Source organism: Haliotis rufescens, unplaced genomic scaffold (assembly GCF_023055435.1).
Source record: "Haliotis rufescens isolate VD_foot unplaced genomic scaffold, xgHalRufe1.0.p SCAF_58, whole genome shotgun sequence".
Lineage (NCBI taxonomy): Eukaryota > Metazoa > Mollusca > Gastropoda > Lepetellida > Haliotidae > Haliotis > Haliotis rufescens.
Genome location: NW_025964312.1, coordinates 2,795,824 through 2,921,853, shown reverse-complemented (window position 1 = coordinate 2,921,853; position 126,030 = coordinate 2,795,824). Strand labels below are relative to the sequence as shown.

General features: G+C 41.8%; 4 protein-coding genes and 3 long non-coding RNA genes across 10 annotated transcripts; 3 read left to right on the top strand and 4 right to left on the bottom strand.

Annotated features, from left to right (window-relative positions):
• Positions 1-1,373: 1,373 nt before the first annotated feature.
• Positions 1,374-3,377, bottom strand: LOC125374483. The gene is made up of 4 exons (XR_007218626.1): positions 3,119-3,377; positions 2,170-2,265; positions 1,746-1,840; positions 1,374-1,413 (listed from the first exon to the last, which is right to left on the bottom strand). It is a non-coding gene; the product is annotated as an uncharacterized LOC125374483 (long non-coding RNA).
• A 25,206-nt stretch (positions 3,378-28,583) lies between these two features.
• LOC125374526 lies at positions 28,584-34,669 on the top strand. The gene is made up of 3 exons (XR_007218644.1): positions 28,584-28,712; positions 30,364-30,757; positions 34,307-34,669. It is a non-coding gene; the product is annotated as an uncharacterized LOC125374526 (long non-coding RNA).
• A 4,082-nt stretch (positions 34,670-38,751) lies between these two features.
• LOC125374514 lies at positions 38,752-39,526 on the top strand. The gene is made up of 2 exons (XR_007218640.1): positions 38,752-39,038; positions 39,237-39,526. It is a non-coding gene; the product is annotated as an uncharacterized LOC125374514 (long non-coding RNA).
• Positions 39,527-52,264: 12,738 nt separating this feature from the next.
• On the bottom strand, positions 52,265-56,846 carry LOC125374512. 3 transcript variants are annotated; one of them, XM_048385410.1, is made up of 2 exons: positions 55,681-56,846; positions 52,265-55,623 (listed from the first exon to the last, which is right to left on the bottom strand). In XM_048385410.1, exons 1-2 carry the CDS (start codon positions 56,150-56,152, stop codon positions 54,899-54,901), a joined length of 1,197 nt encoding a protein of 398 aa, XP_048241367.1. In that variant the 5' UTR covers positions 56,153-56,846; the 3' UTR covers positions 52,265-54,898. The 3 variants fall into 3 exon arrangements, with proteins under 3 accessions (XP_048241367.1, XP_048241368.1, XP_048241369.1); XM_048385411.1 differs by having other exon boundaries at positions 52,265-55,619; positions 55,797-56,846; XM_048385412.1 differs by having other exon boundaries at positions 55,801-56,846.
• A 2,050-nt stretch (positions 56,847-58,896) lies between these two features.
• On the bottom strand, positions 58,897-93,227 carry LOC124149579. Of its 2 annotated transcripts, XM_046521255.2 has the most exons (9): positions 93,037-93,227; positions 76,923-77,109; positions 75,454-75,570; positions 70,511-71,517; positions 67,650-67,699; positions 65,855-65,932; positions 61,497-61,559; positions 60,290-60,432; positions 58,897-59,636 (listed from the first exon to the last, which is right to left on the bottom strand). In XM_046521255.2, the coding sequence occupies exons 1-9, from the start codon at positions 93,117-93,119 to the stop codon at positions 59,532-59,534; spliced, it is 1,833 nt and encodes a 610-aa protein (XP_046377211.2). In that variant the 5' UTR covers positions 93,120-93,227; the 3' UTR covers positions 58,897-59,531. The 2 variants fall into 2 exon arrangements, with proteins under 2 accessions (XP_046377211.2, XP_046377212.2); XM_046521256.2 differs by lacking the exon at positions 65,855-65,932.
• A 232-nt stretch (positions 93,228-93,459) lies between these two features.
• On the top strand, positions 93,460-100,664 carry LOC124149580 (transmembrane protein 222-like). Its single transcript, XM_048385386.1, has 6 exons — positions 93,460-93,661; positions 95,348-95,432; positions 96,108-96,139; positions 97,773-97,866; positions 98,998-99,128; positions 100,021-100,664. The coding sequence occupies exons 1-6, from the start codon at positions 93,495-93,497 to the stop codon at positions 100,118-100,120; spliced, it is 609 nt and encodes a 202-aa protein (XP_048241343.1). The 5' UTR covers positions 93,460-93,494; the 3' UTR covers positions 100,121-100,664.
• A 3,366-nt stretch (positions 100,665-104,030) lies between these two features.
• On the bottom strand, positions 104,031-119,974 carry LOC125374488. Its single transcript, XM_048385385.1, has 3 exons — positions 119,912-119,974; positions 107,759-107,892; positions 104,031-107,420 (listed from the first exon to the last, which is right to left on the bottom strand). The coding sequence occupies exons 2-3, from the start codon at positions 107,890-107,892 to the stop codon at positions 104,843-104,845; spliced, it is 2,712 nt and encodes a 903-aa protein (XP_048241342.1). The 5' UTR covers positions 119,912-119,974; the 3' UTR covers positions 104,031-104,842.
• Between the last annotated feature and the right edge of the window lie 6,056 nt (positions 119,975-126,030).

The window sequence follows — 126,030 nt, the reverse complement described above, 5'->3', positions numbered from 1 at the left end:
AGATGTTAAGCTTCAAAGTGGAACTTTCTCTAACTTTCCTTCAAAACAATTCAAAGTTCAAACACCAGAAAATAATTATTGTATTTCACCAGTGATACAACTTTAAAGAATTTGTATGCAATGGTCCAAGAAATTGTAACTGAAATTATTGTTTTATCAGGAATAATATATTCCAATATCTTGTTATTTTAGTTGCAGCTTTTACAAAATATATTTAATATAATTATAACCCTAAGCTAGGCAGCTGATTGCTATTGCCAGTTATTATTTTTCACATGGAACCAGTTTGACAAGTCACCATCAAGGTTCCCGCGCACGTGATCGCGAGAACTACGTGTTGACATAGAATCGTCAAACTATAACAAATATGAATTTTAACGAGTCAAAGTATGGCATTTATGATATATGTATCCATTCTCTGTCAACTAAAGTTCGTTTCAAGGAGTCAATAGTGGTAATCCGACCATGGTTGCTGTTAATAACGGTGAGCAGTGCCATCTTCCTAATTGAAACAATATTAAAAGGTATTTTTTAATAAAATTAATGAAATAAGTTACAAACATAAGTCCAGATATACAAAGAACACTTTTTATAGCCAGACTGTGTAATTTCATGATTAATTTGCGTACTTCAGTATGGATTTGTTGACATGGTATACCCAACACAATGAGCACAACTTATTGACAGCCAAAGAAAGAAAAATAAACCATAATTACTATGCACATGTAAATGTTAATGCCCTGATATCATAGAAATAAAATACAAAATGAATTTCATGTAAATTTTTAAGTAAGGTAGATCTATGTGATTTTTCGTGGGAGGGAGACGTGGTTATGTGACATTGGCAGGCCTTTACAGCAGCAATGGAATAAAGACAAAGAACTTGGTCAATGAGTGGATCATATTGAATAAACATAATAAAGACAGGTGTTTTTGTTGGAAATACTTCGGTTTGTTTACACTGTTCGGGCATGGTCAGTGTGTGAAGGTACGCACTTATAATACATACAAGAATACAGGAAGCGCGCTGCCTGCTTCCTCGCCACACAAACACTTGGCATGTGCAGCAGAGGGCAGCAAAGACAGGTGACAATGTCTTGGAAGGCTGTAAATGGCCAAGGCATGTGTGATAGTTTCAAGCGTGCCTCATCCCTATTTGACAGAATGGCAGCTCCATGCGAGACATATAAACTGTCAAGTGAAATATATACATGAACTTACGACTGTCCCTGACCAGCGATGGAGATGCCACGAGACAGAATGTTGGAGTAGTGATGCCAGCCACAAGTAACATGCCACCATGGCCAGCTGATTGAGATAAACAAGGACCCTTGTGATCTCTCCTGTGATTGGTGCTTGCTGCTTCCCGTTAAGGAAAGGTGGGTGATTGGCTAGACTTGCTCCAAGTCTCTACTGAATGAGAAAGGCGGGGATTGACACCAAGCACAAGTTACATTTGTTGTTAGGGACATGGCGCGATTTTCCATAAATGACTTTAGATCAAGTAAAAGAGATAGCTAACCCATGCCCTTCTACATAACTAACCCTAATGATCGTAAAGGGGTGCTTGATCGTAAAGGGGTACCTAACCCTAATGATCGTAAAGGGGTACCTAACCCTAATGATCGTAATGGGGTGCTTGATCGTAAAGGGGTACCTAACCCTAATGATCGTAAAGGGGTGCTTGATCGGAAAGGGCTAAATAGAAAGTTGTGGTTAGCCTATGTTTGGATTGGAACACAGACCTGTGAAGTGAGAGCCACAATCGACAGCCTGAGTCAATTAGTGCCAAATCAGCTGGTCCCAGTAAAGTGCATCGACAGTTACTCCTTCACCATTGCTGTAATATACACAAAAAAGGAACTGTCGCGTAAATCTATTTTGGGATTATCTAGACTTGCTCGGAGGCCCATATTCTGCCTCAAGTCTGCGGCAAATAATTGTACAAATTCCCAATTTGAATGTAAAATTTCCCAATTCCTCAGAAAGTACGAAAATCTTACATTACAAAATTCAAATTTTGAACTATATCCCAATGTTTACCCAATTTGCCTGCCAATTCTAGATACATCCTTGCTATTATAGGAGCGGTGAGCTTGATACCACAAATACAGCACACCACATGACAAATATTATCGAGAACAATGAGACCAAGGTAAAATCACCTACCTTTCACAATCTTCCATTAAGCAGAAAATATCAGGGGCTGTGGTAAGTTGTGTCAGGAGATTATGTTGGTGGTCACGGAGGCATCTTGGAGAGGGTCTGCAACAATGTCCAACACAATGAGCACAAGTGATTCACAGACCACTCTCAATGCTCTGATACTTTGGAAACCAACAAAACCATGAATTTCTTTGAAATTTAGATATAAAGGTTTTAATAAAGATGTCACTTTGGTTCATGATACTGGGATAATTACAGAACTGTTACCATGGTTTCAATCAAGTGGTAACACAAGGAGACTAATGTCAACAATATTATTGACTTTTACCTTAGGTAATGTGCATATTGAAGAAAAGCAGATGTTAAAGGTAATAGTCAATGATACAATGAACTTGGCAGGATGGGGGGGGGGAGGAGGAGGAGGGGGGAGGGGAGAGGGGGAGGGGGGAAGGAGAGAGGGAGGGAGCCAGGGAGCCAGGAGGGGGACATCAGTTCGGCAGGCCGGTACCACAGCAATGGAATAAAGACAAAGAACCTGATCAGTCAAAGGAGCATAATGAATGTATACTCATCATAAAGGGATGTGTGTTTTTTTAAGGAAATACGGTAGTTGAATACTTAGGTTTGTTTACATTGAGGGACGTGATGAAGTTGATTAATGATAATAAATTGCAGTTCTTCTGTCGGATGAAATACGGTAGCTGTATACTCTGTTATAGGGCTTGGTCAGTGTGTGAAGGTACGCATTTATCACCCATACACGAATACAGAAAGCCCCCTGCCTGCTTCTTTGCCACGAAAACACTTGCAATTTGCACCAGAGAGCGGCAAAAACAGGTGACATTTTCTGTGATGAAAGAAAAACTTGGAACATGCTTCGTCCCTGGTTGACAGAATGGCCGCTCTGTGCGGGAAATAAAAGATGTGGAGTGAAATATATGAATGAATTTACCTTCAGATGCATGTGCATAATCGTCCCCTCCCTCGATGGAGATGCGACGAGAGCGAGCGAGCGAGCACCTTGGGTGTGTTGATGCCAGCCTGCCACAATCAGATACGTGAGCCGCCATGGTCAGCGATTGCGGAAATGACGGCCTTGGCATTAGTGATCTCGCTTGTGATTGGTGCTTTGCCGCTTCCTTCCGGGTGGCTTGGTGCCGGCTGTATAAACTGCGTTTTTTGGCGGTCGGTGCAGTGGCCAGATGCTCTCGGTGTAGCCGGTGGCCTTTGAGTGGCTTGGTACCGTCTGGCTAAACTGCGTTTCTTGGCGGTCGGTGCAGTGGCCAGATGCTCTCCGTGTAGCCGGTGTAGTCACGTGGTGGATTTGCATGAAAAGTGGAAAGAAGTAGAAAAAAGTGGAACTAGTGTACGATGAATAAAAACTATTCCCAATTTTAGAAAAAATAAGTATAACTATGCAATAATTTGTTTTAGAGACAACAGAAGATGTGAATGTGAAGGCAGCGTTAGAAATTAGCACTAGTCCTGTAGTCCTTGCCAAACTGCCCAATGGTAAAGGTATGCAAAGTACAAGTAGAAATTGGCCCATTTTAAGGGTTTTGCTATATGTTATCATTATAAGGGCTAGTGGACTAAAACTGTTATTTTCTAACCCTGTGAAGGTAAAGTAATGAGGAGTATAAAAGGTGCAGACGAGGTGTAAGATGTATAAATGGTGACAATTGGAGAAGAGAGTTAAAACTGCATTGCAAGCAAGAAAGAAAGAAAGAAAGAAAGAAAGACAAGACACAATTTATGCCACATAGTGAAGGAAGTAAAATGAACACTTTGTAATTGTATTTTTTGCTTTGAATTTGTAGTGAACTTTTGTGTAAAAAATGTGATGAAATGAAAGACAAGAGAAGTTAATTTACAATATTGTGTTTGAAAGCGAAGCCGTGTGTAAAATGAACACTTTAAAATTCTATCTTATTTTTTAATTTTTTTTAAATTGTAGTGAAATTTTCTGAAAAATACATTGTGTTTGAAATCGAAGCCGTAAACATGGAAGAAAGCGGGGCAGAAGCGGGTTAAAAGCGGAGACTGGGTAATCGAGGCAAAAGAACGGAAAGGGAGAAAAGCGAAGAGGACGAAGCCGGAATTGTGGGTGAAAGCCGAGCAAAAGCGTGTTAAAAGCGAGGAAGAAGCGGAGTAAAAGCGGGGCGTGGATAATCGAGGCTAAAGAAGGGAAAGGGAGAAAAGCGATTAGTCGGTCGATGAAAAGGAAGCGATCGGATTGGCTCGGGTCGAAGGGTGAGAGTTGAGCGTGGGGTTCATGTAGCTTGTAAGTAGTTCTTTTAAAAAAGAGTTCCTTCCAGAAAGGGCGTTTGCACCCACTCAGGGTGCCCCTGGGCCAAAGCGAACGGTGCCAAGAGACTGCCGACCAAACCTGGAGACACAAGCACTTTCGAAAGGACCCACAAGTACCACGAAGTGGATTTACAGACGGGTGTGAATTGTCTGGAAAACACCCTTTCTATTTATAAACGTTGGGATATAGCGCGAGATTAACAAGACGACTGGTGGCCCCATTAGCGCTGTGAAATAATACCTTCTGGCTTATGGGCGTACAGGATAGTTTTTCTGGCCTGGGATGTTTTATTTGTAGGTTCTAAGCTCGCGGCATTCCCCGTTAACCACAAGTGCCGGTTTTCTTCCTGGGGCCCAAAATTGAATACCAAACGTGTGTTGCACGTTGAATGATAGTTCAAGTTTTGCAAATACGCCCAAAATGCTGAAGCCACAAAGACATATACTATTGGTAAATTCTGAAACAGAAAGATCAACACTATTCGTTGAAAAAGAATAATATTTGTGGACCATTATATGTTATATTTATATAGATCTTACTATTTCCCAGCGCACTTTTTGAAATATAAATCAATAATTGTTACTACAAATGGCCAAAATGACAAACGTTTTACTTGATATACTGCAAACCATGGGTAATCATATGGTTCCATGTGCTGGGCTTTAGTATAGTAAGAAGAAGCGATGGTTTGTTGAGTGTCAAAGCAGCACTCTGAATTGTATCAATGTTAAAGTGAAACGCATTGCTGTGTGGTCTTTCTTCGTGATTCACTTGTATTGATGGAAGAGAGGACTAAAACTCATTTAGTATGGGGGTGTGACACTGAATGGCCGATTTGTTCTGGATAATGTTGCACAATGTTGGACATTATATACATGGTATCATAGCCTCTCCAGTTTCATTCCTTTTCTGATCATTCAGCAGAATATGTATTAATATGCTTAATGTATACATATCTTGTTCCAAAACTGGAAGGGACATGTTGTTTCTGTTAAAGTACCTTGTGTTTCCATACAAACACAAATATCAATTATGATGTTATGATGAGCATATGACTTTAATGGTCATGACACAAGCATAATGTATGACACAAGCCTAACGATGCAGGTACTTTTCCTCCCCTCCCCTCCCCTCCCATCCCCTCCCCTCCCCTCCCCTCCCCTCCCCTCAGACGCACCCCCCCCCCCCCCCCCCCCCCCCCCTCAGACGCACCGGAAGTGAACATCAGGCAAACCGGAAGTGGATATCGGGCAAACTAGAAGCGGGCAGACCGGAAGTGGACATCAAGCAAACCGGAAATGTGCATCGGACAAACCGGAAGTGGACATCGGGAAAAACGGAAGCGGGAAAACCGGAAGTGGACAAAAGGCAAACCGGAAGCGGGCACACTGGAAGTGGACAAACCGGAAGTGAACATAAGGCAAACCGGAAGCGGGCATCGGGCAAACCGGAAGTGGACATCATAAAAAAACCGGAATTGGACAATCGGGCAAACCGGAAATGTGCATCGAACAAACCGGAAGTGGACAAAAAAAACGGAAGTGGGCGATCGGGCAAACCGGAAGCGGGCACACCGGAAGTGGACAAACTGGAAGTGGACATAGGGTACACCGGAAGTGACATAGGGTACACCGGAAGTGGAAAGACGGGAAGTGGATATCGGACAAACCGGAAGCGGACAAACTGGAAGTGAACTTCGGGCAAACCGGCGGAAGTGGACAAACAGGAAATGGGCATCGGACAAACCGGAAGTGGACATCGGGGACACCGGAAGTGGACTTCGGGCACATCGGAAGCGTGCACTCCGGGTATGGACATCAGGTACACCGGAATTGGACAAACCGGAAGTGGACACCGGGTACACCGGAAGTGGACACGGACAAACTTGTTGCTTTTCTTGAACACCTACTGTGCAGAATCAACTCATTCTTATAAAATACAAAAGTATCAATATGGGAAAAACATATCTGTCAATTCTTTTTTGTCAATTGGTATTGACTTTAACATGTGTTTAACTGTGTTTACAGTGTCTTATGTATACGGGAACATCTAGAATGACCTCAGTATTTTTCTATTCTATAGCAATGATTTATGTCACCCAATTGTGATATGGCGAGGCTCTTAACCCTTTCTCTGTTCACCTCACACAGTGTATTGCCAAAAGTAGTGGCGAGGCTCTTAACCCTGAACCTGTTCACCTCACACAGTGTATTGCCTAAAGTAAGGCGAGGCTCTTAACCCTGAACCTGTTCACCTCACACAGTGTCATGCAAAAAATGGTGGTGAGGCTCTCAAGAGGTCCTGCTCCTGTAGTATTTCAAATGGGGGATTTGAATCTTATTCAACTTTCAGTATTGTGCTTATGACAAAGACAAACATTTCAGCAATGTTCCAACAATAGCAATATCCAGCAATATCCAGCAATGTCCCAGTAATAGTCCAGTAATAGTCCAGCAATATCCAGCAATGTCCAACAAAGTTCCAGCCCATGGTCACAATATCCCAGTAAAGTTCCACCAATGTTTCAACTTGTTTTAGAAATTGGAGCACTGCGAGGAATCGACTTTGTTGTGGACCAGTGCATACCATCTGGCCCTATTTCCAAGTTGTATAAGTTACATGACCCAAACATTTTACATGGGTACAATAAGGGCCCTGGAACTATTCGTTACAATGCAGATACATTCCCAGCTAAGGAAAATTTGCAGTGTGCAGATTTAGCCACTTGTCCAAAGCTAGTGTCTAGCAAGGTGCTGTTCGGCCTGGTAAGCTCAGCTAATAAAAGTCCAGATGATGACACTAAAATGTACACAACATGATACCAGAGTCAAGTTAGTGCTACTAGACTCAAAGTATTGGCACACACTGAATGCAGTAACATATTTCAGCAAACAAGTAAAGTTCATGTGAGAGTACAGCATGACATCAATGGAATAGTCAAAGGTATGACAAAATAAGACATGAAAACCGTCACCATATTTGATAAAAATTATTAACTCAGTGTTAGGCTCAGCCATATTCTAGCTATATGACGGCAGTCTGTCAATAATCGAGTCTGGACCACACAATCCAGTGATTGATATCATGAGCATCGATCTAGTCAATAAGGATACGATGACGTGCATCAACCAAGTCAGTGAGCCTGACCACCCTATCTGTCTTTATCTGCAATTACCCACGATGTAGGAATAGAACGAAGGAAAAAGTATTTGGTGATTTCAGTACGGAAAATGTCCTTGGACACCCCAGCTACTGTGGCACTTTATACAGCCCTCTAATCAAATTCGTATTTTGCTTGTCAAACTTTTCAATCGGCATCGGTATTATATCCATACAGGTTTATGCACCTGTCTACAGTCTGTCCAAGTGTTATAACCTGGCTAGGGCCGCTTCACCAAAGGCTTCTCGTCCGCCATTAGTTGGTGCGACTGTATTGCACGTGCATCACATGGGAGGATACACTGGACAGCTGAAACTTTGCAATGTACACTCATGTTGTCTATATAATAAAACAAGCCAGAGAAAATGGATAAAATACTCTTGCAAGTTTGTTTGTTTGTTTGTTTATGTGTTGTTTAACGCCGCACTCCTCAATGTTCAGCCTGAACCAGACAATCCAGTGATTGATGAGCACCAATCTACACAATTGGTATACGATGACATACATCAACCAAGTCAGCAAGCTTGACACCTGATCCTGCTCGTCGGGTACAGATACATGGATGGTAGGTAGGTAGGTAGGTAGGTAGGTAGGTAGGTAGGTAGGTAGGTAGGTAGGTAGGTAGGTAGGTAGGTAGGTAGGTAGGTAGGTAGGTAGGTAGGTAGGTAGGTAGGTAGGTAGGTAGGTAGGTAGGTAGGTAGGTAGGTAGGTAGGTAGGTAGGTAGGTAGGTAGGTAGGTAGGTAGGTAGGTAGGTAGGTAGGTAGGTAGGTAGGTAGGTAGGTAGGTAGGTAGGTAGGTAGGTAGGTAGGTAGGTAGGTAGGTAGGTAGGTAGGTAGGTAGGTAGGTAGGTAGGTAGGTAGGTAGGTAGGTAGGTAGGTAGGTAGGTAGGTAGGTAGGTAGGTAGGTAGGTAGGTAGGTAGGTAGGTAGGTAGGTAGGTAGGTAGGTAGGTAGGTAGGTAGGTAGGTAGGTAGGTAGGTAGGTAGGTAGGTAGGTAGGTAGGTAGGTAGGTAGGTAGGTAGGTAGGTAGGTAGGTAGGTAGGTAGGTAGGTAGGTAGGTAGGTAGGTAGGTAGGTAGGTAGGGAGGGAGGGAGGGAGGGAGGGAGGGAGGGAGGGAGGGATAGATACATGCTGGTGTGGGCGGGTACAGATACATGGTGGTGAGGGGTGAGAGGGTACAGATTCATGGTGGTGAGGTGTGGGCGGGTACAGATACATGGTGGTGAGGGGTGGGAGGGTACAGATTCATGGCGGTGAGGGGTGGGTGGGTGGGTGGGTACAGATACATGGTGGTGAAGGGTGGGTTGGTACAGATACATGGTGGTGAGGGGTGGGAGGGTACAGATTCATGGCGGTGAGGGGTTGGCGGGTACAGATTCATGGTGGTGAGGGGTGGGCGGGTACAGATACATGGTGGTGAGGGGTGGGCGGGTACAGATACATGGTGGTGAGGGGTGGGAGGGTACAGATTCATGGCGGTGAGGGGTGGGCGGGTACAGATACATGGTGATGAGGGGTGGGCGGGTACAGATACATGGTGGTGAGGGGTGGGAGGGTACAGATTCATGGCGGTGAGGGGTGGGTGGGTGGGTGGGTACAGATACATGGTGGTGAAGGGTGGGTTGGTACAGATACATGGTGGTGAGGGGTGGGAGGGTACAGATTCCATGCGGTGAGGGGTGGGCGGGTACAGATACATGGTGGTGAGGGATGGGCGGGTACAGATACATGGTGGTGAGGGGTGGGCGGGTACAGATACATGGGGGTGAGGGTTGGGCGGGTACTGACACATGGGGGTGAGGGGTGGGCGGGTACAGACACATGGGGGTGAGGGGTGGGCGGGTACAGACACATGGGGGTGAGGGTTGGGCGGGTACAGATACATGGCGGTTAGGGTTGGGCGGGTACAGATACATGGGGGTGAGGGTATGGCGGGTACAGATAGATGGTGGTGAGGGTTGGGCGGGTACAGACACATGGGGGTGAGGGTATGACGTATGCGCTTTTTAAGACTTGCTTTTAAAAAGCGTAAAATTTTCTCGTTGGGTGATTTACGAAGGACGCGTAATAATAGACACACAGTATTCGTACTTAGAATATCTACTCATAAGCCATGATACTATCATTGGGGTAAATATGTATTCGATATACTTATTCTCACGGGAGAAATAGCCTTTCGTGTTATAGTGCTGTTGCATATGCGCTGTGTACGACTTGCCTTGAAATGACGTAGAATTGTCTCGTTTGGTGATTTACGAAGGACGCGTAATAAAAGACACACAACATTCGTACTTGGAAATATGTCCCAATAAGCCATCATACTATCATTTGGGTAAGTATGTATACGATACACTTATCCTCACAGGAGAAATAGCACTTCGCGTTATAGTGCTGTTGCGTATGCGCTGTGTACGACTTGCCTTGAAATGGCGTAGAATTGTCTCGTTTGGTGATTTACGAAGGACGCGTAATAATAGACACACAGTATTCGTACTTGGAATATCTGCTAATAAGCCATGATATATATGTATTCGATACACTTATTCTCACGGGAGAAATAGCCTTTCGCATATTCTGTGTGACAGGGAAATGGATGATTGTTTTACTCAATGCTGTTGGAAGTCACAACCAGTAGGATATCATTAGAAACTTCACACTATTTCTCAAAGAATAACGTACAAAAGTACATACGACTAGATAGGTTGTATTTTTACTGTCTGTATGACACAAGTTGCACTATGTAGGGACTTTCCTCTTGTGAAACACAAAGTGCAGGAGCTGGTAGATAATATGACAAGTCTGCAGTTTACCGGGCACAGCATGTCAAACTCCCATACAGTAAAGATACTGAAGGAAGCGCCCCAAAAATATACAAATAATCCCCATTCACTGGCTCAGCATTGACCCAAGAGCATTACACAGTCATCAGTATTTCTAATGACATATTTACATTTGGGTTAACCACTTATGGATACGATGTGCTGTATAGTTCTATTTGGAATTGGTTTTCCTTTCATTGAAACTGTGATGATGGCGCTATGATTGGTTTGCTGAAATAGTATTTTACGTGAGTCTAATGTACATGGTATATACTGTGACTTTACAAGATAATAGATAACTAATTATGTATGTCTATATATTATCAAATACACATACTACATCTCCTCAGAAAATGGAAAGTATTATCATAACACGATAGGTATTGTATCTCCAACATTCTGCAATAGATATGAGATTTAATTTTAGATTTTCAAATTATTGATGTCGAGTCTACTCTCGATTATAATAATCTATCACAAGTTTTGAACTTGTTATATGTAGTGTCAGCTATGAGTAAACGCTTTCATTTTTCGTTCAATGATGTTACAATGTGCAATTTTATTTGTGTTGGCAAACAGACGGGCGGTAATTTCCCACAGCTGTATTGTATTGTCTGGACAGGTGCGAGTTGTTTGACTTCACGTGTGTAGTGGTGTGTATGACGTCACGTCTAAACGGCTGATCTAATGTCGTGGTCATATGATGGATGCACGTGGTTTCAGTGTCTAGATACTAATATTCTCTTTGTCAGAATTGATCCGAACTAAAAGTAGATCTAGTACCACGTCATTGGGAAGATTTCCACAGCAACCATTGAGAAAATGAGATGTTTTTCACTTAACTAACCCGTCAAAATTTGGTGCAGTTTACTATTATTGGTATGTTGACATGTGCTTTTCACATCGAGGCCTGATATTCCAAAAAGAATAATGAGCATATAGTTGAGTAAGTGAAAAGTGCGTTTTACAGACAGAAAGCTGTCAAAATGGATCCAAGGTTAAACAGCCTTTTTAATATTTATTCATACACATTAGAATCTCCAATGGTTGAATTAATAACACAAATAACACAAAATTTATAGATAATCGATTTCTGACTTACAAAATGTTGTAAATTGTAAATGTGAGTTCGTTTTCGATGTTTGAAACAGTTTTCATTATACATATTTTTTATCCTGCATTATCTAAATTTTTTTTTTTATCAGATACTTCGACCAATGCCATGTGATTTACATGTTTTCAGTGATATTTAATTATTCCACGCCACGAGTTGGGTGGGGTATATATGAACAGGGTTCGTTGTCCTTTCCTTCTGGGGACAATTTTTTTCTTAAACTATTTGAGTTAGAGAAATGAAATTGTACACACTGATGTTACTGGTCACCTTCTCAAATGAGTTCGAAATATGGTGTCAACAAATAAACTTTCTACAGACTTACGGCCCTCGTATACAACTGAGTGCATATTATGTGAAATAGGGACAAGTCTTCTCAGAAACTTCGGAGGTTACATGAATAAAAGCTTGCATGCCCATGTAAGAGATACTTGTTAAGACTGAGCTTGCTCTCATGACATAAAGCGACTCTTAGCTCCCCCTCTCTCCTTAAGGATTTAAAGGACTGGGTTAACATTAGTAAACATTAATTTCCTTATTGGTCACTACTATACACAATTCTTATGTGAGCCATTATGGGGATAGTTATAATGCTGTTTTCTTGTTTATTTTGTATCTTTAACCAAAAATGAATTTGTAAAAGAAACATCAAGGAGCAAGATGGAGCAAGTTCAATCCTACATGTTCCTTCCATGCTGTAGTAAGGCCAAACGAAAAAAGGAAAGATATAATTACTGAAACGAGCTATATTAATTAACGATGTTTCTGGTTATATTAATTTTTGTGCTGGTTATATTAACGATGTTGCTGGTTATATTTTCGTAAGTCAGTGTCATATTCTGTCATCTCTTTTATGACAAAAAAACATCCATTAGTTTCATTGATCTACGATCACTATATATTTCAAACTTTTCCTTCTGTAGAATTGGATGAAATATCTGTAAATGTACATGCATATCAAGGTGTAAATAAATCCTAAAGTCGCGTTTAAAAAACAAACAAAAATATTAATTAAAGAAAATAATTAACAATAATTTAATCCAAGTAATTAATATTTTCGTAATGTTCTCTTTCACTTAATCTAGATATTACCTTTCACTTGCGAAGGTTATTAACCTATGGTTTCCTTGTATTAACTATAGCCTATTCCACACTTCTTGAGCTTTCAAATTCAAGTATTAAAACTGTCCAATTATATCACGTTTAAAGCTCTTTATAAAGTAGATTTAAAACATTAACTACACATCATAACACCCGATGTATAAATAAGGGTCTGCGTGATTGCACAAGGAATTGATGCTTGTATGACACAGCGCCTGAGCGATCGAAAATAGATTTGTTGAATAGATTTGCTGACAATGAAAATTTTTCAACGGTTTTGATTAAACCCACAAAAACTTAATCTTGGGTGATATAGTACTTAGTATATTCTTGTAAATTATTAGGAAATTATAATGTCCGATATTGAGAAATGTCAATTTGAGCATTGTTTTAGCTGTTTTTATAGCCAGCCATCTTTTATATTTTGTCCTTTGAAAATGTCCGATGTCAGTCACCCCGAGGTTGTGTTTTCCACTAATAAGAGAGCACTGACACTGAAACATATACCAAGGATTTTGTCAAGATATATAATCGAAACTGTCGTTCATATTGTAACATAATCTTTGAAACAGTCTGCGTATGAGCCAATCACGATCCTTTTGGTCACATTTGTTTTGACATAAAAAAACACAGACAATTTCAACGGGATTGTTGATCCGTAAATTAAACTCAAGACAATTCTCAATGAATGTATACTTTGACACAAATGTCATATGTCTTTCATCGTTAGAATGTGTATTTTACAATGATATGAATTATTGGAGATCTAGATTTCAAACAAGGGAGCTCGCTAGGCTTTACTTGCCACAGTCGGGTGCTTCAATATGACAGTTAGAATACCGGCACTTTCATCGTTGGTTAGGCCACGCATATATACTAGTATGCCTTTTGGATTTGTTGAGTTTAGATGCTGTTGGAGAGACAAATCAACTCCAGTTGAATGTTATACAATTTGGTTACACTGTGAACCTTGTAAGACTTGTATACAATGTATACGTTTTTGAAACCGCGACGTCATCACAGTGAGGCACTGAGCGTGTACAAAGCAAGTTGACGGCCAGGCACCATGTGGGTTAACTCGAATGGTTATCTCAAAGTAAGGAGTAACTTCGTGTCTGGGGACAGGGATTGCGAACGCTTGGCTGCTGGTGTAATAGAGGGAGAGACTGTTTCTAGCAGTTTCAAGAGGGCGTGGCGTGACATACGACATCTCGCAGTTCATGGTCAAATAACGTATCCAGCTGCCGGGTGCGGCCTCTAAACACCCTTTCCTTGTGTAAGACACGATCCATTTCCTTGCACATCATAATAGAAATCGCCATGTTTGTTGCTATACAATTTAACATCGATTTTAGCGATCCTAAGTTGGCCTGGAGCAACTTAGCATTTTGATCTGAACTTACAACTCTCTAAGTGAAGATTGCTTTGTGGAACGGGCGGCCAATCATAACAAAATTTAGATAGTGTACTTATAGTGAGTTACAATCAACTTTGCCCTACGATGGCTTTGTGGAACGGGACCCTGGCTAAGAGCATCGAGAGTCACACATCAGGACGTGCGGCACCATCCTGTTTTTGGTAAGTTGAATTGAGCCAAGCATAATTCACGCGCTCGCGTTGAGGCAGACGTGCAAAATATGGCCGTGCAACGCCCTCCATGGCACAGCTTTTGGAGCTGATTGGTAATCATCCAAGTTTGACTGAGAAGCCATTATCTTAAATTGTGCTTCAAAAGCAGCAGAATCTCACTTGTCATTAAAATAAGGCAACTGCACGGAAATACGCGCTGCAGAAGTTTGACTGTCTGAACAAATAATATATAAATATTATAAATGTAATATTTCAAAGGGCAAATGGGCAAATATGTGTACAAGTATCACTTGTCCCCAACTTGATTCAAATGAAACTGTTTTCTGTAAAAGAATTCTAGGGTGGCAACTGCACAACCACCCACCCAACCCCAGTATTTTCGCTTCCGATTTCCTTGTACTACTTTACCTGAATACACATTTCTGTATATCATTAGAAAGCCCTTGTGAAAGCCGTTACGGAAGTATTAACATATTTAACTTATCTCTTTAATCAGAGTATGTATTTCCAAACTAGTTTTAGAAATTCCGACAATTTTGTTGATACTGCTTCAGGAAGCCATAAATAACGTCCTTATCTTTCTGAATTCATATTTGCTGACATCCGAAGAACGCCCTTTAAGATTTGGCAATTGTGGTGTAAACGGCGTTTCTATTCACACTTGAATTGGCATGGTTATTTCAAGATAGCTAATATTCCAGCGTATTGGTAGTTGTTCCTATTATGTTGCACCTGTGAAGATGCGTGTTAGAATAGGTCTTCAATAACTCATGCAACTAACGGGATCGGCTGGTCAGGCTGCTGACTTGGTTTATGCATGTCATCATATCTCAATTGCGTGGATTGATGCTCATGTTGTCAATCACTGGATTGTCTGGTCCAGACTCGCAATAGAGATGGAATATTGCTGAGTGCGGCTTTAAACAACAAAGGAAGAAACAAACATCACATGACACTCACAGTACATGCCATGATACTCGCATCACACCACACCACACCACACCACACCACATGCCATCACTTAAATTCAGATCACATCACATCTGAACAGGCTTGCTGACTTGCATGGTTGATACATGTCATCGTATCCCAATCGATGCTCAGGATATCTGTCACGGGATTGTCTGGTCCAGACTAGATTATTACAGACCGCCGTCATATAGATGGAATATTGCTGAGTGCAGCGTTAAACAAACAAACAGACAAGCAAACATGGTTCATTGACTGACTGAAGGGGCTGACAAACTCCTGAAAAATAGCCGTTTACAGCTTGCCAGGTCAATATTATGATTGAACTGATTGAAGCGGCAGAGAAATATTTGAAAACGGACGTTCACAGAAACCAAGTTGGCTTCAGTGGCTGCAAGCCTGATCCTCAGTATGGATTCCACGTGCTGGAATAATGTCGCTAAAAACATTAAAGCCACGGTAAAAGATTAATCGATCTATGCATGTATAATATATACAAGAGATAATTAAAAAGATAAATCAATGTCTCTGATTTCAAAACAGTGGGTTGCTGCCGACTGCTACAAAGACACATACAAGTAAGGAAGTAATTTTCCTAGTCATACCTAAACGTTCTTAGAGGTTCTCGCAAGGAATAGAACATGACATATTTAATATGAATTTATACGGGATATGCAAATTATGGCTCGATCGCTCATTCATGACCACTGGTGTTGGGGAAAATGCAGATCATCTAAAGATGCAAAATTCAGACTATGAAACAGCAGAATGCTGGGTGGGTGTTTTTAACCATGGGTTATTTTGTGATGGAACACAGCCCCGTAGGAGCGTTTCTAAGAGTGGGCGTGGCCGAAACATACATGGGAGGGGAGGGGTGTTTTTATGATGGAACACAGCCCTGTAGGAGCGTTTCTCAGAGTGGGCGTGGCCGAAACATACATGGGAGGGGATGGGGGATTTTGTGATGGAACACAGCCCTGTAGGAGCGTTTCTCAGAGTGGGCGTGGCCGAAACATACATGGGAGGGGATGGGTGATTTTGTGATGGAACACAGCCCTGTAGGAGCGTTTCTCAGAGTGGGCGTGGCCGAAACATACATGGGAGGGGATGGGTGATTTTATGATGGAACACAGCCCTGTAGGAGCGTTTCTCAGAGTGGGCGTGGCCGAAACAAACATGGGAGGGGACTAAGAGGCCCAAGCACCGGTACAGAATATTCAGGCTAGATATAGCAAAAGACAGCACTGAATATAAACCTATGTAGTTCCAGTATATACATTTACACTGGTTCTAAATTCGGTTCTGTAATTAAAACAGTCGCTAATTGATCAGGGTTTTAAGGATGCACTTCTCTACAGAGCGAAAAAGGAAACTTTTGGAAAGATTTACTGATGGAATTATACCTATCATATTATATCAAAGCTAGGCACAGGAGCTGCAGGTAATGCATTCTTTTTGATAATAGGGACGTGTGTGTGAAAAAACAGATTCAATAGAGTGAGTAAAAATAAAAATAATATGTAGATGTTTGTGTATCTGTATGCATTAATTTTATAAAAAAAAGAATGAACAACGCACAAAGCTTTCTATATATGGTACATATCATTCCAAATGTAGCTGGTCTATAATGCGAACCAAAATTATATAACGATTTCGTCTTTCTGCCCCAAGGCACTGAACTTGGATACGTCTATAGAAGAGCGCACAGCATAGTTTAATCAAAACCAGTCTGCTTGAACTTGTTTTCCTCTCTCCCAGCGCAATATTTGAGACGTTTAAGAGACGGTACCAAGCTTACACGAAAGTCTTCTCGACTGTTGGACAACCTAAAGCCGACTTGAAACCTGTGACGTCAGAACTGGCGATGCTGACGTCACAATCTCTGTACTCGAACTCTGTGACCTTGGTCCTGAGGCAGCTGAATCACGCTTTATGTGGTCAAATTTCTGTTGCATTCGGCCAAAATCTGGGTCAACTTAAAGATGACGTTTGCTGCCCAATGCGCCAGTGTATGAGGCCATATTTTGAATTGAAGAAATATCATAATTTCACCCCTAATTGATATGTATTAATAAGGCGACGGATTGCTTTTTTAAAGGAGCTACAGAAAGAAATTGACCTATATTACGTTGATAAATTATCTATAACGTCACGTGACCACCGCCATACTGGTCTGAAGCTGGACCCAGCAGCGAGACGACATTGACGAAGTACAAACATAGGATGAGGGTAGTCGGCACCGTTTTCAGTTCTCCCTTCCAATTTAGAAGATAGACATGGAGTACAAATTAAGTACATTGTTATTGCCTTGTCTTTTATCACAAACACAAGGAATGAGCGGTGTGTGAATAGAACTTCAGATGCACATCCACTAATCTGCCAGTTCTAAGGATTTTCCCTGAGTGTATTTGTTCACAAAATTTAACTAATAATTGAAAATAGGTGGAATGAATATATGTAATTTTCAAAACCTCAGCACTAAAATGTACAGGAAAATTCGTAACCCTATTCACCACCATTTAATGAAATGCCAGGGCGGACTCTGTGTTCACTGCTCGAAATTTGTAGTCTACATTCACGGCCTAGATTATCTGTTATCTTTATTACAAAGGTGTGAATGTAAGGAGAAATTGTTAAGTTTTACTAGCTAATTTGCAACTGCTGGGGAACGAATGTTTACACACGTGTTCGCGGTGGCCATGCAGACAAGTCAACAACAAATAATCCTAATGCTTTTATTTCTAAACATATATGATAAACAAATAAACAAAGTCGCAAAAAAACTTGTAGACGAGGGCCTCCCGCGAGTTTGTTATTATTATTAGCTACATGGTCCTGTGGTCAGACAGGCAGTCAGTAAGGCAGTCAGACGCGCACAGGCAGGTGTTTGGTTGAGGTTCTCATGACGAAGCTTAGAGACGATAAAACTTAAGAATATAGCCTCATATAATTATGTTAATGATGCCATATGCAAACACAGAGTGCACTCTTTGGAGACATATTTGAATGAAAGGCCAACAGACAATGTAATCTGAAGTAATGAACATTATTTTTATTACCCAGCTGTTATCATATTAGGTGAGACATCTCCCAATACTTCCTGATTCACCAGGGTCAACATTACCGTACACATACGAAAAACAACACTAGTGTGGATATATAAATCACTCTGTGTAACTTCAATACAAACATAACTTTACTTTTATGGTGAGTAGGTTCATGGTTTGTTTGTGTTGTCTCAAAATGCACTCAGCAATATTCAACTATATGAGGGCGGTCTGTAAATACTCGATTCTGGACCAGACAATCCAGTGATTGATATGGTGAGCATCGATCCACGCAATATTGAGGTACAATGACATGCATCAAGCAGGTCAGCGAGCCTTACCACTGATAGGCGCCTCTGTGACAATTATAAGCAGGGTAGCCGGTGTGGTGTGGTGTGGTGTGGTGTGGTGTGTGTGTGTGTGTGTGTGTGTGTGTGTGTGTGTGTGTGTGGTGTGGTGTGTGTGTGTGTGTGTGTGTGTGTGTGTGTGTTGGTTCAGGAGTGGCCATGCCCCTCCCTTTTTTTTAATAAATGACTCTCCCCTACCAGAAACTAAGTAAATATATAACATGATGGTCGTTAAATGGTGTATATTGCGTTTGTGATACTTTCGGTGCAGTCAACTTTGACAACTAGGCTATTCCACCATCCTGCTCTAAAAGGAAGACTGTTCCATTATTTTCTGGGCAACTTGTGTCACACATAACAAATCCAGTGTGGTTGACTGTATGCTTGCCACTACTGATTTATGCCAAAATTTTGTGATTTTTAAATTCTTGAAAGGGCTGACTATAACCATTATTTCAGTTGTTTGTGCATCAAATTGGAAACTCAATAAAAACAGATGAGTGGCTAGAGGATGGATGGTCTTGCCTCGGGAAGATGGGTGGGACTGTGTCTAAAACAGAAGAAATCTGCAGCCCTGAGGGCTCATAGAGCTACCGGTACTAGCTTTGATACTTACGGGAGGCTACACAATGTTTTCAAGAAGCTGTTTAGGGGGGCAACAAAGAACTGTGTTAATAAATTCAAGAAAGGATCCCAGGGGTTTTCGGAAAACCCTTAAAAGAGGGAGAAGCAGTCGTACAATCACCATGACTATATCAGTTGAACAGTGGTGTAACGATGTTAGACATCTGTATGTCAGTGACACTATGGATTTGGTGTGGTGTGGTTGGATCAGGATATTGGTGATGTACAAGTGTTTATCTACCTATTGTAACAGAGATTCTATAACTGTCTTCGCCAAGACTTGCTTAATGCTACTGACGTATCCTCCAAATGTAAATCATATGGACAATTCAAATCAATGCTTGTTTGTTTGTTTGTTGTTTAACGCCGCACTCAGCAATATTCCAGCTATATGACGGCGGTCTGTAAATAATCGAGTCTGGACCAGACAATCCACTGATTGACATCATGAGCATCGATCCACGCAATTGGGATTTGATGACAAGCATCAACCAAGTCACTGAGCCTGACCACCCAATCCCGTTAGTCGCCTTTTAGGGCAAGCATGGGTTGCTGAAGATCCATTCTACCCCGGATCTTCACGGGTCCAAATCAGTGCTTAATGCTTAATGTGTAAATGTACCTTCTGAAATTCCAGTATTTAATAAACATGTTGTATGTAGGTTTAGATATAATAATTTTAGATTGGCTGTGTAGGCAAGAAATACATTGTGACACTCCCTTTGTGAACAATATTGATGAACTTCTGAAACATACTGTTCCACAGCTAGTATACAGTAGTATACAGAATGGTCTGTAAATCTTATAAATCTGTACTGCTATTTGGGGATTTTTAAAATTTGTTGTTTCGCCTGTTTCCATGGAAATAATTTAGACTAAAAAAAACATTTTTATGTATTGACCAATGACTGAAATGATGCCTTTTGCTATTTAGGAATGTCAAAACGTTTCTATGGCAGCAAGTTTAAATTTGACTCGGTTCATGGTCGTGTTCGTAGGTAATCTTTCATGACACTTTGCACACACAGGTTGTCAAATGGTGCATTTTGCTACTTTGGCGTGTTTACAATTAATATTTTTTGTGTTTCCATGGCAACAAGTTTGATTTTGACTCTGTTCATATTGGTGTGTACCTGGCATAGAAATACAATTCCCAATCCATTGTATTGTTTTAATAGTTTAATAGCTCAATACCTACTCTTGTATAAGGACAGACAGATTAGATAGAAATTCTCTCATCAAGTTGGGTGGCGGTCGTATAGCCTAATGCTTAAAGCTTTCGCTCGTCACGCGGAAGACCCGGGTTCGATTCCCGACATGGGTATAATGTGTGAAGCCCATTTCTGGAGTCCCCCGCCGTGATATTGCTGGAATAGTGCTAAAAGCGGCTTAAAACTACACTCACTCACTCATCAAGTTGGACTTAAAATAACAGTCACATGATTTGTTCTTTCGAATTTGTGGGGGCCGGGGAGATTTGTCATCTTCTGATGACTCTTGTTGTAACAGCTTTCATGAACATGATTACACATAACATTCCAAGACTGTTTACAGTTTGAGCTACATTATGTGTTATGATTTTTACACATTCATTAACCAGGGTATTATTAAAGAACATGCTTGTACAAAGTTGTTATATTCTTAAGCTGTCATTCCCCATGATGTAGGTTTAGAGTGAAGGAAATAGCATCTCGGTACATTCAAATTCTGAAATTTCACAGGACACCCTAGGGTAGCTTCTGTGGCACTTCTACAGCCCCTGGCAATCAAATTCGTGTATTGCTTGTCAAACTTTCCAATCTGTCTGGCACAGTCTCCCGCACCTGTCTACAGTCTGTCCAAGTTTTATAACCTGGTCAAGGCGGCTTTACCATTGACTTCTCGTCCGCTGTGAGTCGGAGCGACTGTAGTGCACGTGCTGCGCGAATCTCACGTTGTTGAAACTGACACAATTGCAATATATACACACAAGTCGTCTGAAGATAGTACAGCCAGCCAGAGAAATGGACAAGAATACTCTTGCCTGTCCCCATACTCGCCATATATACAATAGTCTGGCATTCACATTTGTGAAGGCTTTCAAACTTTCTAATCCACCTCTTCCACACCCCAGCAACGCGCTTGTACATTCAGTTCGACCATACTTTAAAATGACAAATTCTTGTTTAGTTTAAAAAAAAATTCTATTGAACTTTCAGTAAGGCTAAATGAAATATTTAAAATATGGTCAAACCTACAAATTACAGGATCAGTAGATTTTATTGAATTAGGTCCAACACACCTCAGATAATTTAACAAAATCTGCAAACTTACAGCCAAAACGTATCATCTGCAAATAATCGCATCTGTACCAGGCGATCCAGTGATTGATATTACTAGTTTTACGACCCACGCCGCTGACTTGGTTGATGCATGTCATCGTTCCCCTAATTGCGTGGATCGAGGCTCATCAATCACTGGATTGTGTGGTCCAGACTCGATTATTTACAGACCGCCGTCATACAGCTGGCATATTAGTGAGGTGAGGTGAAATGTCCTGAACACACGACTTTTAACCTGCATGATAACTTGATTAAGACACAAGGACAGCACAATCTATTTTAGAATAGGTCTTCAGCAACCCATGCTTGCCATAAAAGGCGACTTTGCTTGTCATAAGAGGCGACTAACGGGATCGGGTGGTCAGGCTCGCAGACTTAGTTGATGCATGTCATCGATCCCAATTGCGTGGATGGATGCTCATGATATCAATCACTGGATTATTTACAGACGGCCTTGATATAGCTTGAATATTGCTGAATGCGGCGTTAGAGAACAAATAAACAAAGGCATTAGACAACAAATAAACAAACTCCGATCTCCATATTGTATTTTCATTTGGAGACTGTACGCTATAACATTGTTATACATGGGAAAGTGAAAATGCTGTTGGCAAACCATAAACGCTGTCGCCCAAATACGCCTATCGCTTTGGACGGACAGTTTTGGCCCACAGCCAATTCCTGATCATATGAAAAATGTAAATATTGTCAGTAACTTGATTAGGCCTCAAGCAAAGCATGTCTTGTTTCCTTATTTTTATTTCGGGTATTTTAATAAGAATTATAAAAGACTGAGTCACTGGGTTATTGATTTATATGACAAAACGCCTGCATTGCAATAAATAGTAATATCTAACTGGTACACCTAGTGACCCACTATGTAATATTTAGTATGGGGTGAATTCAGTATTCAAATATATATAAATATGAGAGACCAGCCTGGGAAAATACTCACAGAGTATATCACTAAGTTTGGACCAAGTGTAGAGGGATAGGGGAGAAGGGGTTAAGAATTGTGTTTGATCAGAACTAGGGCTTCAACGAGTACTGGAGTACTCGGGGCCGGGTCGGTTTTACTGGGACTCGAGTCCGTTATCAAGGACTCGAGTACTCGTAAGGGGAGATTACTCTTTTTCAATGTTCAATTGTTCATCAATATATTGATTAAAGCTTCAAAAAATATTGTTTGAATAATGTATTCTTTGTAGAATGTAGATGTACATGAGAACAATTGAGAATGTCACATAAAATAGACGTAATTATTGTTTTTCCTTCCCGACTTTAAGAAATTGAATGTATCATGGCGATTATTGCTTCTTTGCTCCGACATCAAATGCCAAGTGTATTCCCTTACACAGATTAACAACTGATTAGCTGATATATATGTGTTATTTCAGTGCTTACAAATCAAGCGACAGGTCGACAGTTTGGTACAGTTTGAAAACGAGACCAGCTCATGAATGAATAAACTTATAGTACTACATTTCCATATTAAGCGGCCTTAGTCTTGAAGGCCAGCAGCTATGTATACGTGTATATCGTGATGCATATTATCGATTTTCTTCCTGCAAATTATTGTTCGTGCTTGTTGGCAGGTGTCGAAAGGAACGCTGATCGTCAGAAAAAAACATAACTTGGTTTGTGTTCAATATGTACTGTAGTATTTGTAGACGTGGCGTAATGTTTTTGAAGGTTGTGATTAAAATTAGTGCAGTTCCAAGCAAACATTAACACTGAACACTTCCATACACTTTGACAGATAAACAAGTTCCGTGGACGCTCTCTATTTACATTTCAGTGCAGTTCAATTATACTTATAACATGTATTAATATTTTTAGATGGCAATTTTGATCTAATGAATCAATATTCTTAAAGGACCTTCTATTTTCGGGTACTCGAGTACGAGTCGAGTTTCACCCCTCGGGTACTCGAGTCCAAAAACTTGGACTCGTGGAAGCCCTAATCAGAACAGAACAGAACAGATATTTATTCATGAAAAAGACTTGGACTTCTGCCCCTCGTCTAGCAGTGTCAACAACACACCTGTACGATCACCTGATCTTGGTTTGATCTTGTCATGTTTCAAGCAGTGACAAGGACGTACCTTGACTTAACACATTTTCAACATTTGCAAATCATTCCTATCTATACATTTCTCAAGAATAATCGGCGACTAGCCATAACGTCTTAACACACTGTTTGCCAAACGGTTTTGCCAACCTGGCCACCCGATTCGTTAGTCGCCTCTTGCCACAAGCAAAGTCGCCTTTTACCCCAGACTTGGGTTGCTGAAGACCAATTCTATCCTGGATCTTCACGGGTCGGGATCGGAGAGTAGTCACGCTCAGATTGATGGGAGTATAAGCATGGGCACTTTTAAAACTGAAATAAAGATTTCAATATGGGTCTTTGTGTCAGACACGGTAGGCATGGAGAACGATTCTGTCAGGTTAATCAACTCCCAGGAATCATTATGCACCTGGTGTATAAATCTCACACTATAGCACATGGCATTGTTACCATGTGCATTGTGCTTGTTTGGCAAAATCGGTTCGCAAACTCATAAACACACAGGAAGAGCCCCAAACACAGCTATGAGGTTGATCAGGCAACACTGTTTCAAAGTGATGCCTGGCGGTTCCTATACATCGCATATGTTATAATGGGGGCCTCGCTATTAGGACTAAAGTCGGAGATAAGCAGTTGTTATTTCACTTATAATGACACGTTTTTAAGTTTTGTTTTGATTTAGGGAGTTTATAACTGTGGTAAATGGTCTACTTAATTCATGTTCACTTGCAACAGTGAAACAATGTCTCTTATAGTTTCCCGGAGAAACTGCGTAGTCTCTGTGAATTTGATTAGAGGAATGACTGAAGCACTAAGATGATTCATTTAATTATTAAATGTTAATATACCCCGCACCCCACCCACCCCACACAAAATCCAGGTGAGCGACTGGTAGTGAATTGCCACTGTGTTAGCAATGAACAAAAATGATGCGGGCCTCTGAAACACGCCCGCCTTTCATACAGGCTGTGTCAACTGCATGCATGAAACTAATAGACTCATGAAACTCAGAGGCGCGTGGGCGCCAAATAGAGGGAATAGGGCACCTTAGAGCTTACAGTCAGTTTGGTACATTGTGATTGTACGTGGTTTAGTTTGCACATTAGATAATACTCCGGCTTATTGATGGCGTACTTATGATGATTTTTGCAATATTAGATTGATCATTATTTATTATAATGGATTTACTTTATAAAATTAAAATTCATATTCCACGTATTTTCAACACATTTTGGCCATAGAAGGTGATAACATTTAGTAAAATAAGGTCGTTATTAAAGGTATTTAGTTGAATTATAAATCCTATGTCTTTATAGTTTCGCCAAACCTGTATAGTTTGTAATAGGCCTAGAGTTACATTCTTCCTGAGGAGAGTCAATTGTTTCTCATCGTTGTAATGGTGCCGCCTTTAAAAGACAACTGTATGCCACAGTGAACAAACACCTTTCAATTTGTCCTCAGACACTTGAACATATGTCCATATGTGACGTTGTCATCCATAGCGAAAACTCATGTGCGCCAAGGGAGATAAGTCTCCTGAGTTCTCGAGCACTAGCTCACTCGAGTAATGGATCTACCTGAATCGTACGATTATCACGTACCCTATTTCATACCTATGTATAAATACACTATGAAATAGTTTGATAAAGGAATACATTTCATACATTAAAATCCATGTAAGGAATCGATCTCACACACTTTGCAGAATGTCTGCTCCATAAAAAGTTCAAAATATGCTACTATTGCGTAGGTGCTATGTATGCGGCTTGCCTTGAAATGGCGTAGAATTGTCTCGTTTGATGAATTAAGAAGGACGCGGAATAATAGACACAAAATATTCACGCTTTTAATATATTCTTAGAAGCCATAATGCAATTATTAAGGTAAGTATGTATATGATACACTTATTTCCGTGGGAAAAAGACCCTTTCAAGCGATACTACCATTGGGCAGGATCACGGCTTGACTGTAAATGGCGTAGAATTGTCTCGTTTGGTGAATTACGAAGGACGCGTAATAAAAGACACAAAATATTCATGCTTTCAATATATCCTAAGAAGCCATAATACTATTAGTTAGGTAAGTATGTATATGATACACTTATTTCCGGTGGAGAAAGACCCTTTCAAGCGATACTACCATTGGGCAGGATCACGGCTTGACTGTAAATGGCGTAGAATTGTCTCGTTTGGTGAATTACGAAGGACGCGTAATAAAAGACACAAAATATTCATGCTTTCAATATATCCTAAGAAGCCATAATACTATTAGTTAGGTAAGTATGTATATGATACACTTATTTCCGGTGGAGAAAGACCCTTTCAAGCGATACTACCATTGGGCAGGATCACGGCTTGACTGTAAATGGCGTAGAATTGTCTCGTTTGGTGAATTACGAAGGACGCGTAATAAAAGACACAAAATATTCATGCTTTCAATATATCCTAAGAAGCCATAATACTATTAGTTAGGTAAGTATGTATATGATACACTTATTTCCGGTGTAGAAAGACCCTTTCAAACGATACTACCATTGGGCAGGATCACGGCTTGACTGTAAATGGCGTAGAATTGTCTCGTTTGGTGAATTACGAAGGACGCGTAATAAAAGACACAAAATATTCATGCTTGGAATATATCCTAAGAAGCCATAATACTATTAGTTAGGTAAGTATGTATATGATACACTTATTTCCGGTGGAGAAAGACCCTTTCAAGCGATACTACCATTGGGCAGGATCACGGCTTGACTGTAAATGGCGTAGAATTGTCTCGTTTGGTGAATTACGAAGGACGCGTAATAAAAGACACAAAATATTCATGCTTTCAATATATCCTAAGAAGCCATAATACTATTAGTTAGGTAAGTATGTATATGATACACTTATTTCCGGTGGAGAAAGACCCTTTCAAGCGATACTACCATTGGGCAGGATCACGATTGACTGTAAATGGCGTAGAATTGTCTCGTTTGGTGAATTACGAAGGACGCGTAATAAAAGACACAAAATATTCATGCTTGGAATATATCCTAAGAAGCCATAATACTATTAGTTAGGTAAGTATGTATATGATACACTTATTTCCGGTGGAGAAAGACCCTTTCAAGCAATACTACGATTGGGCAGGATCACGGCTTGGCTGTAAATGGCGTAGAATTGTCTCGTTTGGTGAATTACGAAGGACGCGTAATAAAAGACACAAAATATTCATGCTTTCAATATATCCTAAGAAGCCATAATACTATTAGTTAGGTAAGTATGTATATGATACACTTATTTCCGGTGGAGAAAGACCCTTTCAAGCGATACTACCATTGGGCAGGATCACGGCTTGACTGTAAATGGCGTAGAATTGTCTCGTTTGGTGAATTACGAAGGACGCGTAATAAAAGACACAAAATATTCATGCTTTCAATATATCCTAAGAAGCCATAATACTATTAGTTAGGTAAGTATGTATATGATACACTTATTTCCGGTGGAGAAAGACCCTTTCAAGCGATACTACGATTGGGCAGGATCACGGCTTGACTGTAAATGGCGTAGAATTGTCTCGTTTGGTGAATTACGAAGGACGCGTAATAAAAGACACAAAATATTCATGCTTTCAATATATCCTAATGTAACATGTTATGTTTGGGGTTAACACTTTCTCAGTAAAGTACATATTCTAGTACTTTTGGGGGCTAAGTTCCATCGGATCATTTGTTACATACTGTAATGTAGCTCTGATGGTTATCTTGCATTAAAAATCACTAACAAGCTTTTACTTTTGTTATGTAGTTATTTCCAAAAGAAACGCAAGATCAATGAATAATTAACAAATCTCATTGGAACACTAGGAAGCTCGCATCACAACAGCAGCCAAGGGTCGCTACCTTCAGGTCTTCAACACAGAACACTAACTGCAACGTCCACTGCAACACCAATTCTTGGTCTACGTCCCATACGTCCACGGCCATAACAATTAACGAGCAATATCCGAGCCGGAAGGCCCTACCACTGCAAACGCAAAGACGTCGGGGTTGTCTTTCCCTATGTGGTCCTTGGAGGCAGAAGCAAAGAAACATTCATTACAACTGATTAATTGGTGAACATCCAGAAAGTGTCCGGCGTTGGTGTTTTTAAGCGTAAGATAGACGAAATAACCCCATGCCTTTTGCAAACAAAAATCACCTGGGAAGTGTAATTTACGGAAGCCTTTTAGGGCCATTTGTTTTTTATATTTTTTTCGATACTGTCTTGAAATATCAAGATATAGAAGTTGAAATTTCAAGATACTAAGTTGAAATTTCAAGATATAGAAGTTAAAATTTCAAGATATAAGTTGAAATTTCAAGATAGTAGTAATTTATATCAGGATCCCAGTAAGTATTTTAAACAGCTGTGAAAAACTACATTTTTCTTTTTCTGTTTAGCGTCAATACGTTTTAGTACACATTCTGTTGCCTGCTGAATGTCTGACCACGCCCGCATTCACGTCACGTGACGTTGTATATAATTTCTCTACATTATGAACAACACTTTTCCATAAAAGTAAAGGTTGTGGTAACACAAATCCATTATTCCTTTAAAAGAAAATTATGGTATTAGTCACAGTCCGGAAAAACGAGCCTGTGAAACATTGGTCTTTTGATTGAAAACATTTCTCAAAACTTACTGGTTTTTATGCCAAGCTGAAATTTGACTTGATACCATTGATAGCTGAGTCACTGCCAAGTTTATAACATGCAAGCTAGATGGGAGATTTCAACCAGTCAGTCCCTGAACCATATTTTATTCCCTTCCGCCCGGCCCTTTCTGCAATGCAACAGCCCGAAATAGAGCAAATTTGGATTTTCCTCACATTCTCAATGAGGCTCCTTTTAAATTTAAATGGAGTTGTTTCTTTTAAAATTATTTATTCTCACAGACGAAGCGTAAGTCTAGCACCATGCAACACGACCTTGAACTTTCTTGAACAAAATGGCGGCCAGGAAGCGATTTTATTAATGATAACCACAATGTTTGGTGTTTTATAAGCAAAATATGATATGTCAAGGGATGCCTTATCAGCCCGTGGATACATAAGGTAGTATCTTTCCTTATTAATACTTTTTAAAAATATTTTGCATATATAGATAAAGTTGTAGCCACGGATATAGCAAGACTTGCATTCGGCTGCACCACCAGGCACTGCTGGGTGCGGCCGAGGCAAGACATGCTCCTTGGTGTCAATTCTCGCTCCTCCCAGGAAATGATGGAGCAATGTTCATTAATAGTATGACCGCTAATTGTAAATGAACAGCATTCTTGTATACACAGATGCGCCGTAAGTGTGTCCAGTGTGAATTTGGGCTGTTTTACCTTTTCTCGCATGATATCTCTCTAGTATTGTCAGCCTAAAGTTTGTTAAAAAGCTCTCTTTCGAAAGTATCGTTTTGTTTAAATGGCAAGCACGCAATCGTTAGCCATTACCTGTGCTTTTTGTTCAGATAATTTAATATATTTGAAGTGGCCACTGACTATGGTATTGAAATTGAATCTAGCATGTTTTGACCGTTAATTACTTTGCCTCAGTTGCGTGGATCAATGTTCATGGTATCAATCACTGGATTGTCTGGTCTAGACTCGATTAGCTGGAATGTTGCTGAGTGCGGCGTAAACAACAAACCAACCAACCAACCAACCAGTACATTTATGTGTAATCTACAGGCCACAGCAAGCAGTAATCTTGATTTTCTGTTTAGAAACACATTTTGACATTTTGAAGATTGAAAAAAATAGTCTAGTAACTTCATAAAAAAAATGGTAAAATATCTTTTAAAAACTTTCAGACTTAATTCCTCAGAGACCACTGGCTGAAATACTTTGCTATGATGTGTAATAAACAATGTGGATAATAACATCATTTTTATTTATTAAACTTTTTTTATGAATTGATTTTTACCTTAATTAAGTTAACTTTTCCAAACCTTGCTACAGGGCTGAGGAAGCTGCAGTGGTATGGTGCTCAAAGCTGTACATGCCAGTTGTTGTTGTTTGTTGTGTAACGCCACATTCAGCAGTATTCCAGCTATATGACAGCATATATGAAAATAATCAGGCTGGACCAGACAATCCGGTGATTGAAATCATGACAATCAATTGGTCTATGCAAGTAGGATGCAACAACATGCATCAACCAAGTCAGCGAGCCTGACCACCCAATCCGATTAGTCTACGACAAGCATGGATTGCTGAAGATCAATTGTAACCCAGATCTTCACTGATTGTTCATGCCAGTTAAATGTCTTTTTGAAAATTATAAACAACAACCCTTTTTCTGAGATTGGGCCTGGCATGGGAAGATGATACCTTTTCATGCCAGTCAAATATAGGAAGTACCTTTCTCATAAGAAATGGCAAAAATCTTTTGCAGGGTTTGAAATTAACAGAAATCCTTGATATTATGAATTGTTCTTTTATATGTTTGAAAATAAGGGGGTCCCAGGGTCCTTCAGGTTTGTTGTTATAGTATTTAATTAAAGGAAGCCACTTAAATTTTGAACTTTTCACATTAGGGCTATGACAAGTACTCTTTGAGTCTCATGCTTAATTTTGAACCCTGTTTTAGGCCTCAGAAGATGTAGTTTCATTTGTTTGACATCTTCCACTCAGCATGCTCAGCTTCATCCGGAGAATTTCATTCAGGATCATGTTTATCATTGTTATCCAGTTTGAATTGAGTAATTTTGTTGCAGCTGAGGACCACTGCCACCAGCTGTTCGTCACACCATCACCACCACCCACAACAGAGAACTGGGCACAGAGTACACAGTCACAAATGTAGTGTCTTTAGGCTAAGCCAGGAGAGACACCATCACCACCACCCACAACAGAGAACTGGGCACAGAGTACACAGTCGCTAATGTAGTGTCTGGAGGCTAAGCCAGGAGAGACACCATCACCACCACCCACAACAGAGAACTGGGCACAGAGTACACAGTCGCTAATGTAGTGTCTGGAGGCTAAGCCAGGAGAGACACCATCACCACCACCCACAACAGAGAACTGGGCACAGAGTACACAGTCGCTGATGTAGTGTCTGGAGGCTAAGCCAGGAGAGACACACAAACACACCCAGACACATCGATGGTAGGGACAAGACAAAGTCTTATTATTATGTAGAGTAGAGACAAGCACCTGACAGCCCCTGTTGAGTACAGACAAGCACCTGACAGCCCCTGTTGAGTAGAGACAAGCACCTGACAGCCTCTGTTGAGTAGAGACAAGCACCTGACAGCCCCTGTTGAGTAGAGACAAGCACCTGACAGCCCCTGTTGAGTAGAGACAAGCACCTGACAGCCTCTGTTGAGTAGAGACTTGCATCTGACAGCCTCTGTTGAGTAGAGACAAGCACCTGACAGCCTCTGTTGAGTAGAGACTTGCACCTGACAGCCCCTGTTGAGTAGAGACAAGCACCTGACAGCCCCTGTTGAATAGAGACTTGCACCTGACAGCCTCTGTTGAGTAGAGACAAGCACCTGACAGCCCCTGTAGAGTAGAGGAGTGCACCTGACAACCCCTGTTGAGTAGAAGAGTCCACCTGACAGCCCCTGTTGAATAGAGACAAGCACCAGGCAACCCCTGTTGAGTAGAGGAGTGCACCTGACAGCCCCTGTTGAGTAGAGACAAGCATCTGACAGCCTCTGTTGAGTAGAGACTTGCACCTGACAGCCCCTGTTGAGTAGAGACATGCATCTGACAGCCCCTGTTGAGTACAGACAAGCACCTGACAGCCCCTGTTGAGTAGAGACAAGCACCTGACAGCCCCTGTAGAGTAGAGGAGTGCACCTGACAACCCCTGTTGAGTGGAGACAAGCATCTGACAGCCCCTGTTGAGTAGCGACATGCACCTGATAGCCCCTGTTGAGTAGAGACATGCATCTGACAGCCTCTGTTGAGTAGAGACATGTACCTGACAGCCTCTGTTGAGTAGAGACATGTACCTGACAGCCCCTGTTGAGTAGAGACAAGCACCTGACAGCCCCTGTTGAGTGGAGACAAGCATCTGACAGCCCCTGTTGAGTAGCGACATGCACCTGATAGCCCCTGTTGAGTAGAGACATGCATCTGACAGCCTCTGTTGAGTAGATACATGCACCTGACAGCCCCTGTTGAGTAGAGACATGCACCTGATAGCCTCTGTTGAGTAGAGACAAGCACCTGACAGCCTCTGTTGAGTAGAGACATGCATCTGACAGCCCCTGTTGAGTAGAGACATGCACCTGATAGCCTCTGTTGAGTAGAGACAAGCACCTGACAGCCTCTGTTGAGTAGAGACAAGCACCTGACAGCCTCTGTTGAGTAGAGATATGCACCTGACAGCCTCTGTTGAGTAGAAGAGTGCATCTGACAGCCCCTGTTGAGTAGAGACATGCACCTGATAGCCTCTGTTGAGTAGAGGAGTGCACCTGACAGCCCCTGTTGAGTAGAAGAGTGCATCTGACAGCCCCTGTTGAGTAGAGACATGCACCTGATAGCCTCTGTTGAGTAGAGACAAGCACCTGACAGCCTCTGTTGAGTAGAGACAAGCATCTGACAGCCCCTGTTGAGTAGAGACATGCACCTGATAGCCTCTGTTGAGTAGAGACAAGCACCTGACAGTCTCTGTTGAGTAGAGACATGCACCTGACAGCCCCTGTTGAATAGAGACATGAACCTGACAGCCCCTGTTGAGTAGAGACTTGCACCTGACAGCCCCTGTTGAGTAGAGACTTGCACCTGACAGCCTCTGTTGAGTAGAGACTTGCACCTGACAGCCCCTGTTGAGTAGAGACAAGCATCTGACAGCCTCTGTTGAGTAGAGACTTGCACCTGACAGCCCCTGTTGAGTAGAGACAAGCACCTGACAGCCTCTGTTGAGTAGAGGAGTGCACCTGACAGCCTCTGTTGAGTAGAGACAAGCACCTGACAGCCTCTGTTGAGTAGAGACTTGCACCTGACAGCCCCTGTTGAGTAGAGACAAGCACCTGACAGCCTCTGTTGAGTAGAGGAGTGCACCTGACAGCCTCTGTTGAGTAGAGACAAGCACCTGACAGCCTCTGTTGAGTAGAGACATGCACCTGACAGCCCCTGTTGAGTAGAGACTTGCACCTGACAGCCCCTGTTGAGTAGAGACATGCACCTGACAGCCTCTGTTGAGTAGAGACATGCATCTGACAGCCTCTGTTGAGTAGAGGAGTGCACCTGACAGCCTCTGTTGAGTAGAGGAGTGCACCTGACAGCCTCTGTTGAGTAGAGGAGTGCACCTGACTGCCTCTGTTGAGTAGAGGAGTGCACCTGACAGCCCCTGTTGAGTAGAAGAGTGCACCTGACAGCCCCTGTTGAGTAGAGACATGTACCTGACAGCCTCTGTTGAGTAGAGGAGTGCACCTGACAGCCTCTGTTGAGTAGAGGAGTACACCTGACAGCCTCTGTTGAGTAGAGAACTACACCTGACAGCCCCTGTAGAGTAGAGACAAGCACCTGACAGCCCCTGTTGAGTAGAGACAAGCACCTGACAGCCCCTGTAGAGTAGAGACAAGCACCCGACAGCCTCTGTTGAGTAGAGACAAGCACCTGACAGCCCCTGTTGAGTAGAGACAAGCACCGGACAGCCTCTGTTGAGTAGAGACATGCACCTGACAGTCTCTGTTGAGTAGAGGAGTGACAGCAACCATGTCTTTGCAATTAGTACCTACACATGGTCTTTCCTGAACATGAAATACTCCATCACATTCTTGTTCACCTGTTCACTGATCTCCCTTGCCTTCTCTTGTTCACTGTTCTCTGATCTCACATGCCTTCTCTTGTTCATCTGTTCACTAATCTCACATGCCTTCTCTTGTTCACTGTTCACTGATCTCACATGCCTTCTCTAGTTCACCTGTGTACTGATCTCAGATGCCTTCTCTTGTTCACCTGTTCACTGATCTCACATGCCTTCTCTTGTTTACCTGTTTACTGATCTCACATGTCTTCTCTTTTTCACCTGTTCACTGATCTCACATGCCTTCTCTTGTTCACCTGTTTACTGATCTCACATGCCTTCTCTTGTTCACCTGTTCACTGATCTCACATGCCTTCACCTGTTCACTGATCTCACATGCCTTCTCTTGTTCACCTGTTCACTGATCTTACATGCCTTCACCTGTTTACCTGTTCACTGATCTCACATGCCTTCACCTGTTCACTGATCTCACTTGCCTTCACTTGTTCACCTGTTCACTGATCTCACATGCCTTCTCTTGTTCACCTGTTCACTGATCTCACATGCCTTCACTTGTTCACCTGTTCACTGATCTCACATGCCTTCACTTGTTCACCTGTTCACTGATCTCACATGCCTTCACTTGTTGTGTGGTTAATGAAGGTTACCCCGACACAGACACACACCCAAAACCCCACCCACAACCCACTTTCACAATACACTTTTTGAGGTCAACAGTGACAGGGTAGAGAGCCTCACCAGCAATACACAGGTGTGAACACCTGAGTCATAAAGTCAGTACTAATAAACAAACAAGAATTGATTGTAAACAAGCAAATATTTTTTTCAGTACTGATAATTTTGTGTATCATGAGGATGTCTTGATTATGCACAGTAAGTGTTGCAGAAAAGTCACAAGTGGTCCAGGTCTAAACTTCAAATTCTTGTTTCAGTTCCGGTCTGCCTGGTGTCCACGGCCATGCCAAGCCAGGGCAATGGTTGGACTCGTCTGTTAGGGTCTTAGGGTCAGGGAACCAGGGCAAGGGTGGGGCTCCCCTGTTATTGTCTTTGGGTTCGGGAGCAAGGGCAAGGGTGGGGCTCCCCTATTAGGGTCTTAGGGTCAGGGAACCAGGGCAAGGGTGGGGCTCCCCTGTTATTGTCTTTGGGTTCAGGAGCAAGGGCAAGGATGGGGCTCCCCTATTAGGGTCTTAGGGTCAGGGAACCAGGGCAAGGATGGGGCTCCCCTGTAAGGGACTTAGGGTTAGGGAATCAGGGCAAGGGTGGGGCTCCCCTGTGAGGGACTTAGGGTCAGGGAATCAGGGCAAGGGTGGGGCTCCCCTGTGAGGGACTTAGGGTCAGGGAACCAGGGCAAGGGTGGGGCTCCCCTGTAAGGGTCTTAGGGTCAGGGAACCAGGGCAAGGGTGGGGCTCCCCTGTAAGGGACTTAGGGTCAGGGAACCAGGGCAAGGGTGGGGCTCCCCTGTAAGGGACTTAGGGTCAGGGAACCAGGGCAAGGGTGGGGCTCCCCTGTAAGGGTCTTAGGGTCAGGGAACCAGGGCAAGGGTGGGACTCCCCTATTAGGGTCTTAGGGTCAGGGAACCAGGGCAAGGGTGGGGCTCCCCTGTAAGGGTCTTAGGGTCAGGGAACCAGGGCAAGGGTGGGGCTCCCCTGTTAGGGTCTTAGGGTCAGGGAACCAGGGCAAGGGTGGGGCTCCCCTGTAAGGGTCTTAGGGTCAGGGAACCAGGGCAAGGGTGGGACTCCCCTATTAGGGTCTTAGGGTCAGGGAACCAGGGTAAGGGTGGGGCTCCCCTATTAGGGTCTTAGGGTTAGGGAACCAGGGCAAGGATGGGGCTCCCCTGTAAGGGTCTTAGGGTCAGGGAACCAAGGCAAGGGTGGGGCTCCCCTGTTATTGTCTTTGGGTTCGGGAGCAAGGGCAAGGATGGGGCTCCCCTATTAGGGTCTTAGGGTCAGGGAACCAGGGCAAGGGTGGGGCTCCCCTATTAGGGTCTTAGGGTCAGGGAACCTGGGCAAGGGTGGGGCTCCCCTATTAGGGTCTTAGGGTCAGGGAACCAGGGCAAGGGTGGGCTCGCCTGTTAGAGTCCTAGGGTTAGGGAGTCAGGGCAATGGTTGGGCTCCCCTATTAGGGTCTTAGGGTGAGGGAGCCAGGGCAATGGTTGGGCTCGCCTGTTAGAGTCCTAGGGTTAGGGAGTCAGGGCAATGGTTGGGCTCCCCTATTAGGGTCTTAGGGTGAGGGAGCCAGGGCAATGGTTGGGCACGCCTATTAGGGTCTTAAGGTTAGGGGACCAGGGCAAGGGTGGTGCTCCCCTGTTAGGGTCTTAGGGTTAGGGGACCAGGGCAAGGGTGGGGCTCCCCTGTTAGGGTCTTAAGGTTAGGGGACCAGGGCAAGGGTGGGGCTCCCCTATTAGGGTCTTAGGGTTAGGGGACCAGGGCAAGGGTGGTGCTCCCCAGTTAGGGTCTTAGGGTTAGGGGACCAGGGCAAGGGTGGTGCTCCCCAGTTAGGGTCTTAGGGTTAGGGGACCAGGGCAAGGGTGGGGCTCCCCAGTTAGGTTCTTAGGGTTAGGGGACCAGGGCAAGGGTGGTGCTCCCCTGTTAGGGTCTTAGGGTTAGGGGACCAGGGCAAGGGTGGGGCTCCCCTGTTAGGGTCTTAAGGTTAGGGGACCAGGGCAAGGGTGGGGCTCCCCTATTAGGGTCTTAGGGTTAGGGGACCAGGGCAAGGGTTGGGCTCCCCTATTAGGGTCTTAGGGTTAGGGGACCATGGCAAGGGTGGGGCTCCCCTATTAGGGTCTTAGGGTTAGGGGACCAGGGCAAGGGTGGGGCTCCCCTGTTAGGGTCTTAGGGTTAGGGGACCAGGGCAAGGGTGGTGCTCCCCTGTTAGGGTCTTAGGGTTAGGGGACCAGGGCAAGGGTGGGGCTCCCCTGTTAGGGTCTTAGGGTTAGGGGACCAGGGCAAGGGTTGGGCTCCCCTATTAGGGTCTTAGGGTTAGGGGACCATGGCAAGGGTGGTGCTCCCCAGTTAGGGTCTTAGGGTTAGGGGACCAGGGCAAGGGTGGTGCTCCCCTGTTAGGGTCTTAGGGTTAGGGGACCAGGGCAAGGGTGGTGCTCCCCAGTTAGGGTCTTAGGGTTAGGGGACCAGGGCAAGGGTGGGGCTCCCCAGTTAGGGTCTTAGGGTTAGGGGACCAGGGCAAGGGTGGTGCTCCCCTGTTAGGGTCTTAGGGTTAGGGGACCAGGGCAAGGGTGGGGCTCCCCTGTTAGGGTCTTAAGGTTAGGGGACCAGGGCAAGGGTGGGGCTCCCCTATTAGGGTCTTAGGGTTAGGGGACCAGGGCAAGGGTTGGGCTCCCCTATTAGGGTCTTAGGGTTAGGGGACCATGGCAAGGGTGGGGCTCCCCTATTAGGGTCTTAGGGTTAGGGGACCAGGGCAAGGGTGGTGCTCCCCTGTTAGGGTCTTAGGGTTAGGGGACCAGGGCAAGGTTGGGGCTCCATGTTTGGGTCTTAGGGTCATGGGGCAAGTATGGGGCTCACCTGTTAGGGTCTTAGGGTTAGGGAACCAGGGCAAGGGTGGGACTCCCCTGTTAGGGTCTTACGGTTAGGGAACCAGGGCAAGGGTGGGGCTCCTATGTTTGGGTCTTAGGGTCAGGGGGCAAGGGTGGGGCTCGCCTTTTAGGGTCTTAGGGTTAGGGAGCCAGGGCAAGGGTGCTGCTCCCCTGTTAGGGTCTTAGGGTCTTAGGGTTAGGGAACCAGGGCAAGGGTTGGGCTCCCATGTTTAGGTCTTAGGGTCAGGGGGCAAGGGTGGGGCTTGCCTGTTAGGGTCAAAGGGTTAGGGGTCCAGGGCAAGGGTTGGGCTCCCATGTTTGGGTCTTAGGCTCAGGGAGCAAGGGTGGGGCTCGCCTGTTAGGGTCTTAGGGTTAGGGAACTAGGGCAAGGGTGGGGCTCCCCTGTTCGGGACTTAGGGTTAGGGAACCAGGGCAAGGGTGGGGCTCCCCTGTTAGGGTCTTAGGGTTAGGGAACCAGGGCAAGGGTTGGGCTCCCATGTTTAGGTCTTAGGGTCAGGGGGCAAGGGTGGGGCTCGCCTGTTAGGGTCTAAGGGTTAGGGGTCCAGGGCAAGGGTTGGGCTCCCATGTTAGGGTCTTAGGCTCAGGGAGCAAGGGTGGGGCTCGCCTGTTAGGGTCTTAGGGTTAGGGAACCAGGGCAAGGGTGGGGCTCCCCTGTTCGGGTCTTAGGGTTAGGGAACCAGGGCAAGGGTGGGGCTCGCCGGTTAGGGGACCAGGGCAAGGGTTGGGCTCCCATGTTTGGGTCTTAGGCTCAGGGGGCAAGGGTGGGGCTCGCCTGTTAGGGTCTTAGGGTTAGGGAACCAGGGCAAGGGTGGGGCTCCCCTGTTAGGGTCTTAGGGTCAGGGAACCAGGGTAAGGGTGGGACTCCCCTGTTAGGGTCTTAGGGTTAGGGAACCAGGGCAAGGGTGGGGCTCCCATGTTAGGGTCTTAGGGTTAGGGAACCAGGGCAAGGGTGGGACTCCCATGTTTGGGTCTTAGGGTTAGGGAACCAGGGCAAGGGTGGGGCTCCCATGTTAGGGTCTTAGGGTCAGGGAACCAGGGCAAGGGTGGGGCTCCCCTGTTAGGGTCTTAGGGTTAGGGAACCAGGGCAAGGGTGGGACTCCCATGTTTGGGTCTTAGGGTTAGGGAACCAGGGCAAGGGTGGGGCTCCCATGTTAGGGTCTTAGGGTTAGGGAACCAGGGCAAGGGTGGGGCTCCCCTGTTAGGGTCTTAGGGTTAGGGAACCAGGGCAAGGGTGGTGCTCCCCTGTTAGGGTCTTAGGGTTAGGGAACCAGGGCAAGGGTGGGGCTCCCATGTTTGGGTCTTAAGGTTAGGGAACCAGGGCAAGGGTGGGACTCCCCTGTTAGGGTCTTAGGGTTAGGGAACCAGGGCAAGGGTGGGGCTCCCATGTTTGGGTCTTAGGCTCAGGGGGCAAGGGTGGGGCTTCCCTGTAAGGGTCTTAGGGTAAGGGGACCAGGGCAAGGTTTGGGCAAGCCTTTATATATAACATAGTGAGGTGTGGTTGGTAGGGGATATAACATGGTGAGTGGATGTTAGTGATGGATATAACCTTGGAGGTGTGGTTAGTGGAGGATACAACATGGAGAGTAGAAGATATAACATAGGGAATGGGGAATATAACATGGTGAGGTGTGGTTGGTGGGGATATAACATAGACAGAGGAGGATATAACATGGGGAATGGAGGATATAACATGGAAGTGGGGTAAAACATGGGGAGGTGTGGTTGGTGGGGATATAACATAGAGGAGGATATAACATGGAGAATGGAGGATATAACGTGGGGGGGGGGGGGGGGGGGTGTTGGGGATATACCATGGGTAGTGGGGGATATAACATAGGTAGCGGAGGATATAACATGGGGAATGGAGGATATAACATGGAAGTGGGGTATAACATGGGGAGGTGTGGTTGTGAGGATATAACATAGGTAGTGGAGGATATAACATGGAGAATGGAGGATATAACATGGGAGTGGGGGTATAACATGGGGAGTGGAGGATATAACATGGGAGTGAAGGATATAACATGGGGAGTGGAGTATATAACATGGGGGAATGGAGGATATAACATGGGGAATGGAGGATATAACATGGAAGTGGGGTATAACATGGGGAGGTGTGGTTGGTGGGGATATAACATAGAGGAGGATATAACATGGAGGATATAACGTGGGGGGGGGGTGTTGGGGATATGCCATGGGGAGTGGGGGATATAACATAGGTAGCGGAGGATATAACATGGGGAATGGAGGATATAACATGGAAGTGGGGTATAACATGGGGAGGTGTGGTTGTGGGGATATAACATAGGTAGTGGAGGATATAACATGGAGAATGGAGGATATAACATGGGAGTGGGGGTATAACATGGGGAGTGGAGGATATAACATGGGGAGTGGAGTATATAACATGGGGGAATGGAGGATATATCATGGTGAGTGGGGGGTATAACATGGGGAGGTGTGGTTAGATCAAACCAATTTAGTTTTCCTATTTTCTTCTGAATCAATGTACAAATAGCCAGGAGGCCACAGTAAAATGCTGTGGACGTTCATTTGAGTTTCATTCCTTGACAATAAAAGCTTTTAATAAAGAAAGCGAAACAATATGTTTGTTTGTTTGTTTGTTTTAATGCCAAACTTAGCAATATTCCAGCTATATGTCGGCGGTCCGTAAATAATCGCGTCTGGACCAGACAATGTTGTGATTGACATCATGAACATCGATCCACGCTCTGTGATGACCTGCATCAACCAAGTCTGAGAGTCTGACTACCGGACCCCATTAGTCACCTCTTACGACACCCTTAGTCGCCTTTTACGGCAAGCATGGGTTGCTGAATCTTAACGAAAACATGCACTCACTCACTCACTCAACGAACATGGTGTGTCGGCAATTTTTCACAAGATCGGTGATTACAAAACATGTTTTCTGTCGGCCTTCCGTATGTTGTATTGTGTACGGGTCGTCTAGTGTCATTACGTGCACCCCAAGAGAGACTAATCTCACACAAAGAGAGGGGAGGGAATGCTTTTGTCTAATAGCTGTTTACAGGTAATTGACACCATCTTTTCACAGATCACAGATACTCTTTCCATCAATCACGGATCATGTAAATTAGTTCATATTTCATAGATATCAGAAACCATCCATTCTTCCTTATTAAGCTGATAGTGACTCAAACCTTGTCATCGTCAGGTTTATGTGTTTGCATGTATAAACTAGGACTGCACATCATATTGTGACATGTAAACTTGGTAGCAACTTGTCAGACTATCTCAGGCGTTTCTTGATAGTTTTTGGCTGCTCCAAATTTAATACATCGTTTTCCCATTTTCGATATGAAAATAATTATTCACGTAAAAAGGCTCTTCAAAGACATCATTTTATAATTGGAAAATTCAGAAAACGGGACTGTGGAGAATAACATCGCAGCTCATTCCTAACGTGAAATATCGATTCACGACAAATGAAAACAGCCAATAATAGGTATTCCCTACCCACATAAATGTGCGTGCGTGCGTGCGTGCGTGCGTGCGTGCGTGCAAGCTACTAAACAGACGACCAAGAGAATCCCCACTTCGTTTCCTCCTTCAGGCTACAACAAATAGATCTATGTTTTTGGCTTTAATAATTCTTTATCAATGTTATTTCCAATGGCCATCTTTTCAGATCTTACAAATGTCGCCTTATTTACCAGTGGGTGCATTGATGTGTGAAAACGACTCAACCTAACAATAAATCAACAAAGTGAATTATTTGTTAATATTTGGGATAAATAGACTGTGGAAGAATTAATTGCCCTTCACTGAAATTACTCGGAACTGGCAGATCAGTACGTGTAGTGTTTTTGAATTTCTTTTCACACACTGTTCATTGATTGCTCTTGAAATAAAAGACAACAATTTAAAGCAAACGACAATGTACGTTGTAGCCCATATCAATATAAAATAGGAGAGCGAATTGAAAAAAGAATTTCCCACGTCATGTTATATCGCAGCCTATATCAGCGCGGCTGTAAATAATTGTTGTATATTTACCTGGTCTATATATTAAATCTCTTCCCTTTTCACACAGTCCCATTTGAACATACAAAAATATACTTGTAGCTCAGCTTTCACACCCAACATTTGATTAATTTTAGTGATGTAATTAATCCTCAGTATCAGTTTACCAACTCCAGATCTTTCAGAGAGGAAGCTTCATTTTTCTCTTTCACAAATATGCATCCTTCATACTTCTTATCCTTAAAAAATTACAGTTTTTTTATGAAAAATGCCATACTCCTTTAGTTTTGGTATTACTTTTTAGTTTGAGGGTTCGTTTAATTACCTTCATATTTTTGGGTTAGATTATATAAATACATTTTCACATATTAGGGCTACGAGTTTTATAACTTTCCTATATTAGGGCTAGTTTTATCCTATGTAGGCCTGTACCAACACACATATTACCACACAAGGTGCACGCCGGCTAGCAACATGTAGAGCAAGCACTGGTCGGACTCCCTCTTGTCCAATATCCCGCAGTGAGATGTTTTCAAAACATCCGCAGCACACTGTAATGCGCGGACCATTTGATTTCTATTTTGTGGAAAAAAACAAAACAGCCACCATCTGCTTGAAAAAAATATAACTCAGCCTCCATACAAAGTCTCATCAATACCGAGTATTTAGTGAGCAAAGCCATAATCTTTCATAGAGAGAGTGAGTGAGTGAGTTGGGTTTAACGCCCCTTTTAACATTATTCCAGTTATATCGCCTCCTCTCTCCTCTCTCCCATCACCCCATATCCTGGTGTTGTCCATGTCATATTCCACTGGTGTACATATGTCGCACTTCACTCAGAGAGTGAGTGAGTGAGTGAGTTGGGTTTTACGCCGCTTTTAACATTATTCCAGTTATATCGCGGCGTGTGAGTTTAATGTGGGAGGAAAGCCCGAAGTGACGCAGGTCTCAGACGTTTACCACTTCGGTGAAAACCACGAGCACGCGTATGGTGCTGACAAACCTAGAAACATAATCGGGGCGAACCGGGATTCGAACCCACAATCATAGGTTTCTGGCGTGCCCAAGGGACGCAACTCTGCACAGCGAATCGCGGCGCCTTAGACGTCTGGGCCACCCGTGCCCCCAGTAAATGTGATAATGTAGCTTTGTTGTAGACCATCTGTTGTTGCCAGGGAAGTGACTGCTCATGTGTTAGAAGATGTGGTACGTTTACTTCTCTTCCACTGTGGGTGGCACTCGCCCCTTTCCGTAACTTGCAAGAAGACTCGTACAACTATAGATGAATGTTACGTGCGAAAATATGAAAGCAGCGTAAAACCATACTCACTCACTGAGATACCCGTGAAGATCCGTGGTAGAATAGGTTTTCAGCAACCCATGCTTGCCATAAAAGATGACTGTGCTTGTCGTAAGAGGTGACTAACGGGATCGGTGAGTCAGGCTCGCTGACCTGGTTGATGCATGTCATCGATCCCAATTGCGTGGATCGATGGTCATCATATCAATCACTGGATTGTCTGGTCCAGAGCGCAGCATTAAACAACAAACAAACTTAGATGCCAGTTGCAATATAGCCACAAGAGGGGGCACGAGTTGCTATTCGGCTTGTCCTGGAATAACCCAGTTGTTGCAGCGCCTTAGACTGGGCCACCTGTGTCCCCTCAGTTATATCAACTGTGTCGATAAAGTATTATCTTCCCGATGCAAGTGAGTTAACTGACTGTAAAAGTCCAGTTTCCTCGCCTTTTAAAGTCAGTTAACTCTCTTGCCTCGGGAAGATGATAAAGTATAGGATAGAAGCTGGAATTGATGCATGTTGGAAACAATTACCATTGTCCCTAGAGTTGCCAGGTATCTCAGCTGATTATCCTTGGTTGCTTATGTTCAAGGTTCCATGACTCAAACTCTAGCCCTAATTCATTATCAGGTAGTATGATTTGTTTGTTTGTTGTTTAACGCGGCACTCAGAAATATTCCAGCTATATGACGGCGGTCTGTAAATAATCGAGTCTGGACCAGACAATCCAGTGATTGATATCATGAGCATCGATCCACGCAATTGGGATCAATGACATGCATCAACCAAGCCAGCGAGCCTGACCACCCGATCCCGTTAGTCGCATTTTACGACAAGCATAGTCACCTTTTACAGCAAGCATGGGTTTCTGAAGACCTATTCTACCCCGGAATCTCCAGGGGTCAGGTAGTATGAGATGGTAATGAGACATTTCGGCATATGGATGAACTTCTTTATTACAATTAGGAGTGACATTTCGGTGAAGGTTTAACACCGTTATCAAGCAAGGACGTTAACGTCTGGCGCCACACAGGCAGCTTGAGTAGTATACTCCCCAGGGAGCTGAGAAAGAACATATGAGTGCACACATATCAATTGAGCAGCGTATACCAAATACAAATATCCATTTGTTATGATACATAAATAATTTCAATAAAAGAGGTGAGGTGGAATTGGGTTTAAGGTTGCGTCCAAGGTTATTGCACTTATATAGGGATGTGCATGCACATGTGTGTGTGGCTGCTTGTACTAGTCCAGACAGATGCCGATTTATAGTGCTAGCCCACTGAGATACCATGCCGCAGTTTAACATGAATACCCCACTCAGACACAGTATACTGACTCCGAACCGACCAGTCCTTGTTTTAGCCCCTTAATGCCGAGCGCCAGACAGGGTAACAACAAGTACCATCTTTTAACGTCTTTTGGTATGACGCGGCCGGGGATCGAACCCCGGACCTTCCGCTCTCCGGGCGGACGCTCTACCACTAGACCACGGAGGTGGTCTTCAATAAAAGAAACAAACACAGAATTACTCAACATATTTATTAATAACACTGACAAAATACAAGCATATTTAACATCAAAATATCAGTATGAAATGTAAGCACAACAACAGATTCAATAATTCTCCTGCTTGAAAACAATTAAGTAGATCATGTCATGAAGAGGTCAAATGGATTTTCATGAGTCAATGATCATGTTAGCTAGCACTGGATTACACTTGCATCTTTAAAAAACAATGCTCAACTAAGATGGACACATAATACTGTAAACTAAACAATACTCCTGAAACCCAGGAGTTGCTAATACCATGAACACATCACTACACAAGGATAAAGCTCTAGATGTCTCGTTGTTCATAGGTAAGGCAACCTACTGCGTCTCCTGTACAGGGCTATGTTGTGACATTGTTGTTTGAGTGAGTGAGTGAGTTGGGTTTAACGCAGCTTTTAACAGTATTCCAGTTATATCACGGCGTGTCAGCTTAATGTAGTAGGAAAGCCTGAAGTGATGCAGGTCTCGGACGTTTACCACTTCGGTGAAACCAATGGGTATGGTGCTGACAAACCTAGAAACATAATCGTGGCGAACCAGGATTCGAACCCACAATCATAGGTTTGTGGCGTGCCAAAGGGATGCAACGCTTAGACCACTGGGCCACCAGTGCCCCCTTGTTGTTTGAGTGAGTGAGTATGGTTTTACGCCGCTTTTAGCAATATTTAAGCAATATTACGGCAGGGGACACCATAAATGGGCTTCACACATTGTACCCAGGTCTTTGGCAAGACAAGTAAATGCTTTAATCACTGGGCCACCCGCCTTTGTTGTTTGAGGCTGCACACTGTAATATTCCACTACAGCAGCATGTATACTCAAAGACAAAAGTTAATGCGACATGCAGTACACAAAGAGGATCGGTCAAACAAATGTACTGCTTTGTATGGAACTATACAACAGACAGTTCAATGTCTAAGGCGATGGTAAAGAAACAACAGTCCACATACGGAGCGCTTGTACCATAAACCAAATGAGTCATGTCGGAGGGTTCAGAGGCTAGTTCATATAAAAATCCACGTCACAATAACTTTAGCCTTTGAGTATAAATAATGAAATTGGACCAGACAAACCAGTGATCGATAGCATGAACAACACTATGTTGTCGGGGTATGCTGACATACAATCAACCAAGCCTGCCCGCCCTGATCAAGTTTCCTTGTGGGGTAAGTATAGGTTGCTGGGGACTACGTGTGACCTGTATTTCCAAGTTGTGTTCCAATCTGTTACGGTTTCTGGATTGGATACAGGTTGGGTAAACAAATTAAGCAACAAAAATATTTATTGATCACTCCGAGCTATTTGGGAAATGACATTTGTTTTGTATGCTCAAAATGAGAGGATAGAAGAAGTGATGCAATTAATAAATCACATGAGAGAGAGAGAGAGAGAGAGAGAGAGAGAGAGAGAGAGAGGGGGGGCAGGGAAGCAGGGAGAGAGAGAGAGAGCGGGGGCAGGGAGAGAGAGAGAGAGGAGGGGAAGAGAGAGAGGGTCAAGAGAGAGAGGGAGGGAGGGAGGGTGAGAGAGGATCAAAAGAGAGAGGGAGGGAGGGTGAGAGAGAGAGCGGGGGCAGGGAGAGAGAGAGAGGAGGGGAAGAGAGAGAGGGTCAAGAGAGAGAGGGAGGGAGGGAGGGTGAGAGAGGATCAAAAGAGAGAGGGAGGGAGGGTGAGAGAGAGGAGGGGGAAGGGAGAGAGAGAGGGGTCAGGGAGAGAGAGAGAGAGAGAGAGAGAGAGGGGGAGGGAGAGAGAGAGAGAGAGAGAGGAGGGGGAAGAGAGAGAGAGAGAGAGAGAGCGGGGGCAGAGGGAGAGAGAGAGAGGAGGGGGAAGAGAGAGAGAGAGGGTCAAGAGAGAGAGAGAGGGAGGGAGAGAGAGAGGGTCAAGAGAGAGAGGGAGGGAGGGTGAGAGAGAGAAGGGGGGAGAGAGAAAGAGGGAGGGAGGATGCTCCGAAGAATGATCTTCACACCGTGTTCTCTTACCAGGGACTAAATGCATGGCAATCAATCCCTTTGCCCTTTTCTGAGGTTGTAAACAAAACTCTCAGAGTGTTCATTGAAACTTGTCAACAGTGAGTATTACACGATAGGTCACGTTGGTATCATATTGTATTCTATGCAGGAAGTTACAATCCTAAATGAAAAATGTATAAAGGAACCTAAGGATTGAAACAGTATTCATGATAAGGGCAGCTATAGCCAGCATAGTGTCCCCGAATAGGTATTCTTAAATCATTATATAAAATGAGGCAACTACAATACATGAAGTGCCAAGTCCATAGATATAAATATTGAAGAAAGTAAAGCATGGGTTCACTGCTAAAATTCTGAATATCCATGCTGAGGTAACTACAGCCAGCATAGTGTCCCTGAATAGGTATTCTTAAGCATTATTCAAAATGAGGCAACCACATAGTACAATACATTGAGTAAGTCCAGAGTCATAAGTACTGAAGAAATTAAGGCATGGATTCAATTACAATATTCTAAAAATATCCATTATGAGGGCAACTACAGCCAGCATAGTGTCCCTGAACAGGTATTCTAAAATACCTAAAATGTCGGCACTACAGGCTCTGACCTGCCCCCAGAAGAAAGCATGAAAATGGAAAACATTCTTCACAAATCTCAATACCAAGTACAGAATTAAGGCACAAAATAAGGCAGGCTGGTGGTCTACTGACAATGTACCAACAAAATACAACCAACCATTGCTTCCGTAAACAAACGTAGTTAGGAGTGAGAGTGGCCCCATCTGTCAACCTCACAGAAGGGAGCTTGGTTTTGCTCTGTCTTGAAATTTTAGAACATCTCGGCATGGTGAGACCAACAATAGGCTTTACACACTGTTACCATTTGGGAATCAAACCCCAGTCATGATAGGCTAATGCATTAACCACTAGGCCACCAACATTGGAATCAACAATCATGACATAATTCAACTAGACACGTATACACATTGAAAAGTGAACAAGATCTCTAAAAACATTAATACTGTACATCAAGGCAACTATGTTTCTCGTAAGACGCGACTAACAGGATCAGGTGGTCAGGCTGTCTTAGTTGATCCCAATTGCATGGATTGATGCTCATGATGTCAATCACTGGATTGTCTGATCCAGACTCGATTATTTACAGCCCGCCATCATATAGCTGGAATATTGCTGAGTGCGGCGTTAAACAACAAATAAACAAACAATATTCCTGTGGATTGCTGCAGCCCTATTCTCAAGAAGAATGTCAGTTATTTCAATAACTCACAAATACTGATAGAAATACAAGATCAGTGAATATTGGGTAAAGCCAATACTTAAAGCAACATAAATATTTAAAGAGAAAATGGAATTCACTGAAAATGACACTCAGATGGATGAGCCAAACAAATATATGGAGCTGTAGTTTGACAGGTGTCATTGCATCCTGACACAAGCTTATTCCACCGTGTACACACAAAACATAACAGTAAAGTTTAATACATACCGTATTCGACGTAATAAGCGCCCACGGCAACATTTGCTAATATATTGGCTAGTGAACAATCCAAATTAGCAACCTTCCAATTGATCAATGTACGCAAGATTTATTTATTTGCGTATAATACGCACTCGTGTGTTATATGCACCCTTAATAATGGGCAATTAAATTCTGGAAAAATATATCTGTCGTATATAAACATTTCAGGCTGTCAGCATAAACCACAAAATTTATCTTTTAACCCTTTTTTTCTCACCAAAATAATATTCTACTAAGAGCCCCCTATTTCTACTTTTGAGAGCTCCCTGGGCACTTATTACGTCGAACACGGTACCAGTAAATATAAATGGTGCAACTTAACACGTAAGTACAGGTCTCCAAGACAAACAAAATTTATAAAATGGTATAAAAATAGATTTCTGACTATCAAAGGAGCCATGTCAAAAGATCATTCCAGAAAATATACCAGAGTACAATTGTATTACATACTGAACTAAAAATAAGTTAGGCATCATGAATATTTTGGGATATTTTGTAGTGAAGACTGAGTTTCTCAAAATGTGTATGGCATATAAAAATATTTCAGGATTCCTAACTTTTTTGTTCAGAATATTTTGTACCTGAAGAAAAAAAAGAAAGACAGATAAAATGGCTACAAGACTTTGCTTTTTCAACACAGGAGGAATTTGTTTCGACATGGTCCAGTGTTACTGGTAGGATAGCTACATTGTTGTGACCTTTAGCAGTAAAATTAGAAAACAGGTTTCATACATAGTTAATCGTAGTTAATCGGTAGTGAATACTGTGTATTTGGGAAAAAACTGACACACAAACAGTTTACAATGAATCGAGGTGGGCGTGTCCAGTACATACACAGGTCCCTGGGGTACCGAGGTGGGCGTGTCCAGTACATACACTGGTCCCTGGGGTACCGAGGTGGGCGTGTCCAGTACATACACTGGTCCCTGGGGTACCGACATGGGCGTGTCCAGTACATACACAGGTCCCTGGGGTACCGAGGTGGGCGTGTCCAGTACATACACTGGTCCCTGGGGTACCATGGTGGGCGTGTCGGATACATACATGGGTCCCTGGGGTACCGAGGTGGGAGTGTCGGGTACATACACTAGTCCCTGGGGTACCGAGGTGGGCGTGTCCAGTACATACATGGGTCCCTGGGGTACCGAGGTGGGAGTGTCGGGTACATACATGGGTCCCTGGGGTACCGAGGTGGGCATGTCCAGTACATACACTGTATCCCTGGGGTACCGAGGTTGGAGTTTCGGGTACATACATGGGTCCCTGGGGTACCGAGGTGGGAGTGTCGGGTACATACATGGGTCCCTGGGGTACCGAGGTGGGAGTGTCGGGTACATACATGGGTCTCTGGGGTACCGAGGTGGGAGTGTCGGGTACATACATGGGTCTCTGGGGTACCGAGGTGGGAGAGTCCCGTACATACCCTGTATCCCTGGGGTACTGAGATGGGCGTGTCGGGTACATACATGGGTCCCTGGGGTACCCAGGTGGGAGTGTCGGGTACATACACTGTATCCCTGGGGTACCGAGTAGGAATGTCGGGTACATACATGGGTCCCTGGGGTACCGAGGTGGGAGTGTCGGGTACATACATGGGTCCCTGGGGTACCGAGGTGGGAGTGTCGGGTACATACACTGGTCCCTGGGGTACCGAGGTGGGCGTGTCCAGTACGTACACTGGTCCCTGGGGTACCGAGGTGGGCGTGTCCAGTACGTACACTGGTCCCTGGGGTACCGAGGTGGGCGTGTCCAGTACGTACACTGGTCCCTGGGGTACCGAGGTGGGCGTGTCCAGTACGTACACTGGTCCCTGGGGTACCGAGGTGGGCGTGTCCAGTACGTACACTGGTCCCTGGGGTACCGAGGTGGGCGTGTCCAGTACGTACACTGGTCCCTGGGGTACCGAGGTGGGCGTGTCCAGTACATACACTGGTCCCTGGGGTACCGAGGTGGGCGTGTCCAGTACATACACAGGTCCCTGGGGTACCGAGGTGGGCGTGTCCAGTACATACACTGGTCCCTGGGGTACCAAGGTGGGCGTGTCGGGTACATACATGGGTCCCTGGGGTACCGAGGTGGGAGTGTCGGGTACATACACTGTATCCCTGGGGTACCGAGGTGGGCGTGTCCAGTACATACACTAGTCCCTGGGGTACCGAGGTGGGAGTGTCGGGTACATACACTAGTCCCTGGGGTACCGAGGTGGGCGTGTCCAGTACATACATGGGTCCCTGGGGTACCGATTTGGGAGTTTTGGGTACATACATGGGTCCCTGGGGTACCGAGGTGGGCGTGTCCAGTACATACACTGTATCCCTGGGGTACCGAGGTAGGCGTGTCGGGTACATACACTGTATCCCTGGGGTACCGAGGTGGGAGTGTCGGGTACATACATGGGTCCCTGGGGTACCGAGGTGGGAGTGTCGGGTACATACACTGTATCCCTGGGGTACCGAGTGGGAGTGTCGGGTACATACATGGGTCTCTGGGGTACCGAGGTGGGAGTGTCGGGTACATACATGGGTCCCTAGGGTACCGAGTGGGAGTGTCGGGTACATACACTGTATCCCTGGGGTACCGAGTGGGAGTGTCAGGTACATACATGGGTCCCTGGGGTACCGAGGTGGGAGTGTCGGGTACATACACTGTATCCCTGGGGTACCGAGTGGGAGCGTCGGGTACATACATGGGTCCCTGGGGTACCGAGTGGGAGTGTCGGGTACATACACTGTATCCCTGGGGTACCGAGTGGGAGTGTCGGGTACATACATGGGTCCCTGGGGTACCGAGGTGGGAGTGTCGGGTACATACACTGTATCCCTGGGGTACCGAGTGGGAGTGTCGGGTACATACATGGGTCCCTGGGGTACCGAGTGGGAGTGTCGGGTACATACATGGGTCCCTGAGGTACCGAGTGGGAGTGTCGGGTACATACACTGTATCCCTGGGGTACCGAGTGGGAGTGTCGGGTACATACATGGGTCCCTGGGGTACCGAGGTGGGAGTGTCGGGTACATACACTGTATCCCTGGGGTACCGAGTGGGAGTGTCGGGTACATACATGGGTCCCTGGGGTACCTAGGTGGGAGCGTCGGGTACATACATGGATCCCTGGGGTACCGAGTGGGAGTGTCGGGTACATACATGGGTACCTGGGGTACCGAGGTGGGAGTGTCGGGTACATACACTGTATCCCTGGGGTACCGAGGTGGGAGCGTCGGGTACATACAAGGGTCCCTGGGGTACCGAGGTGGGAGTGTCGGGTACATACACTGTATCCCTGGGGTACCGAGTGGGAGGTTTTGGGTACATACATGGGTCCCTGGGGTACCGAGGTGGGAGTGTCGGGTACATACATGGGTCCCTGGGGTACGGAGGTCACTCGTGGGAGTGTCTGGTACAGACATGGGTCCCTGAGGTACCGAGGTGGGAGTGTCGGGTACATACATGGGTCCCTGAGGTACCGAGGTGGGAGTGTCGGGTACATACATGGGTCCCTGGGGTACGGAGGTCACTGGTGGGAGTGTCGGGTACATACATGGGTCCCTGGGGTACAGAGGTGGGCGTGTATGTACTGGACACGCCCACCTCGGTACCCTGTGGGTGTGTGAGGTACATACACTGGTGGGTTCTGATACCATACTGTCTCGGTTCTACATATTATGTCCCGGGGGGTACCGAGGTCGGTGTGTCCAACAAATGGTCAAATCTTTACAGACATGCCTATTTCGCACCATCAGCAGTTCAAAGTCAAATAATTGAAGCAATACAAGTCAATACTGAAGTGGAGGTAAAGTAAAATACCAAAATAAAATCTATCGAAAAAAACATCAAAATCGGGGCACATCTTTGGTGAGCAGCAGCATTACCCCATGATGAACACTTCAAAAAGTAAGGCCTCGTATTATGGAAGGGTGATAAGACCGTGAAAGGCGAAACATCATTATCTGAATGTGATTAATATACAGTAAACTACGTTCATAACGAACACACTTATAACAAACTTATTCTTTAGTCCCTGCCATTTGTTGTACAGATGCTGTATATATGCTCATAACGTTATCATGAACTTAAATTAGTGGTCCATTTGAGTTTGTTATAACCATAGTTTACTGTACTACTCAAAAGAAGTTAAAGGACACCCGATTTTTTCCACGACAGATAAACTTTCCCTTTACAATCCAAACAGAGAGCCATGGGGTGTAGGGGGCACTTGCTGGAGCAGAGTGAGGGAGTGAGTATAGTTTAACGCCACTTTTAGCAATATTCTAGCAATATCACAGCAGGGGACACCAGAAATGGGCTTCACACATTGTACCCATGTCGGGAATCGAACCCGGGTCTTCGGCGTGACGAGCGAACGCTTTAACCACTAGGCTACCCGACCGCCCCTGCTGGAACAGAGGGCTTATTACCGTACAGTACATTAAATATGGCACTTAACCATTAATAACCATTGTTCAGAATCCATTCAAGATAAGAATACTTCGATACACATGTGCAATGATTTGTCATGGAAAATGTTGCCCTTTGAAATGAAAATGAATTTTTGAATGAAATTTTTAAATATTGCAAATGATGAAATTCTGGGTTATAATTGTGATGTGTGAAAAAAACAAAACAGAAATATATCCACAAATAAATGTTCAGAATGAAGCTAGAAACACTCTGCATGAGCAGGCGACTTTTCAACAATACACTTACAATATTCGACGTAATAAGCGCCCTGCTCTAATAAGCGCCCACGGCGACATTAGCTAATATATTGGCTGGTGAACAATCCCAATTAGCACCCCTTCCGATTGATCAATGTACACAAGACTTATTTATTCGTGTATAATACGCACTCGTGTGATTATATGCACCCTTAATTATGGGCAATTAAATTCTGGAAAAATATATCTGTCGTACATAAACACTTCAGACTGTCAGCATAAACCATGAAATTTATCTTTCAACTCTTTCAATTTTTCCACCAAAATAATATTCTAATAAGAGCCCCCTATTTCTAATTTTGAGAGCGCCCTGGGCGCTTATTACGTCGAATACGGTAGTCCACTTTCAGATGCAAATGACATTCTGGGTGACTCTTTGAAGAAAAATACTAAAAGTTAGCTGACTGTAAAGGTCGATCCTGTTAGTCGCCTTTTACGGCAAGCATGGGTTGCTGAAGACCTATTCTACCCGGGATCTTCACGGGTCTCATATGTATTCACAGGTGATGGAGGAACATAGTGTACATGTGACTTCTTGACGATGATGGAAATGTCAGTATCATATACACCGGACTACCAGGAGTGCTTAATTTCACAAAGGATCACTGCATCATGAAAGCATCCGTATCTACAGTAGGTTTACAAATTCGTCACTTAAAACACTGTATCAAGGGAAGTCTATTTTTAAAAACAATCACCTATCCTGGTGTTCTCCTAAAATAAAATAAAATATTTGACATTAAAGGTTTGGGTATTTTTTAGAAAAAAATGTTTTGGTTTTTCTTTATTTATTGAAATTAGATTGCCTAACCATTGCCGTTATCCAGGGAATTATATTTGGGCTGGGACAGGTAACTCAGATACTCGGGTAGGGTGGGTACGGAGAAGGACCCAGAAACCGTGGTTAGTCACGTGATATATTATTTAATGACAAAAATTCCCTTATTCCAGGGTTACACAACAAATCACTAATATTTGCGTTTCTTTCTGACTATGCACATATTCCTTGCACATGTTTGAATAAAGATACAACTTCCATCACCTTCAGTCAGTTACTTGACTCTTCTTTCAATTATGATGATGCGGGCGGTGCTTAAGAACCAAGACCATTTTCTTTAGCCTTACAGATCAAAATAACCTCTGTACTTTGAGGGCTCAGACCGGTACACAAGATCTCGACCATGGGGCAGGTGTCAATGGACTCAAGCCCTACATCATGGACTGCACAAGGGAGATAACTCACATCTTCACTTCTCCACATCATGTGCAGTCATGGAAAAGAATGGGAAAATCATTTCAACAGAGATGATGCTTATGAAACAGAAAAAATGTTGACTGTGTGCGTTATTCTTTTGAAATCGGGAACTCCAGTCAGGGTTGAGTTTTGAGATGCAGCTACCCGGTACCCGTCACAGCACAATTACTTCATGCAACTGGATCTGTCCGGTACAACACTGACACTGCAAATATTGACTGACCAACACAAACATATCAAGGCAGTCAGTATAAACCACATAAATGACAATGAAATTATGACAAAATATGAAAACAATATGCTTCAACTATGATAACAATAAATCAATGACACGTCAATCTGAGACTTACCGATGTCAAGCTAAGACACGATGGCATCAATCTCAGACACAATGATATCAATCAAAGACACAATGATATCAATCTCAGACACAATGATATCAATCTCAGACACAATATCAATCAAAGACACAATGATATCAATCTCAGACACAATGATATCAATCAAAAACACAATGATATCAAATTAAGACACAATGAAATCGATCTAAGACACAATGAAATCGATCTAAGACACAATGATATCGATCAAAGACACAATGATATCAAATTAAGACGCAATGAAATCGATCTAAGACACAATGATATCCTTCTAAGACACAATGAAGTTGATCTAAGACACAATGAAATTGATCTAAGACACAACGATATCCATCTAAGACACAATGGTATTCAGTCTGAATGATGTAGCAGTATTATGCGACAAATAAGCACCTTTACGCACACATTAATCATTTCTTCACAGTGAAACTTCTAACCAACATTTTTCAAGTAGGTTAACAAAATATTTGGATTTCACAAAACAAGACATCTACTAAAATATTTACCAAATAACTAACAATAAAAAGACTTTCATTCTAATTAATGCTGTTATTCCTCTATTCCTTAGTTCAATAACATTCAGTAGTATCTTCCACAGAACTGGTTTGGAAATGTATCCTCTAATGACAGCTTTCCTGTAACCATTGTAACGCACGGGCAAATATACACACATCTAAATAATAAAAAAAAGTTGGAAAATTCACATCATCACATTCAACAATAGACCTCCACAAAAAATATCTCTCAGTTACCTCCCCTTTAGCTCTGGAGGTTCTACTCTGAGCATATTTGACTGTGGTTGTGCAGAAAACAGTCTCAGTAGCAGGTATCTAAGAGAAGATAACTCCAGTCTCCTCTTCTCACTGGCCAATAGAGTACTGTTATCATAACTCAGGCATTCTGCCCAAAGTTCCAAAGGGGAGTCACTCAAGAAATACAACAGCACACCAAATCAAATCGTTGGGAACACTTCACCTGAATCAAATTATCACAATCTAAGCACAATGAATTTTAATGATATATAACAAACAATGCACTTGAGTACATCATGTGCACATTAGATCACCCTCAAACTTAGGTCATCAAACTTTTGATACTCAATATCAATGTGATTACAGTGTTCGAAATCAAGTCCAGGGAGCCTTGTCATACAAAACACTAACATTCAAACGTAAAAGATTTTGGGGGTGCCCTGCATTCAAATAAATCAGGGATGGAAATTAACAAAGAACATCTCCTATCCCGAAGTGATCACATTCAGCAATTGCCCCCAAAATGTCTGAAATTCTTAGGATTCGTAGTCCTGATAATGGCTTCGACATTTACCATGCCTCCAACACGGGTACCGCTAACTTCCATCTCCGCAACACACATGTACCAAGGAAGAAGATCTCCAACACGTGTACCGCTAACTTCCATCTCCGCAACACACATGTACCAAGGAAGAAGAGCTCCAACACGGGTACCGCTAACTTCCATCTCCGCAACACACATGTACCAAGGAAGAAGAGCTCCAACACGGGTACCGCTAACTTCCATCTCCGCAACACACATGTACCAAGGAAGAAGAGCTCCAACACGGGTACCGCTAACTTCCATCTCAGCAACACACATGTACCAAGGAAGAAGAGCTCCAACACGGGTACCGCTAACTTCCATCTCCGCAACACACATGTACCAAGGAAGAAGAGCTCCAACACGGGTACCGCTAACTTCCATCTCCGCAACACACATGTACCAAGGAAGAAGAGCTCCAACACGGGTACCGCTAACTTCCATCTCCGCAACACACATGTACCAAGGAAGAAGAGCTCCAACACGGGTACCGCTAACTTCCATCTCCGCAACACACATGTACCAAGGAAGAAGAGCTCCAACACGGGTACCGCTAACTTCCATCTCCGCAACACACATGTACCAAGGAAGAAGATCTCCAACACGGGTACCGCTAACTTCCATCTCCGCAACACACATGTACCAAGGAAGAGCTACAACACGGGTACCGCTAACTTCCATCTCCGCAACACACATGTACCAAGGAAGAAGAGCTCCAACACGGGTACCGCTAACTTCCATCTCCGCAACACACATGTACCAAGGAAGAAGAGCTCCAACACGGGTACCGCTAACTTCCATCTCCGCAACACACATGTACCAAGGAAGAAGATCTCCAACACGGGTGCCGCTAACTTCCATCTCCGCAACACACATGTACCAAGGAAGAAGAGCTCCAACACGGGTACCGCTAACTTCCATCTCCGCAAGACACATGTACCAAGGAAGAAGAGCTCCAACACGGGTACCGCTAACTTCCATCTCCGCAACACACATGTACCAAGGAAGAAGAGCTCCAACACGGGTACCGCTAACTTCCATCTCCGCAACACACATGTACCAAGGAAGAAGAGCTCCAACACGGGTACCGCTAACTTCCATCTCCGCAACACACATGTACCAAGGAAGAAGAGCTCCAACACGGGTACCGCTAACTTCCATCTCCGCAACACACATGTACCAAGGAAGAAGACCTCAAGGGCCGACGGTCCCCTTAATTTCCAACACTGAATAATGATGTGAGTTGTATCTACCTTAAGACTAATGATTGCTATACCTTGAAAGTCTATTGCACGATTAAGTACATGTAAAAACAGTACAAATAAAGCACTTTCTGTTACCACGGGTTACCACATTCTATTGTGACTCATACATGACAATAAAGAGTAAAGTGTTCCAGTGTATCCAAGCACCATGGACCATTTCTGGGGCTACATCTCGTATCAAGTTACAGATTTTCAACACGCTGTATTGGAGTATTTAGCATCAACTGGTCCAGTTCGTCTGAATGTACGCTCACATGACAATAGTCATGAGACATTCCTGTGACGTCTGGTATTATGTGATCAGCCACTGAGAAATAGACTACAGAGTAGTGTACTAGGCATCATATCCAAACTAAGGCATCACAGTTAAAGAACGGATGCAGATGCTTAAAGAGCATCTTGTGCAGACCCAGTAAGTTGGACTAAGTCGTTAAAGGCCATGTGTAAGTCTAAACTGCTGGGTAAAAGAAAGTACCAGTATACAGCCATGTTTGATAGTGGCTAAATATGAGTGAGTGAGTGAGTGAGTGAGTTGGGTTTAACGCCGCTTTTAACAGTATTCCAGTCATATCACGACGTGTCAGCTTAATGTGGGAGGAAGGCCCGAAGTGATGCAGGTCTCAGACGTTTACCACGTCGGTGAAACCCGCAAGCACGGGTATGGTGCTGACAAACCTAGACACATAATCGGGGCGAACCGGGATTCGAACCCACAATCATAGGTTTCTGGCATGCCCAAGGGACGCAACTCTGCACAGTGAATCGCGGCGCCTTAGACGACTTGGCCCCCGTGCCCCCTGCTAAATGTGAAACAAACAAGATGGTTATTCGATGATGATGCATTTGATGCAGATATCATAGTTGTGTCCTGGACCTCAGTTTGCAGTGTTTCAGTGACTGTTTCAGCCTAGTGAGGTTTTGATGTCTCTGAATTGTAGGTCAAATCCCATTTTCATGTGTACACTTTCTTTTGCCCAGCAGTTTATTAACTCAAACTTTATAATGAAGATGAATCTGGCAGTTTAGGATGACTGAGTTACAAAGAAATACTGTTTCAAAACTGACACTGACTACATCAAGACTGGAAATGTTTATAAGACCACGATGGAAACTCCCCTTTAAGTAATGAGTGAGTGAGTGAGTGAGTATGGTTTTACGCCGCTTTTAGCAATATTCCAGCAATATCACGGCGGGGGACACCAGAAATGGGCTTCACACATTTTACCCATGTCGGGAATCGAACCCGGGTCTTCGGCGTGACGAGCGAACGCTTTAACCACCCCTCCCCTTTAAGTAACAGACACTTAAGGAATAACTAGCTATCAGAGGTACGAAGTACTTTCAGAATTAGTTATGGAATGACAGGTAACCAGACATTCTGGAGGAACTACCTTGAGTCTTTAGTCAACGTCACAATAATGATGGCAGTGTTCAAAGTTAAAACTGAAAGTCAAAGGGTCCTCGTCATAACCCTAATGTTAAAAGTTAGATATCTAGGGGTAGGAGTGGAACGATATATCAAACTATCGATGTATAGCAATACAATCACAAGATTGAAACATAATCGGGGCGAACCGGGATTCGAACCCACAATCATAGGTTTCTGGCGTGCCCAAGGGACGCAACTCTGCACAGCGAATCGCGGCGCCTTAGACGACTGGGCCACCCGTGCCCCCCTATTGTAATGAAGGCCTGAGGGAAGTGATCTGTCAAAACTTACAGTTGTTGCCAATTGTTTCTCTGATGTTCACACAAAGGGGGTAAAGTGATTGTATATATTCTTTTAGAAGTGATTTTCTGACACATTGCTCAAACCTCCTAAGATTTTTTAAAACTTTACTGGTGTTAAACTAAGAGTGTTTATAAGATTTCTAATTTTTCAAATTCAAACATATCAATATTGCCAAATTTAAATTCATGTGCAGCCACTTTTTTTCATGTTCCCGTGATTTAGCTCGAAACTAAAAGAAACTTTCATGATTTTATCAACCTTTGAGAGAACAATTCTATATCATTATCAAATTTTGAAAAAAGTTCTTTAGAACATTTTGGATGACAATCAGTCAATGTTCTGTAAAATAAACCAATCTTATAAACTCTATTCAAACAACAGTAAAATTTCCAGCCAGCCGGCATTGCCAATGGACACCATCTTGAGAGGGCAGAATGCTTATTACGTACAACCTAGGTCTGTCTTAAAGCTCCTTGTTGAGAACCCAGTTGGCAAAGCAGCAATCTTTAAAACCAAATAAGTTACATTTGTCTTCTAGCAAGGGTGCGGTATTATCCGTAAATTGAGGTTTATTCTTTCCACGATACGTATCACAATATCATTTTATTATGTTTGATATATAGGGTGATTTCTAATAGCGATTATAATCATGTGTTTGTCATGTATTTTTTACTAAATACCTTCGCTGTCCTGCAGCATGCATCAGGTGCCCCAAGATGTCTGTGTATTTATTGACTGAGTAAACATCATGTTGTACCAGCACCTGTTCCATTTATGAACTTTAATTTACACCTTAATGTATCAGAATGCTTCTGAATTCAAAATTTAGAGTTAAACAATATATTGTGAAACGTATCGCAATACGGCCTTGTGCATAGGAAAATATTGTGATACACTTTTAAACTTCCCATCCCTATCCCATCCCATCCCTATCTTCTAGCATATTTCAAAACTGAACCGCTGAGATCTCCTGATGCACCAGCTATCAGGATGTTACCCTAGATCCCGGTTGCCACTTTCCCTGGATAAATTACAACACACAAATGTCTGTTAAAAAATTTGGCCCTTACTATCCAATGACATTATAAGGCAGTGCTTTCAATGCAGAACGGTAAAGGGAAAAGTGGGTATTCCTCATCTTCGAAGCGCAATCATAAGAAACTTAGAGTCCAGTCAATTTCTGTTTTCAAATGGTTGCTGATGTGTTATATGGTCCGCCCATCTAACCTATCAAAGGCCAGATCTATAATCATCCCTGCCCTTGCAATATTAAAATCAGATATTGAAAAAAAAAAGCCATACCACAATTCGTATCTACAGTGAAAATACAAATTCAGCAACATTCATCAAGCATTCATAATTAGCCTATTGTGACAGTAACCATGGTAACAAGCAGCAAAACAATTTCAATAATCGATGAGTATTTATCGAGCCTGCTTTCTGCATTAGCAAGAAGCATCAATGATTGAGCTTTGATTGATTATCTGTGATGTATTTTTGTATCTGTGACCTTTTGCTCTCTGACCCCTGTGACCTTTGGTCTTCTGACCTCTGCGACCTAACCACAACCACAGTGAAACTGCTTTGTTGAGTCTTTGACGTCGTCATAGCGACAACCAGCACACACAGTATGGAACCATTTGTCACAGTCATCACACTGGACCTGAAAAGTAAAACATAAACAATAAAAACAGTGAGCTGAAATAATGATATTTTATGCTACTTCAAACAGTATTGAAATTAATTCACAGTGAGTCAGCTTCGTGCAGGAGGAAAGCCTTCAAAGTGTTGTTTGTTTGTTGTTTAACGCTGAATTCAGCAATATTCCAGCTAGATGGCGTCAGTCCGTAAATAATCGAGTCAGGAACAGACAATCTAGTGATTGACATCATGAGCATCGATCCACTCAATTGGGACACAATGACATGTATCAACCAAGTCAGCATGCCTGATCACCTGATCCCGTTAGTCGCCTCTTAAGAGAAGCATTGTTGCCTTTAATGGCAAGCATGGGTTGCTGAAGACCTTTCCTACCCCGGATCTTCGCGGGCAGCAAAGTGTAGCAACTCATAGGTGTTTGCTTGAGGTCACAAGTGAGTGAGTGAGTGAGTGAGTGAGTGAGTGAGTGAGTGAATATGGTTTTACGCCCCTTTTAGCAATAATCCAGCAATATCACGGCGGGGGACATCAGAAATGGGCTTCACACATTGTACCCAAGGGACCCCCCACCCTTTTGTAAGTGAAAGTATAACCCTGTACTCCCTGTTTTGACAGCCCACCTGGTCCTGAGATACCAAGGAGTGACGGACCACCTACCCATTGCACCCTGCGGTCTCTGGGCTTGCTGCAGTCCGGGGCTGCACAGGTCTCTTCCTCATACCACTCCACGCCATCCTCCAGTTTCTCATCATCTGTCAGTCTCACCCGCGTCCTCTTGGTGCGTGGCGCGAAACGCCTTGCTGGAAAGACAAGGCCGATAAATCTGTAAGCACTGTCAGATCTACATCAAACTGAACATGCTGAATGCTGTGGGAATAGAGGTAGGAATAACAGTATTAAACCCATCACACATAAAGATGGTTACGGGGATTTTTACTATGATGTACAGGTAAGTGGGGAATAAGGCACTTTATCATCAAAACCTGGCTCCCAAAGGAGATATCCCTTGGGTGAGATAAAGCGATATCTACACTGAATCAGACAATCCAGTGATTGACATCACGAGCATCGATCCACACAATTGGGATACGATGACATGCATCAACCAAGACAGCGAGCCTGACCACCCGATCCCGTTAGCCGCCTCTTACGACAAGCATAGTTGCCTTTATGACAAGCATGGATTGCTGAAGATATGTTCTGCCCCGAATCTACCCGGGTTTAGGGAACACGACAAAATCAGTAAAACAAGAAAATAGACTGGTCTGGTTTATAATCTTTTTGTGATAATCATTCATCAACACTTTCACCATCGTTCACAGGTCATCCATGTCCAGAGAACACATACGGGAATAGCCGCTGGTCTCGACCAACAAACCAAGCCATGGCCTGGTTCCTCCAGGAGGGAAACCTGTCACACCAATCGGCACTCAGATTACATCGCACAAACGGCAAAATTTCTAACGCAACATGTGATACAGTGTGGCAGCCATCTACTCCCCATGTTGCTTCAAGCAATGGTTGGGTTCGCCCAAAAGTCATGCACGTTCATTGAGCACAATCGACTTGCACTAGTTACCACACAGCAAAGCTGCCGTATGTATTCACGGTGTATGAAGTGAGTGAGTGAGTTTGGTTTTACACCGCTTTTAGCAATATTCCAGCAATATCACGGCGGGGGACACCAGAAATGGGCTTCACACATTGTACCCATGTCAGGAATTGAACCCGGGTCTTCGGCATGACGAGGGAACGCTTAAACCACTAGGCTACCCGACAGTCCCCGGTGTATGAAGGAACATACAGCGTACACAAACTAGTGAAGTATTGACGATGATCAAGTTTGTGCCCGATGCATCCATACCTTTCCTCCTCTTGTTGGGGTTGGAGCCTGGCTGACCGCTGGTCCTGGTGTCTGATGATTTGCCTGAAACAGGAGAACACATTACACCACAGGAACATCACAGGAACATCACAGGACTATCAGTCAGTGAGGCAGACATGTCACTGATCAAACTGTCCACTCTCCTACCAGAGTCAGTGGACCAGGAAAACACATTACACCACAGGATCATCACGAGAATATCACAGGAACATCACAGGAATATCAGTCAGTGAGGCAGACATGTCACTGATCAAACTGTCCACTCTCCTACCAGAGTCAGTGGACCAGGAAAACACATTACACCACAGGATCATCACAGGAATATCACAGGAACATCACAGGAATATCAGTCAGTGAGGCAGACATGTCACTGATCAAACTGTCCACTCTCCTACAAGAGTTCCATGCGGCCAGCGACATGAGACAATGTCACATCTTACACACTCCATTCAAAATATTGCATATGTTTTCTATGTTTACACATATAGATAAAGATGTCATCGAATATTGAATTTTCATTGAGACAATATCCCAAAGCGTGAAAAACAATTTCCATTTGCATATTTATCCTTTCTATCAATTGGATGTACGGCTCCATGCACTGGTATCGAAGCCCCACGGAGAGCTAGCGATACGGCCAATTTGATGATTAAAGATATCTTGTTATGCACCTCGGTGTTGCAGTTGCAGTTGCAGTAGCACATCTTTAAAATTGTGAAGCGCACCAAAATGCTTTTTTATTTTTTTAAATTTCAGGATAAGTTTGTGTGTTTACAAATCAAGAGATGTCTGGTCACATGATATGCAAATTAGCCTGTGGCAGTGGTGTGATGCTACAGACTGTTATCAATGTTCTACATGTATTTTGTGAATATGGCAACGTGAGCTGTATCAGGCCAGACATTGAAAGCTTGATAAATAGTCAACAAACATGAAAATATGAATGTTCTTCTATTCTTTTTATCAAAACATAATGATCCTATCAACATCACTAGTATTGTAACAAAAACAATTATCTTCCACTTTAAAGTTTACAAACATCAGTCCAGTTTATAGTGAGTGAGTATGGTTTAACGCCGCTTTTAGCAATATTCCAGCAATATCACGACAGGGGACACCAGAATGGGCTTCACACATTGTACCCATGTCGGGAATCAAACCCGGGTCTTCGGTGTGACGAGCGAACGCTTTAACCACTGGGCTACCCGACCGCCCCTGTCCAGCTTATAAAGGAGTTTACTCAATTCTATAATTTAATAAAGTACACTGTCAATATAATAAAGTACACTGTCAACGTCACCTGTAAAAGAGATAACTTTTAAACTAAGCAGACCTTTCGCCAATTCTAAATATAAAATATTCATAACAGGTACTAAATATCATGAATATAGCCTTGGAAAGTGTAGCCTTGCTGGTATGACCAACTCAAATGACGGCAGTATTTTGTTCCGATTATGAACATGCTTTAGGACAAGCTCTCTGATTGGTTGTTCAGAGGATCACATAGCCAATTGCACAACATATTGTAAAAAGTCATGGCAGACTCTCTATCCACTGGACCATGAGACGGTCACAAGCACATTTACAAGTCTCTCTTAATATAAGAATTTTTGTTTTGTAAAAACATCTTAATCTCTATACAGTATGTCATAAAATGATACATCATGTTATTTTAGGGAGGCACAGACATAACGGAGGATAATATTTGGTTTTACAATATTTGATGTGTTTTTTTATACGAACTATAAATGGAAATTGTAAAACAAATAATAAATAAATACAAAAACACACAAAAAAATCCCTATCTATCGTACCTACATACCCTAATTTTAAAACTGCTATTATCAGAACAACAAAATTTCTTCCGTGTGGCCTAAATAGCAAAAGACACGAGTTGACAACCTGGTCTTTGTGCGTACAAAGTTTCATGAAAGAAACAGATGGATGGACAGACAGACAGGCTACTTACTATATCCCCCCCATATTACATACTAGGGATATAATACACATATATCATGTATATATCACTAACCCTACTCCTGTCAAGTTCCCAGCAATTTTCATTCTCTTTCTGGAGTGTAAATAATAAATGGTAACGACATTGCATTGCAAAGTCTCTGAATTCCCCAAAACACTAAAATATTTTTTGCATGCATAAAACAGTCAACGGAAACATCATATCAGAATAATCAATAATGGAAATGAGGACATGAAATCCTTTGACATTTTACAACAGAGACAGGACTGAACAGAAAGCTTCACAAATGCATATTTTCGCTCACTTCAATAATCTCAAATATCTGTTTTAAATACAATAACCTCACATTGTGATGATATAAATCCTTGCATTCAACTTTGATCTTTGAAATAAGCAGTGCAAAACTGGATTTGAACACACAATTATGGTGAGGTGAGGTGAAATTGGGTTTAACGTCGCGTCTAAGATTATTGCACTTACATAGCGATGTGCATGTACGTGTGTGTGTTTGTGTGGCTGCTTGTACTAGTCTGGACTGATGCTGATTTATAGTGCTAGCTCACTGAGATACCATGCCGCAGTTTAACATGAATACCCCACTCAGACACAGTATACTGACTCCGAGCCGACCAGTCCTTGTTTTAGCCCCTTAATGCCGAGCACCAGACAGGGTAACAACAAGTATCATCTTTTAATGTCTTTTGGTATGATGCGGTCGGGGATCGAACCCTGGACCTTCCGCTCTCCGGGCAGATGCTCTACCATTAGACCCAATTATGCCTGAGGGACATGGCCTAAGATGACTGGCCCCCACTCACACGTACTTTTGTAAGGGCATACCACGACAGACCTCAGAAACCTATATTCAGCCCTAAATCTGTGTGTACTATGTGGATTAACACAGCACTCTGCAATAAAACAGATCGGATGAGAGACATTGTTTGTTTTTTGTTTAACGCCACATTCAGGTGGAGTCAGCAATATTCCAGCTATGTGACGGCAGTCTGCAAATAGTCGAGTCTGGAACAGACAATCCAGTGATTGACATCATGAGCATCGATCTACACAATTGGGATACGATAACATGCCTCATCCGTCCAATCCCATAAGTCGCCTCTTATGACAAGAATAGTTGCCTGTTACGGTAAGCATGGGTTGCTGAAGACCTATTCTACCCCGGATCTTCATGGGTCTGTAAATAATCGACTCAGGACCAGGCAATCAATGATTGATGTGAGCGATGATCCACAATGCCCGTGGATGATGACATGTTTTTATTGTTTGTTTGTTTGTTGTTTAACAAGGCACTCAGCAATATTCCAGCTATATGACGGCAGTCTGTAAATAATCAAGTCTGGACCAGACAATCCAGTAAGTAATATCATAAGCATCGATCCACGCCATTGGGATACGATGACATGCATCAACCAAGTCACTGAGCCCGATCACTGCCTCTTGCAGACAGCATATATCATTATTCCAGCTACCCGGTATATGACAGTGGCCTGTAAATAATAGAGTCTGGACCAGACAATCCTGTGATTGTGATATTGTGACCAACAAGCCATGCCATGAGTCAATCCATTTGGTTGCCTCTTATAGTCTGGAAGGTAATTTAAGGTACAGATGTTTACTACAATATCTGGCCCTGTGACGCAGGGGTAGCATTATGCAGATGGCTGTTACAATGAATGCTGGTTCCACCCGTGACGAACAAGTCTGGTTGTTGATGAAATATAGTGATAGCTAAATAGACAGATTTTTTATTCATGCACCGATTATCTTTAAATGTAATATCCAGTTATGGATGACTGTTTAATAATCTCATACCAACTTTGACTGAAATAGGTCCATTAGTTTTTCAGATATTGTAGTAAACATCGGTACCTTAAATTACCTTCCAGACTTATACAATCAGCATAAGTTGCTGGGGACCTGTTCAAGCCTATATGACATGGCCAATATTAAGGAAGTGGATTTCTTCTTCAGTTTTATTTGATTGCATTGAGTGTGATCCTAAAATAACTCTGACAGTAATTAAGCAAATCTGAACTCTTTAATAAAATTATTCTGTGTGTTAAATGAAACATTGCATGCAAAACAGTTAACAAGGGTAAGGTCAACACAGTTAACAAGAGTAAGGTCAACAAAGTTACCAGGGTCAAGGTCAACAAAGACAACATGGTCAAGGTCATCAAAGTTAACATGGTCAAGGTCAACAAAGTTACCAGGGTCAAGGTCAACAAAGTTAACATGCTAAGGTCAACAAAGTTAACATGCTAAGGTCAACAAAATTACCAGGGTCAAGGTCAACAAAGTTAACAGGGTCAAGGTCAACAAAGTTACCAAGGTCAAGTACCGGTCTTATTATCGTCTGCACTGAGTGACCCCAACAAACTGGACACTTGCACATGGAGAAACTGGAGACATCGCTCTCCTTCAAGGAACAGAAATGTTATGACAAACAGCAAGGGAGAAAATTATGGATGCTTTCAGCAACACCATGACAGGGAATTATTTCCTTATAACTATGTGGGAATCAAACCCTGATCTTCCATGATGTCAAGCAAACACCTCACCATAATGAGTCCTGTTTTAATTAATCGATTAAGTTGCTAAGCTTACATTTCAAGCAAACATGAAGCAGGGAGTTGACATTTTTAAATCAAAATAAACATGTGATGGTGTTTTCATGCGTACATGTACACAGATATGCAGGTTATCATGCTTAAGTGGAGTTCTGCACCTGGCAAAATCTAATCTCGCTACTTGACAATACACTTCGTCAGATCCAAAGATGAGATTAACATTTGATGAGAAAGACAAATATCCTACATACCGTATTCGACGTAATAAGCGCCCAGGGTGCTCTCAAAATTAGAAATAGTGGGCTCTTATTGGAATATCATTCTGGTAAAAAAAACACAGTTTATGCTGACAGCCTGAAATATTTATATACGACAGATATATTTTTCCAGAATTTATTGCCCATAATTAGGGGTGCATATAACACACAAGTGCGTATAATAATAATAAATAAGTCTTGTGTACATTGATCAATCGGAAAGGGGTGCTATTTATAGGATTGTTCACTGGCCAATATATTAGCAAATATCGCCGTGGGCGCTTATTTGAACGGGACGCTTATTACGTCTAATACGTATCTTCAGGGGTCTTAAAGATTTCAGGGTAACAAGGCTTCCCTGTATTAAGTATGTTGGTGTGTTCCTAGGCCAAAAGAAAATATGTTTCCCTCCTCCTCTCTCCTCCCCACCCCCACCCCCTATATCCTGGTGTTGTCCATGTCACATTCCACTGGTGTACATATGTCGCACTTCATATGAGTGAGTGAGTGAGTGAGTTGGGTTTTACGCCGCTTTTAACAGTATTCCAGTTATATCACGGCGTGTCAGCTTAATGTGGGAGGAAAGCCCAAAGTGATGCAGGTCTCAGACGTTTACCACTTCGGTGAAACCCACGGGCACGGGTATGGTGCTGACAAACCTAGAAACATAATCGGGGCGAACCGGGATTCGAACCCACAATCATAGGTTTCTGGCGTCTGCACAGCGAATTGCGGCGCCTTAGACGACTGGGCCACCCGTGCCCCCCCTTCACTCAGAGATGTCAAGTGAGGTGAGGTGAGGTGAGGTGGGGTTTAATGTCGCATCCAAGATCATTGCACTTTTATAGCGACGTGCATGCACACGTATGTGCGTGGGTGTGTCTGCTTGTACTACCCTGGACTGATGCCGATTTATAGTGCTATCCAGCGGTAGAAACTAACATTTTTGGTCCACTTGTCCTTATAATGATAATATATAGCAAAACCCTTAAAAATGGCAAATTTCTACTTGTCCTTATGACACCTTAACTACTAGACAGTTTGACTAGTGCCAATTTCTAACTCTGCTATCTCACTGAGATACCATGCCACACCTTAACATGAATATCCCACTCAGACACAGCATACTGACTCCTAGCGGCCCTTTAATGCCGAACAGGTACCATCTTTTAACGTCTTTTGGTATGACACGGCCGGGGATTAAACCCTCATTGAACATGGGGGTTTATTACAGCAAATATGGTACCTGCATGACCTGGATGAGCTGAAATAGGAAGCACACACATATTGAGGGAGCTGTCATACTTACTATCACTGTCCTCACTGAACATAGAGTTGGTTTCACCGTCGTGGTCCTTCCTGCAATGGAAGAGAGGTACCTGGTCAAATTAATAATGGACAACCAAAATATCCCCTTACACTTGCCCTGGATTCCTAGAGACTGATCATATGGCTCCAGTGAGTACCATATACACGTTATAACTTGTCAATTAATCATCAAATGACCATGATATTTGTTTGAAATTGAGAGGGTCCACGTTTCCATGAGGAATGTTCCAATAGTATTTGAATCGGGGGACCCCTTTGAATCGGGGGACCCCCTAAATCCTCATCTTTTAGCATGAGCGAGCGAGCGAGCTAGTTGGGTTTAATGTCACTTGGAACAATATTTCACTTATATCACAAGGTGTCAACTTGATGTGGGAGTAATGCCCAATGTGAGTGAGTAAGCGAGTTGGGTTTAATGTCACTTGGAACAATATTTCACTTATATCACAAGGTGTCAACTTGATGTGGGAGTAATGCCCAATGTGAGTGAGTAAGCGAGTTGGGTTTAATGTCACTTGGAACAATATTTCACTTATATCACAAGGTGTCAACTTGATGTGGGAGTAATGCCCAATGTGAGTGAGTAAGTGAGTTGGGTTTAATGTCACTTGGAACAATATTTCACTTATATCACAAGGTGTCAACTTGATGTGGGAGTAATGCCCAATGTGAGTGAATAAGTGAGTTGGATTTAATGTCACTTGGAACAATATTTCACTTATATCACAAGGTGTCAGCTTGATGTGGGAGTAATGCCCAATGTGAGTGAATAAGTGAGTTGGGTTTAATGTCACTTGGAACAATATTTTCACTTATATCACAAGGTGTCAACTTGATGTGGGAGTAATGCCCAATGTGAGTGAGTAAGTGAGTTGGGTTTAATGTCACTTGGAACAATATTTCACTTATATCACAAGGTGTCAACTTGATGTGGGAGTAATGCCCAATGTGAGTGAGTAAGTGAGTTGGGTTTAATGTCACTTGGAACAATATTTCACTTATATCACAAGGTGTCAACTTGATGTGGGAGTAATGCCCAATGTGAGTGAGTAAGTGAGTTGGGTTTAATGTCACTTGGAACAATATTTCACTTATATCACAAGGTGTCAGCTTGATGTGGGAGTAATGCCCAATGTGAGTGAGTAAGTGAGTTGGGTTTAATGTCACTTGGAACAATATTTCACTTATATCACAAGGTGTCAACTTGATGTGGGAGTAATGCCCAATGTGAGTGAGTAAGTGAGTTGGGTTTAATGTCACTTGGAACAATATTTCACTTATATCACAAGGTGTCAGCTTGATGTGGGAGTAATGCCCAATGTGAGTGAGTAAGTGAGTTGGGTTTAATGTCACTTGGAACAATATTTCACTTATATCACAAGGTGTCAACTTGATGTGGGAGTAATGCCCAATGTGAGTGAGTAAGTGAGTTGGGTTTAATGTCACTAGGAACAATATTTCACTTATATCACAAGGTGTCAGCTTGATGTGGGAGTAATGCCCAATGTGAGTGAGTAAGTGAGTTGGGTTTAATGTCACTTGGAACAATATTTCACTTATATCACAAGGTGTCAACTTGATGTGGGAGTAATGCCCAATGTGAGTGAGTAAGTGAGTTGGGTTTAATGTCACTTGGAACAATATTTCACTTATATCACAAGGTGTCAACTTGATGTGGGAGTAATGCCCAATGTGAGTGAGTAAGTGAGTTGGGTTTAATGTCACTTGGAACAATATTTCACTTATATCACAAGGTGTCAACTTGATGTGGGAGTAATGCCCAATGTGAGTGAGTAAGTGAGTTGGGTTTAATGTCACTTGGAACAATATTTCACTTATATCACAAGGTGTCAACTTGATGTGGGAGTAATGCCCAATGTGAGTGAGTTGGGTTTAATGTCACTTGGAACAATATTTCACTTATATCACAAGGTGTCAACTTGATGTGGGAGTAATGCCCAATGTGAGTGAGTAAGTGAGTTGGGTTTAATGTCACTTGGAACAATATTTCACTTATATCACAAGGTGTCAACTTGATGTGGGAGTAATGCCCAATGTGAGTGAGTAAGTGAGTTGGGTTTAATGTCACTTGGAACAATATTTCACTTATATCACAAGGTGTCAACTTGATGTGGGAGTAATGCCCAATGTGAGTGAGTTGGGTTTAATGTCACTTGGAACAATATTTCACTTATATCACAAGGTGTCAGCTTGATGTGGGAGTAATGCCCAATGTGAGTGAGTAAGTGAGTTGGGTTTAATGTCACTTGGAACAATATTTCACTTATATCACAAGGTGTCAACTTGATGTGGGAGTAATGCCCAATGTGAGTGAGTAAGTGAGTTGGGTTTAATGTCACTTGGAACAATATTTCACTTATATCACAAGGTGTCAACTTGATGTGGGAGTAATGCCCAATGTGAGTGAGTAAGTGAGTTGGGTTTAATGTCACTTGGAACAATATTTCACTTATATCACAAGGTGTCAACTTGATGTGGGAGTAATGCCCAATGTGAGTGAGTAAGTGAGTTGGGTTTAATGTCACTTGGAACAATATTTCACTTATATCACAAGGTGTCAACTTGATGTGGGAGTAATGCCCAATGTGAGTGAGTAAGTGAGTTTTGGGCAATATTCCAGCAATATCACGGCGGGGGACACCAGAAATGGGCTTGTACCCATATCAGGAATCGAACTCGGGTCTTCGGCGAGACCTGTATACATGGTATACAGATACCTGTATTACAATATATTGCAAAACGAGTATGTTGCCAATGCACAATGGTGACATAACACCCTGGACTAGAGAGGATGATCCGTTGGGTGTCATAGCTACTTACCTGAAGTTAGAGTTCTGTACAGCATCAGTGAAAAACGATTGTCCAAAGGCAAGAGTCTCATTGTTTGTGAGGGTGTCACATGACCCATCTTGTTGGTGAATGACTGGATTATGAGATTGGTCGTAGGACTCGCCCATGGGACTAGGTGCGGAGCTATCTTTCATGGCGTCATCGTTACTGTCGGACATAATACTCCAGATATTCCGACCCCCCTTGCCATCCCCATCACACTCATCGTAACTACTGGAACTCTTAGCACTGTTCGGTCGGGAATTGCACTTCCGTTTTGTATTCGCTGGCCCTTTCATTTCACTCATTTCCAAACTTGCATCGCCCTGTTTACAAGGCGACACATCCTCAGTTCTTGCGACAGGCACGTCTGAGCCATTTTCATCTTCACTTTTGTTAAAGTCACAGTGGTCACTTAAATTTGATTTGGTTTGGAATGTCTCGCGTTCCCCTTGAACGTCTTTGACAAAAGCCTTAGGACTGTCCACCTCTTCATCTTGACTAGATGCTTCTCCTGAATTCCCATTGGTTAACACAGGACTTTTGCATTGATTTGATTGGTCGACTTCACTTACGTTACCACAGTTACCCTCAGAACATTCAGTGTGACTTTCGGCTGAATCTGCTGCTCCAAGAATCTCCACTTCTTCCATGAAATCTGGCACTTCGGGTGTTGACGCACTTTTCCGCACATGACACACTTTGGGGGTTGGACAATCAGTACTTACATTTTTCAATCTACCACTTTCTAAATCGTTTTCTTCCCCTCTTGTGACAGGTATGGTTGGGCTGGCTGGCAGTGTGTGTTCCTGAATGGTGGGAGATCTACACGTTCGTAAAGCACCCTGTTTGTCCAACGTGTCACAACACTCGCTGCGGTCGTACTCCGGCGAGGAGGGCAGTTTGCGGGTGCCACAACACGTCCTGGTTTGGTGGTACTCCACACTGTCCAGGCCCTGGTGCTTGGGCAGCTCATGGCGCTTCTGGAACTTCTCAAACTACAAACAGGTCAAGATCGGGTGAGTGAGTGAGTGAGTTGGCTTTAACGCCGCTTTTAACAGTATTCCAGTTATATCGTGGCGTGTTAGCTTAATGTGGGAGGAAAGCCCGAAGTGATGCAGGTCTCAGACGTTTACCACTTCGGTGAAACCCACGAGCACGGGTATGGTGCTGACAAACCTAGAAACATAATCGGGCGAACCGGGATTCGAACCCACAATCATAGGTTTCTGGCATGCCCAAGGGACGCAACTCTGCACAGCAAATCGCGGCGCCTTAGACGACTGGGCAACCCGTGCCCCCCAAGATCGGGTGAGAGTGTGTGAGTATGGTTTTACGCCGCTTTTAGCAATATTCCAGCAATATCACGGCAGGGGACACAAGAAATGGGCTTCACACATTGTACCCATGTTGGGATTTGATCCCGGGTCTTCGGCGTGACGATCGAACGCTCTAACCACTAGGCTACCCGACTGCCCCAGATCGGGTGTGAGACATTGTTTGAATGTTGTTTAACGCCACACTCAGACGAAGTTAGCAATATTCCAGCTAATATGGTGGTGGTCGGTAAATAATCAAATCTGGACCAGACAATCCGGTGATTGACATCATAAGCATTGCGATATGATGACATGCATCAACCAAGTCAGCGAGTCATGTTAGTCGCCTCTTCCATCAAGCAAGGATGGATGAATGTAACATCTACAAATAGGTCAAGGTTGGATGAGAGACAAGGATGGATGAATGTAACATGTCTACAAATAGGTCAGAGTTGGATGAGAGACAAGGATGAATGAATGTAACATCTACAAATAGGTCAAGGTTGGATGAGAGACAAGGATGGATGAATGTAACATGTCTACAAATAGGTCACAGTTGGATGAGAGACAAGGATGGATGAATGTCACATCTACAAATAGGTCAAGGTTGGATGAGAGACAAGGATGGATGAATGTAACATCTACAAATAGGTCAAGGTTGGATGAGAGACAAGGATGGATGAATGTAACATATCTACAAATAGGTCAAGGTTTGATGAGAGACAAGGATGGATGAATGTAACATCTACAAATAGGTCAACGTTGGATGAGAGACAAGGATGGATGAATGTAACATCTACAAAATAGGTCAAGGTTGGATGAGAGACAAGGATGGATGAATGTAACATCTACAAATAGGTCAAGGTTGGATGAGAAACAAGGAAGAATGAATGATGACATGGACCCCGTAACTTTCAGGATTAATTATAACACTACAATGATGACATATTACAAGTTATAGCGTCAAAACCTATAAAATACTGGTCTCGTTCTCAGACAATTATAAGTAACCTTTAGGAAAGCTATGAATAAATCATAACATCATAAAACAGGAAATTTTAAAGATCTTAATCATGTGCTGTCAACCTTCAACTGAATACTGGTGTCAGATCTCTGATCGGCTGACATAAAATAAGCATTATTCTGTATCTATACTTCTGGTTTTAACTATCTGTACATCAGAGTGAGTGAGTCAGGTTTTACACCGCTTTTAGCAATATCCCAGCAATATCACGGCGAGGGACACCAGAAATGGGCTTCACACATTGTACCCATGTCAGGAATTGAACCCAGGCCCTTGGCATGATGAGTGAGTGAGTGAGTATTGTTTTACGCCGCTTTTAGCAATATTCCAGCAATATCACGGCAGGTGACACCAGAAATGGGCTTCACCCATTGTACCTATGTCGGGAATTGAACCCAGGCCCTTGGCATGATGAGTGAGTGAGTGAGTGAGTGAGTATTGTTTTACGCCGCTTTTAGCAATATTCCAGCAATATCACGGCGGGGGACACCAGAAATGGGCTTCACACATTATACCCATGTCGGGAATCGAACCCGGGTCTTCGGCGTGACAAGCGAACGCTTTAACCACCAGGCTACCCCACCACCTCTTTATATCAGAAGATAGGTCGTGGTCAACATTTCAGTTTTACAGCAAGAAGTCCACTGTTCTCATGGTTAAGTTAACCGTATTTTCTTGAGTATAGTGCGCAGCCAAGTATAATGCGCATCCCCCTCTAGCGGATTCAGTAGTTTGGAAAAAAAAAATTCAAATATTATGCACAGAAAAAATTACACTGCACCCCTTCATGCAAATTCCGGTAAACGAACGGGTGATGAGAAACTTGGTAAGTACAAATTTGAAATTGGAGATAAAAAAATCACCAGACATGTTGATTTACCGTTTAAATTGTATTTTTTGTTCTGCTAGGCATTGTTTTACATCAAGGGATTAAGATTACCTTGTGTATTTTCTCGTAAACTAAGCCGGAAACAACAATCAGCTGTACACACGGTTTCTTGGAATCTACCGGTGATCCAGTCAAGACACACCCAATGATATAATTTTACAGGATGCGGGGTTTTTTTTAAGAAGAGTGTGCACTATACTCAAGAAAATATGGTATATGTTGCTGTTGTCCGCAAAAATAACGTGAGGCGAGGTAAGGTGAGCTGAGGTGAGCCAAGGTGAGGTGAGGTGAGCCGAAGTGAGGTAAGGTGAGGTGAGCCAAGGTGAGCCGAGGTGAGGTGGGCCAAGGTGAGCCAAGGTGAGGTGAACCAAAGTGAGGTGAGGTGAGGTGAGCCGAAGTGAGGTAAGATAAGGTGAGCCAAGGTGAGCCGAGGTGAGGTGGTGGTCCAAGGTGAGCCAAGGTGAGGTGAGGTGAGGTGAACCAAAGTGAGGTAAAGTGAGGTGATGTGAGGTGAGGTGAAAGGGGTCATGTTCAAGATAATGCACTCAGGACAGACACATTTAGTTTCATGTTTTGAACAGAGAGTGTGAGTATAGTTTTACGCCACTTTCAGCAATAATCCAGCAATATCACAATGAGGAACACAAGAAATGGGCTTCACACATTGTACCCATGTCTGGAACTGAACCCAGGTCTCTGGCGTGACGAGTGAACGCTTTAACCACTAGGCTACCCTACTGACCTATTGACCTCCAGACAGGGCAAGCATACCCTAAACCAGGGCAATATTTTAGCATCTCCTTTTAAAATTTATAAAGTTTAATGTTTTCAGGTACCATCACCATTGCTGTAACTAAACTTTATATATGACCCGTGAAGATTCCGGGGTAGAATAGGTCTTCAGCAACCCATGCTTGCCATAAAAGGTGACTTTGCTTGTCGTAAAAGGCGACTAACGGGATCGGGTGGTCAGGCTCGCTGACTTGGTTGATGCATGTCATCGATCCCAATGGCGTGGATCGATGCTCATGATGTCAATCACTGGATTGTCTGGTCCAGACTCGATTATATACAGACTGCCGTCATATAGCTGGAATATTGCTGAGTGCGGCGTTAAACAACCAACCAACCAACCAACTAAACTTTATGCACCCCTCATGGTATTACTGTACGATAAACAATGACCTCAAGTTGTTTTTTTATCGTATTTAACAAATTAACATTATTTACAACCTCCCTAAGGGTGTTAATAAAATGGACAGGCTTTAAAAATATTAACCCCTATTGATATAATGATGACTCCCTGAATACAATCCCAAATCAGAAAGGTTGGACAAGTCCATTTTATGAAATGGGGGGTTGTGTCATTTCCTGAATATTCTAACAAATCACACATAAATTTTTCTCCTATTTCATAGAGCTGTATCTCACTCACTTGTGGATGCGATCGTTCGGCCATTGTGTTTTTCTGCATTGCACAGCCCAGCTATATCTAAGGGACCAATTACTACTCTCTAAAAAATAATGTCATCCAATTTATGACGTCCTCAAGTCGCAGGTGTGTGCTCGAATCTCCATACATGATGTAATAAAAGAACAATGTTATTATCGTGAAACACACCAAGCCTCCTTCTTCATTGTTCTTTGCGATTTATCGCGTAGCTATTTTATATCTTCTGATACACTGGAATGTTCTACTCACCATAAACTGGAACTCGGAGTGAAGCTGGCGAGAGTACTGGCCCGGCTCGATCTTGTAACCATTTGTGTGTCCGAAAGTGATCTTGTCACCCTCGGTAAGAATACTTGATCCCTTGATCTGTGAAACAGAAACATGGTAAACCAACTGTTTTACAACTGATTGTACACCATCTGTTTCAGGTCCTGCCATTAATGGTTTGACATACCAGACATCCTGACATCATTGTGTGAGTGTGAGTTGGGTTTAACGCCGCTTTTAACAGTATTCCAGTTATATCACGGCGTGTCAGCTTAATATGGGAGGAAAGCCCGAAGTGATGCAGGTCTCAGACGTTTACCACTTCGGTGAAACCCACGAGCATGGGTATGGTGCTGACAAACCTAGAAACATAATCGGGGCGAACCGGGATTCGAACCCACAATCATAGGTTTCTGGCGTGCCCAAGGGACGCATTTCTGCACAGCGAATCGTGGTGCCTTAGACGACTGGGCCACCCATGCCACCCATGCCACCCCTGACATCGTTGACGAGTGAGTACGGTTTTACGATGCCGTCACCAATATTGCTGGTAGGGAAAAGGTCATCATCAACCCTTGCTTGCCGTAAAAGGCGACTATGCTTGTCATAAGAGGCGACAAACAGCATTGGGTGGTCAGGATCGCTGACTTGGAGGGCGCATGTCATCATGTCCCAATTGCGTAGATCGATGCTCATGATGTCAATCACCGGATTGTCTGGTCTAGGCTCGATTATTTAGACAGCCGTCATATAGCTGGAATATTGGTGACTGCAGCGTTTAAAAAAACTACAGAGCTCCAGATAAGCTGCGTATCTGCATAAAATACGCATCAGAAATGCAGAAATACGCAGTAAAATAAAATCCAAGCGTATCAAATAGGCAATGATCATTTCAGATACGCTACAAAAATAAAACTTGTGTGTATCATCAAAATATTGTGAAGTAACCCTGCATATTCGTTTAGCAAATCAGCAACTTATTTTGAAATTATAAACGGGAATTCCGTCAACCTTGCCAAACTCCATGATGACAGTTACATCATGATCATTTGCCATCACACTTTCTTGTGGAAGTATCATGGTATTTTTGAGTCCTATAAAGCTCTCGAACCCACACGACACCTGTTTGCAGGGACTAGATGAATAGTGTTTTTAAATATTTAACTTAAATACCCACATGTGTAACAACTACTGGGTAACAGAAATTTGAATACCCAGATAGAATTACTGATACCCAATGATCTTAAAATGCATGGGTAAAATACCAACAACATCAAAAGCTTATCTGGAGCTCTGCAACTAACAAGCAAGCAAACACCGACAACCTATAGCAGTATAACCCAAATGTTAGAAATTCTACCATGTCTACTAGATACCTTAAACATTAGCTAAACGGGAATGGGCTAGCGCTAATTCCCGTCCCTGTCATTGATGACAAAGCCAGCACTCACCCTGACATCGTTGATGAAGGTTCCGTTCAGACCCTTTTCCTGAAGGAAGAACACATCACTTCCGCCGTCTCTTGTTTCGCCGATGATGACGGCATGGTGGCGGGAGATGAAGTTTTTAAGTATTTTAGAGTCCAAGAAGAAATCATTATTTGGACTTCTACCGAAACTGTTGACGCCGATCTTTAACCTGGAAAAAACAACAAATACATTAAAATAACTCTTTGACTAAGAAAAAACAGTAATCAAGGCAATAAAACATAGTTTTTTATCACGAACACCAGACTTACATTTTTCTCTGAAGTCTGAAATCAGATCTTTGTTACCATGGTTAAAGGTCATGTCAGAACAACTTGTCGCAAACTCAGAGTGAGTGTGAATGAGTTGGGTTTAACACTGCTTAAAACAGTATTCCAGTTTTATCACGGCGTGTCAGCTTAATGTGGGAGGAAAGCCCGAAGTGATGCAGGTCTCAGACGTTTACCACTTCGGTGAAACCCACGAGCACGGGTATGATTCTGACAAACCTAGAAACATTATCGGGGCGAACCAGGATTCGAACCCACAATCATAGGTTCCTGGCGTGCCCAAGGGACACAACTCTGCACAGCGGATCGCGGCACCTAAGACGACTGGGACACCCGTGCCCCCAGCAAACTTGGACCGACCAATGAAATGACTAACAAGAAGATGACATTAGCCAATCAGAAGGCATTTTTCTCAAGCTACACTGTAAACAGCACTAGTTTCAAATTGACGACTTCCATTCCAAACTAAGCTTTGAAAAATATATTGACAAGTCCTCGATCCAACATTTGAAACTGAACAAAAGAACATTTTTGAATGTCTTATAAATGGCCGAGATTTCAAGGCAGTACTTCTCACAGATTATGCAAAGTCTTTCTGTTCAAATGTTTGTCCCACCGAAGCGAGATGTAGACGATTTTGACGGATTCAGCCATACAGTCCATAACTGTCATTCGGAAATAGTGTTGAAATAAGCCCCTGCCTGTAGGCCTGTGGCAGGTACACCTCATGTCACACTGTAGTTCAAATTTGTAGGGGGCCTACAGTGCAGGACATTTACGTGTCGATATATTTACAGTAAGCTGCAGCTTTTTTTGGTAAATGAGGTGGTGAGGTGAAATTGGGCTTAACGTCGCGTCCAAGATTATTGCACTTATATAGCAACGTGCATGCACGTGTATGTGTGTGTGTGTGTGTTGCTGCTTGTACTAGACCGGACTGATGCCGATTTATAGTGCTAGCTCACTGAGATACAATGCCGCAGTTTAACATGAATACCCCACTCAGACACAGTATACTGACCAGTCCTTGCTTTAACCCCTAAATGCCGAGCGCCAGACAGGGTAACAACAAATACCATCTTTTAACGTCGGCCGGGAATCGAACCCTGGACCATCCGCTCTCCGGGCAGACACTCTACCACTAGACCATGGAGGCGGTCTTTTTGGTAAATGAAGGCCTAAGCGTTTAGTCAGGGACTGCAGCTTCCTAAGTCGGTGGGTCATGATGGCAGCCTGGGAAAAAACATTCCACCAATCACTTTCCTGATGTGGTAAGCAATGCTCTGATTGGTTGAATGAAAGGTTGTTCTGATATGACCCATAATGGGATGTCCTCAGATCCTTGTTTAGCGGTAGCATGAACTTAGATTTGATTTTAATGAGATTGTCAACCAATCTTGGTTTGACACACTTAATGCTATCATGCAATCAGATTTAGCATTATCTTCCAAGAAAGGTTCAAGGTAACCATGGTAACGCTAAACATGCTAAACCTAGTAGTCATGTCCATTATTATCTTTTCAAAATCAATACAGAAATAACACATTAATCGATACATCAGTGGATGCATAATGCACTGTCAGGCATAATGAACTCCTACAGCGTTGGCAATGTACTCCACTAGTGTGAAGCCCTAGGCAAGTCAAATTTCTTCTGGTCTCAACTTATTCTTATACAAGGAGTAAAATCTACTCAAAATAATGCCAGAATCCAAGTTCAGGCAAGTAGACTTAAAAGTTGGTTGGATGGTTGGTTTGTTATTCAACGCCGCACTCAGCAATATTCCAGCTATAGGACGGCGGTCTGTAAATAATCGACAATCCAGTGATTGATACCACGAGCATCGATCCACGCAATTGGGATCGATGACATGCATCAACCAAGTCAGCGAGCCTGACCACCCAATCCCGTTAGTCGCCTTTTACGACAAGCATAGTCGCCTTTTACGGCAAGCATGGGTTGCTGAAGACCTATTCTACCCCAGATCTTCACGGGCCAAACTTAAAAGTATTTGGCACAGATAGATTAATAACATGTCTACATTGGTGCATGATGTCTTTCAAAATGGCAAGGTTTTTCCTCATCACATGAAAAGGTAAGTTGAACATAAGCATGTCAAGATCAAACTACACATCTTTTTAAAGGTAGGTTAACGAGGCACTCAGTCATATTCCAGCTACAGGACAGCAGTCTGCAAATATTCGAGTCTGGACCAAACAATCAAGTGAATGATATCGTTATATATGCAATTGGGATCCAATGACATGCATCAACTCAATCAGCGAGTCTGACCACCTGATCCTGTTAGCTGCCTCTTCCATCAAGCATGGGTTGGCTTTCTGACAAAAATTCTGTCCATGTCTCCATGGGTCAAATTACAGATAATTTTTCATCAGTTGTGGTTAAAATCTCCAACACAATACCGCGACATCATGTACAAACGGGCTGAGCAGTAGTTCATTGGCCGAGAGACTGAAAAAAAACAAATCTGACGGGGGGGGGGGGGGGGGGGGGGAAATGTCAGATTCACAGAATCATACGCGCCTGGTTGATGATCCCCTGGATAATTAATGTTATCTACAATCTGAGATATCCTCGCTGTCACATTAATGATAGATTTAGCGATGCTATCCTACTTGTCATGAATATTTGACACTGAACATAGGTCCTTCTGAATGTGTAATGGATTTATATCAGGTTTTTCTTGTATTACAAGTTTAGGATTATGTTTCAAGGCTACTGGGTCCAACATGGCCGCTAGTTCAAGATGACTGATAAGTCATAAGGTCTTATGGCTATCACTAGTCTAGTCATCATCTCAATGTAGAATGCATCATGTCACCAGTGCATTAACAATTTGATCTCTGTCATATTTTATAAGTCTGTGACTTAAGCCACTAGTCCAAAGCGCAAGTTTTAATATTCTGTTCTGTCAACAGGGATTTATCAAGACATGCTCAGAGGCCAATGTTTGGCCCCAAATCGGCAGCAAATGATCATGATGATACTTAACATTCCCAATTTGAAATACAAATTGCCACTTCCTCAGAATTTCAAAACAAGAACATCAAAAAATCTAACTTTGAACTACTCACAGTTTATCACTAAAATCAACTTTAAATTATGCTCAGAGCCAATTTCAGTGTAGTTGTCTTAAAATTGGGCAACAGACTGTTTTATGCATCTAAATAATTTATGAAAACAACGAAACACTTTGTAATTTGGGACAACCACAATAGCTTTATTTCTGGCTCAAAATTGTAGTTATAACTCCAAACTTGTTTGCATATGTGTGTAAGTTATTAGTGAGCGACGCAAAATGTCAACATTGTATTCAGAAAATAATGACATGCAATCCTGCTGGTTTTGCCCGAATACATTGTTGACACACACTCTGCTACTTGACATCTCAGTATGCAAGATAGAGAAATAGCATCCACATTTCAATGTTTTTCAACACATTCGTATTTTTTCTTCAGTCACCCTGATTAACGAGGCTGTAATCAGTGTAAACATTATGGACGAGTTACCCACATGAGCCAAGCAGCGTTGTGGTTCTAATGATCCAAAATCAATAACCAGATGTAATCGTGTCATAGTTAATACCTGATGCCAACTAAACTCCCTTGCAACAAGAGCACAGGTGTTCTATCATTGTGTCGAGATGACTGGTTTTCACCTGGGTACCACAATTATTAAGGCATAAATGGACGTCAAGCTAATTAATGTTCTTTGCTCAGCCTCTTAGTAACCTGTGTGAACAAGATTAGTATGTTTTTACTCTGATCACAGTCCTCATCCATCTTACCATAAGTAAATGGGTGTGTCGGGTTGAACTAGGGCTGGGATGGGTAGGGCTAGGACTGGGTACCCACAGGACTACCCAGACCACGTGGATATTTTGTTTAATGACAAAAATTATCCAGAATTCCATGGTTTTACTACTAATGTTTGCATTTTCTTCTGACTATTATAAGTCTGAATAAAGATACAGCTTCAGTCAACTTCAGTGTGTGTGTGTGTGTGTGTGTGTGTGTGTGTGTGTGTGTGTGTGTGTGTGTGTGTGTGTGTGTGTGTGTGTGTGTGTGTGTGTGTGTGTGTGTGTGTGTTTGTGTGTGTTTGTGTGTGTGTGTGTGCAGATCGTTTGAAATTATCATACTTGCAGGGCTCAAAGTTGACTTTTTGACTTACTTGTTGATAGCTAAGTAAATATTTTTAATCAGGAGCCGAAGTGAAACACAAGTGGCCATGCAACTTGACCTATTACAATCGTGATAAGCAAAAGATTGTGTATTTGAAGTTGTTTTTTATTTATTATAATTGATTACAGTAAAAGACATCAAATTTGAACACAGTGTTGCAATTGTACAATGTTAAATGTTTGAGCATTTATATAATAGCTGGCTCTCAAATAGATGTTTGTTTTGAGAACTGTCAAACATGAAAGGATGACATGATCATGGATAGCCACTTTAAGAAGAGTTTTACACAATGGTGTATGCCTGATGGGCAGACATGAATATGAAAGATTGAAAAAATCAAAATGTCAGTGAAATTGACTTTATTTAACTTGTCACTGATTCATGTCAATTGAAAGTTCCCAGAGACTTTTGTGTGATAGATGAAGCCAACAATTATCAAGGAAAATATCTGCTTGTAAAACATCTTTGCTACTGCTACTACGTGTTATACACCATTTTAAAGGTCTAATCCTACTGTTCATACATATGAAAGCTATGTTTATTACATTATTTAAATAATGCATTTACAACTTACCGTATTCGATGTAATAAGCGCCCACGGCGATATTTGCTAATATATTGGCTAGTGAACAATCCCAATTAGCATGATTAGCACCCCTTCCGATTGATCAATGTACACAATTATAATCATGTGTTATATGCAATCTTTATTATGGGAAATTAAATTCTGGAAAAATATATCTGTCGTATATAAACATTTCAAGCTGTCAGCATAAACCACGAAATTTAAAATCTTTCAACTCTGTAAATAATATTCTAATAAGAGCCCCCTATTTCTAATTTTGAGAGCACCCTGGGCGCTTATTATGTCGAATAAGGTAATTTAGTTTGTTGTAAATTAAAAAATGTAAGCATACACATTCACCACGTCCATTTTATGGACCAAGGAAGTGATGATTTGACGATTTGCAGCAAATATAGGATTTCATAAAATCCACTTTCCTATTTCTTTTTTATTTTCATTGTTTACATAATCGGTAAATTATTTCAAAAAGAATAAAAAATAGTATCTGTCTTCACCCATTTCCCGATAACAGCGGCTGTCCACTAAGTAACATGTAGAAATACTTCCGTTTTCGAAGCTTCGTATGATAAGTCGAAGACTACCATGTGACACACCATTAGAAAGCTTATTTTCTCATATGAGGCCTGTGAACATCCGGAGTAGAATAGGTCTTCAGCAACCCATGCTTGCCGTAAGAGGCGACTAACTTGATCAGGTGGTCAGGCTCACTGACTTGGTTGATGCATGTCATCAATCCCAAATGCGTGGATCAATGCTCATGATATTAATCACTTGAATGTCTGGTCCAGACTATATTATTTACAGACTGCTGTCATATAGCTAGAATATTGCTGAGTGCGGCGTTAAACAACAAACCAACCAAACCAATCATCTACATGACAGTAACCTCACCCGGAGTATTTTCGTTGGTGTAAGTAACCTCCGGATTTTATTGGATAAATATTAGTTTCAAATGATGCTTTCTTTCCGAAATCTGCTACAAGGTTCGTGTTTGGTCAAATTAGAGCTGCTCTCTGCATGTGACCTTAGGCAGCCAATCAAATTACAGCAATGGTTCTGTCCTTGTGTATGATGAATTTCAGGTTTTGCCGAAAGGTTTTGTTAAAACATGTTATTCTGAATGTTTTAAGCTGAAAATCGCGATCTATATCTTCATGGATGTATCGTGCTAGGTTACGAGCTTTGGCAAAGATATTTCATGCATATATTTTGGCATAAAACATTGTGTCTGTGCCGAGACTTCGAGGCAACGAAAGCCGAGATATCATTTGACATTAGATGTAAATTTTAGATGTATTTTTGTTGATTTTATATATTACTTTGTAGAGTTTGTATAGATTTGTTTGAAACATATTTATTTTGCTCTTTGACATGTCCGATGTGGACTGGTTGTCAAACTTGAAGTTTGTGTCCAAAACAAGTTATGACCCATTTTATTTCATGAGGCTTTCAGACTCACCTATAATAAAAGAAAGCTCACTTTAATTTTTCTTCTCTATTTTCATAATTTTTACAATCGGGGGATCAGTAAACCAATTTATAAAAATCAAGGACAAAATCATTGATATTCCATTTAATAGTAAATAATTGTCGTGAATACATATATGTTACCCTGGAAACACGAAAAAATATTTGTTTAAAAATCCCAAACCATCAACATGATCAAAAGACACCAGTTCACCACTAGACTCTATGTGCCAAGTTTGGTGAAGAACGGTACAGTGTTCAAGATCTGCTCCAGAAATGACATCTAGCACCAACAGACGGCCTGTCTTAATACTCCCACAAAGTGTATTGTGTGCGATAAAAGACACCTTATATTTAAATTCACTCATCACAAAGCCCCATTCAAATGTAATCCATAGTAAACTCCATATACACAAACATGTCAAAGCATGTATATTAAACAACAAGCCCCACTGAACATAACACAGGCACACACACACATGAATAATGTATCCAATTCAATGATTCATTTGTAACCGTGCACATGGCACATGCTTGCTGCGAGTGACAAGTGACGTGAGTGAGGGAGTATTGTTTTACGCCGCTTTTTGCAATATTCCAGCAATATCACGGCGGGGGACACCAGAAATGGGCTTCACACATTGTACCCATGTCGGGAATCGAACCCGGGTCTTCGGCGTGATGAGCGATCGCGAGTGACGAGTGACGTGAGCAGCAAAGATTAACCTGACTAGCATGCTGGTTTGTTCAGTGAAAATATGAGTATCGGTCACGGTTTTGCAACACAAACATATTGGGTAATGGTAATATATTGTGTACCGTATTTCTTTGATTAAATGCACAGGCATATATAACATTTAAACACTCTTTACCCTGGTGTTAATCGCAAAAATAATAATGGGAAAAATTCTGTGAATTAAAAACTAGCAGGCATATAATCGAAGAGATACGGTATGTTATGCAGATATGTGGCCAGTGTTCAAAGTAAGGAGTGAGTGAGTGAGTTGGGTTTAACGCCGCTTTTAACAGTATTCCAGTTATCATGGTATATCACGGCGTGTCAGCTTAATGTTGGAGGAAAGCCCAAAGTGAGGCAGGTCTCAGACGTTTACCACTTCGGTGAAACCCACGAGCACGGGTATGGTGCTGACAAACCTAGAAACATAAACAGGGCGACCCGGGATTCAAACCCACAATCATAGGTTTCTGGCGTGCCGAAGGAACGCAACTCTGCACAGCGAATCGCAGCGCCTTAGACGACTGGGCCACCAGTGCCCCCCCTCAAAGTAAGGACCTGCAGGTAGATCTTGTGTCGGCCCGTAGTTTCAAATTTGTATGGATCCTTATCACCTGCAGTAAATTTATGTATTGATTTATTTGTCACAATAAGCATGATAAGCTGCAGGTTTTTTAAACGTTGGCCTGAAGAGATTAGCCAGGGTCTGCAGCTTCTAAAGTCTGTGGGTACTGAAGGCAGGCTGGCAATATCTTTTACTTCAAACCCTACGCTGTATTAGTGCAATAATCTTGAACGTAATGTTGACATGGTTGACAATTCAAGTTCAGACATTTGATGGACCAGCCATTTTCATATTTAGTCTTTGTAGGAACTTTTTATCGATATACTCTATTTGTTTGTTGTTTAACGCTGCACTCAGCAATATTCCAGCTAGATGACGGTGGTCTAAGCTCAATGATGATGTTTATCACTAGTAAATCTGATATTTCGTGAACAACCACACTTTGCAATTGTTGTCATTAGTGTATATTCCTTATCGGTAGAATGGCTTGTTTTTATACTTTATACGTATAAGCACATATGCATCCAGCGTTAGAAATTGGCACTAGTCCTATAGTCCTTGCCTAACTGTCCAATGGTTAAGGTATCATAAGGACTGGTAGAAATTTGCACTTTTTAAAGGTTTTGCAATTTCTTATCATCATAAGGACTAATGGACTAAAACTGTTCGTTTCTATCGCTGTGCATCTATCTTCGTTAATTAATCACCCAGACAGTTCATGATATTTCAAGAAGTGAGGACTATAGTCTCTCAGTCTGTGACTTAGCCACTAGTCTGAAACCCGAGTCTGAAAGGTAGCAACTACAGCGTTGCGCACGTACCAGCATTTACCTAGGATTCCAAATCAAGTGCTGTTGGCATGCATATTGTGAAAAAGTCATTATTTTGTCAATACTTTTTCTACAGGTCTTTCTCACTATAGGTGCATTCGTCACCACTCGCCCCTTTCGGTATACTGCAAGAAGACTCGTCCCCCATGGATGAATGTTATGTGCGAAAATACGAAAAAAACAATCAGAATGCGCGTATGATTTCAAGTTCTTCGTCAAAGAATCCCTCAGAAATAATCTTAGATTTTACATAAGTCTTGCATCTAAAAATATACCCAAGACACAGTTTAATGTGTCCAATCACACTGTATAATTCCACATCTCCCGATATGCTTTAAATTGCATCTGAAATATATATAATATATTCGGAAATATATGTGAACCATTACGCAATGAGTTGACAATTGTTTCAGGTATGCCCGTTTGCCCTAAGACGGAACCAGGTTGCAAAAATGGCCATGAGCGGGGCACGAGTCGCTTTCGGCTTGTCCCGGAATAACACGAGTTGGTCACGAATGACTATTGGTGGTGCTATCAATACCATACTTGTCACCTCCACCATGTCCACAGAGCCATCACATGAATTGTACCACACGAACATGAATTGAGATTAATGCCAATTTGGGAATGTTTCCTCAAATTTGCAGCAGAAACAACTGAACAAGACCTATGTTAGGCTTCTGAGTATGTTTAGATAAACCCATGGGTACTCCAGTCACATAAAACTACCAGGATGCTGATTAAAAGCTATGATGCAACTCAAGAAAAGATGTTTCGGTCGGTGTCTCCAGGTCAGGGTGTTTCGACACAGGAAACACACTTTGCACTACAGATAAACAAACCCAGCATAGGGTGAGGTGAGGTGAGGTGAGGTGAGGTGAGGTGAGGTGAGGTGAGTTGAGGTGAGGTGAAATTGGGTTTAACATCGCGTCTAAGATTATTGCACTTATATAGCGACGTGCATGTACATGTGTGTGTTTGTGTGTGTTTGTGTGGCTGCTTGTACTAGTCCGGACAGATACCGATTTATAGTGCTAGCTCACCGAGATACCATGCCGCAGTTTAACATGAATACCCCACTCAGACACAGTATACGGACTCCGAGCCGACCAGTCCTTCTTTCAGCCCCTAAATGCCGAGCGCCAGACAGGGTAACAACAAGTACCATCTTTTAACGTATTTTGGTATGACGCGGTCGGGGATCGAACCCCGGACCTTCTGCTCTCCGGGCGGACGACCTACCACTAGACCACGGAGGCGGTCCCCAGCATGGGGAAAGGCCTAGTTTGTTCAGAATACAGAATATATTCCTTGGCCTTTGAGTTTTTTGGGGAGGCTGCAGTTTTCACTGTTATCTGGCCCATTGACTTTTACTTCAATTTACCCTAGTTGTTCGCATGATCTTGACTTAACATTCTCAGGTCAGTGTTTAACAACTGTCATTCCCCCTCAATGCCTGCACTTAGCATGACTGCCGTGACTGAGTGGTTTTTCACATGGATATTAACACTATTTCATTCATAACAACGTATTTCATAGTACGTGACATCAGGCACTGGTCTGTGTCCTGATTCTTCTACCAGTTCTTTCGGGGAAGTAAGTATGCTAATATATGTTTGTTTGTTTGTTGTTTAAGATGCACTCAGCAATATTCCAGAGGCAGTCTGTACATAATCGAGTCTGGAGCAGAAAATCCAATGATTGACATCATGACATCAATCCATGTGATTAGGATACAATGACATGCATAAACAAAGTCAGCAAGCCTGACCACCCGATCCCATTAGCCGCCTCTTACGACAAGCATAGTCGCCTTTTACGGCAAGCATGAAGAAGTATGCTCATAAAAGTCCCTACATTAACACTGATATATACTGAAAATGATGTCAAGTGACAGTGAGTGTGTAAGTGTAGTTTTACGTCACTTTTTGCTATATTCCAGAAATATCACAGACGGTGGAAAACCAGAAATGGGTTTCACACATTGTACCCATTTAGGGAATTGACCCAGGTCTTCAGCGTGACAAGCAAACACTTTAACCATTAGGCTACCCAACTGTCCGTTAAGTGACATGTTCGGGCAAGCAGAAGGAGCAGTTTCTGGGACTGACTGATGTCAGCTTAATATGGCACAAAAGCCAAAAGCAATGCTTGTCTTAAACTTTTACCACTTTTGTGAAACCCATGAGCAGAGTGAGTGAGTGAGTGAGTTGGGTTTAACGCCGCTTTTAACAGTATTCCAGTTATATCACGGCGTGTCAGCTTAATGTGGGAGGAAAGCCCGAAGTGATGCAGGTCTCAGACGTTTACCACTTCGGTGAAACCCACGAGCACGGGTATGGTGCTGACAAACCTAGAAACATAAACGGGGCGAACCGGGATTCGAACCCACAATCATAGGTTTCTGGCGTGCCCAAGGGACGCAACTCTGCACAGCGAATCGCGGCGCCTTAGACGACTGGGCCACCCGTGCCCCCCCATGAGCAGAGGTAGGTACAGACAAATAAAGAAACTCTATCAGGGAAAATCTGGGGTTCAGCGTTATCAAACACACATTGACAGGGATCACTTGTCAGGGATAGATTTAGCTGTATAAAACATGCACAAGTGCAAACTATAATTGAAAAATGCAACCTATTATTTATGCACCAAGTGCATGTTCAAACCATTAGAGGTGTAACGATACGGGAGGGTCGCAATACGATACGCATCGCGATACAGGGGTAGCGATACGATACGTATCGTGATACAGTGTTTACTGGTACAAGCTAAGCCAAGTTGATGTCTTTCTGCTATCTAAAAGATGTGACAAGTACAGTTGAAGAAGATATAAGGTGTTTATTTACTGTTATAGCAAATTGTCAGCAATACAGTATGTTTTACTGAAACAACAAACTGGCTTTGAAACTGTTTAACGTATTTCATGGGCTCCCCCCCCCCTTTTTATTTCGAAAAAAATCTTTATTTCTGTATAACATGGTATAAATTATCACCAAAGGCAATAAACATGATAAATAGATCTTAATTGTGCACACACACACACACACACAAACACCCCTTTTCAAAAAAGCTGTATCAGCCCATGTATTTCATGTATTTTCTTGAGTATAGTGCGCACCAATGTATAATGCGCACGCCCCTCTAGCGGGTTCAATATTTTGGAAAAAACAGAATTTTGAATATTATGTGCAGAAAAAAATTACACCGTACCCCTTCAGCGAAGTCCTGCAAATGAACGGGTGATGAGAAACTTCGTCAGTACAAATTCTAAATTTGAGATAAAAAATCACCAGACATGTTGATTTACCGTTAATATTGTATTTTTTGTTCAGCTAGGCATAGTTTTATATCCAGGGATTAAGATTACCTTGTGTATTTTCTCGTAAACTAAGCCGGACACAGCAATCAGCTGTACATGTACACACGTTTTCTTGGAATCTACCGGTGATTCGGTCAAGACACACCCAATGATATAACTTTACAGGATTCTAAGGCAAGGATCGGCAAAAGTTGGATCTGAAACTACTTTTTTATCAGGAATAATATATTCCAATATATTGTTAATTTAGATGCAGCTTTTACTAAACATATTTAAAATAAAAATAACCCTAAGCGAAGCAGCTGATCGCTATTGCCGGGTATTATTTTTTACATGGAACCAGTCTGACCAGTCACCGTCAAGGTTCCCGTGCACGTGATCGCATGATCGCGAGAGTTACGTGTTGACATAGAATCGTCCAACAAAAACAAATCTGACTTTTAACGAATCAAAGTATGGCATTTATGATATATGTATCCATTCTCTGTCAACTAAAATTCCTTTCAAGGCGTCAATAGCGGTAATCTGACCGTGGTTGCTGTTAATAACGGTGAGTTGTGCGATCTTCCGATCGCTTTACACACGATTTCGCCGAAATTAATTAAAACAATATTAAAAGGAATTTTAAATAAAAGTAATGAAATAAGTTACAAACATGAGTCCAGATATACAAAGAACACTTTTTTTATAGCCAGACAGTGTAATTACATGAATAATTTGCGAACTTCAGTATGGATTTGTTGACATGGTATTTCTGGTGTTACGTGCTCACGGTAATGTCTTTCCATGGGGGAAAAACATAAAAACTCATAAATTCGTGTATAGTGCGCAACCCCTTCTACACAGCTGTGTTTTTTGGAAAAAAAAGTGCGCACTATACTCAAGAAAATACGGTAGGAAAAACTATGTTATGAAAATATCGTATGTATCGCAATACATGATTCCAAATCGAAGCATCGTATCGTGGGCTGTGCATCGGGATACAATACTGTATCACCGTATCGTTACACCACTACAAACCATTCAAATTTGTGTGTGACTACCTAGTCTCAGAACACACTAAATATCTCTAAGCTTTATTTACCATACTATATCTGCCCCTGTGTTATGTGTAATTCATGACACAGTCTTTGGAGATCTAAAATTCTACTTATTTTTAGTGTTTATACATCTGTGTTTCAGCTTTGATAAATCTATGGGACAGGGTGCAACCTGCTTTCCATGTCAACATGCACCTGGTGTTCCTTGAATTGAGCCTGCAGGCTTCTCACCAGCCTAAGATGTGCAACTCTGCACGCCACATTGTGGCACCTTACAATGGGCCATCCTGCCCCACCAACGTATCAACATGTTTTCATTATGTTTTAGGATTTGGTTTGGTTTGTTGTTTTACGCCACACTCAGCAATATTCCAGCTATATGACGGCGGTCTGTAAATAATCGAGTCTGGACCAGACAATCCAGTGATTTACATCATGAACACTGATCCACGCAATTGGGATCGATGACATGCATCAACCAAGTCAGCGAGCCTAACCACCCGATCCCGTTAGTCGCCTTTTACGTTTTTGTTTGTTTGTTTGTTGTTTAACGTCGCACTCAGCAATATTCCAGCTATATGACGGCGGTCTGTAAAATAATCGAGTCTGGACCAGACAATCCAGTGATTGACATCATGAGCATCAATCCACGCAATTAGGATCGATGACATGTATCAACCAAGTCAGCAATCCTGACCACCCGATCCCGTTAGTCGCCTTTTACGACAAGCATTGGTTGCTGAAGACCTATTCTACCCCGGATCTTCACGGGTCTTATGTTTTAGGAAGCACTGGTACAGGGACTGGTTAAGTAGACTGAAGATACCCTTGAACATGTTGAAAACACTACCGTATATCGCTGTGTATAAGGCGACCCCACGTATAAGACGACCCCCCTGTACACGCCTTAAAAATTAACCCAAAATCCTATACTCCGTGTATAAGGCGACCGGGAATGAAACACATCACAAGTCTGACTGATATAGAAGATTTAACGTGCGCTTTCCGACTGTAGCGTATTTCGCACACGGACATCACAAGTTAGTTAGTTAGTTAGTTACTTTGGAGATTTAACGTGCGCTTTCCGACTGATGCGTATTTCGCACACATCACAAGTGTGCACACATCACAAGTGTGCACACATCACAAGTGCGCACACAAACCTTATATATGCAATAAAACAATGTTTATCTTGCGTTGTTTTTTCTACAATGATAGGTCGCGTGCGAACTCCAGCACACGTCGCCATTTTGTGTTTACACGGTACGACACCAATTTGGTGCCCGTAAAATAAAATTCATTTATGAAGTAATAACATATAAGAGACAATGGTGAGTAATTTAATCGCCAATTAACTATGTTGTAACTAACTAGGCTTATGTTTGCTTTACATTCAGCGTGTATATTCCACAATCACTTGTACACACCGTCTCCAACACTTGTTAATTAATACAACTGTAAAAACAGCGGGAATTGATTTCAGCTTCACTGGTTATCACATGTTAGGTCACATGTGCAATATGCAAATGCTTACCGGTACTTCCGGCTCTCTGCTCACGGATGTTGATTGTTTTACCGTGTCAGGTGGTTTGACAATCTGCATCGAGGCGAGGGTCATTTCAACTTTATTTGCAGAAATTATTAAACTTTTTTCAAGGAAAAGAGATAAAAATCATGTTTATGTATGGAAATAGTTATTGGAACAGTTATTTAGGACGAAATGCGAAGTTTTATTGTCAAATGCTGGGCTGGCTATCGGACGCCGGTTGACATCGCCAGTGGAAAAAAAAAGTGAGATCTTTGACTCTGTGTATAAGACGACCCCCCTTCTTAGCCCCCTCATTTTAGGTACGAAAAACTCGCCTTATACACAGCGATATACGGTAATAGGCATGATAGGTACACTGATCTCACTTGCATTCACAAAGTTAATATTTCAATAGTTTCTTTCTACAGATTGCCCTCTTTATCATGTTTATCATTGCTTATCAATTAACAACGCATTTATAAATTGAAAATACAAAGAACAAGGAAATGAATTAATAATATCAACATGATAATTATCTGAAATTAATCTCTGGGTCCACAAGCCTAGGTTAAAATGCTACAACATTATTTGCAGAAACTAGAGAGTGAGCAAGTTGGGTTTAACATTGTTTAACGCCGCTTTTAACAGTATTCCAGTTACCGGTATATCACAGCATGTCAGCTTGATGTGGGGGGGAAAGCCTGCAGGGAAGTGGGTCATAGATGTTTACCACTTTGGTGAAAATAAAAAAAGACAGGAGCCACTGCTTTTCTTTGGAGCAGTTTTGCTTCTCTTTCTTACCTCTGCACTTCTCATAGGCCTTGCAAAATGTGTATGTATGCTGCAGATATGCCAACATTAATTTTTAACTATTTAAGCTCCTGTTATTGGACCCACAAAACTATAAGCATGAAATCTTTTCTTCAGTATGTAGGACTAGTTCGGTAAAAAATATTACAAAAAAAAGAAAGAGTACAACATTAGGATCATTTTTGAAATTACAAGAATGATTTGTCTGTAACTTCTGTAGTTTTACATGTAACTGTCAAAACTCATGGAATGATCCAAACTTTCCTTGTTGACAAATACGGAAAAACATTCACTTTACATAACAACATGTGCAATGTATTTCAGCTTCGTTATTTCTGATAAGGAAGTCTATATATGTGTGTGTGTAAGCCACTTGTTGACAACATCGTCCTTGACTTCATACAAAACATGCAATGGGTGGCATTAAGCCTATCACATAAATTGTTAATCACACGTGAGGGAAAACAATCAAACTGACAGCAGAGCGACACGTGTATCTCAGTATCTGCCATGTTTAAAACAATGTCTCACATAAATGAAGTAGCAGGCATCGTGCTTAGCTTCAAAGACATTGAATTTTCTACAAAGAATCTATTGTAATCAAATAACATGTTGTCGACACGTGTAGCTACCCTATGCAAAACAATGTACACAATGCAGGGCTGGAGGATATTTAGTCACACGGAAGCAAATAATGTAACGTCTTATTGTGTCTGAGATACTTACTTCATGATGTTGAGTACATTCCGACATGTAGCAGCAGGGCCTACCCTGCGTATTTGCCAAGTTTCATCTTCCTTTGGGTCCATTTGGGGGGTCTGTGGCCGAAATATTGACCATGACCCGAGGACTTTGAAATTGCCGCGAAAATGGCGGCCACGAAATTCCGAACAAATGTGACGCTTTTGACAGCTCGTTTTTTGCCGTCCTTGTACGGGTTCACGGAAAACACCGGACAATGACGAACATTTACGAATGTATAGGGAGCGGTTATTAAATTATCGACGTTGAGGCAAATGTTTCATCAAAACTGTATATTTCATGTATTACGGAACAGTATAATTGTATTAAATATGTAGTCTTTATGTATCTTGTTATAAAATGATATTAATGTAGATACAATGTCAGATGCGGATAATGAAAAATAGTATTTACTGAACACTCACTTTACGATAAGGAAATGAATGGCGACCAAAACAGAAACACAGATGTCATTTGACAGTGTCAATAGCGAACGTTCCACGATTAATATGCCAGGTCAACTTCCAATGTATAACGGAAACAACAGAATAGATCACAACAAATGTCGGTACCCCCACTGCATTGTGTGGACACCGATACCTTGTATAACGTAAGTGGAGTGAACAATGACAAACAAAGATCGTCATATTTAGACATCTTACCAACTAAATATAGCATAACAATCAACAATGACTACCCAGATTCGTATTCATTCTTACAAAGTACAAAAAAATTGAATTCGTCCTATATAGTCCTTGTCGAACACAGGAACTCGATGATAGCGTGTCTAGCGTAATGTTCATACAGAAAAAAAAATGTGTTATCATCATAAGGATTAGTGGACAAAATCAGAACTGTCAGTATATGCAACATGCATTAACCATCTTGATAACTTTAATGATTCAACATACATGCTTTCTATATTGTCCCGAAGGATTTGTAATATAGATGTTTTGAGTCCATTCTCAATCTGACAAATGTTATATGGGATATAGAGAATCTCACCCGAGTGTCTTTTGATATCAAATATATCAACGAGTGTTGATATATTTGATATCAAAAGACACGAGGGTGAGATTTTATTTATCATCCAACATCATTCTTTCAACTTTTTCAATTTGTAGACAGTAATTAGCAGTGTCTTCAGTGTAAAAAGTACTGCAAACAGCTTCAGTAGCAGAGCCATTAGTGATGTCATTTGATTGTGACGTCATGGTAACCAGTGACGTCACAATGGTCTGCAAAGCATTGTGATGTAATTTCATTGCAGCGATATCTACAGTGTAGATATCGCTTGATCTCATCCAAGCGATATCTCCTGTGGGAGCCAGTTTTGGATGATAAAACACTTTCTCAGTAAAGTACAGATTCTGCTCATATTTGGGGGTTGAGTCCCATCCAGGATTCGAACCCTAACTACCAGAGTGAGGCACCTAATCGTCAGCAAACAAAGTCAGCGATCTAAGCCAATCAGCCACCGAGGCTTCTTCACTTGTCAAAGTACTTGTGTGTTGGCGATTATGTGCCTCAATCTGGCAGTGTAGGTTCAGATCTGGTTAGAATAGGTCTTCAGCAACCCATGCTTGCCTTAAAAGGCGACTATGCTTGTCATAACAGGTGACTAATGGGATTGGGTGGTCAGGCTCGGCGACTTTGTTGATGCATGTCATCGTATGTCAATTGTGTGGATCGATGCTCATGATGTCATTCACTGGATCGTCTGTTCCAGACTTGATTATTTACAGACCACAATCATTTAGCGGAAATATTGCTAAGTGCGGTGTTAAACAACAAACAAACAAACAGTGTGGGTTTGAAACCCTGATGTGACTTAACTACAATCTGTTCTTTACTAAGAAAGTGTTATCCAAAATATAACATTTGTTACATTTGACCACTTTCTAAATGGCATTGTGTTTTCATTTTTAATGTGTATTTGAAAAGTTATCCTAGTACGTACATTTCTGTCATTTCCTTATTTCCATTCAATGCTTTTCAATAAAGTATATTCCAAACATTAGAACCAGTAGTGTACCAGTGGCGCATAAAATGTTTCCAATGATAGGCATAAAGATTGACATATATTCCACTTTGTTTGAGAAGGTTGAGCTTTTTTGCCTTATAAACATGATAATAATACAATAATGAAAACTAGATGTGAAACTAATGACATGGTCTATGGGTATCTTAAAAGGAACCATTCCCACATTTGTTTTCAAAGTATGTGCGAGGCCCCTATGCAGTAGGGAATTGGACCAGAGTACTGTACTATACAGTTTGTTTCCTTCTTCTTCAGGTGGCTTTTCCCGTTCATCGGACACATGGGAATTGCAACGACCTCCGGTGTCATTCGAGACTTTGCAGGACCATATTTTGTTTCAGTATGTAATTGGAAACACTCAATTTTGATATACGTAAAGATACAAAATGCAACACTCTTGTTGACAAGGATGATAGATCAAAAGATTAATCTAGCCAGCCCCAGTCGTCTAAGTGCTGCAAATCGTTGTGCAGAGTTGTGTGTCCCCTAGTTGTTTTCCTATAGCGATCTTAATACTAAGGTGATTGTAACCTTAACATAGACTTATGACCGTTGTAGAGCTAAGGTTTTTTTACAACAGTATCCAGGGTGTTGTTGTTGTATCCCAATTGCGTGGATCGATGCTCATGATGTCATTCACTGGATTGTCTGGTCCAGACTCAATTATTTACACACTGCCGTCATATAGCTGGAATATTGCTGAGTACAGTGTTAAAGAACAAACAAACAAACAGAGCATAGTGACCTTTAGTTGCGTCAGTTTTACTTCCTGGCTCGAATCAACAGCAAGAACACTGGTGAGACTTCATCATGACGGTATAACCCTGGAGATTTGTCTCTCTGAGATAGTGTCTCATGTAAGTTATTCCTGACACTGCTGCTAATTTTGATTGAAGCTTTGTCATATTTGTCATTATATCAAATTGGAGATCTTCAGTCATTCAATTTCTGGGAATGTTTGATAAAACAGTATTGTTAAAATATGTGACAATCCAACCAGAATTTGTTTTTGCAGGAAGATGAGATGGCGTTTGGTAACCCAACAAGGTATGGAGACACACCAACTTTAAATATTTCGGGTTGAGCTGTTTTGCACAGCCTAAACAATCAGCACAGGGTCAACTGTGTTGGTTTCTTGTACAAGACTGCACTCAGCAATCTTCCAGCTATGTGACATCCTCCCGAGACAAAGGGAGCTAACTGACTGTAAAAGTTCAGTTTCCACCCTTGGCGAACTAGGCAGGAATTTCTGGGATCTATCGTATCGCCACCAGTGGCTTTTAGGAGTTATGTCCCTTCTTTGTCCCTCCTATTGACCAATCAGATTCCACCTCTAATATCACTTGCATTTGATTCAAACAAAATGGCAGTGCCCAGTGAAGACAATCTGATTGATAATCAAGATCAATAGTGTTTAAAAACAGGTCTTACTTTGCGAAGTGTATCAAATCATTTAAGCACCTTGATTATAAGCGTGACAAGATTTGGAAAATATCTGTGGGTGCTAAATTAGTGGCACACATGCTTTGCAAATCCTGCAATCAACCAAAGTCTGCAAGCCAGTTTAGGAACCGGATGTTGATTTCATGTGTGATTTTGATTGGACTATGCACATATAAGCCAAAATTCCAGCCTAGTTTGGCAAGGGTGCAAACTGAACTTCTATTGTCAGTTAACTCCCTTGCCTTTGGAAGATGGCTTTGTGACAGTAATATCATTAAAATCAGATCTTAGTTCTCGCTACCGCTAAACAAAGATCTGAGGACATCCCATTACGGGTCACGTCAGACCGGCCTTGTGCGAACTTTGACCGACCAATGGAATGACCAATCAGAAGGCAGCTTTCTCGTGCTTTACAGCACTAATTTCAAATTGGCGACTGCGCTTTGAAACATATTTCGACAAATTCTCGATTACAAATTTGAAACCTGAACAAAAGAACATTCTGGAATGGCTAATAGATGGTCTAGATTGTAAGGATTCAGTCAATAAACCTGAAGTATCGTTCGGAGTTAAAGTTTAAAAGGCTGCATGATTAGAAATCACATTCAGACTGTCACTTTCATAATCTGGTAAGCGATGCTCTGATTGGTCGGATGAAAGGTTGTTCTGCCGTGACCCCTTATGGGATGTCCTCAGATCTTTGTTTAGCGGTAGTGAGAACTGAGGTCTGATTTTAATGATATTGTTGTGACAGAGGCCTGTCAATTATCAAGCCAGACAATCCAGTGGCTTATGTGTGATGTAAGGGAGATAACTCTCATTCCTGAAAGTGATTATATGTTTACACGCAGAGATAGAAATTAACACTAGCCTGCTATCCCGTGGCTATTACAAATTCCTGTGGGCTATAACAAGTTTCCAAATTTCCCCATTGTTGGAACCTTACCAGGGCATTGTATCTTTACCCGGGCTAGTAAAGCTTTTCAGTTTAGTTCTAACCCTGACACGTGAATCAGATCGATGTTATTGTCAGTTGTACGTATAGTTGTACGTACATTTTTATTATGTGTTAAAGTGATGTGTCAGTTACGGTAACGGAAGCTCACAAATAACATCATCAAATTGAAGTACTGGTAGTGAGTTCTGTTGTCTCTCAATGTTTTTGTTTACGGGAATGACCTTGAACTCTATATTAGGTTTTAGAGTAGAATTAAGATGAAGTCATCATTCATTACAGGTTCTGGCAGCTGGACCTGGAAAAGGTTCGAGGCGGCAAGGAGTCCTGGGATAAGGCTGTTGCTGACGCATCTGAAGAGTATAAACACAGAATGGTGAGATGTGGTCTCATGTTGCCTGCCTTCACCATTGAGCAGCCTTGTGGTGGCAATGATTGTCATGATTGACTTCTGTCATGAGGGCCAGTAGACTAGCCTTGTGGTGGCAACAATTGTCATGATTGACTTCTGTCAAGGCCTAGGCCAGTAGAGTAGCCTTCTGGTGGCAACGATTGTCATGATTGACTTCTGTCATGGCCTGGGTCAGTAGAGTAGCCTTATGGTGGCAACAATTGTCATGATTGACTTCTGTCACGACCTGGGTCAGTAGAGTAGCCTTGCCATGGCAACAGTTGTCATGATTGACTTCTGTCATGGAGCACCCTTGTGGTGGCAACGATTGTCATGATTGACTTCTGTCATGGCCTAGGCCAGTAGAGTAGCCTTCATGTGGTAACAGTTGTCATGATTGACTTCTGTCTTGACGGGCAGTAGAGTAGCCTAGTGGTGGCAACGATTGTCATGATTGACTTTTGTCATGGCGTAGGCCAGTAGAGTAGCCTAGTGGTGGCAACGATTGTCATGATTGACTTCTGTCTTGAGGGGCAGTAGAGTAGCCTAGTGGTGGCAACGATTGTCATGATTGACTTTTGTCATGGCGTAGGCCAGTAGAGTAGCCTAGTGGTGGCAACGATTGTCATGATTGACTTCTGTCATGGCCTGGGCCAGTGGAGTAGCCTAGTGGTGGCAACGATTGTCATGATTGACTTCTGTCATGGCGTAGGCCAGTAGAGTAGCCTAGTGGTGGCAACGATTGTCATGATTGACTTCTGTCATCAGCCTTGTGGTAGCAGCGATTGTCATGATTGACTTTTGCCATGGCCTAGGCCACTAGAGCACCCTTATGGTGGCAATGATTGTCATGATTGACTTCTGTCATGACGGCCAGTAGAGTAGCCTTGTGGCAACGATTGTCATGATTGACTTCTGTTACGGCCTAGGTCAGCAGAGTAGCTTACTTGGGTAAATGTTACCACTGACTTCTCTTATGGCCTGGATCAGTATAGTAGCCTTGTGTTGGAAAGGTTTTAATGGGTGATTTGTAGGCTTACATTTTGGGGGTACATATAACTACATGTGACCACACGTGAGTCTAATGTGAGTTACTCTTAGCACCTCTACTTTCAGCATAACCTGTGTTGTGACAACTGCCACTCTCATGTTGCCATGGCGTTAGATCTGATGAATTATGGCAACAGTCACTCTTGGAACATGATCAAGCTGTGTTTCCTCATGTTGTGTCGGGGGAAGTTTGTCAGGTATGTCTGTCATCAGCACTGTTGTTTAATGTTGTTTATGTCAGGTAATGCTCTAAACAATTTGTCGTTTTATTCATTCCCTTGTAGCATTTTGGCTCAGTATGAATTTCTTTATGTTTCCTCTTACAATGAACCTGTGGATTTTCTGGAAGAAGCGATAAATCTAGGATTCCCTAAATAATTATCATCATCGTCGTCGTCGTCATCGTCGTCATCACAACAACAACCACAACAACAATAATGATAAAATGTGCATATTATATTTACAATGCACCCTAAGTTGTTGCTCATAATATTGATCACCGGTTTATCTGGCCCAGACTTGTCTATTAAATTGCAGTCATCCTATTATTGAAGATTGCTGACTGTGGCTTAAAACAACAAACAAGAACAAAACAAAGACGTCCTAATTTCACCTGATGAATGCTGATTTCAGCAGTTCATTATAATACTTATAAGATCAACCACAGATTTCCCTGATCCAAACTCGATTATTTACAGCCTGACATTATACAGCTGGAAAATTGCTGTCTACAGCATAAAATAACAATCAAAGAAGCGATGGTTTTACCTGATGCTAATGAGTACATAACATATAATATCAACCACAGGTTTGTCTGGTCCAAACTCGATTATTTACAGACATATTTGATATAGCTGGAAAATTGCTGACTACAGCATAAAATAACACACACATCAAGCCCTGGTTTCACTTATTTTAGGAGTATGTCCAGAACCTGAGGGAGAGCGGTGTTCACGGAGCTCTCATGGTGCTGGAGCCGTCGTTTACTGCAGACACCCTCGCGACGGCCCTAGGTTTATTTACAGACAGCTGACTTTACAACAAAATAAAATATCTTTAATGTACACTGACACCTGACTTTGATTTCAGTATCGGAGGCTTCCTGAAGACGTGGCTGCCGTTCTTGTTGATTGCTGCAGTTGTTCTCATCGCTGTGCTGGCCACGCAGATCCCCAACTCTGAGATGTGATCCCCCCCAAACTTTGAAATCCCCAAATCTAACGTGATCATCATACCCAGAACGACATGGAGAATGCACAGGTGATGCCTGGACATTGTTTGCAGGGGTACAATTATCTGTTTGTGTCACAAGCACAAATACAGCTATTTTAGAAAGGAACGCCTGCAGTTTGTGATTTGGTATTGATGTTAATTTAAATTAAATGTGTAATTCTGTGGAAAATATGTGACCAAGTGATTTTGAACTTGGTTTAGAATAGTAGTCTCGCTTAAAACACTTGAAATACTGAACCATCTCGCTCACTCACCTACAAAATTTACAATTTTATGAGGTGTCTGGGCCTCCAGAAATCAGGAGCTTTGTATCAATGAACAATCATGTATCCTGGACAAGTTAATTAAGTTCTATGCAAAGAAGCTTCTTGTGCTTAGTTGGTGATCAACAAGAGCCTTGTTTCATGGTGGAGCATTCAAACCAGAATGTGGTTCACTGTCTGGGGACATGTCCTGGATGTCTGATGTCCATGTCTGCTTGGCACACACACACACACACACACGGACACACACACGGACACAGACACACACACACACGGACACACACACGGACACAGACACAGACACACACACACATGGACACACACACACACGGACACACACAGACACGAGAGCATGCACACGCAGACACAGTCACAGACACCAGCACATGCACACACATACACACACACACCATCATATCAAATGGTTGGTCTCTTAATAGATATTGGTCCATTTCTGATTTGTTACTGTGTGTCCTGTCCATCAGCATGCGGATATGACTTCATGCTTGTTAAGTCTGAAGACAGGTTTGTTGTTGTATATTGTTGTATATCGTTGTATATCGTTGTATATCGTTCAATCACACCATTGTACAATTTCATGTGACTCCAGAATTTGTTTGTCCAAGCAGACTGTAGCCTGTGTTCATTTGAGCTGACATAAGTACAGTTAAACAGTTCTTGGACCATTGACATCTTCCTTTATCTGGGGTATTAAACTGGTAAATACCCTTGAGCAGAGACCATATAATAGAGGGACGGCCCTCCCCAACAGTTTATCACTAACCATCAGTGCTACGGTCTGGCATGTAACTGATACACCCCGACCCCCGCTGTTAACTTTCCCGGAACCGCTGCAAGTGCGCAACAGATGCGCAGATATTCACGACTGACCAGTCTGGTAACCACGTAAACAATATTACATAATATCCGGGGCTAGAGTTAATTCCCTTAGTCGAGATTTCTCCAACTGCGACCAGCGACAATCCAATAAAACGACGACCCTAACCAGATTACAATAATCTTTATCTTATCTCTCATTAGCACATGTCAATTGGCTGCAAATTACTGCTAAACATGTGTGTCTTCCGGGAAATGCATGTCTTTATAAGCCCGATACATTTATTTCGATTAACATTCGGCATAGCCATGGACGACTTCATTCACTGGGACGATTCCGACTTGGACCTCGATATTTTACTTGGAGAATTCACAGACTACGACCAGGGGTTGGTTTCGGATGATTCTTGGTCTGAAGAGAATGACAGTGATGTTACCGGTACCAAACCGTTGGTAAAATCTCCCAAAAGGTTTCAATCAAAGAAAACAATTGGAAAAGAAAATACGACGGCTGTCTACGAGTGTCCCGAGTGTTCCAAATCCTACAAAACAATTGTAGGTTTCCGGGGGCACGTGAAGAAGAAGCACAACCGATCCGATATCAAAGGTATTATAATTTAGATCTATTTTATTTCCAAAAATCAGTATATTTATGTTCTTTATGTTACAATTGTATAACTATTATCAAAAATCAAAGTTACAAAATCATCTACGGATGTCACTGATAAATACGATCCGGTAAATTACGCAGGTGTAAATAAACAAAAACAGTCGCCAGCAAGACAGTTTTATCAGGTCACAATATTCTCGATGTTACGAAACAATAACATTCAAAATGTATCTAAAATTTTGTTCAAATTATTTAATAAATATACAGACCAGACTGTTTGGCAAATAAACCTATTCTCGGGAATAGGGCTCGCGTAATTGCTATTAAAATTACTATCAGCCAGTAAAATGACGCTATTAATTCCCAGTATATTTTTTATGTCTTGTAAAGTTGTTCATCCATGAATTCCTATCCTCCAACTTCTAAATTCCCATGAAAGAAGTCTTGTAAATAGCTAATAGCAGAGACCATATATTAATCTGTTATATGGTCTCTGCTAATAGGCAATATTTCCAAAGAAATTATAATTTCACATATCTCCGAGCGTTGTTGAGCGAATTTTCGATGTGACCGATAATGCGCTTCGCTGTTTATCCAATATTATTAGATAATGCAAGTTTGGGGCTAGCAGTGATAATGCTGTTGGCCGTAACGCGACAGTTTTTCAAAGGGAGGTTACTCTTAAATTTTAAAGTCTAGACGATTGTAATTTCATGATGGTTATTTTATACTACCCGATCGGAAAAGTTCCAAGTTCAGCATCCAAATAATTCGGTCTGGCGTGTGAAACAGTGCAGCAGCAACAAGCTTAGTACGAGATATAAATATCGCATCCAGGAGTAACGGTTGTAATATTCTAAACTGTGCTAATTAAGTTTTCTGTTTACTTCTGATCAATCAAATACCAAGTTAAAATTCAACTTGGCACGAGACATGCAACTACTATTATTAAAACAAAACAAAATACCATAAGTTCTGATATGAATATATATTTATTATAAAAATTGACAATAGATGTTTAAATGATATTTTATTTTTAATACACAATTAATTTGGATTTAGCCACAACTAAAACATATACATCAAAGTATGAAAGACAAAATTGTAATTCCAGTATAACAAAACTACAGAATAAAATAATTTTTGAAATTAATTAAAACTTGATCTTGGTAACTTGGTGCAACACAAAATAGTTTTCAGTTGTTGCTTCAGGATTTGAAATGCAAATTAAAAAACAAAAGTAAAAATAACTTCACTAGATCTAAATATTTTAATATACAATAATAAATAAGTGATTTTTTACATGGGATTTTGCCTATCCCCTAGGTAATTTCTACACATTTAAAAAGAGTATATGATTTCATTTGGTAAATATCTTAATGATTTCAGCCCATGAGCATAGGCAAGCAAGCGCTACGACAGGCAAGCCACCCATCTCCAAATCGGATGAAAAACACACTACTATGTCTATGCCACTTGCAAATGTAACTGAAATGAAGGACGCATTAAAGAATGGAGTACCAAAGGCACTGAAATTGATCATTTGCGACCCAATGATGGATGCATTGCAGTCAGGTTCAACGATTGGTCAAGATCTGATCCAAGTTGCCAAGTCCCTTGATGAAGATGCAGATACCACTGATGATTTAATTGACATTGTGACACCAAAGTACCATAAAGTATTCAAGGGGTTCGGCCACGGGAGCTCGCTGTCAAGTGACCGAGAGGCACTCTGGAGCAGTTATCACCAGTTGTGTCTGGAGGAAGATTTCATTACAAGCATGTGCACCTGTATAGAGGAAGTCAGCAGCCAACCAATCAGGATAATACACATCTTCACTCAGTGTTTGCTAGATCGGATTATTCAAACCCTCCTTCAAGTTCTATCAGATTCCATGAAGACAGCTGATGAGAAGCAAGCCAACCATATTAGTGAAAATGACCAGGCAGTTTTATATTACATCTCAGGGTACATTGTCCATGCTTTGCTAAAAAAGAAGACAATCAGCGGCAACAACATCGAGACTGTCATTGACAATCTTCGCACATCAGCAGAGTCAAAAGAAAGCTACATCAGCAGATTTTCAAAATGGACTGCAAAAATCAACAGGGGTGGCCTTACTCTTCCTAGTGACAATTGCTTTTTTCTTGTGCGGTCAATTGAAATTGCTGTCCGAAGTCAAGTAAATCTCTCCCACCTTAATTTGTACTCCCTTCTCTGTGACAAATTGAAGGAAGTTATTCTAACCAACCATATGGTACTCTTTTACTGGGACAAGTTAGTTGTTTGTGAAGAAGAATTGAAACTAAAATTGTTAGAATTTCTAATCACTTTGTTCCTAAATGTGCGTGGCGGGGCTGTTGCCAAGTTCCTGAAGCGTCAACAGCAAAAAGAGAAAAAGATAGAGAGAAAAACTAACGAGGGCAAAAAGAGCCAGTCATTGAGAAAAGCCTTGAAACCCAGAGACAATTTCCATTAACCATCAACTTGAGAATGTTTACACTTCTAATGAACAGTGACAGTCATCTAGTCATAAGAGGCGACTAATGGGATCAGGTGCTCATGATCACTTGATTAACAGACCACGATCATTTAGCTGGAATATTGCTCAGTCGCGTTAAAAAACAAACATAACATGTTACAAGAATCTATCATTGAAGATGGGTCATGGCAGTCAATCAAAATCAGTATGTTCAACAAGATAATAAATTGTCATCATATCATTCATTCAACCTCCCCAGTCTACTGTTGTGTTTGTCTTGTGTTAATAGTCTTAAACATGTTTAAGTTACAATATTCTTACAATACATGTGAGTGGTACACTCGATACAAAAACATGTGCATTGAAAAGTTTTGTGGGCACTGAAATCAATCTGAACAAGTTCAGGGATATTAATTACACGTTTCTCTACTTTTCTATTATCTAAACTCATTAACAAGTTTTTCTACTACTCCCCAATGAGTACACTATACACGCCTCTGTTTACGCCTAGGGAGAGCCGCATTATCAACAGTCAAGGTTTGTTGTGGCCTCTTGTTCGAAATGTTGCCACGTATAGGTTGGAGCGCAGAGGAAGCGAGGACCTTCATCTGTGAAAAGGCATGTTTAACAGCATAAACTGAGGGATTGTCATTTGAGCCTCCTTTGTGTCGATACTGTCCAAATTGTTCTTCTAGAGGGTCTTGGTTGAATCGGTGGGTGAATACAAATTCTGCACCGGCTGTGAGCATGAATCGCACACATTCTACAATGGAATTCACAGATATTTTTAGTCCTTTGAGAGTTTGATGACTGAGCATCATACGCTTCCTTTGTGATAAGGTAAACTGCCCATGTCGTCTCATGACACTATCCTCCCAGGCTTTGAAAAAATCCAAGAATTCATTGAGAAGATAATGCAGTCTTGGATCATTAATGCTGCGATACTCCTTCTTGTCACTGTTCCGGGCTATGATTCCTTCTTGCAAACTCCGCGTGTTAAGACAATCAAAAAAACGGTTCATGTGTCTGATAAGATTCACAGTTTCTTGGACTGGGTCCCCATATAAGTCCTCAAGAGCGTTTCCCACTGAACTACTAAATATTTGTGCAGCCAAGTTAACTTTCATTGTTGAATATGGTGACAAGTCAATGTGATCTCTTGTAAGCTTGTAGGTTTTACAAAACAATTCATTTTCCACATGTTCTTCATAAAACTTCAACATATGAAGCCAACTAACATCACGGCCATCTTTCCACAGCTCTCTGGTCTTCTTGTGAGATCCGGAATTAGCAAAACAGTTTCTTGTGGTTTTAATAAGATGAGGAACATCAGATATAAAGTAAATCTTCCTGTGTGGATGACTGTATCGATTCCATGTCCAGAAAAAATTATTCAATTCGGGCACTTCATGTAGGCTGAAAAACTTGCGATTTGATGAAGCTCCATCACATGTAATAAACAGCGGCTTCAGTCCAATGCTTTCTAAATTTAGAACAGCTGTCCAAAGTATGGGATATAAATAATCTGCTGTTATACCCCTCGTGGCAAAGGCTGCATATGGATACTTCAAATCTGTAATGATACCACGGATCATGAGGACCAACATGGTATTAGCCAGTTGTGGTTTGCTGCCAGTTATTGACTCCTCTAAACAGAGCAAATCGTTACCAGTCCTGTCTAAATCCACATATCCAACAAGTTCACCCGAGTGTTTGTCATATACGAGGCCTTCAGAAACCTTAACTTCATCTTGAAGTATGCCAACGTATGATCTTTCTTCAATGTCAAGCATTCCAAGTGACTTCGCTTCTTCCTTTAAATGTTTTGAATAGCTGGGATGAAAGCCAAGTGAACTTGGAAGGGCATGTGAATAATCATACAATGTCCTCTTGCTCAGCAAAGCGATGAATCCAGATTTTCCAGCAACTTCATAGGCCTTCCGACTCCTACTACGCATGTAAAGACACCATTTAATTACCATCGGATGCCATCGCATTGCTCGCTTGTCTTTAATTTTATTGTATTTCATTTGTTGCTCCCAAAAAAGTCTCTGAATAGATGTCTCATCAGGGTAATCGTGCATTACTTCATCTTGGTGGTCTTTCAATAATTGCGAAAAATCAGAGTCGCTTGAAACACTTAGCGTAAGACCTTTCTGTGAAATTGTCTGGCTTATTGTTCTCTTCAAACGCTCCATTTCAGACTGAATGGAATTGCGGCTGATTTTCATCAGTTCATACTTCTGGATGACTTCCATCTTTGACATGTTCTTGTGGGTAGTATGAGTAAATGAAGTTAGTTTAGGGGTTTTCGGGGACAGACTCTCTCTTCTGGCATTAGCTCGGAGTGTGGCTCTGTATCTGCTGCAAGGACCACATCTGTCTCTCCGTGAAATCAAAAACTGACACATCAACGAACGGATTGTGGAACTATACGCTATTCCATCTATGTTGGCACCAAAGTCTCCTTCTCTGTATGCAGATATAGTTGAAGTAGCTCCTTCACTAATGCCTGCACCAACTGGAATCAAGTGAGCAAACCTGTCCTCGTAATTCCCAAAACAAACGTGGTATGTTGACAGTTTAGACAAAAGTTGCGAAACGTCTCTTACAGTTGTGAAGTATTTTGGCAAACCAATCCACAATTCATGATCATGACCAATATCACGTCGATGAGCATAAACTGTGGCTTCAAAAGAAGGCCTAATGACCACTGAGAGTTGAACCGCTGCAACATCACTATCATAACACTGCACCAAGTTCACTTCCTCTCGCTTGTTTCTCAAAATGGTGAATTCGCCAAGCTCATCAGCATGCCTGAATAGTTCCTTTTTCAATGATAAGAACAGTTGGTACTTTCGGTACTGCAGGATGCCATCAACAAAAGTATCTAAGTCATTATCAGGATGATACTTGTGTACACTGTCAAGAATGACAAAGAATTCATTGGCCGAGCAACCATCAGAATCCATCGCTTCTCCCAGGTAGGGTATGTCAATGGGGTCATCACAGATGTCAATGAAGAAGGAATTCCATGCTTCATCCCAGAGCACATCTCTTGAACTGAAAAAGGAAATACACATTATTATTACTTCGAAAAAAACAGCATGGAGGATGCCAAAATCATTTAATTAGTCCACCTGCTTAAACTCACAATGGAATTATACTGAATAGTATCGCATAAAACATTCTTTAGATAAGAAAAGTTACAATTTTAATACTTGTTGATAATTCATGTGCTTTGATATTTATCAATTATTTATTTTAGGTACTTTGATATATAAAAAACTGTACTGATACATAACCAACATACCATTACTTCAGACATATCATTAATCGTGATACTCAGTGATACCCCTACTTTGGTGTGCAACATTAGTTGAAAGAACTGTATGACTTACTTGTAATCATCAAGCACTGTTGATTGAACTGATGAATAGGTATGGTCAGAGAGAGAGCCTTGTTCTTGTCTCGGACCTCTCTTGGTGTACCCTTTCCGACGACGGCCAATACAAGTCTTCTTTTTTCTTGGCATCTACAAAACAAAACTATATATTAGACACAATGTAAACAAATTAAACTATATATATATATATAGAGAGAGAGAGAGAGAGTATGGTTTTACGCCGCTTTTAGCAATCAGTTAGGGTGGCCTCTTCCCCGTGCGGCAATTCAATTCCCATAACTCTGTGTAGAAATTCAGTTTGGCCTGTTTTTACATTTTTCCCCCCTTTTTCGTATCAAAAGAGTATTAATTTGCATGAAGAAAGACACAAATAGTAACATACATTCATAATGTTTGTATTAGTGTACTTTTGAAAAAAAAATTAACAGTAATCTTGACTTTGAAAGGGAAAATGTTAAAAAAAATGATGCAAAACAGTAGGGTATTTTCAATTGGCAACTGCAAACTTCATGTGATGAATTTTGTAATAAAACTTATATCATTAGAATCACAAATGCACAAGGAATACTATAACGCACCGTAACGCGATGTTTTTCCCCAACTTCCATGCGTAACGCGGTGGCGAAAAAATATCAAAAGCAGGAGAAATGTGTTGGAATTGGTGGGCAAGCCGTTCGCGTGCGTTCAAGGGAGATAACCGAGTGCAGCTTATTTACCATCAGCTGCCAAGAAGAAGAAGCGCCAATAAAATATACACCTATAAGTACATCGTCATTATTAAGCGTAATACAATGTTGCCTTCAACCAAAAAGACATTGGAGAGAGAATAAGGAAATTCTCAAGAGCTTTGACTGTCTTAGGTATCCAAGAAAAGACTTTTCGTCACATTTTGAGAGCTCCTTAACCGGATGTGCAGACCACTTGAGAGTTCTTCGACCGGATCAGCTGACTACATGTGCCTAATGTCAGGTCTCATCGTATTGTCAACGCAAGTTACACCATGTGAATTAATTATGGTAATTCCTACAAATACAATCGTGATCTTTGCTGTAACACACAGGAAATGTTATGTAATGAGAATGTCGGGCAGGTGTTCTGTTTATGTAATAAACTTGTCAGTGTCACCAAGTTGTTTATACAGTGATTTATGGCACCTCATTAAAAAATCAAAGCCAGCATTTCCTCGAACCCACGAATTTTGCACAAGAATTTTTAGTTGTTTATACAGGGAATTATGGCATTTTCTTGAATCCATGAATTATGTATGACAATTTTGATAACATGAGAATCGCAAATGCTTACGGAACACTGTAACGCAGTGGCGAAAAAAAAGGAGAAATGTGTTGGAATTGAGACAGCAAATTTCAATATATTAAAACAAGATAACGCGGTTGGTTTCCGTGGATATCGCCTGACAAACATGTATGTGGGATTTTATTATATATAAATCTGCCGCCAAACAATTGAATCGAAAATTACATTCCCCAAGAAAATACATTTTCAGAAAAGATCGAAAGCAGGAGAAATATGTTGGAAATTGGGGGAACATGTGGTATTTTATTAGCGATTTTAATTGTGAACTGGTGAAAGCATATATATGTGTGTGTGATGTCGATACTCACCTCAATGTTCCCTTCCGCTACTTTATTATGTGGCGAAACGGTACGGAATAATTCGAGCATGCGAAAGACGTTCGTGGGATGTTAGTCATGTCAGTCGGCATTTGTCACCTTGAGTTATCGGCACGGACACGTTGTTTAATGCCAGAATATATACATGAGAAATCTTTGTCACATGTGGTATCCAAGCACGATATGTCCACGAAGTTCAATATTTTTAACACCCGCGCGATTTCCATCTGAAAAACGGTACCCATTGTTGTAATCTGACCAACCATGATCCGGCAAAAGGATGACGGACAAAAAGCTAATTTCCGGCGCAGTGGTGACGTGGCATTACACCTAATTTGCATATCATGTGACACAACATTTCGTAAACAAATTATTTACCAAAACTATTTAGACTGTATTGCTACTGGCTATAAATTATCGCCAACTCCCCGTTGTCGCACGGGATATCATTTTAATTTTGCTCGTTTTCATTGGAAGAGAGAAAGATTTATCCGAAAATGACAAAACACTTGTGAGGAAATATTTTTTTTAAAAAAAACCACAATAATCGCCAAGCCCGAATACAGCTTTATCAAAGACATGTGGGCCATCGCGACTTATTCACTCGAAAATAAAAAACAAAACACAATGACGCACTTCCGTTCTGGCATTGCTTTCTATCGGTCAGTCATTTCTTTCTCAAAATACAATTCTGAAACCTATTTGAGCTGTACGTAGCATGTGTATATATCGAAATCCATAGTACATATGATAGCATGTAGAGATCGAATGTGGGGAATATTGGTTTGCAGACGATAAATTTGTAATGTCATTTGTATAACTGAAGCGTATATGCGTGATCACGTGGCACGTGCTGTCAAGACGACGGGAAAGTTATACACGTTATAACAGAGATCAACTAAATCATTTTTCACGAACTGAAATCACGGAGTGACAGAAATGAAAAAAAAAACTGGCGGTAACCAGTAGCTCTATCATGTCTACAATGAGGTCATGGGACAACGTAAAAGTGATCTGTGTGCTGTGTATGTATTGAAATGTTCTGTAATGAGCATGTCGGGCAGGTGGTTCTGTTTATGTAATAATAAACTTATCGGAAGTTGTTATCATGGTTATACAGGGATTTATGGCATTTCCTTGAATCTACGAATTTGATAACATTAGAATCGCAAATGCTTACGGAACGCTATAACGCAGTTGTTTTTAACTATTTTCGCCACCTTCCATGCGTAACGCGGTGGCGAAAAATATTTAAAACGCAGGAGAAATGTGTTGGAATTGTGACAGCAGATTTCAATATTTTAAACCATGATAACCATGATGGTTTCCAAGGGTATCGCCTGACAAATATGTATGTGTGGTTTTATTATACATATGAATAGACAACAAGTCGTCAAAAACGGCGATTACAAGAATAAATGGCTTTCATTTTCAGAAAAGATAAAAAGTAGGAGAAATATGTTGGAAATGGGGGGACATGTGGTATTGTATTAGCGATTTTAATTGTAGCAGCATATATGTGTGTGTGATGGCGATGTTCATCTCAATGTTCCGTATCGCCAGGGCATTATGCAAATGCTTACACCATGTACACAAATGAACACGGTTGTTTTCGACTATTTTCGCCAATCTCCATGCGTAACGCGGTGGTGAAAAAAGATCAAAAGCAGGAAAAATGTGTTGGGATTTGGGGGCATGTGGAATTTTAATAGCAATCAAAATAATTGTGACAGCAGATTCAAATATTTAGAACCACGATAACGCGGTTGATTACCATGCGTAAAGCATTACCAATATGGATCTGGGGTTATATTATATATGAATCTGCCGCCACACAATTGAAATTGATAATAAAATCCCGACTGTCCTCATTGGATAAATGAAGCTTAAATATACGATTAGCAAGCATTAAATACCAACGTGTTGCGCATATGTCTATTACCCTTTCAACTGGTGGTTCTTTAAGGGAACACCAGTTGAAAAGGGTAAAAGACATATGCCTGGCGAATCATATTTGCATTACCAGTGGTGCTAAGCGCTTGCGGGCCTCTGTTATAAGGCGCCGAGACAGCGACAATTTAACGAACTTGTGGTAAAAATAGTTTCACGGAGTTTTTGCTCAGTTTAGTTACTGCATAAAACATTATGAAATCGGGTAAGTCGAAGTGAAACGGCGATTACCTTGATTACTTCCGTGGCGAAAAAAGATATAAAAAACCCAGGAGAAATGTGTTGGAATTGATGTGCATGTGGATTCAAGCAATTGAGATACGATGACATGCCAGCAGCCCATGCTTGCCGTAAAAGGTGACCATGCTTGTAAAAGGCGACCAACGGGATCGGGTGTCCAGGCTCGCTGACTTGGTTGATGCATGTCATCGATCCCAATTGCGTGGATCGATGCTCATGATATTAATCGCTGGGTTGTCTGGTCCAGACTCGATTATTTTACAGACCGCCGTCATATAGCTAGAATATTGCTGGGTGCGGCGATAAACAACGAACGAACAAACGATGACATGCATCAACAAAGTCAGCGACCCTGACTTGGTTGATGCATGTCATCAATCCCAATTGCGTGGATCGATGCTCAATATGTCAATCACAGGACTGTCTGGTCCAGACTAGATTAATTACAGACCGCCGTCATATAGCTGGAATATTGCTGAATGCGGTATTTAATATATGTTGTGTTGGAGGGAGCGTTATTTACATAAGCCAGTTTGGCCTGTTAGTGTTTACAAATCTCAGATGATTAAAATATGATTAACCTATTATTACATGTTGCGGGGTGTCTTATTTCATACAAAACCAATGTTCTTAAACACATCACCTTGGGTGAAACAGAATTATTTCCTTGTTTTAGCGTCGATTTCATAATGCTTACATGCGTATGGGATAACATAAGATTGTTATTTGATGTTGTTAATATGCTGTGGGGCATTTGATATTTACAGTCCACATGCCCACGGTGATTTTCTAATATATATTTCATATGCATACAGTACTTCTAGAAATAATGCAAATTCCTCAATCGGCATACACATCTGCCATATACAGGAAACTCTGTATATTTAATTATGTTGTTGCATTAGGTGTTTAAGAGGTCGCCTTCTGCCTAGGCAATTTCGGCTGACCTGTCCCTCTTTGGGACTCCTGTGTGTGAGAAGGGTTCACATATCTATTGTGAGTTCGGTGTTCACATAATTTCTGTTTTTGCATTGATATGATTTCTATTTTCTTATATTGATATGATTTCATTTTTATCCTTGGCTGCTCTGTTTATATACGTTCGAGCAGCTGTCCATCTCTCAGAAATAGAGTTAGTTTGGCCTTCGCTATTGCATCTCTTGGCTTTAGGAGATCTATGACAGATAGCGGATCTAACTGCAATTCTTGTTTTAACCTAGCCCGGGCCGGGGCATGGTCTTGACATTCTAGTAACAGGTGGTCAATGGTTTCAGCCTGATTGCAAGATGAACAAACCTTGTCATAGTGCTTTTTGTGACCAAGTCTGAGGCGTGAGATAGCAGTTTCAATTTTCCTTTCATTTGAGTATGAGTTTGGCTTTTGTTGGACCTTGGGTTGAATTTTGTATAGCCATCTGCCGATCTTACTTGCGTCCCATTGGGTTTGCCATCTTTTTGCTATGGAGGCTTTGATTTTGCTTTTTATCTCTAGTTTACTAAAGGGAATAGGCTGTATATCCGCTTTGTCTAGAGCTAGCTTCGCCAGTGAGTCTGCTTTTTCATTTCCATGAATATCTATGTGAGAGGGGATCCAACACAGTTCCACCTGTTGCCCTTGGTCCGATAGTTTTGTATATTCGTATAGAATATTGTTGACTGTGTTTGGCCTGGAGTTTGAGTTTCTTCCACTGATGGCCTGAAGTGCACTTAGCGAGTCTGATAGGACGACTGCCTTTGCTTCCGGGAGTTCCGGTATGAGTTTGAGTGCATGATGAATTGCCTCCAATTCAGCCGTGAATACTGACTGACCATCGGGCAAGCGAACTGAATGTGCTTGGGGTTTGGAGCTGTGGATATGGATCCCGTAACCAGCACTGTTGTTGATAGGATTCTTGGATCCATCAGTGTATATATGGGCCCAGCTGTCCCAGGTGTTTAATTATCCACTGTGATTAGCAGTTATACAGTCACATACACACACACACCCCCCCCCCCCCCCCCCCCCCGATAACGCGGGTCTCAGGGCCAATGGAATGTAGGTCAGGTGATAGTTGAACTAAAGAGGAGTCCAATACATGTACTGTATATGCACACTTGATGACGTATGTACGTAAATGCGCATGCATGGTTTCGACAGAAGAATTGCCGGTGTTTGTGAGAATAAATACAATGTATGATTTTATTTTTGTTCGAGTAAGATCGATCTTTTGTAGAAGTTTTGATGTTCCGTTATAAATTTGACTGTTGGGTCCATTTGAATGCAAATATGGTAAGATATACATGAATGAAATAATCTTTTGGGCTTGAAATTTCATTACTTCGCCAGAGATGGGTGTCCCGTCATGTCGGGATAGCGTAAACCACGCAAACAGTGCATTGTCCAGTGTCTGGTCGTACGCCGTCTTGGGGCGGTCGGGTAGCCTAGTGGTTAAAGCGTTCGCTCGTCACGCCGAAGCCCCGGATTCGAATCCCGACGTGGGTACAATGTGTGAAGCCCATTTCTGGTGTCCCCCGCCGTGATATTGCTGGAATATTGCTAAAAGCGGCGTAAAACCAAACTCACTCACTCACGTACGCCGTCTTTTCCTGCTTCATGTCTCTGTCTTCTGATGTCTTCTGTGTTTAGCCTGTGAATCTCTTTCTCTCTTGATCAACGCTAACTTCTCCGCAATGCTTGTCGTCTGCTTTTCACTGATGCCATGATGAAATGGTACAGAAAAAAATGGGAACTGGAATTTTATATACCCAGTATGATTTCAGCACGAACTTCTTCTCACTTTTAATGTTGTTTCAGATTAGTTTTAACTCTTACACACGCGACACGCTTGATGTTTAAAACTAGTCACAGCACAGATTGATGTGTTAAATTGATGAAGATGGAAGTCGGATCATAATTGGGTCCAGATACGGAAAACCTACGTCGTGTGTTTTAAACAAATAAAAATAACAGGTGTTCATTGTTTTTTGGACATTAATTGTATTAGGTAATCCCTGTACCAAATACGCGTAATCAAATGGGAAGCAGCATCAAATTTATGGGAGCCAGTGATCACCCCGCAGTCAACTGGGATGACGCAATACAGCACGTGACTTCTCCCAAAATGAACTTACCCCTCCACGTTAAAATATATCGTCGCCTCTTCGATTTCTTTCCCGTGGTATGATAGTTGATGACACCACGAATTAGCCAAAGTACTATGTATGGACATCACAGGCGCGGCGTTTTGCGAGAATACAAAGATTATTTGAATCGGAATTCGCTCGATCGTTCATACTTCCAGCCACTGGCGAAGAATTGTGAAAATGCAAGAGAATAGAAGCGAAGCGAAAATTAATGTATTGATGTCAATATCGAAATATTTGCTATATGATTGTATATGAACACATTTAACATTAATAATATACCAATAATTGCCCAATAACATATGGAATTGATAACGGGCTAAAATATTTTAAAACAAATTATGATCTAAAAATATTATGCTATTTTAATATAATACATAATACATGTTTCAGTTGATTTAATGTTTTATGTACATAAACATGTACAAATACAGGGAGATATCAATAAAGGTCTGAAATACTCCTAAACGTTCATCCAGTAATTATGAATGCGTCAAATTAACAGTCACAACAATAACGCGTCAGGCTGTACTTGACAATGACACACCTTACGAGTTTCTTTGTCAACAAGTAAGGGTTAGTATCTTGGACATGCATTAAGGTACTTATATCAACTTTTAACAGACGTGCGTGTCTCGAATTCCTTGAATTGGCTGTATGGCAGTGTGAACCATGGAATAGTTTTAATGGTTTGACAATCGACCGTGCAGCAATATACATCTACAATATACTTCATCGCTATTTAGACCCGTTAATCCGACAGCCTCGCACTCCCGACATCGACACACCGAATTTGCAACGAACCACTGAAATCACTTATTAATTAGTCTCGTTAATCCGACACGGTGATCAACGTACTCCGTGGTCATCTGCCCGCGAGTACACAGACACGTGTTTTGATGCGAGACGAGTCGGCGAGTAGCTGCATATTTCAACGGCTGCAGAGATAAACTTGCTTAACAATAAACAACTACTGCTTTCAATAAACAAAACAGGATTAATCACATGCCTCGATTACCTCATTCTTATTAAACTCTTATACAAAATCTCGCAACCGCTGTGTACTTTACAGGTCACGTCAGAACGACCTTCCGCGAAGTTTGACCGACCAATCAAATTACTAACAGGAAGTCGACACAAGCCACTATGAACTGAAAGCAGCTTTCTAAGCATTTGCGGCACTAAAGTACTCACGGAAATGAAAAAAACCCTGGTTTTTTCGATCTCAGATTTTAAATAAATGCAGTTAATATACAAAATATATAAATATTCAAACAACTCAATTAGTACTAATTGGGCTTTGGCACAAATACAGCGTATCAAAGGTTTTTATATCTTTTTACACGTAGACTGTTGTGAAACTGAGCATAACCAGGTGTTTGAAGATCAAGGTGAATGTCCATGACCTATGACACCTTGACGACAGGTAAAAACAGGTGCTTGAAACCCACGTGCATGTGATTTGTCAGTGGTTAGTGATTTGTCAGTGGTTTTATTTTTGAATGTTGAAAGTGCCTACAATTACCTCCTGTAAAGTACATTTTGTATTGAGCACTGAGATAAAACTAGCAAATCAAGACTAGTACTTTTCCAGTTGTTTTGTTATTTCGTATTTACATCTACGTAATGCTTTGTGTCGATTATTAAATCCAGCAAAACAGTTTTTTTCCATTTCCATGAGTACTTTAGTTTCAAATTGCCGACTTGCATTCCCAACTATGCCTTATAAAGTATTTTAAGTCAGACATACAGTCCGTATCAGTAGTTTTTGAAAACGTATTCCGCTAACATTGTAACATAACAATATGATTATTTCCTTTTTTATTACGAGTTTGAATCGTTATCGATCGTGTAGTTGTCCGATTTTCGATCACGAACGTTAAAACAACCTAATTTCGTTTATAATAAATAACGGTAGAAACGTTGAAACATACATGTAAACGCGCGCGCACTGAATATCACAGGCAACATTGTGTGTAGAAAAACATACTGTCCAAGTTAGCCAATGGAATTTATGCCCGGGTAAAAATATTTGCATAAAGCGAATTCCGACCTGTCGACAACGGACAAGTACGTAAACCATCTGTCTTGTCATTGAATAAGATCATGTTTTCTTCCCCATTTATATTTATACTTAATGTTATTATTCTTGCAATTGCTATAGTGTAAATTATAGCTTATTCAACAGATTGTTGCCATAACACGCGCAATTGAACTTGCAACAAACACCCACCTGAAACACGTGGTGCTCTTTGTGATGCTGATGTATCCCATAATTATTATTGTTCGTGTTCACTAATAAATGGAGCTGTTGATGACATCTGAACATGATTTCAGAATGAACATATATATTTGGTGGGACTAAATATTTCATAAAGCAAAGAAACAAGACAACAGGCGTACGGATTTCTTCCGTTGACTTTTATTTCTAACATCCTCAAATAAACGATCAAAACGATATGCCTTAACTGTTCCATGACGTGGATGAAATAACTAATCAGCTGCTACCGTATTTTCTTGAGTATAGTGCGCAATATTTGTCAAAAAAACATAGCTGTGTAGAAGAGGGTGCGCAATATACACGAAATAATGACTTTTGATGATTTTTTTTCCCCCCATGGAAAGATATTGCCGTGGCACGTAACACCGGAAATACCATGTCAACAATTCCATACTAAAGTACGCAAATTAATAATGTAATTACACTGTCTGGCTATAAAAAGTGTTGTTTTTTTATATCTGGACTTATGTATGTAACTTATTTCATTAATTCTATTCAAAATTCCTTTAAATATTGTTTTAATTAATTTCGGCGAAGGGAGCGGAAGATCGCGCAACTCACCTTTTATTAACAGCGACCACGGTCAGATTACCGCTATTGACGCCTTGAAACGAACTTTAATTGACAGAGAATGGATACATATATCATAAATGCCATACTTTGACTCGTTAAAAGTCATATTTGTTATAGTTTGACGATTCTATGTCAACACGTAATTCTCGCGATCACGTGCGCGAGAGGCTTGACGGTGACTGGTCAGACTGGTTCCATGTGAAAAATTATTACCCGGCAATAGCGATAAGCTGCTTCGCTTAGGGTTATTATTATTTAAAATATGTTTAGTAAAAGCTGCAACTAAATTAACAAGATATTGGGATATATTATTACTGATAAAAAATAGTTTCAGATACAATTTTTGCCGATCCTTGCATTAAAATACTGTAAAGTTATATATCATTGGGTGTGTCTTGACCGTATCACCGGTAGATTCCAAGAAAACGTGTGTACAGCTGATAGCTGTGTCCGGCTTAGTTTACGAGAAAATACACAAGGTAATCTTAATCCCTGGATGTAAAACAATGCCTGGCAGAACAAAAAATACAATTTAAACGGTAAATAAATTTGTCTGGTGATTTTTTATCTCAAATTTTGAATTTGTACTGACCAAGTTTCTCATCACCCGTTCGTTTACCGGAATTCGCTGAAGGGGTAGATCTACAGTGTAATTTATTTCTGCACTTGACATTCGATTTTTTCCCCTAAAATACTGAATCTGCTAGAGGGGGTTGCGCACTATACTCAAGAAAATACTGGTAATTGATATAGGAAATACCCACACACTTGTGTGAACTCTCAACATCTACTGAATGTCGTATTGAATCGTAGACCATTCATTGTGTGCTATGATGAATAGATAAACCACTAAACTCGTGAAGTTCACGTAATAATTTTCAAACAATCCTGATAGTGCAACAAGTTAATTTTAAATCACACACATTCAAGTACACACACGTCTTTCCATGTATCCACATTCACCCGCTGACCGCACAGGCCACAGACACCTAAACGAGCCTCCTGGTGGTAATGAAGGCCGGGAATCAACCAAGCGCTAACGATGAAGTGACACCAATACACAGGACATTCAAAGTCCTTTTACACGCGCTTCAGTGACTTTGCCCACGCACGCGAAAAACCGGGTCCTGCAGTAGGAATTGAAAATCCACATCCCAGAGAGGCCACCCTGACTGGCAATATTCCAGCAATATCATGGCGGGGGTCATCAGAAATGGGCTTCACACATTGTACCCATGTCGGGAATCGAACCCGGGTCTTCGGCGTGACGAGCGAACGCTTTAACCACCAGGCTACCTGACCGCCCAGAGAAAGAGAGAGAGAGAGGAATATAGGAATGTATATATTTATTGCACACAATGAAAACAATGTTCGATGATGATTTTATTGTTGTCTAAATACACAAAATGTGTAGTTCCTTAATCATATTTACATTATTAATGATTGTCCAGGTCATATAAATAATAATGTTTATTTAGCATTTATTAGGGAGAATTCATATAAAATATTTTAATAAAACAAAAATTAAACAAAGACTTTTTCTAAATAAAAATATAATCATTGACAAATTATCTAAAGTTTTCTTCAGCAGGTTTGGTTCAAGAGACCCATTAAAGTGAAAAAAGTTAATAGTAATGTTAGACTTACAATGAAATGGCTGAACAAATCGTCAAAAACTTAATATGGATCTTACAAAATATATTCTGATATCAATACAAAAATAGAAAATTATTACAATGCCTTGAAAAATATATTTGTACCAAAATCACAGACAAAAGAGGTGTTATGTCGTCTGCTTTAGGGTACTCTAAACTGTGAATATATGACGAAAATGTGGGTTAGCGCCAAAAATCATAAAAAAATAAATACCGATGGTAGCAAAATAAGGGTGGTACCAAGCCACGGAGGAAATCGTGACGAATTTAAACATATTTATTTCAATACCGCAAATAGAAAAAACATTAGTCTGAACGCATGCGAAAATTAAGTGTTGTGGTGTAATTATTTCGGGAAAAGTCAGATTTAGTGTCATTTCCACAGTCAAAATCAGACATAACGCGACTGCCACAGATTTAATAATACCACTAAGCCACCTTTTGACATATCTGCTTTGCACACAACTTGGTAACTAAGGACTTTTATTGATATTTAGTGGCCGTTATTGAAAGCCAAAATACGCACTTTTCCCGAATTTACATGTTCGCCATTTTGCTCACACGAACAACAACAAAGCGTGACCATTTCATCGAATACAATAACAACGATATGCTTTAGCGCATCAACAAATCTCAGTCGTAATGTTGACAATGTTACGAAATACGTGAGCATAAAAATATATTTTGAAATCTTACCTTTGTATGGTAAAAAAGGCGACTACGATGACTGCAGTGAACACACGTTTTCGCTCGCTTCCGGACAGGCTGCGCAGTACAAACCGTAGCGCTGATGGTTTCGCGCATTGGCTAGAGGGCCGTCCCTCTATTATATGGTCTCTGCCTTGAGCCATTCATCAACATAGTTGTGTTCCATCACCACCGCCATCACTCCAATCTGTAACCTTGCACAGAATTTCTCATGCACTCGAGAGTTGTTTGATTGGACAGCCTTTTTATAGCAATGCGTACATTGTTTTTTTTTATCATTTTATAAATGGACCTATAAGCCATAATGTAATAAATTATGTGTTATTCACAGCCATAATGTTTAGGTTTTACTGTAGATGAAGTCAAAATTTAGAAAAGAATATTGTTTGGGTTTCCATCCACAGAACTTGCCATCTAACACGGCTAGGACCCAGTTTGCTGACACAGCAATAATGAGTTACCGTTGACCCATTCCAGTGATGTGGCAACATGTTTCATGAAATTATCAATGTTCTTCAAATACACAACTTAAATATAAAACAAGATCTATTTAGAGGATGGGTGTGTTTAGCCAAACTTTTATTTTGCATACCATTAACTTACTTGTGTTGGTCTATGACAGTAATAATGTGACTGTCATGGACTCAAATTTGTATTTTACAAAGGCAGATTATGGCCAGAATTTATTGTTCTGACAGCTAATACACTGAGGGACAAAATTAAGTGAACATCATACAGGGAAGCATATGGTTGGTGACATAACATATTTCTGCTATATGATGGTGGTCTGTAAATAATCAAGTCTGGACCAGACAATCCAGTGATTGGCATCATGAGCATTGATCCATGCAAATGGGATACGATGACATGCATCAACCAAGTAACTGAGCCTGACTATCGAGCAGAGTTTGTTTGTTGTTTAAAGCCGCACTCAGCAATATTCCAGCTATATGACAGCTGTCTGTAAATAATCAAGTCTGGATCAAATAATCCAATCATTGCTTGGCAATTTTGCCTTTTATGGCAAGCATATATTATTAGGTATGAATGCAGGCAATGATATCATATTCAGACTGTATGGTGATGTTGATTCTTGTGTACAGTTTACTTTTTTAATTAAATATCATGAGAAAAGAGACAGCTTTTGGATTCTGTTTTGATATATTTGTTTATCAGTTTTAACTGCACTTTTCATCAGGATGATATTAATCCATATTATATTGAACAAAAATGTTATGGATCAAGAAAAATTTCTATATGTGAAATATGAAATTATGTTCTCAGCCTTCGCTATATAGGGGCGGTGGAGTAGCCTAGTGGTTAAAGCGTTCACTCGTCATGCCCACCCGGGTTCAATTCCCCACATGGGTACAATGTGTGAAGCCCATTGCTGGTGTCCCCTGCTGTGATATTGCTGGAATATTGGTAAAAGCGGCGTAAAACCCAAACTCACTCACTCACTCACTCACTATATAGCAGGGCGTGGAGTCATCCCACAGATGACATCATTACCTTGTCAGCTTGCTGATGGGGTTAACCTCTTTGGTCATGTGGACAAGGCGTCCAACCTCAGATCAGAAGGCCTGTGGTTCGAATCTCATTATGGGACTTGGAAATTTTATAGCCGCTACAACTGCAAGAATCTGATCCTTAACATGTTTTGTACAGTATATTTCTGATATATTTTAAGCAAATAGATGATTTTTATTTTGATCATGTGTTAATTCAACTTACTTCTTTTTTTAAGTACTATGTGTCAAATGGCATTGTTTAATGTTAATTTATTATGTATGACAAATATGCTTTCTATAATAAAAACATCCTCTATGAAACTGAGTATATTATCATGATCTTCTTAACACATTTTCTTTCATGATCAACTCTATAATGGTCTGCATAGATTCTAAATGCTCTGACAGACAATCAGAATGCAAAAAGGTCATGGTAGATTTTACCAAAAGACGTTAAAAGATGGTTCTTGTTGTGACCCTGTCTGGCGCTCGGCATTAAGGGGCTTAAACAAGGACTGGTCGGCTCGGAGTCAGTATACTGTGTCTGATTGGGTTATTCGTGTTAAACTGCGGTATCTCCGTGAGCTAGCACTATCCAGACTAGTACAAGCAGACGCACACACACACTATGCCACCGCAAAACTTATTTTCACAGTTGAATCAATGTCATGCAACATTGTTCTTGTCAAAACCATTCCTTGCCACAACCAGAAAAAGGCATGTTTCAGTTACCTCAATTATTTTGTGAAATATTATTATGGTTACGCAGGGGTATTGCTTTCCAGTACAGCTTAATCTAACACTTCGACCAGTTGCTGTAACAGTAAGCCTTTGTAAAAGTATGGCAGTTACGATCACCTTAGTAACCTATGTTAACATATGGCACTTACGATCACCTTAGCGCTGATGTGATAGTAAGCCTATGTTAACATATGGCACTTACAATCACCTTAGCGCTGATGTGATAGTAAGCCTATGTTAACATGGCAGTTACGATCACCTTAGCGCTGATGTGATAGTAAGCCTTTGTTAAAGTATGGCAGTTACGATCACCTTAGTACTATTGTGATAGTAAGCCTATGTTAACATATGGCACTTACGATCACCTTAGCGCTGATGTGATAGTAAGCCTATGTTAACATATGGCACTTACAATCACCTTAGCGCTGATGTGATAGTAAGCCTATGTTAAAGTATGGCAGTTACGATCACCTCAGTACTACTGTGATAGTAAGCCTATGTTAACATGGCAGTTACGATCACCTTAGCGCTGATGTGATAGTAAGCCTTTTTTAAAGTATGGCAATTACGATCACCTTAGCGCAGATGTGATAATAAGCCTTTGTAAAAGTATGGCAGTTACGATCACCTTAGCGCTGATGTGATAGTAAGCCTATGTTAACATATGGCACTTACGACCACCTTAGCGCTGATGTGATAGTAAGCCTATGTTAATCGGGAATCGAACCCGGACCTTTGGCGTGACAAGCGACCGCTTTAACTACTGAGCTAACCACCAAAAATTCATGTAATTTGAGAACACCCTATAAACAATGTTTAAAAAATCTTGTTACAAAACGACCAAAGTGATAGGAAACTACCGGCTCCTAAATAACAAGGGGTAGCAGCTACATGAATAGGGTGACGTTACCACCCAAACATGCTCCGATACATCAACTGCCCTTCGTACATTACAACAAAATAAAAATGTGATATTTAAAAAAGTAGTACATTTAGCACAACCAGTGTTTTGAATTACCCCCTAAATAAAAGTGACAAAAACCATTTCCATAACCTTATGACATCACTGCTCAACGCAGAGTCCATTTATACGAATCCGACTGCATTATAAACATGGCTGTGTTTATGAATCACTATCAAATAGTAACACCAGGTGTTCGCAAAAAATGAGCATATCCTGCTACATCGGTGGCACCCATCCCACACACATGCAAAGGCAAGTCAACCGTTCACCTTAAAAAACAGGAACATATGGAACAAGTCAAGCCTTACATTCTACTAGCCCTCGGCATGCCTTTGAAAATAAATCAAACTGACTAAGGGTGACAGATTAATGCCAATTTACATCCCAATTCACAACCTATATGGACTGTGGGACGTGTTCCTCTGCTAGATTACTACCAGGAACTGTTATGTGTAATCTGCAAAGCCAACAGCACTGACACGTTTCTTACAACATGGTGCCGAGTGATGACATTATCAAACTTGCAGATGATGTAGTTTGTAATCCACCTGGAAGAAATAGCAATGTTGAAAGATATTAGTCGCCTCTTACGGGATCAGGTGGTCAGGCTCGCTGACTTGGTTGATGCATGTAATCGCTCCCAATTACGTGGATCGATGCTCATGATATTAATCACTGTCTGGTCCATACTCGATTATCTACAGACCACCGTCACATAGCTGGAATATTGCTGAGTGCGGCGTTAAACAACAAACCAACCAACCTACATTAGCTTACACGCCGTGATATAACTGGAATACTGTTAGAAGCGGCGTTAACACAATTCACTCACACACTCAAAGACATGGCTTGCGGAAGAGTCAATAATTCTCATCAGACAGAATAAAGCACTTGTTGAAGGAGGGGGATTTTACTGCCTCTTAATGTGTGTGATTATTTTGTGAAGCGTTCCTAAACGTACCGTAGACATGTTGAATCCACTTGTGTTACATTTTCTCTGCAACTCGTGAAAAATAACACCTATCGTGAAAATAAAAAAACCCACAAAACTATCAGCTTACCATTCAGTTGTTTGTGAACAGAAATAACAACAATACTGAAGTTGTAGTTCCATCTACGAGTTGCATTTGTAATGTACCCACAACAAGTCAGGGGGCCGTCGGGTAGCCTGATGGTTAAAGCGTTAGCTCGTCACGCCGATGACCCGGGTTCGATTCCCGACATGGGTACAATGTGTGAAGCCCATTTCTGGTGTCCCCCGCTGTGATATTGCTGGAATATTGCTAAAAGCGGCGTAAAACCATACTCACTCACTCACAAGAAGTCCGGATGCTATATACCCGTATTGCTACCCTGTGGGTTGTCGCTGCACTTGCACCGGCATGTTGAGTATACGTGCCACACCCTCATGAGATATTTGAATTTATAGCTTTTTGTCTAAAATGTTCATTTGGAGAAATCAACTTCGATTCCCGGGGTACAATGTGCGAAACCCATTTTCACCCTCATATATATTGCTGAAATATTGCTAAAAGCGGCGTAAAATTCTACCATGATTTTTTTATAAAATCACTCGACTTTGATTGGTCAATCAGAGGTTTTATACCACAATAAACCCCTCTGATTGAAACAGCCGGTTTGACGGCCGCATTACAAGGGAAGCTAATATTCATAAAACAGTGCTGCTTTTACAGTCATTGTCGGTAGACATATTTATATTATTGTATGTATAAGTATAGGTTATGCAGTTGCTGATACTACAATAGTCAAAGGATGTGTTACAATACACACTGTGCCGAAAACGCTATAGACATCTACAAAGAATGTATTTCAAGTTTTGAAGACGACAGAGACCTTTCTATTTCGGCGCTTTTCTATATATGAATGTGACGTCATATCTTTTGCGTCACAATGAGCGATATGACGTCATAATAGTGACGCGCGGTGTGGAACGAAACCTTTGCAGGTTCAGGGGCACCTATGTTACGTACTTAAATTGGCGTGCTACATGCTTTCAGTGCCTGTCACATGTTCGAGTGAAATATCAAGGTGTAAACAAACTGCTTGAGTATCTAGGGCAGCCATGTTTTTGTTTAAAAGGCTGTTGTCAGTGATTCCGTACCCACTCAAAACACTGGACTCAACCCATGCCGCTTCACTCAATATATTTGCTGATACCAAAGAGTTCGCGTTCCTTAGTCATGGTAAAATGGATATAAACATACTGTGTTTTCAATGTAGAGTTAGGTTACCTGTAGATTTAACCGGCTGCTCGTTCGGTTCCAAATTCAATTTAGCTAGGTGACATAGCTCTAAATCGAAAACACAGTGTGTTTATCGCCTAACTCACTCACTCACTCACTCACTCACTCACTCACTCACTCACTCACTCACTCGGGGGACAAAAAGGGCCCCGGTACCTCATGCTTGTCCTTAGCACCCACGAAAATTAGAATCAGGTGCATTGTGACGATGTGTGAAGGCTGATTGGTTGACATCGTACTCCAACTGCGTGGATCGTTGCTCATGCTATCAACCACTGGTTTGCTTAGACAGGAGTCGTCTGTTTACAGGCCACTGTGCTGGAGCAGGATTATCGCTGACTGGGACACTCATTCAGTCGAAAACATGCAATGACACAAATCAACAGACAGTGTTAGCGTCCTAGATCAGCCCATGCAGTGTGTGCTTTGAAACTATTTATAAATAGTAATTACTCATTACAGTCCACCCGTGGGAATTCTGGGTAAGAACAAGTCACCAGCAACGCATGCTAAGTTACCCGTGAAGATCCGGGTCGGAATGGTCTTCAGCTACCAGTGTTAGTCGTAATAGGCGAGTTTATCGAGTATTTACTAAGTAGTTTCAGAGGCAAAACAATAAAAATATCA

Coding starts and splice junctions, on each gene's coding strand:
- LOC125374512 (XM_048385410.1), bottom strand. CDS start 56,152: ATGTGTGTTGCGGAGATGGAAGTTAGCGGTACCCGTGTTGGAGCTCTT. Junction 55,624..55,680: donor CCGTGTTGGAGCTCTTCTTC/CTTGGTACATGT, acceptor TTGTAGCTCTTC/CTTGGTACATGTGTGTTGCG.
- LOC124149579 (XM_046521255.2), bottom strand. CDS start 93,119: ATGGACCCAAAGGAAGATGAAACTTGGCAAATACGCAGGGTAGGCCCT. Junction 75,571..76,922: donor CCTTCATCAACGATGTCAGG/GTGAGTGCTGGC, acceptor TCTGTTTCACAG/ATCAAGGGATCAAGTATTCT. Junction 59,637..60,289: donor GAGACCGCAGGGTGCAATGG/GTAGGTGGTCCG, acceptor TTTACTTTTCAG/GTCCAGTGTGATGACTGTGA.
- LOC124149580 (XM_048385386.1), top strand. CDS start 93,495: ATGGCGACCAAAACAGAAACACAGATGTCATTTGACAGTGTCAATAGC. Junction 93,662..95,347: donor ACACCGATACCTTGTATAAC/GTAAGTGGAGTG, acceptor CTTCTTCTTCAG/GTGGCTTTTCCCGTTCATCG. Junction 99,129..100,020: donor TGTCGGGGGAAGTTTGTCAG/GTATGTCTGTCA, acceptor CTTTGATTTCAG/TATCGGAGGCTTCCTGAAGA.
- LOC125374488 (XM_048385385.1), bottom strand. CDS start 107,892: ATGCCAAGAAAAAAGAAGACTTGTATTGGCCGTCGTCGGAAAGGGTAC. Junction 107,421..107,758: donor ACAGTGCTTGATGATTACAA/GTAAGTCATACA, acceptor TTCCTTTTTCAG/TTCAAGAGATGTGCTCTGGG.